We start from the raw sequence: 136,936 nt of genomic DNA, 5'->3' as shown, positions 1-136,936 counted from the left end.
TTTGAATTTCTACAGGGCTGCAAAGTATGCCAGGGGAGTATGTAGCCCGGGGTGGTCCAATGGGTGTGAGTATGGGACAGCCAAGTTATACCCAACCCCAGATGCCCCCCCATCCTGCTCAGCTGCGTCATGGGCCCCCCATGCATACGTACATTCCTGGACACCCTCACCACCCAACAGTGATGATGCATGGAGGACCGCCCCACCCTGGAATGCCAATGTCAGCATCAAGCCCCACGGTTCTTAATACAGGAGACCCAACAATGAGTGGACAAGTCATGGACATTCATGCTCAGTAGCTTAAGGGAATATGCATTGTCTGCAATGGTGACTGATTTCAAATCATGTTTTTTCTGCAATGACTGTGGAGTTCCGTTCTTGGCATCAACTTTGGACCAAGGAGCATCCCTAATTCTTCATAGGGACTCTTAAAAAAAGCAGGAAATACCAACCGAAGTCAATCTGGGGGACATGCTAAATAACTATATAAGACATTAAGAGAACAAAGAGTGAACTATTGTAAATGCTATTATACTGTTATCCATATTACGTTGTTTCTTATAGATTTTTTAAAAAAAATGTGAAATTTTTCCACACTATGTGTGTTGTTTCCATAGCTCTTCACTTCCTCCAGAAGCCTCCTTACATTAAAAAGCCTTACAGTTATCCTGCAAGGGACGGGAAGGTCTGATTTGCAGGATTTTTAGAGCATTAAAATAACTATCAGGCAGAAGAATCTTTCTTCTTGCCTAGGATTTCAGCCATGCGCGCTCTCTCTCTGTCTTTCTCTCTCTCTCTCTCTCTTTTCCTCTCTCTCCCTCTCTCTAGCCTGGGGCTTGAATTTGCATGTCTAATTCATTTACTCACCATATTTGAATTGGCCTGAACAGATGTAAATCGGGAAGGATGGGAAAAACTGCAGTCATCAACAATGATTAATCAGCTGTTGCAGGCCGTGTCTTAAGGAGACTGGTAGGAGGAGGCATGGAAACCAAAAGGCCGTGTGTTTAGAAGCCTAATTGTCACATCAAGCATCACTGTCCCCATGCAAAAACCACCACCTTATACATCACTTCCTGTTTTATGCAGCTCAAAAACATAAACTGAAGATTTATTTTTAATATGTTGACTTTATTTCTGAGCAAAGCATCGGTCATGTGTGTATTTTTCCATAGTCCCACCTTGAAGCATTTATGTAGACATTGTAAATAAATTTTGTGCAAAAAGGACTGGAAAAATGAACTGTATTATTGCAATTTTTTTTTTGTAAAAGTAGCAGTTTGGTATGAGTTGGCATGCATACAAGATTTACTAAGTGGGATAAGCTAATTATACTTTTTGTTGTGGATAAACAAATGCTTGTTGATAGCCTTTTTCTATCAAGAAACCAAGGAGCTAATTATTAATAACAATCATTGCACACTGAGTCTTAGCGTTTCTGACGGAAACAGTTTGGATTGTATAATAACGCCAAGCCCAGTTGTAGTCGTTTGAGTGCAGTAATGAAATCTGAATCTAAAATAAAAATAAGATTATTTTTGTCATGCTGACTCCACTGCTTGAAAAATTTGTTTACTGCCCCCCAAATTTTTCATGATCAATGCAGTAAATATAAAACTTAATTTTAGCTCCCTAAGATACATATGCACTTGAAAATTTGAACCACAAAGTAAATTATTTAATAATAGGCACTGATTTCTTTAAGCTGACTTAATGAACTAATATCAGCAAATGTAAGGCCTAAGGGCACTAAACTAACTGTAGACTCCGATTACAGCCAACAGAATTACTCATTTAATATCAGTGAAATTATTCTTGCACCTAATGGCAAACCTAAGGACTGAGTTACATCTTTCACTAAGGATGTTACCTAGGATGAGCAGTATATGTTTATTAGGAAATTAACTACATGAATGGAAGAGACCAGACTTCAAAATCTAATTTTTATAAATATGCTCTATGTTCTCATTGGATAAAACTGGTTATTAACCAATTTTCCAGAACAGCTGTACAGAATTTCTGCATGGCAGCCAGCTAGATGGTACAAAATAACATGTTTAAGCAGTAATAGCTTATAATTTCATTGAAATAAAATTGCGGCTATGAAAAGTGCTCCCCAAAGCTAAGGAAAATATACAAATATTTTAATTAAGGCAAATTCGTTTTAAAAAATCAGGCTTTTAGTAGTGACTGCTTTGTAAACAAAGGATGGGTCGGAGGAGAGTGCCTTAAACTCAAGCCTGACATTCAGGCCCATGTCACCCTATAAACCCGCCCTGAACAATTCTATTTTCTATTTGAGAAGAGAAACCAGCTGTGGGTTGGGTTTACTAGGTGACGTGTGATTGACTGACTCACCTGCTGGAGCGGCAGAGCACTCTCTCACCTTTTGTTTATGGGGCCTTGTTTCTGAACACGTGGATCAGCAGAAAGGCTCAACCTTCTGCAGCCTCTCCGCGCCTCCGCCCCCCCCTCCCCAAATCTATGGGATTGTTTCAATTTCCTATTTGGACCCAGTGGCAATTCTTCGTCTACATAAATAGTCCCCATTCGTGAAATAATTCTCTTTTGATAGGTGGTTACTAGCAGTTAACAACCATTTATTTACTTTAAAAATTAATAATGAACTTTATAAACTAACCATCGATGTGGCCCTCCTCTCCAGTCCGTGCCCGGGTGAGTTGGTTATTTTCAGCCTTTATTCTTGAGGAAGCTCTTGCCGGGTGGGGGAGGGAAAGAAAGAGGAGGGAGGGAGGGAGGGAGGGGGGGCAGGCACTAGGAGAAGAAGGGTACTAGTGAAGGAGAATTAGGGAATACGGAGGCTGTGGAGAATCAAGATCATTAGTGTTCAGTGAATTAGAAAAAATAAAACAACCTGTGTTCTTTCCCTGCGTTCCCCCCTCTGCGTGCCGGTTTTGTATGAGCGTTGCTGTCGACGGGTCCTTTTTCCCCCTGCCTGGGCACCCCTACCTCCCCCTTAATGCTATTTCAGCTTTTCCTCTTGCAAATTTCAGAGCCAGCTCCGAGGTTATTGAGGACCCTTAACCGAAAGACGGAAATAATAGAGGTGCTGAGAGTGTTTTTGATGTTTCTTAAAAGGCAAAAACAAAACGCCCTCTTCTAAACAAGGGCACGCAATTGTACCTGATTTTTATTTTTATTTGCGGGGGGTGGGGGTGGTGGGCGCCGGTTGAATGAGACTACTTTTTAATATGATTTAAATACTTTTCCGAAAAAAATTTAAAAATTCCCCTATCATATTTAATCAGCTGCAATTATAACACATTCGAAATGAATAATATGCCTTGACAGTATTTTTATTGTTATTGTTCATTGCATGATGTTCGACTGCTTTAGAAGCACAGGAAAGAGAAGTAAACGCGCTACAAATGGGGAATTACCCTCGTTTAGCATTAAAATTCATTTAGATAAAATTGCCACAAACATTTAAATGGGAAGATTAGTTCCCCCTCACGCCTTATTGCACTCGCTCAATGGTTCCGTTAAGAACATTTTACACGTTGGAAATTCCGTCTTCTCAGACGGCTTGCTGTTTCCTAGTTACCCACATTCAAAGCAAAGGCAGCAGCAAAGGCAGCCGCAGCAGCAGCAGGAAAAAAAAAAAAAAAGTTTTGGCAACTGGTCTGCAATTCATCCGCTTCTGGCCCCAGCCTCCCCTCCGCCCACAGCAGCCCGCCCCCACCCATCACCTTTCCCCTCCCCACCTCTTCTCCCCTCCCCCCCACTAGGTAACTGGCAGAGTTCTGTCGAGGAAACACGTTGCTGAGTTGTACAGTATTTGTATATAATGTTAATACAAAGAACTATCAAAAAGCCAGTCTGTCCCTCTCCCAGTCTCCCCACTCCTGCTTCTGCTCTGAATTGAGGGTTTACTTTGAAAGCGCTGAGTTTCTCACATCCCCTGCTCTGAGCCCACAAGGCACGTTTTTTGGCTTTCTTTTCTGCCGGGGCATTTCCAGGAAATACACCACTGATTCTTGCCTGTTTTAGAAACGTGTGAAAGAATTACTTTGAAAAAGTCCGTGCAACGTCTAGTTTCTCCCTCTCCTTTCACCGTCTCTCTTTCCTTCTCCCTCTGCCTCTCCCTCCCTCTCTCCCCCTTTCTCTCCCCCCTTCCCTCTTTCTCCCCCCCTCCCTTCGCAGAGCCGCTGGAAAAGAAGAATGTCGGCTTCGACTGCCATCTTTTGGGGATTTGGAAAAACGACTCGGTAGGAATCCGAGGGAGGCGGGGGTCGCGAGGGGTGGGGGGAAACCCCCTTATTATCCTGTGTCGGAACTGGCTCCCTTAATCTGATGCTTAAATATTTGATGTGGAAAAATTACCCATAAAATTAGTTACTAACAATTTCAAATTGAAATCACTTATCGAATTATAAACGCATTAAAGCTGTATGGATGGTATTAGGAGTTCCTCGGGAAGCAACGGGTGTCTCCTTCCAGTGCGCCCGGCCAGAGAGCTTCGCCCCGGGGAGAGGCACCCCCGCGGAGCCCGGGGACGGGGTGGGGAGGGCGGCGCTCGGGGCGCGAGCGTCCCCGCCGGGGGAGGGGACGAGCGGCGGCCAGGCCCGGGCGGAGGCTCCGGCTCGCTCTGCTCTAGGGGGACGGGAGAAGGGAGAGGAAGGAGCGGAGGTGGGAGGCTCCGACCCCGGGAACTAGGCGCCTACTAGGAAACTTTGTTCTGAAAAGCAAAAACACCAGCGCCACCCGCCCCCTCCCTCCCGCGTCTCCCACGCGGCGCGCAGACTTTGCGCGCAGTGTTGGTTGCTGTGCGCAGCGTTCCCCGAGTCTGCGGCCGGGGCGGGAGGGGAGATGCCGGTGGCCTAGGGCTGGGGCTGGGGCTGGGGCTGGGGCTTGGCCCGCCTCCGCGCGCCGAGAGATCCCGTGGGCCGCGGCGGCAGCTTCGAGGATCCGGGCCTGAGCGCGGCGGCCCCTGCGTCCTAATTCTGAGTCCTGGGCGGGTGCAGGGCGGACAGGTCTCTGCGTAGAGCCCAGAGCACCCTGGGGGTGGGGGGTGAGGATCGGTTCCGGCACCTCCAATAGCCTCCTACCTCCTCCCCAACCCAACAGGAAAGTCAAGTCTAAGGGGCTGCAGACTTCGTCTCTGGAGACGAGGCGACCCAGGGTCTGCGCAGAAGGTTTTGGAGAGGTACCTCCTGGGGGACTCCGGGCCCCCTTCCCTCTGAACGGCTCGGCTCGGGGTGCTTTGTGGTGGACGAGAGGCTTCTTGATGGACTCTGGGTCCGAGTCCCGCCGCGACTCCGGGAGCGGGACTGCGAGAACTTGGGACTCGGGGCCACTTGGGACCTGGCTAGCGCCCGCCAGGCGCAGCTGGGGAGCCGTGGGCAGCACCCCGACGCCTTAGGCAGGATCTCCTCGGGATCACTTTAAGCCTCTGCAAACTTTCTCCTGCCTTTCGGATCCCAGCAGGTCCTCGGCCCAAGTGAAGACAGTAAAAACCTGCCGATGCAGAACTCCCGGGTAGGCGCTTGGACGCCGGGTGGAGTGGCGTGGAATGGGGTCGTGGGGCGCCCTGCCTGGCCAGTCATTTCACCTCGTTTCACTCCCCTCTCCTGGGCCACCCCTCACCCACTTGACTGTGGGGCAGCCCGTGGCACTCAATTGGCCAGGTGCGGAGTCTACACGAGGTTGGGAATCCCAGGGCCCAGGACAGAACGGTGAAGGAGAGAGAATGGGAAATCGCCTCTTGAGGGGGTCGCTGAAGGCGGGGAGGTGGGGTGGGGTGGGGGTCTCATTGTGGCCCCATCTGCCTGCCAACGAGTCCGTAACGTTCTCTCCCAAGGCGGAGCTGTAAAGGAAAAACAAAAACAAAAACCCAACATACTGAGCAATCAGTTAGCCAACATTTGAGCTTTTAAGAGTCTTTGCCCTAAAAACGGGTATCCCGGGGGTCTTGGTGGGGCGATGAGGGGCATTTGAGGGTCTCAGTTACGGCGGGCCGCGCCCTGGGGTCGCCCTTCCGCGTCCTGCCTACTACCCGCCCGGCGCGCTCAGCCCACCGCGGGGAAACCCAGGCGCTGAAGCCCTGGAGAAAAGGGATTTAGTTTTAAGCCAGTCTCCCATTGATCGGGTCGGTAATTCCTACCCCTGCCCACTCGCAGACACACTCACCTCTACCCTAAAGCATTAAGTTCATTACGCGAGCAATGATCTTAATCTCCAGGCGGAAAACGAGTCCCGGGACCTCGCTGATTGGGGAAGCAGTGAATAAAGTCACCTGCTCCCGCACCCGCCCGGCCGGCTTCTCAGGCGGGGGGCTTCGAGTGGCAGGGTAAGCTGCGCAGGGGTCCTGCGTTCCACGCCAGGGCGTTTCCCGCAGGGGTCAGGGGACCCTGTGTCTGCCTTCTTCGGGATGGCGACCTTCTCGAAGGGTGGGATTGCGCTCGCTCGCTTTCTTCCTCCCCTCCCTTCTATTTTCTTCTTGGGGCTACCCCCTCGCATTTCCGCGCTCTCTTCCTCCTCCTTCCCCCCAAAGTGGCGAGTTCCCCTTCCCTTCCAAGTGTCCCCAGGCACACACACCCCCACCCCCACCCCCGCCTCGCAGCCGCAGGTCCAGCACGCAGTCCGGGTAACCCATCACCTTTTGGCGCCCGGCTACTTCACCCACCAGCGGGGTCATGGGTGGATGGGGATCGCTCAGCGAAGCCCTCTTGAAGCCACTTGCCGAGGGCACCCTGGGGCCTTTAGACAACCGGATTCCTCGATCTAGGGGAGATCCCTGCGCCCATTGATAATTCCAATTCAAAGAAAGTCAGCGAAGCGGCAAACACCCCTCGCAGACGCTTGCTCCCCATTCCCACCCCCCCCCAACACCACCCTCCTGCCTTGGCATCGAGCAGCGTCTGACACCGCAGGGAGATGGAGGCGAGCCACGCGCCCCAGTCCTTACTGGCAGACCCACGAGGCGCCAGCTTGTTCTGGAGACTCAGTTTCCACCGGACAATCATGCAAGCGGGGAAAACAACGCGATGGCTGTGTAAACCCCGTTTCCCTCACCACCACCACCCCATCTGATTTTCAAAACATGCATTTTCAGGTAGTCCTAAACTGTGAACAGCGAGCTTTGTGTGTTATCTAGTGGGGGTGGGGATGGAAGAGGAGGAGACTCCCACCGCCCGCTCCAGTCTTTAATGTCTGAAATAACGAAATGCCTGTGTGGCAGCTGCTGCTTGAGCCAAAACTAACTCTTTGGAAGACAGAAAAGAGTGAAAGGCAAAGAAAGACTGTTCATTTTTTTTCCTTTGGTGCCGTTTGGGATGTCATCTGTTTCCTTGGCGACTGTGTTCAGCCCCAGGAGCCCCTGGGCTCCTGGATTGTTAGGGGGGAAAAAGCATGCTATTTCTGCACCGTCATTTATCACTGTCACCGCATAATGATTCCCCTTGCAGCCCCTTATTGATGTTTGTAATTGCATTATCTCATAAAGGAGGATGATCAATGAAACCGAGCCGTGCATTCTGGGGTCAGAGGAAGCCAAAGTACTGTTTGTCCCCTTTAATACAACAAGTACTCATTATCTTTAGGTCTGCATTCAAAAAATGATCTGATCTGGGGCTGACCCTGTCGGACATCCCAACACTTTTTAAAACGCGGTTTGTGTAACCTTTTGCTTAAATGCTAAATCAAGTACCTGTCTTGCATTTCAACGAAACAAGATGCTAAAACTGAATGGGAAAAGCGTTTCTTTTTCTTTTTCCTTTTTTTTTTTTTTCGGGAGGGGTGCGAGGGTGCGATCGTCTGAAGATGCGCGCAGTTTTACACTGCAACTGCTTAGTGAGATAATGTAGAAAAAGCAACCCTCATCAACAAGGGACCCAAGTTATCTAATGAATGAAAAAATTGGGGTGAGGGGGGAAAGGTATCTGGGAGCATTTAACAAGGTCGGTACTAAAAGATCAGAATGAAACCACATCCGGTTTAATTAATAAGAGCTATAAACTGAAATAATTCCCCATGATTCTGCCCTTGCTTCTCCCTTTTACAGAGTCATATCTCTTCGTTTTAGATAAATGACTTTTGTGCCTGTTCGATTCTCACAACAATAACTAAATCAGTTGCACGCTCTGTATCTGAAACCTTCTACAAACTCCAGCAAATAAAAAGAAGTTCATTTGTCTATTAAGGCAAGTATTTAGTTGAGCAGAAATGTCCCAGTAACACTGAATGGAGTTCATGTAATCCCAAGAAAATCAAGTCATCTTGTTGCACTGAAGTAAATGAAAAAACACAAAGGAGGAAAGGTCCAAGTGTAATTTTAAACTAAATGCATTATTGGACTGTCACAGTGAAAACTGTGCTTGTGTGGCTGGGATGGAGGGAGTAGACATCCACTTAGCTCACATTTAACTGAAAGGTTTTATAAAAGAAACAAGTATCCCAGGGTTGGTTATCATTTTAATTTGTGGAAAGAGGAGAAATGGAGACAATTTAAATTCATCATCTCAGTACATTAGGGTGAGTAACTCCTTCAAAGACAAAATTAAGCAAAGAGCTTATTTTAAACATTGCAAGGCTGTATTACCAAAAATAAGTTTCCAGTCTTCTGAAGATGAATTCTTCCATGTTAATAAGACTACCAAAAAGAGAAAAAAGAAAAGACTAGGACCAGTTGTTTATTTTAAAAGTTCTAGAAATAATTTCTAAATAATGTAAATCAATATTTTAAATAAAAGATCTAAATGAAAAACCTTCACCATATAAGAAAATGAGGACTAGTTAAATAAAATAGTGTGTCCCGATAATTTGACACCTTGACATAAGACCTTAAATCGAATGATAGCAAATGAAGGGCAAAAATACTCCCCTTTGGAAAAAGAACTTTAATAATAAAGCTTTAAAATAGTTTTAATTGTGTCGAACCATCATTTAATTTTTCTCTAGGGCAGATTCTTCTAAAAAGTATTATTTCCCAGGAATTCTGTTAAATCACGTTGAAATAGTATGTGTTTTGTATTGTTTAAATATTGTGGCACTTTCGTTCTTTGAAAATGCTCAAACTGAAATGGATATGCAGCCACGCATATATTTACTATAAATGGTGTCTTGTCGTTAACATAAAATATTAAAGGGAAAATAAAACTTTGGGCTTTGTCAGTTGAGATAGAATTTTTTAGCATACTACTCTGATTTTCCAAAACACACAAGTGAAACGCCTTGATTTTAACCAATCAACACAAATCTTTCTCTTATTTGGTTGGGGATGTGGCATCCTGTACGTTTTCTATTTTTAATATTTACTGTTATAGCCCACGGTTAAAATAATGAAAAATTAGTTTCGTTTCAGATATTATTTATTTATGGAACGAACATGATTAAAACATAAACACACAAACTGCAGCTGCAACAGAAAAAAAAAACTTGATTTACGGTTATTAAATCTTTGATCGTCATGTTAATGTTTCTTTTTCTACCTTTCATTTGCATTTTAATCTATCGAATCTTTACAATTTTGCTGCTTCCTATTTCAATGATTGATTACAGGTCTGAAATAAGAAAAAACAAGCCTAGCTTTTCTTTTTCCTTTCTTCTATTCGCTTTCTTTTTTCTTCCCCCCCCCCCCCTTCCCCCTTGTTAGATTTCTGAAACTTTCTCTCAATGCTAATGTAGACGGGACAAATTAATTCTGCTCTTTTAAATGTCAAAGATATAAATAAAAAATGTTTTCTGTCCCAAATGTGAATATTTTCCCAGCCGTTTGTTTTCCAGTCGTAAAAGATCATCCCAGCAAAACGCAATTAACAGTGAAACACACACCCACGGCGGCGTGGATTTTTTTAAAAGGACGTGTTTTTTGTGAGTTAAAGAAAGGTGAGAAGTTCATCGTCCCTTCATCATCAGTAGCCTGGCGCGCGGCTTCTTTTCTCTCTTAACACACACTCAGAGATTTGGTCTCGAGTTCTATCTGTGATCTAAGTCACACAAACAAAAACAAGCCTGGTGGGGGCTTGCGGTGATTAAGTTGATTTCTTGAGACAAGCAGTATAAAGACAAAAGGGGAAGCGACGCAGGACTGTTTGTTTTCTTTCCCCAGCTTACCACTGCCCCTTTGCCCCTTTCTCCCCCCACCCCACCCCACTCCCTCCCCCGATTTCCCCCGCTTCGCGGATAAGATGGGTCATTTGCTGACCGCTTTGCCGGTACGCGTCACTTTTCGCGCTGGCGTGAAAGCGAGTGTGGCGGTGGTTTTGGAAGGCGCCGGCCGGGCGTAGGCTGGGCGCATCCTCCCGGCAGGGCTGCGGGGGGCGGGGGCGCGGGGGCCCTGGGACTCTGGAAGGCTCTGGCCGGGAACAGATTGCGCCTCGGGCCCGGCTGGGGTTCGGGCTCGGGGTGAGAGACGCGCACCTCGCCGTAGCAGAGGAGGCGAGCCTCAGGTGCGAGAGCCCAGGCCGGATGGGAGCGCGTGCAGCCTCTCCCGCCAGCCGCAAGTCTGGGCACCTGAGAGGAGCGCCCGCACCCCCAGCCCAACTCCGCGTCCGCGCCTCCGGGCCGAGCCCTCTCGGTGAGGTTTTAATGCCTGCGGGCGCAGAGGAGCCGGTAGAAGAGTGAGGACCGACTTCTCCGGCGGGTCCAGGCTGCTCGCGCTCTTGTCCGCGTGTGACGCGCTGTGCCCGGGCGGAGGGCGAGCCGGGGGAAGTCGGAGGGACGGGACGCCCCCACCCCGAAATCTCTGTGTGGGCAGGCACACCAGCAAGAATCGGGGTGAGGGCCGTGAGAGGGAGAAATGGCCCAGGCAGAGTCTTTCCAGATCAGCCTCTGGGCTCCGTGCGCACCCAAGGGCGTGCCCACGGACGGGGGCGCCGACCATCTTCCCCCGGCTGGGTCCCCCGGGCTCTGCGTAGCTCCCTTTCTCCTAGAGACCCCAAGGGTGGCTGCCGCGAGGGGGTCGATCTTCATTAAAGTGGACGCACCAGGCGGTTAAAGTGGGGGGGGGGGAGATATTTGATCCGGGTCGACCCTTTGTCTTGAAGCAGATTAGGCAGCCTAGAAATAGGAGGAAAAACAGAAAGTCTAGACAGGAAAACTTACTGTGTTCACAAAATATAAAAATGAACTGAGCGGTCTGGTACCTCAAGGGGTGAAGATAGATCCTTGTAGACAAGAGGGAAGACGAGACTGGGAAGATTTGAAGTGAAAGAAACCGCAGATTATTAAGAAAGTAATAGTAACGTGTCCCATACACTACGGTTTTATTATTGGGTAGTAACTACCCGATTTATTTATTGCCAGGTCTATATAATAGAGATAATGACCACAAACTCAAGATAAATTCTTAGGCGCCCAGCCGGACAATTCTTTTTTTATTTAAGAGAGCGAATCTGAAAGGTGAGACTCATCTCCCCTCCTCAAAGATCCGTCTTGCCTTCTACCATATTAAAAGCATGACATGCAAATAAATAAGTGCTGCGGGGTTTGTGTGGGTAGGCCTGCAGAATTTATTTCAGGTGAGAGAGGAACATACACTGAATATGAATTTCCGCAGGAGCTGCGGAGGGATGTCTTCTCAGCGCCCCCCCTTCCTCCCAGTCTCCCTCCCTTTCTGTGGGAGCAGAGAGCGTCCCCTGATAAAAACATTAATGTGTCATGTCTCAACTCCCTATTCCTTGACATATAGGTTTGGGGAGAGGTGAGGGGCAATGAAAAATGCAAAATGCCTCCCCAAAGTAGGTTGACTTGCTGGGACTGCTTAAAGCGATTCCCGCCGACAAAGGGAAGGGTGAGTTGCAATTACGACTTCCAGTAGGGGGGCGGTATCGGAAATATGTTAATATCATTTCGAAATATGCAAAATGATGCAAAAAGTTTGCTGTCCTCGATCTGGTATGGGCCCTCACCAGCTGGACAGGTCCCAGGGGGAGCCTCCTGGCTCTTGGACCTGTCTGGACCTGTCTGCTTTTCTTGGCCCTCAGTTTCTCTCCCCTGCGCAGGGTAAACAATCCTAGAGTCAGGTGATGGAATTATAGATGACCTTGCTCGTTGACCGGCGAGGGCAGAAGGGAGAGGGCGACCTCAGGTATTGGCTCCATCTGACGCAATGGCTGCAAGAATATTCACCCGGCTGGCCTTGAACAAGGCGGCCTCCGAACGCTTCTCACCTCTCACCTGCGCTCGGCGACAACTCAGGCGGATCGGAGCCTGCCAGGTTGAAGTCAGCATTCTCTTCCGATACTTTTTCCCCTTTTACCTCATTTTTTGGGGTGGGGAGTAATTTCAGACATAGAGTGTGTCAGTCTCACAATAACTACTTATATTCAGAACTTCCTTTGATATGTTTGGTCAGGATGAAGACACCTGACAGTGAACCGCGATGAAAAAGAGAGTCGCAGAGGAAAAGGGAGGGGCTGTCGGGTGGGATGAAGGAGAAGGGTGTGTGTGGAGGCAGGGATGGGGTGGGGTGGAGATAGAGACCAAGAGGCAGCGGGAAGTAGAAGGGATGGGGTGGGGGCAGGTAAGGAGAGAAAGAGAGCAAGAAGCTTCTTAGAGAGAGAAGAGTCTGTTGCAGTAATTCGGTGGTTTGTTCGAGAGATGATATTATGAGGCTGAGAGCGAGGACGGTCCTCGTCAATCTTTTACAATCTCGGTGTCATTCAAGCACAACTTTATCTTTTCACCAGAATATCTGTTTCAATGATTTCCATAAGCACATAAATTATAATCTTCAGAGCCTTCAGTATTTCTTTCGGTACTTTATAAGTGTTATTGCAGAAGCCATTTATGAAGTGAATGATTCAACTTTTAATCTTCTGAACATTAAAGTGTATTCGACTGAGTTTCCTTTTCCAAATAATCTGAAATAACAAAAAGAAACTAAGCTCATTACATGAAAAAGTGACAAGCGCTTTGCTCTCAGCCTGGCAAGTTGCCTTACTTACTTCAAAGGATGATAAACTAATTGTTTCCAGAGTTTATAAGTAATTAAGCTATTATTCAGAGAATTTATGAAACAGTTTTATTTATGATAGAATTTTCTAGTTAGAATAGCCGAAGACAAGTCTTCAAAAATACCAAGATTTTAATAGTTGAAAATTTGCCCTTATTGTTAATAATGAAAGCTATTTTTATTTTTAAAAGCATTAGAAAGTGTAAATAAGTATAGTTTTTGTCCAGAGTATGTGCTAGGTGGAGGTCATTATGTATAATTAATGCTGAAAGGAAAATGAACATGTAATGACTTCCAAAGATTAAAACATCTGTAACTACCAAGTTAAGTTTTAAAAGGTTAATGTTAAAAATCATTCAGCTCGATTCATCTAAATGTGTCGGATAGGAAAATATATATCTAGTGTCTTTTTACAATTCCATATACAAAGTTTACAAAGAAAACTTTAAAAATCTTTTCAAATGTATTAAATTCAAACAAACTTTTTTCTATATTTCAATTCACATTTGTCATTTAAAAAATTAGTTTTTCCCTAAATGAAGAAATATTCATTAAAGGAAAAAGTAAAACTTTAAAAATTTTTTTAAATTATTTTAAAATTTTCAACAAAATGGATGGACCTTAGTTTAATAGACATATTATTTATATGTAACCATTTACTATTTATATATATTTTTTTCCATCAAGGTGGCATCAGCTTGGTTTCTTATTTTTAGAAAAAGTCTTTTTCATTGTCACATGGAGCATCTGAAAACTAATGGGATCTTCATTTTAGAAGACAACATCTTTGAAAAAGAACAAGAAATAAATGTGAAAATCCAAGTAAATGACTATAAAATCTCATAAAGTAAAATAAATTTTCTGGAAGTCTTTTGCAAAAAAATTAAATTGTGAGCTGGTTCAATACCCACTCGCTTCACTACAAAAAGTCTGAGTTGGCTATAACAATCATTAGAAGGGGTGGAATCTCAGACTAGCAAAAAATATATAAGACAGAGACTCTTGTTTCAAGTAAAATTCCTCTAAAGCAAAAGTCTGGGGTTTACTGGAAATTAAATACGAAATCTTCTGTGTGATTCAGACCTGTCATTGTGTCACAATGTCTGATTCGATATTTGCTGTAATACATTTCCTTTATTTTAATAGACTAGCATTACTTTATTAAAAAACAAAAACAGGGCTTCCCTGGTGGCGCAGTGGTTGAGAGTCCGCCTGCCGACGCAGGGGACGTGGGTTCGTGCCCCGGTCCGGGAAGATCCCACATGCCGCGGAGCGGCTGGGCCCGTGAGCCATGGCCGCTGAGCCTGCGCGTCCGGAGCCTGTGCTCCGCAACGGGAGAGGCCACAACAGTGAGAGGCCCGCGTACCACACACACAAAACAACAACAACAACAACAAAAAAGCAAAAACAAAAGTACCCTAGTTAGTAGCATTGCAAACCCAATTGTCTAACACTATGACATGATTGACCTTTTGGACACTAAGCACACTTGGATTCACTTTAGGACACTTTGCTGTTTCAACTGACTTCATTACAGAAAGACAATGGTGAGTTTTTTGCAGCTGGTACCTGCAGTATGTCACACACACACGGGCCATACCTTGCCAAGACAGCCACCACTGTGATTCACACCAGAGCAGGAAGTCAACTCTAGGCACATTTTATAATAGGAAATATACTGTTACGATTAAGGGGGAATGAATTCTTTTTGCACATCCCTCCACAGTCTTAAGGAGACGATTATAAACCTGTTTTCTGGTTTCCTTGCAGTAAAAATATTGCCATGTTAAGGGTGCTGCGATGACTTTAATGTTTAAGGATTTTATGGTACATTGAATTCAAGATGTCCATAAAAATACAGTCCAGATAGAGACATACTGTTGTACCACACTTATGCCCAAGTTGAAAAGGATTCTCCAGCAGAGAGTTGTGGTGGGGTGCGATGGGGATGGCGCTAAATCAGCGACCAAATTTCCAGGTACTTTGATTAATAATCCTGACTCTACAGCTAGAACATCATATCTGTTATCTTAAATGGATCTTTTGCCTGGTCTCTAAATGATATTACTGTATTTCTGCTTTGTAAATCACGTTGCATTGCAAAATGTGGTAAGGAATTGCTTTAAATTATATTGAATATAATAATTAAGTTCCTCTCTCAAAAAGCTCCAGATTTTTTCTGGAGGAGTCCTGATTCCTAAGGGAATAGTCCTCTGTCCTCAAAGTTGTGAAGGTCTCTTAGAATCCTGAGATGCTTTCCTTTGATTTTTCCCTGCTTGGCCACCAGACAGTGCCTTATTGTTCCAAAGCAGTTGCTAGGGTAATTAATACCTGTACTGATTAAGTTGCTTCAATGAAATAAAAGGTGACTTTTCCACCAATGACAGGACTGTGATCCAGCGGACTGAAAAACAACAGGCCGTACTCCAAAGAGAAGAAGGAAACCCAACTACTAGCGTGCCTTCTCCTTTCATGAAAAAATCCACAGTAAGAAAAAAAATCCACATTTTTACTAGCTTTCACTGAAATTCTTTGTTACTCTATTCCGGGTCTTGCCTTAAATCTTTGTATATTTCTAGCATATTACATGGAATCCTTTTTCAGACCGAAAAAGCTGTGTGTGTGCATGCATGTGCACGTGTGTGTTTTAAAATCTTGAGCACCTAATGTCCCCTAAGCTGTGAGCAGGACAAGGCGGGTGCTGAGATTAACAGGACATTGTCTCTGCCCTCAAGAGCTCAGCCAGGGGTGGAGCTGATAAGAAAACCACAATCCCAACACATAGCAGTATACACAGGTGCTGTGGAGACACAAAAGTTAAACCAGCAACCTGGAGGAAGAGAGCCCTTGAGAGCCTTTGTGGTGGGCTCAAGGCAGGAGGAGTAGAGATGAGGAAATGTTTTTTTGTTTTTTTTATATCCAAGTTCAACCAGGAAAAACAGAAGCCACTCTGAGTATTATATATAAGGGAAAGAATTGACCATAGTGAATTGGTTACACAGAGGACGGGAGGGGCTTCGAAGGCAATCAGAGCTGAGCAATCTCAGAAGGCTGTTGCCCCAGGTAGACCAGATGGACAGAGGAAGCAGGTATCAGACACCAGGGGTCAGTCACCTCGTAGAAGATGTAACAGGGCAACGTGTGTAGTGGAGCTGGAGCTATGGAGAAGATAAGTGAGAGAGAAGTATTCTGCAGTCTTGTCTTTCACTCTCTAATCCATCACCAGGACCCCCTTTCAGCTAAATCCAGCAAGAAACCAGCTGATGCAGAACCTGGGAAACACCAGATCAGCCCTCCTATGGTACAGAGCAGGGCAAAGAAGAGCTTTGATTGCAAACTGTGCCAGGAGCAGCACAACTTCTAGGCAGATGCGACCCTCCAGTGGTCTTTTCTTTTACCAAGTGAAAAGTGTTATTGTTAATTTCTGAATAGATTAGTTTGAGAATGTTGAAGGAGGAGAAGGGTATTCCAGGCAAGGGCACTGGGTTGGGAGAGAAAGTGGCTTACTTAGAAAATGACAAGTTTGCCCCTGTGGCTGGAGCAGAGAAGCAGGAGGAGATATCGTAGGACATAAGTTGAAAATCATAACAGCTAATGGTGTGAAATGACCAGTGGCTTCTGTAACAGCTCAACTTGTTAGCAAACATTAACCGCCAGAGGCCAGGGTAAAACAGATATAGGGACTATACATGGCATTCCTACAAAGAAACACGGGCAGCCTTTTTGACTACCTTTGACTACTTTAATTTATACTGTTGTTTGAATCAGCCACAAAGCCAGTGGGGACATCGATCCAGTCATTTTTGTGAACAAATTAGAAATTGTTCACGAAGCCCAAGGAGACATCCTTGTAGCCAGTTTGGTGTTCAGAAGGCTAAATCAAAGATTTTCTATATTCCCACATAGTAGGAATAACTTGATCTGTGACCTCACAGACGTCAAGCTCATGAAAGATAGTCTGAAGGAGGTGGGGCCTGAGGAACCAGCGAGGAGGCTGTTGTGATAACAGTGGAGTCCAGGAGTGAAAGTGATGAATAAGAGAAGGTATTTAGGAGACAGGAGGCTAGTATGGGTGTAGGGGGTGGGGAATAAAGAGAAGATGAAAGAAAGGGCATGGTTTCTGGTTTGGAAATTTGGGCAGATTGTGGTTCCATTTGCTGGCGTAGTAACTTTAGAAGAAGGGGCGTGTTGGAAAGAAGAATGGTAGCTTGGTTTTAGAAATTTTGAGTTTGAGAAACTTGTGGGTTATCAAGATAAGATGTTCATTCGGAAAATGAAGACATAGCCTTTTAGCAGAGAGGAGTGGGCTGGAGATAAAAATTTGGGAGGAGCCATTGGAGTATATGAGATCATTCTGGATCTCTTTCAGGAAGTTTATGGTGAAGGAAAGGCTTGGAGTAGGGCTGTCAATAAAGGGGAACATGGTGGGGGGAGGATATCCGATTTTGAAGCTGGGGAAGACTTGTGCATATTTGTATAATGAGGGGAAAGAGGAGGGAATGTTGAAATTGCAACAGAGAGGGTATGCTAGCCTTTAAGACTAAAGGCAAGTGAAGGCTACAGATGTATGTCCACGCAGGGGTTGGTGGAGGAAAAATTGGGGGGCAGTTCACACCTGATAACCTTAATTTTCTTTTTTGAGATATGGGTAGTCATTTGATGATAAGTGAGGGGTTAGGAGGGTAAAAAGGTTTTTGCACTGAAAGTCCCATATCCTACCAGGGAACCCACTTAGTCCTGGACAAACCAGGAAGATTGGTCACCCTAAGCATAGCAGAAAGGGAAAGACTTGAGAAGGTTAAATGTTAATATCGCAATGGAAAATGGGAGAGGAAGCTGACCAGAAATGCAAAGCTTGCTTGTCAGTGTCAAGGACAAAAGAGGAATTGGAGACCAAGGGGCAGCCTTTTGTGCATGGCTGTGTGATTTTCTTCAGCAATGTTTAAGCATTTTGAGTTGTTTTATATCAGGGGAGAGTGTGTTAACTCATCCACTTGTTTGTGGAGGACTTTTTTTTTTTTTTTTTTGGCTGCATTGGGTCTTAGTTGCGGCATGTGGGATCTTTCACTGCGGTGCGTGGGCTCTTCATTGCGGCGCTGGCGTCTCTCTAGTTGTGGCCCGTGTGCTCAGTAGTTGCAGCACACGGGCTGAGTTGCCCCATGGCATGTGGGATCTTAGTTCCCCGACCAGGGTTTGAACCCACATCCCCTGCATTGGAAGGCAGATTCTTAACCACTGGACCACCAGGGAAGTCCCTGGAGGACTTTTAGCAACGCAAAGTCTGCAGTGTCAGAGATCTCATTCTGGGAGCAGGAAAACAGTGAAAATCAGTGGCAAGGTCACCAGAAATAGGGTCGCCTGTTAGGTGGAAGATTTTGCTGTCAGTGGTGTACAACATCACTCTTTCTTCATCATTGACATATTCATGTCATGTTACGTAATTGACAAATATTAGAGTTACAACATTCCACAATATCCTGAGGCACCTGTGAGATATAGTCAAGTCTTCATTATACATCTTCTCTCTAGAAGAGTAACTTAGAGCAGTGGCTTGAGATGAGAAGCAGGGAGCTAAAGGCCCTCACCCAGCATGAACTCTTGATGTCTAGCTGCAGGATCTCTCCACACGCTCCACAAAAGACATGCCACAGGAATGTTTTGCCTTTGTCATTGACTAAATTATATACTTTTCTACCTGATAGTATTTTCACCTTTGTTGGTTATAGAAACAAAGATAAAGGTAACCCTGTGGTTGTCTAGCTGGTAACAGGGCAAATGGGGCAATCAACCCCAATAAGTTGATTCAAGTAAATATCTGAAGTATTGCCTTTTCTTTTTAGGAAAAATGAAGCTGGATAGCTTTCAAGTAGGTAAAGCGATGTTTTCTCTAAATTTTGCTCTATTATTAGAATAAACCAGTACCTCTATACTTACAGTGGGGGGCAGACAGAGGGTACAAGGGGAACCCTGCCAACATGAGTTTGGTGAAAATCTGAAACTTGGTTTGGCTTGGGGAAGGTGTTCAAATACCAGGTGAAATTTGTTTCAGCTTGACTCAAAGACTCTCCAATAAATGGGCTGAGGATTCAGGCAATGGGAGTGTTATGGGCCACCCAAATTCACATGCTAGAGCCCTAACTAGGGGTTGCTTAGTACCTCAAAATGTGACTGTATTTGGAGATAGGGCCTTTAAAAAGATAATTAAGGTTAAATGAGATCATATGGATGGACCTTAACCCGATATGACTGGTGTCCTAAAAATAAGAAGACATTTGTACACAAAAAGAGACACCAGGAATGCACATGCACAGAGAGAAAAGCCATGTGAAGACACAGGGAGAAGGCAGCCATCTGCAAGCCCAGAGAGGCCTCAGAAGAAATCAAAGCCAACATTAGTTTGATTTTGGACCATCAGAACTGAGGAAATAACTTTCTGTTGTTTTTCCCCCACCTGTCTGTGGTTTTTGTTACAGCAGCCCTAGCAAACTAATACCGAGAGAAACTTAGAGCTTGGTTCCCTCAACAATCTGAGAAATAGTAACCACATCAGCTGTTCCTTTTTTTCTTTTAGGTTTGGTCTTTTTTCTGTTTTTTTTAATATTTATTTATTTATTTATTTGGCTGCACCGGGTCTTTGTCGCAGCATGCAGGATCTTTAGTTGTGGCATGCGGGATCTAGTTCCCTGACCAAGGAATCGACCAGGAATCGAACCCAGGCCCCTGTATTGGGAGTGCATTGGGACTCCCAAGTGTATTGGGACCACCAAGGAAGTCCCAGTTGTTCATTTTTAATATAAAAATGAACCCAGGATATGTCTGCTAAGAAAACCCTGAATTTACCTCCACTTTATTTCTGTATCAAATATTTATCAAATACTTTTGCAGTGCTTACTATGGGAGGAGACTTCATCACTCTTCTCTGCTACTGGACTTTCCTGAACCTCCTTCACCTCCTAGTGCATCCAGATCTGCATAACCTCTCTTGGAATCATTTTTAAAATACAGTAGGTTTCAAATGATAATGCTGCATTTTTATGAAGTTTGGTTATGGAGTTTGCAGGCAGCGTTTTCATTATGTGTAGTAGGAATTAAACCTGCGTCTGAGCACAAAGGTTAAGTCAATGATTTTACTCCCTTTATTAACTGTGAAATTTAGACCAGTCATCCTATCTGGTTAATTCTCTTTAGTATTTCGAATATCTCAGGTTGATTCTAATGTTTGGCACTTTTAATTAAAAATGATTTTCTCAAATCCTCCCAGGCACATGATGTTGACAGGAGAATCTCCGTGGCCTCAAGTTGTGTGTTTCTGTGAATAATATGTTGATATCGGATTCTACTGAAAACAGATCTGATTTTGTCTTGTGAACCTATTTGTAGCTGTTGACTTAGAATAATCTATGCTGATTTGTAAAGTCTGCTTTAGAGAAACCATGACAGGTGAGGTACTGAAGCTGCTGTGAACAGCAGGATGTTCATTAAATGTTTGCCTACGTGAATTTTCCTGGTGTTTGTTCTCGGGAATAATACGGGTAATTGGGAGCTGGGAAATCTTAGGAGAACGAATCCTAGCCTCCTCATTTCCCTCTTGTATGACTTTGGTGACATCAATCATAGTGAGCGCCAGTTGATTCACCTGTAAGATAGGGATGAATTCTACCTTCCAAGCCTACCTTACAGATGTTTGTGGGAATGAAATTAAACAATGAATGTCTCTGTGGTGCTTTTTATTTATTTATCATTTTATGGTGGTACTTTTTCAAACTTGCTATACACATTTAAATTTCATCGTTATTACCGCAGTCGCTACTAAATGGTTTAACTCCATGACCATTTTACTTTGCTTTCTCACATTCTAAATGAAGTAGCACCTGGGCTTCTTTCAGGGATGAAAGTCATAGTAGACATGAGGATCTCCTGTTTGGTCCAGGTTCCCAGAAGGACTTAGTGTTCCATCATATTTCAGGAAGTGTCTATTGAAGCTTGATGTTGACTTTTGTTTTCAATCTTACATTAGGTAGTGATTTTTTTCTACTTATTTCCCCAAGATTTAAATTTTTATAGCCAATCAAAGATATAAATGTTGTCTCAAATGGAAATCTTCCAGAACCTAATGTCAAGTTCATGCAATGTGTGGGAATGTGTCGTCTCAGAGGGTGGTAAGAATAGCTCCTTCCCTCTGGCTGCCTTTCTGAAAGCGTGTCCAGTTTCTAGGGTTTCTGATTCCAGCTGTGCTGTAGAACATGTTTTCTGAATAGAAGAAATGATGAACAGAAACCTCTATCACTCTGTATTAGCAAAATGCATTAAGAATGCAGCAGGTAGCTCTTACTTGCTGTACTGGGACATCAGTGAATGTCCAATAAGTGTCATTTAATTCCCATAAAATGCTGCTTTTGAACCCAAATTATAATCTGGAGATTGGGCCAAACCATCCAGAGTTTTCACCCAGACTATCAGGAATGTGGGTGAACTGGAATGCAGTATAGGGGGGAGGGTATTGAGTTAGCATCGTTGTCATTGCTGGAGTTGGAGGATGGGCATCAATTTAGGTGGGTTTACAATGTTAAAACCTTTTTATTATGGAAAAATTTCAAACATACACAAAAGTAGAGAGACTGGGACAACAGATCCCCATGTACCTATCACCCAAATTCAAGAATTAGAATGATCGACATTTTGTTATTTTTTAAAATCTGTTTCCCTCCTTATTTATTTATTTACTTATTTATATTAGAGTATATATTGGAGTATTGATTTACAATGTTGTGTTAGTTTCAGGTGTACAACAGCAAGGTGAATCAGTTATACATATACATATATCCACTCTTTTTTAGATTATTTTCCCAGATAGGTTATTACAGAGAACTGAGTAGAGTTCCCTGTGCTATACAGTAGGTCCTTATTAGTTATCTATTTTATGTATAGTAGTGTGTATATGTCAATCCCAATCTCCCAATTTATCCCTCCCTGTTTCCCTCCTTTTCTCACTGTCTCTTTTATTCTGGAATATTGTACATCAAACACTAGATACCAGTTCTTCTCACTTGCATATACTTTAGAATGTATCTTAACTAATAATGATTTTGTTCTGCTGTAGTTTTAAATTAAAAATTTTTTTAAAAATAACTTTTCATTTTGATATAATTTTAAACTTATAGAAAAGTTGCAAGAATAATACAAACAACTCCTGTAATCCTTTAATCCTTTACCCAGATATCACTAATTGTTTACATTTTGACTTTTGCTTTATCATTCTCTCTTTCTCTTTCATATAACATATAATTTTTTCCTGAACCCTTTGAGATTGAGTTGGTGACATGCCCGCTTTTACTACTAAATACTTTAGTGGGTATGTTCTAAGAACAAGGACATTTTCATACATAAATACAGACAAGTTATTAAAATCAGGAAATTGAACATTGATGCAATACTGTTATCTAATCCACAGTCCATATTCAAGTTTCATCAATTGCCAAAACAATGTCCTTTATATATATTTTTTCCTGACTTAGAATCTAATCCGGGATCATACATGACATTTTACTTGTCATCTTTCTTTAGTGGCCTTAAATCTGGAGTAAACAGTTTCTCAATCTTTCTTGGTCTTTCTTGACCTTGACATTTTGAAGAGTACAGACCAGTTATTTCATGGAATGTGCCTCAGTTGAGGTTTGCATGATGTTTCCTTACGATTGTACTCAGGTTATGCATGTTTGGCAAGGGCACCACAGAAGAGATGAGATGTCCTCAGTCCACGGCGTCAGCTGGCACGTGATGTCTGTTTGTTCCAGTACTGGTGACATTAACTTTGTTCAGTTGATTAAGGTGTTGTCTGCCAAGTAAGAGATTGTTTGAGATTATTGTGTAACTATCTTCTTCCTCATCAAACCTTTATTCACTGGTTTTCACATCCACTGATGGTCTTCTAACTCCAACATTTTAATATATTTATCAGTAGGTATTCTATTGTAAAAAAAAGCTTTCCCTTTTTCCTCCTTTATTTATTTATCCATTTACTTATTTCTATCCGTATGGACTGATGGATTCTTGTTTTATTTAATGGGTTCTGCTTCAATAGTACATTATTTATTTTTATGCTATTATTTCTCAGATATGGTCAGTGGGAGCGGCTCTCACTGCCTCCTGTCTTTTTGATGGCCCCTAAAGGAAGCTTAACTTGGTACCTTCCACACTAAAGTGGAGACTGAGGTTGTCAGTCACATTCCCTTGCACAGTATCTAGTAGCCACAGGAACAATAGACTTCCCATCCAAATCCTTCAGGTTTCCAGCACATCCCTGGAGGGAGTCCGTATGGTCAGCTGAGGGGATGTAAGTGCACCCAGGAAAAAAGCCTGTGTTAGCCTCTTATTTTGCGCCCAAATAGTGGCTTTCACAGCAAGAGTTCCCCACTAAAAAGTCAAGCAACGGGTTTCCTAATTTCTGGCTTCTGTCTAAAACAGGTTTCTTGAGCCAGTTAATTGAACATAAATTACAATTGACCTTGGAGGGATTAACTTGCATTGTGGGGTCATCTCAGCTGTATAGCTATTTGGGTGCTTTCTGACTGCCTGAGCTTTTATGTAGTTTTCAGCTAAGTTAGAGAGGAAAATGTACCAGTCGGGGACATTACAGGAGTTGTTGACCTTCTCCGGTCAGTTTGAGGTCAAGGAATTAATGTAGAGGATTACCAGAAGATCTATAAATACACAGGTTTCTTACATGAGAGGTATCGTTTAAAAATACTGTTCATTTTACTTAACTGTTTCAGATCCATGTGTAATATTTGAATGGCAGTCATATAAAGGAAATTTTGCTGTGGGGCAAAATAAAAATAACATTTAAATTAAAATTTTAAAAACTACACCAGCAGTAGGTTTTCTAAAGTTCAGTAGTGATTGAATCATTCTGACATTGAAAGTATATTAGATGATAGACCCTATATTGAAAAGAAGACTTATGCATGTCAGAGGCTGAACATATTCTTCTGAGGTCATTTCAGTGCTGAAAGTAATTGTATCCTGTGTTCTAAATTTTTCTCTGCCTCTTTGGTGTCTCAAGAGGTTGAATTAGAAATTGGCATGCCAGCTTCTTCCTGGAGAGATTATGACCTTTGGAAATACAGACCTGAGACCAAGTAATGCCACTGTCATTGATTTGTTCTCTATCTTTCACGAGTTCTTTTGTCATTCCAAGCATCAGTTTCCTCACCTGTTAAGAAAGGTTTACAATTTGTAGGATCAATGCAAGGAATAAAAGCTATAGAAAACTTTATGATAAAGTATAGCGCCTGGCATAGAGGAGGCCCCCGATGAATGTGACTTCTCTTCCATCCCACTCCTGTTTCTAACAACATTACAATCACCTTCATTCATTCATTGTTTATCATGTGCCAGGCTATGACCTCAGTGCTTTATGTGCACTACTCATGAGAGAGGAATTATTATTTCCAATGTACAGGTGAGAAAACTGAGACCTAGAAAGGTTAAGGGCTCTTGACCAAGTGTTGATTCTGGGGTTTCAGGTTTGATGCTAGAGCCCAAGGTCTTAATCGTTACGCTCTTCTGTCTCTCATAACTATGACTCTTTGAGACCACACACTTTTCATAGAGTTGGAGTAGTAACTCATGGGTTTACACAATATTATGACATGAATACAGTTGAGAGTCCTAAGTGGTAGGAAGAGAGAATTAACCTGGGCTAGAAACAGAAATAAGAGTGCAGAAGAAAAGTAGGGAAAAGTGAGAGAGATACACACTACGTATACAAGGTGAACAACGCCCTCTATGTCTCTGGAACACTGGGTTGCTTATCTTGTTCTAAATCAAAGGTTAAAAACATGCATGATCATAGTCTTAAGAGCTGCTGTTTATTGAGCATATGTGATTTATGGAATTCCCGATTTAATGTTACAGCAACCCTTTGAGGCATGTTTATTCGCTTATTTGGAGGAAAAGAAACCAAGAATCAGGGCATGTAGAGAGTCATGCAGACAGCCCATTCCAAACCGGATCTGTGTGGAGTCCTATCCCTCCTCTCTACTGTGCTTAGCATAAATATCAACAAATTCCCTGGGTGCCTGGCACTGCCACGGCCTGATTCTCACCTCTGTAATGTCTCCAATGAGCTGAAAGACTTGGCAACAGATGCACAATTTCTTTTCCTGCTTGGAAGTTGGTCTTTACCACACTCTCGTGAAGTCCAGCCTCTAAGACTTAGCACTCCACCTATCACCACCCATATTCCACAGTTTGGCATTAGGGATAGCCTTCGACAGCAAACCTCTTTCCTCTTCTGAGGGAAAAAATGTGTATTCTTGGAATAGTCCTCTAAAAATATTTCACACCGTAGACATTTAAGCATTCCCATAGCAGAGGCTGATTCTTGTCTACCCCAATATCCAGTACCCTTTCCTCCTTAAGAAGAGAACTTGAATTTTAGGCAGGCCCATTGCCACCTAGAGTTAGAGATGGTTCCCAGCCTCTCTTGCAACGAAGTGTGGTCATGGGACTGGCCAAAGAGCAGAAGTGCTCTGTGCAGTTCTGGGAAGGCTGCTCAAAGAAGTTGACTCAGCTAGGAGGAAACCCTTTTGCCCTTCTGTTATTCCTACTTTGTTAGAGGAGCAACTGGGAAGTGATAGCTAAAGTTCTAGCAACTATCTGTACCCATGAAGTTGACCTTGAGGATAGAAACCTCTTGGTAGGATCATAGAGCGAAAGATAGACACTTGGGTCATTGATGATAGCTTGGAGTCACTTTACTACTTCTAAGCTGCTTATCTCTATTTTTACATGAGAAAGAAACTTTTGCCCTTCCTTCCTTCCTTCCCTTCTTTTTTGTTTGTCACTGTTATTTTGAGTTTTTCTATTACATGCAACCAAGTAATTCTAGTTACAGTTTACAAAAATATGTTTGGCTTCCTCTGGGCACATATAGATGTCTGGAAGAGCCTGCAAAGCTTTGAGCCTACTGGCTCAGTATTTAGTTGAGTGTGATTTAACTGACAAATTTTTAAGATACCATGGAAATAGACAAGTTGAATATTTTGGACCTTTATATACTTCAACATTTAGCAGTTAAAACATATTAACACAGTGTTTCCCCCCTTCTTACTGTTTAATTCGAAGAAGGATGCCTTTGGAAGAAATTAGGGTCTTGCTCCTCCAAGACTAGTCCTATCAAGTCCATTAAAGACTGTACAACATTTGAGATCATGCCACAAACAGATTTGGAATGGGTATGATGTTTCTGTGATAAAAATTGTTGCATCAAACAAAACTCAAAATTTACTCCAGGTGGTATTTCCCCACCCCGCCCCCTATTTTTATTTTAACATCAAGCACAAAAGTGACACAAAATATTTCTGCTCTCCTGATACACTGAACTTTGGGCATAAGTGGAAGGTGAATTAGAAAGGCATAGTTTTGTACTTGAGTACCTAGATTGGTGGAAATGAGTTTTCCACTTAAATTTGACTCATTTCAAGGCAGCCAAATATCATAGTCTCCTGGTTACTGTATTTTAAATTATTTTTAACTTAGCAGAGATACTGTTTTGGTGAAAATATTTTATGTATCTCCTTTGTTGACTGAAAGAGTTAAAAATAGACTAAAAAAATGAACCCCTGAACTTCACCCCCAATGCCTTATAGAGAAAAACAGAGAGAATATTTAGAGGCTCTGGCAAAAGGAAGTGGAAATTTGAACAATCACCTCAATAATTCATCCAAAAATGATTGAGAATGTTTATTCTGTTCTTAAATCTTTATTGTCTGGCCGTATCATAGGTTAGATTGACCTGGATTTTCTAGACAAAAGCCTGAAATCTTCCCTTAACTTTGTCTTTGGGAACATGGTCTGTAAGTACCAAGTCATCACTATGGGTAACTATTTGTTGAAAAGACGTCATTGCATGACATTGCGTTAGCTTTGGAGTTACAAATGTATTCTCCTGTGATTTAAAAGGGGATTGTAATGGACTCATAAGATTGTACAATTTCAATACTTGCAAGGAATTTAGATATGATCTATTTCAATCCTCTACCCCTTCCCCTGCATCATTTTAAAGACGAGGAAACTGAGACCCAAGGATTTTTTTCAAAGTTTCACAGCTTGTACATAAATTCCACTGTTAAAGTCACGATATTTCATACTTCTTGTTTATTTTCTAAAATGGCCCAGTGGAGGAAAAAGAAGCTTTTGCCTATCAGTTTGAATTTGGTCCTAATTATGTTTGGCATCATAATTTTCTTCCATAAAAATTTACAGAATAAGAGGATTATAACCTCAAAACCTTCCAAGAGTGAATTCACTTAACCTTGTTGAAAGGTACTGATATTATATACCTACGAGAGACATGGGCTAAGTGAAAAGACTTTATCTTAAGTGATAGCAACACCCCAAGCCATGCAGAAAAACAGATATGGAAAACTGCAAATTGATTCTAAAGCAAATCAAGTGAAGTAGCTTCTACGGACATATAGTCAGATAATAAAACTCAAAAAAATAATGTATGCTCTTTTCTGTTTTCAAAGGAACTAGGAAATCTCCTTTCAACTTTGCATGCGGTATGGAGATGCACAAAAGTCCCAAATATTTGTTAGTAATAAATTGGCTGACATATCTATAGGTTTAAATCTTTTATTGGTTACTGATTAACTTAACTGCTCTGCCTGACAAAACTTCATGATAAATAAGCCAACCAGTGAGTGCTTCGCAGTCAAACCAACTTTGTTTAAAGGACTATCACTAAAGCATGATTTACGCGCTAATGAATTTTGCAATCAGCATGTGGTGATGTACAAGTTCCAACATGAATCTAAAATGTACAAATCCGAAGACACTGAAGTTATTAAAAAATCACACCACAATGCAACTAATTTTAATTAAAAAGAAATATATCACATTCATACTTAGCAGTGACATTATGGCATATGAGGAGGATAACTCAGAGTTACTTTCTGAACACATCCTAACAAAACATGGCTGTTGTTGCTTTGAAGGTTAATGATTCCTTTTCGAGATCAAATTACTCGCAACACTGACTCAAATCAAGAAAAAAAAAAACCCAAATAAGAAACTATATTTATATGTACATGTAAGCCATGTAAATAGATAAGGTGTTTGACGATGGTATGTCAGTAAGAAAAGTTGCTGCAGATCTTTTTTTTTCAACTTGACCAAATTCTTCTTAGAAAGCCTGTATAAATCACTGTTTTCTTCTGCCTCTCTTTCAATTAATTAAATTGTTGACAGTGAAATTGTAACAAAGTAGCTTTAGTATAAAAATGATTCCCAGCTCTTTCTATATGAAACTTAAAAAAAAAAATCTTGAAGAACTTAAGTTTTAAACATCTGTCTGGACAGATGTCAAAATGCACAGTGTTACACCATTATGCTGTGTAAGTTATCTGACACTGTGTTATTACTCTTCAGTTAAATATTCACAGTGAGATTTTATGATCTTTTTTAAAAAAATTTATTAATTTTATTTATTTTTTTAATTTTTGGCTGTGTTAGGTCTTCATTGCTGTGCGCAGGCTTTCTCTACTTGCGGTGAGCGGGGGCTACTCTTTGTTGCGGTGTGAGGGCTTCTCATTGCGGTGGCTTCTCTTGTTGCGGAGCACCGGCTCTAGGCACGCGGGCTTCAGTAGTTGTGGCACGTGGGCTCAATAGTTGTGTCTCGCGGGCTCTAGATCGCCGGCTCATTAGTTGTGGCGTACAGGCTTCGTTGCTCCACAGCATGTGGCATCTTCCCCGACCAGGGCTCGCGCCTGTGTCCCCCGCATTGGCAGGCGGATTCTTAACCACTGCACAACCAGGGAAGCCCTGTGATCTTTTCAAAAGAAAACGTCCATGAGAGAATAAGCTCATCTTGCACAACATAATAAGCACTTTAAATGAATGAATCCCAGAGTAAACAATGAAAAATAACTTTCTGTGCTAGTTTTTACATCTTATTTCAGTTACCTAGGATTTTTCTATTGGGATTTTAAAAATCATTCAATGGCATGCAATGGGTGTGATTTTATTAAAACTTATAGTATTAATTTTGAATATTTCTCTGGAAAGAGAATTTTATTGAAAATCTTACATATAAATAGTGGAGACAATTACATCTGGAAATAAAATATGGCCCTGCTGAATCCTACTTGTTGTGGAATAAATATTATAGTACAATAAACAATATTTTTCAAGAAATGAAAGACGAAAACTATCATGATATTATAAACGTAACAGTAATTTAGTAAGTAAGACTTTACTGAAAGGAATACTTAGACCCAGACCCTGAGATGCTGGGATGTTATTTCATCCTCTGTTCTCCCCTACTCCACATCCCGCAGCTTAGATTCAGTTAGCATGCTTGATGAATATGTTCACATTAGAATTATAACTGCCTGAAAAAAAACTTTTTAATGGTTTTAAAGTGATTAAGGGAGCAAAACCACTCTTCTCTCCTTAAAATTTACTAGCCCCCTTTGCACTAAATACATCACAGAAACAACCACAATTTCCTTATATGCTAGGAAGAATTCTTCAACAAAACACTGTAATTCTGTGCCAAAGAGACTAGCAATAGCATGAGCATCTCGCTGTTTACTTAATGAGATGTGAATGGAAGTGTGAAGGTGAAAAGACAGATTCTAGGTTAGAGGATGGCGAGGTGAGACCGATCCTTTAGCACAAGGGAAAAACCCTTGGAGACGCCATGTCTGAAATAAACAGAAATCTTTCTTTCTTCCTCCCTCCCTCCCTCCCTTCCTTCCTTCCTTTACTTGGGGAGTCCTCCCTGTCTGCCTTTAAAATTCTAAGGTGGATTAATTAGCTCTCAAAACCATCAGATTTGACATTGATAAACTGAAGTGGCTTAGCTTTGGAAAACATCAGCTTATGGTTTTATTTCCTTTGTAGCAAATGTTTAGTGATACCCTGGTCTCCGGGTTGCATGGCATAATCTACCCACTATCCACATCACTGCCCTTGTTTTCATCATTAAATGAAACTGAAGGAAACTGGTGCTGAGTTGTCAAGAAATCTCAGGGACAATGACATGTCATTGCCCCATTTCTCCTTCTAAATCCTTTGTACCTATTCATGAAGGTCGAATGAGATTATGTCTATGAACCCACTAGAAACTGTAAAGCACAAACATGAGAACAGATGATGCCAATGGGGATTAGGATGCTGCCCGACAATTTATTCATTTTTAGACCAGAAATCTGGTAGCGGCCTTACATTTTCTGATTATTATATGGTCTTGAGTAATGTAATTTGCACCGATATAAACTATAGTTAGCCATTTACTGGCATTCTAAAGCATTCTCTTGTGATTGCTCTTCCACTATTGTCTAGAATCATTTAGCTAATACAAGAAAAAATGATTTTTTTAAGCTTGTAAATTTTCCAATCCACACTTCCCAGATTAATTAGAAAATTGCCCCAATCTCTCTTTTCCCTTCCCTGATATGTAGCACTCGCAGAAAGAAGATGCTAATTTGATGCAGAAGCTGCTTAAAATCAGTCAAAATAAATCCTGTTCCAATCTTGTGCACATTAAATGATTGTCCCTGATCAAAATGGGAGTGGGGCTGACAAGGAGGGGAAGAGAGGAAGTTTGGAGATGGACTTCTCCCCCAACCTCATTTCCAACCAGGTAAAAATGGAGTTCGAAAGGCCCAAATTCTTAGCAGATTTGCACAGCACAGTAATAGCCTTTATGCTTGGAAATTTATGGGCCATGGACAGTTTATAAGAAACGATGTAGTTCATCACAGAGCCAGACTGATGGAGCACATGGGAGCGTTCTGCACAGGAAGTTGGGTTTTGGAATAATACTTACTTTGATAGAGTTGTTTTGTTAGCTAAGTAAAACAGTAGGGAAGCCAATGGCCACTTAGGCTTCAAACGTAAATATATATTTATAAGTCACCCAGCTGCCTAATTGAGAGCCTTAGTGTTTTCACTAAGTATATCTTCACCAGAAAGCAGTAAAAACAACAATATCATCAACAAAACCCCAGTCTCCGCATAGATTCATTTAATCAGTCTTTGATAGTTTGGAGATCATTAAATGATGTCTAAATGCTTCTGTCTTAAAGTCAATGGGTGGGAAGATGGGTAGAAAGATGTTTTTATTCTTTTTTTTCGTGAGGGCATGTTCTTTTGTATTTAAGGTGCAAAGACATAAGTGAAGCCTTAAGTTACACTCCGGGTCGCCGAGGGCTATTATCAGAGATTTGAAATTGTGGCTCTAAGGACTCCTGATGGGGAGAGTTGGGGGGATCAGAGGAGCAAGGGTTGGGTGTACAATTGTCTAGTGCTTTCAGGTTTCACAGAAGAAGGTTAAGTAGGAGGTGGCTTGTTAAATTTGAGCAGAGAACTGGAAAATAAGATTTCACACTCCTGAGATGGGGAAAGCTGGTGAGTTTGGAGTTTGTCTGGGAGATTTGAAAAAGGTCGGGTGTGCTAAAGTGTTTCTCAAATTGTATTTCAGTGCTTCTGAAATGAGAAAAAGTAGGTGCTATAAAGGGCCCAGAGACATTCAGTCAAGTCAAGCGTCCTAGGTAAATGGGCATTTTCAAACTCAAATAATTATTTGGCACGTGGAAAGTAAATGCACAGCCTCTCTTTCTGCTTGGCTGGACCTCCTGGAATTCAGGCCACACTAACGATATTTTGCTACTGTGTCTTCTCTTCAATCTTCTCTTTCTGTTCTCAAGTCCCTTTCTCCTCTTTATGGCCATGGCTTTCATGATTTCTCTCTTTTGCTTTGAGACCTTGAGCTGGAGTTGGACTGCAAGTGGCAGCAGGGGAGTCCAAGACATGGGTGCTACTCTAAGTTCTGCTTCTTCATGTGACCTGACAACAGGACACTTGCCTTTCTTCCTGGAGGAAGCAGGGAGTGAGGTTCCTGAGGTCTCCCCTAGAGCTGACGTTAGATGAGCTTATACTTGGTCTTTTTTTCTTATGGAAGTATAGTTGATTTACAGTGTTGTGTTAGTTTCAGATGTATAGCACAGTGATTCGGTTATACATCTATATGTATATATCTATTCTTTTTCAGATTCTTTTCCCTTATAGGTTATTACAAACTATTGAGTATAGTTCCCTGTGCTATATAGTAGGTCCTTGTTAGTTATCTATTTTCTATATAGGAGTGTATATATGTTAATCCCAAACTCCTAATTTATACTCCCCCTTCCCTTTTGGTAACCATAAGTTTGCTTTCTATGTCTGTGGGTCTAGTTCTGTTTTGTAAATAAGCTCATTTGTATTTTTTTTAAGATTCCACATATAAGCGACATCATATGATATTTTAGACTTGGTCTTGTTACTTCACTTCTCCCCTGCTCTCCTAGAACAGCTGGGACTCTCTTTCTTAATTGCTTTTTAGAAAAATTATTCATTACTGTTATTTGACCAGCGCTTTATAGCTAATTCTCTTTTCCAATTGTTTTTCTAATTTTTTTTTAACTTCTAGTTTTAGTTGTATTCTGCTTGCTCTTTCGTTCCCTTTTGTGAGACTAATTTTACTTTTGTATTCTTATATAATATAATGTGCTGCCTCTTCAAGTATTTATTATTTTCCCCTTTTCCTTGAGGTTTGATCTTTTCTTGCCTAATACAGCACTAGACACATTTTAACCCTTTATAAATATTTCTTGATTGATTGGTTTAATAAGACTCCTCGTGTTTCAGACTTCCCATCTCCTTGTTTCGGCTTTGGACTCTGGGTCATCTCCCGTGTTTTTGGAACTGTAGTTAAAGCCATCCTTCACCTCCTATAATATGCACACAGTTGAAGATTGCAACTATGCAATCTCTAGTAGTAAATCCTCTATTCTTAGGGGGCTGACTTAAAGGATGACTCAGTCTCATTCCTCCTGCTTCCATCCAAAATGAACAGGAAACATAAAAGGCATTCAGGGGCTTCCCTGGTGGCGCAGTGGTTGAGAGTCCGCCTGCCGATGCAGGGGACATGGGTTCGTGCCCCGGTCCAGGAAGATCCCACATGCCGCGGAGCGGCTGGGCCCGTGAGCCATGGCTGCTGAGCCTGCGCGTCCAGAGCCTGTGCTCCGCAACAGGAGAGGCCACAACAGTGAGAGGCCCGCGTATTCTCTCTGTATGACAGACTCTAGGCCCAACCATCTCACTACAAATATCTCAATTTCGTTTCTTTTTAAGGCTGAGTAATATTCAATTGTATATATGTGCCACATCTTCTTTATCCATTCGTCTGTTGATGGACACTTAGGTTGCTGCCATGTCCTGGCTATTGTAAATAGAGCTGCAATGAACATTTTGGTACATGACTCTTTTTGAATTATGGTTTTCTCAGGGTATATGCCCAGTAGTGGGATTGCTGGGTCGTATGGTATTTCTATTTTTAGTTTTATAAGGAACCTTCATACTGTTCTCCATAGTGGCTGTATCAATTTACATTCCCACCAACAGTGCAAGAGGGATCCCTTTTCTCCACATCATCTCCAGCATTTATTATTTCTAGATTTTTTTGGTGATGGCCATTCTGACCAGTGTGAGACGATATCTCATTGTAGTTTTGATTTGCATTTCTTTAATTATTAATGATGTTGAGCATTCTTTCATGTGTTTCTTGGCAGACTGTGTATCTTCTTTGGATAAATGTCTATTTAGGTCTTCTGCCCATTTTAGGATTGGGTTGTTTGTTTTTTTGGTTATTGAGCTGCAAGAGCTGCTTGTAAATCTTGGAGATTAATCCTTTATCAGTTGCTTCATTAGCAAATATTTTCTCCCATTCTGAGGGTTGTCTTTTGGTCTTGTTTATGGTTTCCTTTACTGTGAAAAAGCTTTGAAGTTTCATTAGGTCCCACTTGTTTATTTTTATTTATTTATTTATTAATTTATTAGTATTTATTTTTTTATTATTTTATTTTTTTCATTTTAACATCTTTATTGGAGTATAATTGCTTTACAATGGTATGTTAGTTTCAGCTTCACAACAAAATGAATCAGTTATATATATACATATGTTCCCATATCTCTTCCCGCTTGCGTCTCCCTCCCTCCCACCCTCCCTATCCCACCCCTCCAGGCGGTCACAAAGCACCGAGCTGATCTCCCTGTGCTATGCGGCTGCTTCCCACTAGCTATCTACCTTACGTTTGGTAGTGTATATATGTCCATGCCTCTCTCTCGCTTTGTCACAGTTTACCCTTCCCCCTCCCCATAGCCTCAAGTCCATTCTCTAGTAAGTCTGTGTCTTTATTCCTGTTTCACCCCTAGGTTTTTCATGACATTTTTTTTTTCTTAAATTCCATATATATGTGTTAGCATACGCTATTTGTCTCTCTCTTTCTGACTTACTTCACTCTGTATGACAGACTCTAGGTCTATCCACCTCATTACAAATAGCTCAATTTCGTTTCTTTTTATGGCTGAGTAATATTCCTTGTATATATGTGCCACATCTTCTTTATCCAGTCATCCGATGATGGACACTTAGGTTGTTTCCATCTCTGGGCTATTGTAAATAGAGCTGCAATGAACATTTTGGTACATGACTCTTTTTGAATTATGGTTTTCTCAGGGTATATGCCCAGTAGTGGGATTGCTGGGTCATATGGTAGTTCTAGTTGTAGTTTTTTTAAGGAACCTCCATACTGTTTTCCACAGTGGCTGTATCAATTTACATTCCCACCAACAGTGCAAGAGGGTTCCCTTTTCTCCACACCCTCTCCAGCATTTATTGTTTCGAGATTTTTTGATGATGGCCATTCTGACTGGTGTGAGATGATATCTCATTGTAGTTTTGATTTGCATTTCTCTAATGATTAGTGATGTTGAGCATTCTTTCATGTGTTTGTTGGCAGTCTGTATATCTTCTTTGGAGAAATGTCTATTTAGGTCTTCTGCCCATTTTTGGATTGGGTTGTTTGTTTTTTTGTTATTGAGCTGAATGAGCTGCTTATAAATTTTGGAGATTAATCCTTTGTCAGTTGCTTCATTTGCAAATATTTTCTTCCATTCTGAGGGTTGTCTTTTGGTCTTGTTTATGGTTTCCTTTGCTGCGCAAAAGCTTTTAAGTTTCATTAGGTCCCATTTGTTTATTTTTGGTTTTATTCCCATTTCTCTAGGAGGTGGGTCAAAAAGGACCTTGCTGTGATTTATGTCATAGAGTGTTCTGCCTATGTTTTCCTCTAAGAGTTTGATAGTTTCTGGCCTTACATTTAGGTCTTTAATCCACCTTGAGCTTATCTTTGTGCATGGTGTTAGGGAGTGATCCAATCTCATACTTTTACATGTAGCTGTCCAGTTTTCCCAGCACCACTTATTGAAGAGGCTGTCCTTTCTCCACTGTACATTCCTGCCTCCTTTATCAAAGATAAGGTGACCATATGTGCGTGGGTTTATCTCTGGGCTTTCTATCCTGTTCCATTGATCTATATTTCTGTTTTTGTGCCAGTACCATACTGTCTTGATTACTGTAGCTTTGTAGTATAGTCTGAAGTCAGGAAGCCTGATTCCTCCAGCTCCGTTTTTCGTTCTCAAGATTGCTTTGGCTATTCGGGGTCTTTTGTGTTTCCATACAGTTGTGAAATTTTTTGTTCTAGTTCTGTGAAAAATGCCAGTGGTAGTTTGATAGGGATTGCATTGAATCTGTAGATTGCTTTGGGTAGTAGAGTCATTTTCACAATGTTGATTCTTCCAATCCAAGAACATGGTATATCTCTCCATCTATTTGTATCATCTTTAATTTCTTTCATCAGTGTCTTATAATTTTCTGCATACAGGTCTTTTGTCTCCTTAGGTAGGTTTATTCCTAGATATTTTATTCTTTTTGTTGCAATGGTAAATGGGAGTGTTTTCTTGATTTCACTTTCAGATTTTTCATAGTGTATAGGAATGCCAGAGATTTCTGTGCATTAATTTTGCATCCTGCTACTTTACCAAATTCATTGATTAGCTCTAGTAGTTTTCTGGTAGCATCTTTAGGATTCTCTATGTAGAGTATCATGTCATCTGCAAAGAGTGACAGCTTGACTTCTTCTTTTCCGATTTGGATTCCTTTTATTTCCTTTTCTTCTCTGATTGCTGTGGGTAAAACTTCCAAAACTATATTGAATAAGAGTGGTGAGAGTGGGCAACCTTGTCTTGTTCCTGATCTTAGTGGAAATGCTTTCAGTTGTTCACCATTGAGGACGATGTTGGCTGTGGGTTTGTCATATATGGCCTTTATTATGTTGAGGAAAGTTCCCTCTATGCCTACTTTCTGCAGGGTTTTTATCATAAATGGGTGTTGAATTTTGTCAAAAGCTTTCTCTGCATCTATTGAGATGATCATGTGGTTTTTCTCCTTCAATTTGTTAATATGGTGTATCACGTTGATTGACTTGCGTATATTGAAGAATCCTTGCATTCCTGGAATAAACCCCACTTGATCATGGTGTATGATCCATTTAATGTGCTGTTGGATTCTGTTTGCTAGTATTTTGTTGAGGATTTTTGCATCTATGTTCATTGGTGATATTGGCCTGTAGTTTTCTTTCTTTGTGACATCCTTGTCTGGTTTTGGTATCAGGGTGATGGTGGCCTCGTAGAATGAGTTTGGGAGTGTTCCTCCCTCTGCTATATTTTGGAAGAGTTTGAGAAGGATAGGTGTTAGCTCTTCTCTAAATGTTTGATAGAATTCGCCTGTGAAGCCATCTGGTCCTGGGCTTTTGCTTGTTGGAAGATTCTTAATCACGGTTTCAATTTCAGTGCTTGTGATTGGTCTGTTCATATTTTCTATTTCTTCCTGATTCAGTCTTGGCAGGTTGTGCCTTTCTAAGAATTTGTCCATTTCTTCCAGGTTGTCCATTTTATTGGCATAGAGTTGCTTGTAGTAATCTCTCATGATCTTTGGTATTTCTGCAGTGTCAGTTGTTACTTCTCCTTTTTCATTTCTAATTTTATTGATTTCATCCTTCTCCCTTTCTTTCTTGATGAGTCTGGCTAATGGTTTATCAATTTTGTTTATCCTTTCAAAGAACCAGCTTTTAGTTTTATTGATCTTTGCTATCGTTTCCTTCATTTCTTTTTCATTTATTTCTGATCTGATTTTCATGATTTCTTTACTTCTGCTAACTTTGGGGTTTTTTTGTTCTTCTTTCTCTAATTGCTTTAGGTGCAAGGTTAGGTTGTTTATTTGAGATGTTTCCTGTTTCTTAAGGTAGGATTGTATTGCTATAAACTTCCCTCTTAGAACTGCTTTTGCTGCATCCCATAGATTTTGAGTCATCGTGTCTCCATTGTCATTTGTTTCTAGGTATTTTTTGATTTCCTCTTTGATTTCTTCAGTGATCACTTCGTTATTAAGTAGTGTATTGTTTAGCCTCCACGTGTTTGTATTTTTTACAGATCTTTTCCTGTAATTGATATCTAGTCTCATGGCGTTGTGGTCGGAAAAGATACTTGATACAATTTCAGTTTTCTTAAATTTACCAAGGCTTGATTTGTGACCCAAGATATGATCTATCCTGGAGAATGTTCCATGAGCACTTGAGAAAAATGTGTATTCTGTTGTTTTTGGATGGAGTGTCCTATAAATATCAATTAAGTCCATCTTGTTTAATGTATCATTTAAAGTTTGTGTTTCCTTATTTATTTTCATCTTGGATGATCTGTCCATGGGTGAAAGTGGGGTGTTAAAGTCCCCTACTATGAGTGTGTTACTGTCGATTTCCCCTTTTATGGCTGTTAGTATTTGCCTTATGTATTGAGGTGCACCTATGTTGGGTGCATAAATATTTACAATTGTTATATCTTCTTCTTGGATCGCTCCCTTGATCATTGTGTAGTGTCCTTCTTTGTCTCTTCTAATATTCTTTATTTTAAAGTCTATTTTGTCTGATACGAGAATTGCTACTCCAGCTTTCTTTTGGTTTCCATTGCATGAAATACCTTTTTCCATCCCCTTAGTTTCAGTCTGTATGTGTCTCTAGGTCTGAAGTGGGTCTCTTGTAGACAGCAAATATATGGGTCTTGTTTTTGTATCCATTCAGCCAATCTGTGTCTTTTGGTGGGAGCATTTAGTCCACTTACATTTAAGGTAATTATCGATATGTATGTTCCCATTCCAATTTTCTTAATTGTTTTGGGTTCATTATTGTAGGTCTTTTCCTTCTTTTGTGTTTCTTGCCTAGAGAAGTTCCTTTAGCAGTTGTTGTAGAGCTGGTTTGGTGGTGCTGAACTCTCTCAGCTTTTGCTTGTCTGTAAAGGTTTTAATTTCTCCATCAAATCTGAATGAGATCCTTGCTGGGTAGAGTAATCTTGGTCGCAGGTTTTTCTCCTTCATCACTTTCAACATGTCCTGCCACTTCCTTCTGGCTTGCAGAGTTTCTGCTGAAAGATCAGCTGTTAACCTTATGGGGATTCCCTTGTGTGTTATTTGTTGTTTTTCCCTTGCTGCTTTTAATATGCTTTCTTTGTATTTAATTTTTGACAGTTTGATTAATATGTGTCTTGGCCTATTTCTCCTTGGATTTATCCTGTATGGGACTCTCTGTGCTTCCTGGACTTGATTAACTATTTCCTTTCCCATATTAGGGAAGTTTTCAACTGTAATCTCTTCAAATATTTTCTCAGTCCCTTTCTTTTTCTCTTCTTCTGGAACCCCTATAATTCGAATGTTGGTGCGTTTAATGTTGTCCCAGAGGTCTCTGAGACTGTCCTCAGTTCTTTTCATTCCCTTTTCTTTATTCTGCTCTGCATTAGTTATTTCCACTATTTTATCTTCCCGGTCACTTATCCGTTCTTCTGCCTCAGTTATTCTGCTATTGATCCCATCTAGAGTATTTTTCATTTCATTTATTGTGTTGTTCATCACTGTTTGTTTCATCTTTAGTTCTTCTAGGTCCTTGTTAAATGTTTCTTGCATTTTGTCTATTCTATTTCCAAGTTTTTGGATCATCTTTACTATCATTATTCTGAATTCTTTTTCAGGTAGACTGCCTATTTCCTCTTCATTTGTTAGGTCTGGTGGGTTTTTATCTTGCTCCTTCATCTGCTGTGTATTTTTCTGTGTTTTCATTTTGCTTATCTTACTGTGTTTGGGGTCTCCTTTTTGCAGGCTGAAGGTTCGTAGTTCCTGTTGTTTTTAGTGTCTGTCTCCAGTGGCTAAGGTTGGTTCAGTGGGTTGTGTAGGCTTCCTGGTGGAGGGGACTAGTGCCTGTGTTCTGGTGGATGAGGCTGGATCTTGTCTTTCTGGTGGGCAGGTCCACGTCTGGTGGTGTGTTTTGGGGTGTCTGTAGACTTATTATGATTTTGGGCAGCCTCTCTGCTAATGGGTGGGGTTGTGTTCCTGTCTTGCTGGTTGTTTGGCATAGGATGTCCAGCACTGTAGCTTGCTGGTCGTTCAGTGAAGCTGGGTGCTGGCGTTGAGATGGAGATCTCTGGGAGATTTTCGCTGTTTGATATTATGTGCAGCTGGGAGGCCTCTTGTGGACCAGTGTCCTGAAGTTGGCTCTCCCACCTCAGAGGCACAGCACTAACTCCTGGCTGCAGCACCAAGATCCTTTCATCCACACGGCTCCTTAATTTGGGATGATTCGTTGTCTATTCATGTATTCCACAGATGCAGGGTACATCAAGTTGATTGTGGAGCTTTAATCCGCTGCTTCTGAGGCTACTGGGAGAGATTTCCCTTTCTCTTCTTTGTTCTCACAGCTCCCAGGGGCTCAGCTTTGGATTTGGCCCTGCCTGTGCGTGTAGGTCGCCGGACGGCGTCTGTTCTTTGCTCAAGCAGAACGGGGTTTAAAGGGGCCGCTGATTCGGAGGCTCTGGCTCACTCAGGCCGGGGGTGGGAGGGGCACGGAGTGCGGGGCGGGCCTGCGGCGGCAGAGGCCGGCGTGACGTTGCACCAGCCTGAGGCGCGCCGTGCGTTCTCCCAGAGGAGTTGACCCTGGCTCCAGTGACCCTGGCAGTGGCGGGCTGCACAGGCTCCCCGGAAGGTGGGTGTGCATAGTGACCTGTGCTCGCACACAGGCTTCTGGGTGGCGGCAGCAGCAGCCTTAGCGTCTCATGCCCGTCTCTGGGGTCCGCGCTTTTAGCCGCGGCTCGCGTCCGTCTCTGGAGCTCCTTTAAGCAGCGTTCTTAATCCCCTCTCCGCGCGCACCAGGAAGTAAAGAGGGAAGAAAAAGTCTCTTGCCTCTTCGGCAGGTCCAGACTTTTTCCCTGGACTCCCTCCCGGCTAGCCGTGGCGCACTAACCCCCTGCAGTCTGTGTTCACGCCGCCAACCCCGGTCCTCTCCCGCGCTCCGACTGAAGCCGGAGCGTCAGCTCCCAGCCCCGCCCGCCCCGGCGGGTGAGCAGACAAGCCTCTTGGCCTGGTGAGTGCCAGTCGGCCCTAATCCTCTGTGGTTGAATCTCTCCGCTTTGCCCTCCGCACGCCTGTTGCTGTGCTCTCCTCCGCGGCCCCGAAGCTCCCCCACTCCGCCACCCGCAGTCTCCGCCCGCGAAGGGGCTTCCTAGTGTGTGGACACTTTTCCTCCTTCACAGCTCCCTCCCGCTGGTGCAGGACCCGTCCCTATCCTTTTGTCTCTGTTTATTTTTTTTCTTTTGCCCTATCCAGGTACGTGGGGGGTTTCTTGCCTTTTGGGAGGTCAGAGGTCTTCTGCCAGCGTTCAGTAGGTGTTCTGTAGGAGTTGTTCCATGTGTAGATGTATTTCTGGTGTATCTGTGGGGAGGAAGGTGATCTCCGCGTCTTACTCTTCCGCCATCTTCCCCAGTCCCGCTACTTTAACATTACATCTTTTTTTTTTTTTTACATCTTATTTTTGAACAAAGATACATCCCCAACTTGAACATCTACCTTACTCATTATATGTTATCTCCAGTTACTTTGGGAATGTCTCCAAAAATAAGCCAACCACCAAAGAATAACAAAGTGCCTTCCAAGAGTATAAAAACAAACAAAATACAGGAACAATAACAACAAAAGACCTATCACAGACTGGGAAATTTTTCAAAGTATGAAATCCAACCTCCTTTAAGCACTGATAGCATTGAAATTTGGCAGGAATAAATATTCATGGATATTTGGGAGTCTGTAAAAGACTGATTTTAAAGAATATATATATGTATATTTAAAATATATGTGTATATTAAATATATATGTACACATATGTATACATACATGCATATGTATATTACCTACCCCCTCAAAATATACATATATTTTGACATATATATATAAAATCTACCCCCCAAAATTATATTTAGCTTGGAAATATGATTAATAACAAATCAGGTCAAAATAAAAGCAAAAGTCAGTCATCCTGATTTACTGAAGCATGAAGCAATGATACTGAGGATGAGTCTTGTATTTACCACCTTTGTGATGTATTATAGAAACTGTGCATTAAAGCAAACCAGCCAAATTTGTAATTTAGAGCTCTGGAGGTATTCAATTTTTGTGATTACATAGAGACATACTTTACCAAATGTATGGTACCCATATGCTTCCCTCTATCGAAGCCTGGACCCCACTGGAATTAAGTGCTGAGTCCAGCTCTCTGGCAGAGGTAGAAATTTTTGTTTAGGAAGAAAGTTATAAGCCACTAATATCAAAGAAGCTTTGAGACACTAACTTTTTGTTTGAGATTGATATAACCTATCCTCACAAACAACTCCACGTTTACATCATGATTCTTCAAAGAATTTTCAAAGGGTTTTCCAATTTAACCTTAAATCATTGAAGTCAAAGTCTTAAAGTACCAATAATAAGAGCACTTGTTTAATATATTCCAGGATAGCAGTAATATCCACCTTTCAAATAAGAAATACTCAGTTGTGAGGGAATGAAATGTCTTACTATACAGCAGTTGGAAAACTACAACCCAGGGGCCAAATCATGCAAACCAGCTACTTTTGTAAGAAAAGCGTGATTGGAACACAGCCACGCCCATTTGTTTATGTTCCGTCTAGGGCTGCTACAAAGGCAGCGGGGAGTAGTTGCAACTGAGATCCTATGACCAGCAAAACCTGAAATATTTACCATCTGGCTCTTTCCAAAAATTTGCCAATGCCTGGACTAGAACATTAATTTTGTTTTCTGATAAAATAGTTCCTGTTGTCACTGTTCAATAACAGTGAATTCACAAATATTTCCCCATTCCATTGGCTAGAAAACTAAGTTAGACCCAATGGTGCAAGAAAAGCATTAATGACATCATGTTTCCCAACATAAAGACATTTGAGGCTGGTGATTTATCATCTCAGGCTAGCACTACACCTGCTTCGTCTGGATCCACGCATCTGTATCAGGAACACAGTATGCAATCCACATTTTCTGCCGTTATTATAAGAACGAAGTTTCAGTGTAAAGACTTAATCACATATAGTATTTCTAACGATATATCAGAATCATCAAGTGAATTACAAATAAGACATGATGAACTGGGGGTTAGAATGGGAAGGACATTTCTCACCAGGTGCTAATAATTTGAGGTAGATTTGACTGCAGGCTTACATAAGTTGATAAAGCACTCCCTTAATCAAAGGATAGTTAAAAAGAATATGAAATGAGCTGACACATTTTGACATGATTGCCGATTGCAGAGCAGATACACGTGCACCGCACATTGGAAATGTATTGGAAAGAGTTTCATTCCCTTAAGTTATGGATTTTAAATCAGTTCCTGAGATGAACATTTCAAACATACACACTTACAGTTCTGAAACACTCACCCAAACCTGGAAAATGTGCATGAAAGTCTTTCCCATTCCTTCATATCCCCAATTTGAATTACAATATAAACTATAAAAGAACCAGAAGAAAATATAACTTTTGGTGTGTAGGGTAGGGAAGAATATCTTAACATAAAAGCAAAGGAAGAAACCATAAAGGAAAGTAGATAGATTTGACACAGAAAACTTTAAAATATCTGTATATCCAAAAGAGTTGTAAAAATGACAAGAGAAAAGAAAAATATATATACTACGAAAGGCTGTATCCTTAATATATTTCAAGTCTTTAACATTTATGAAAAATAAAAAAACGATATTCATTAAATTAACCATTTAACAAACTTTGAGTGAACTGCTGCCCTAATACTGCTTGGGCTCCAGTGGGTGACCTCACTGTTCCAGGACTGACATGTGGCCGGAGACTTGGGACTTGCAGTGCTGAAACCAAGATAGTTCAGGCACATTTGGAGTCAGATAGACTGGACTCAAGTTCTTCTTCCACCATTGAATGACCTTCAACATCGTACTCCACCTTCACAAGTCTGTTTCTTCATTTTAAAATGGGTGCTAACAAGGGTACTTAACTCTTAGACTTGCAAGTGAAGATTAAACAAGATGAAATGTACAAAGCTCACTGACCTGGCTTATAGCACATGCAGTAAATTTTATGATTATCACCCTATTATCATCACTGTTTGTCAGTTGTGCAGGTCTGCTAGTTTTTTCTCAATACCTATTCTCTTCTTATTTAAATTGAAGTATAGTTACTTTACAGTGTTGTGTTAGTTTCAAGTGTACAGCAAGGTGATTCAGCATATATGTATATTCTTTTTCAGATTCTTTCCATTATAGGCTGTTACAAGATATCGAATATAGTTCCCTGTGCTATGCAGCAGGTCCTTGTTTACCTATTTTATATATAGTAGTGTGTATATGTTAATCTCAAACTCCTAATTTATCCCTCGCCCCCTTTCCTCTTTAGTAACCATAAATTTGTTTTCTATGTCTGTGAGTCTATTTCTGTTTTGTAAATAAGTTCATTTGTATCATTTTTTTAGATTCTGCATATACGTGATGTCATATGATATTTGTCTTTCTATTCTCTTATTCCTGTCTACAGACCCCAGATTGGGGGAACATTAAACAAATACTGCTGAATTCCTTGATAGAAGTGATCATCTGACCTAGCTCTGGCCACTGGAAAAAAAAAAAAAAAGAGGAAGTTTTTGGTTGAGACTTCCAAGAAGGCTCCTTAAAATATGTGGATGTGTGAGCAGGGGGTGAGAGCAGTCCTAACTGGTAAATACATTTTATCCTTTGCGTTTTCACTCCTTCCTGCCTCAAACAGAGATGCTGGAAGCAAAGCAGCCATCCTGGGACCCCAAGGGTGACAAGAACATGCTAAAGATGATTGGGTGGAAAGAGACAAGGAAGCCATTTCTCCACTGGCATCATGGAGCCACTGTACCCATCCTGGATTTCTGACGTCTGGACTCTTATTGGGTAAGTCTGTGACAAAACTTATTACATCATTATTATTATATAAATATAAACAAGACACCATGTTTAACTGTTATATTGATAATAAAGAGAATAATAGTTAAAACAGCATATTTAGCCATAAACAAAATGTAACAACTATTTTTTCTTTTCTTTTTTTTTTTTTGGTTGCATTGGGTCTTCGTTGCTGTGCGTGGGCTTTCTCTAGTTGCGGTGAGCCGGGGCTACTCTTCGTTGCGGTGCGTGGGCTTCTCATTGTGGTGGCTTCTCTTACTGCAGAGCACGGGCTCTAGAGCACAGGCTCAGTAGTTGTGGCTCACAGGCTCTAGAGCACAGGCTCAGTAGTTGTGGCTCACAGGCTCTAGAGCACAGGCTCAGTAGTTGTGGCTCACAGGCTCTAGAGCACAGGCTCAGTAGTTGTGGTGCATGGGCTTAGTTGCTCCACAGCATGTGGAATCATCCCGGACCAGGGCTCGAACCCGTGTCCCCTGCATTGGTAGGCGGACTCTCAACCACTGCGCCACCAGGGAAGCCCCCACATCATCATTTTTAATGGCTGCAAAGTATGCAATTGTTTTTATGTACTGTATGTTTCTCAATAGCTTTTTACTGGTGTACATTTAGTTTGTTTCCCTTTTTTTTTTTACATTTATAGATTATGCTGAAATCAACGCCCTGTACATCTCTTTCTTGTAAACTTGCCCAATTATTTCCTCAGGATAAACTTCTAAAGAAAGAGATAATATAAGCCTTTTAATTTATCTGTATTGCAAGATTAGATTCTTTGCCCAGGAATATAACAGTTTTTCATTAAAAATAGGATGAGGGTTTAGTTCAAGTGTGTACTCATAAAGGATGAACTAACGGGAGCAGAGAGGGCTATCAGAAATATGGTTTTTAAAATATTTGCAATTATTCACAAGACTAATATGCTTTTATAAAGGAGTAGTTATCAAAATGTTTTTTTTCAGTATGGAAACTGAGAGCTTCCCTCCTTAAAAAATAGAGTAAAAAAGCCAATTCCAAAAATGTTACTCTAATCAATCCCTGGTAGAGAATCAAAAAGCTTAGGAGGAACACTACCTTCTGAGTTTTAAGTGAACAAGAAGTACATTTTAAATTCAGGTGGGACTTCCCTGGTGGTCCAGTGCTAAAGAATCCGCCTCCCAATGCAGGGGACGCAGGTTCGATCCCTGGTCGGGGCACTAAAATCCCACATGCTGTGGGGCAACTAAGCCCGCACGCCTCAACTAGAGAGTCTGCGTGCCGCTAACTACAGAGCACACACACTCTGGAGACGGCGCACCACAACTACAGAGCCCACGTGCTCTGGAGCCCCTGCGCCACAGCTAGAGAGAAACCCATGCGCTGCAACAAAGAGCCAGTGCGCCACAACGGAAGAGCCCGCATGCTGCAACGAAGATCTCGAGTGTCGCAACTAAGACCCGACACAGCCAAAAAATAAAAATTAAATAAATAAATAAAATACCTTAAAATAAAATAAAATATACTTAAAAAAATAAATTCAGGCTAAGGTAGAGAAATAGATCCCTAGTGTTTCTATAAGTGATCTGCCTCTTCTTGTTAATTAAAACCTAAAATACTCTATCCGGTGTTTTATTAGAATTATGACTCCATGCTACCAAAGGTCCCATAAGATATTTCATTGAAGTTGACATAAACTGGGGTCTTATCCTGCTTAGAATAAAAATTTGGAAAGCAAATTTGGTCAGATTTTCTCTGAATATTGGAGTCTGCATTGAAGCTTTTGAACAATTATATACAGGGCTGAGCAAAGGCTGTTGTTTGCTTATGTGGTAGACTGAGATCAAGAATGTTAATGTTATCTCCAAGAAGACTTTTAAATTTATATCAAAATTGTATAAACAGGGTCACCAGGGCTAAATGGGATGTCAATGACCTATGAAGATCAAAAGGTAAACAAAAGATCTTAAAATAAGCCTGTAACCTGAACACCTCGAGGGTTGTTGTATATTAAAAGGCGGTTGTTTACATAAAGAAAGGGAAAATTACTTAGTGCTAATTCTGTTTGTGACAAGCTCCTTCTTCCTCAATCCATCAGCAGAATGGTGGTGGATGAGGCTTTCACCCTGCCTGTTTTGAAGGGCTGTGAATAAAAACAACTTGAGCTGTCCACTCAGAAGCCTACCCATTTCCTTTATGGGGCTGGTTGCTTCAGGCTAAGTTCTTTCTTCAGGAGAGGTTTGTGGAGATAAGGGAGTAGCTGGGGGACCTGAGTAAGATGAAAGGAGTACAGTATGGTTGGCAGGAAGAGATGGGTAGATTCACTAAGGTACACGCTCAAGGATTTCTTTGAAGCCTAAACTTCCATCTTCAAAAGGAATTTCAGCCAGATGGGGAACAAACGGGAACATGTCTTTGGGTGGATAACCCACAGAGTTTGGGCTCAAGGGTGGAGGAATGATGAGTCCCCAAAAAATGTCATGAAAAAGTACAATGAATTAAGAAAAAGAAAGTCGATTTTTGTTATGGGTTAATAGACACATAATTAGGGATCTGAAAGGGAGGCAAAGTAAAAACTCACTGGAGTAAACAGTTTTCTTATAAGAAACAAAAGATGAATCAGCCCTCCAAGCCAACCAAGGTATGACTTCAGAGGCAGTAGAGTCTAGTGATTATGTACATGGCTCTGTGGTCACAATACCTAGAATTCGATCCAGGCTCTTCTAGTTACCTTGTGTGACCCAGGAGAAGTAATTTGACCTCTCTGTGCCGTTCCTTATCATTAACATGAGAGTAATAATGGGAACCCCCTGCCAGGTTTGTTGTGAAGGTTAAATGAGTTACTACATGCAAAGCATTCAAACAGTGCCTGACATGCTGTAAGCGCTCAGTGAACGTTAACCATAAATTATAATATTTGAAGATGCCCTAAGAAGGATAAGAATAGCCTAAAAGGTAATTATTCTGCTGCCTGCCATTCCACTTGAGAGCTTAATTTACGGGTTCTTAATGACTTTTTGACCTTTAAGAGTCACCTTTCAAAATGTAAATCATCCCCAGGGTCTTACCCAAAGCCATTCTCAATACTCGAGCAGGGATTCATTGACCATGGATATTGCCCGGATAGGTTAACACTCCAGGAAAGAGGACGAGGAAGAGGTGCTGGGGCGGCGAGCAAACTTCTGAGACAAACTTAACTTGACTTTTATCATTCACACCAAACTTAACCCACCAATTACAATTTTGCCAATTGTGAGGAAATTTTTAAGCCTCCGGTGTTTCAGGACAAATCACTAGAGAAAGAATGTGCCCGTATTGTTCTGTGAGAAAACATAGATGGCTAGGATACATTTTCTCACTCCTTGCCTGGACCCTAGGAAGGAAAAAAAAGTGTCTCATTCAAAAGAAGTCATGGAAGGGGAGGGACTCAGGAAAGAATTGTTGAGGTGGTGACAAAGTCCAGGTGAAGGAATTCAGGAGCCTTTGCTTTGGATGAAGGCTCTGGAAGGTCAAGTTAGCCCATGGCTGAAGCTGGCTGGCTAAGCCTGTGCTTGAGGCATCGAAAGACAGGAGAGACAGGAAAGGAAGGACAGACAGACAGACAGACACACTCACACACACAATCGAAGGAGAGGCTAGTTTATAAACATACATCCTATTGAAACACCAAGTTATATTTTATGCCTTAGTTTTCTTTCCTAAGAGCCATCAATGTAATATATTCTGTTTCCACTAACTTAGTTAAATAGAACCATGTAATTAATCCTCTACAGATCCTCTAACCAAATACATTTAAATACTTACTATGTAGCCTAATGCATTTTTCTATTCCAACACAGTGGATTTCTCTTCTGATTAATGATACCCGGAGGATTCTGCACAAGTCTAGCTTTTTGAGCTTAGGCCAGTAAACATGGATCAAATGATCTCTAAGGTCCTTTTCAACTCTAAACCTCTTTGATTTAAAAAAAAAATTATACAAATTTTAAAGGTTACTTTCCATTTACACTTACTACAAAACATTGGCTCTATTCCACGTGTTGTACAGTACATCCATGAGCCTATCTTACACCTAATAGTTTGTACCTCCCACTCACCCCTCCCCATATTGCCCCCCCATTGGTAGCCATTAGTTTGTTCTCTATATCTGTGAGCCTGCTTCTTTTTGTTATATTCACTAGTTTGTTGTATTTTTTAGGTTCCACATATACATGATATCATAGAGTATCTCTGTCTGACTTACTTCATTTAGTATAATGCCCTCCAAGTCCAAGTATTTTTGTTTCTGAAATACATATATCAGAGAAGGGCATTAGAATTTTCTCAGTGTTTGGTTTCTCCTGTGGTGTTGATCTGATCTGCACTGCAAGGTTTGTTCCGTGGACCAAGACATGCATCTTTCAAGTCGCACACTGCTTTTCAGAAGAGCAATGTCTTTATTTCAAAGAGAAAATGAAGATATACTTACTTGTACTCATATAAGAGAGACCAGGTCATTTTTCATTAACAAACTTCCTCCAATTTTTTAAAATAAATTTATTTATTTTATTTATTTATTTTTGGCTGTGTTGGGTCTTTGATGCTGCAGGTGGGCTTTCTCTAGTTGTGGCGAACGGGGGCTACTCTTTGTTGCAGTGCACGGGCTTCTCTTTGCAGTGGCTTCTCTAGTTGAGGAGCACAGGCTCTAGGCCTGCGGGCTTCAGTAGTTGTGGTGTGAGGGCTTCAGTAACTGTGGCACGCAGGCTCAGTAGTTGTGGCTCACGGGCTTAGTTGCTCCTCAGCATGTGAGATCTTCCTGGATCAGGGATTGAACCCATGTCCCCTGTATTGGCAGGCAGATTCTTAACCACTGCGCCACCAGGGAAGTCCAACAAACTTCCCAAATTTTAAAGGTTTATAATAATGAGTTTATTTTTTGCTCTTATGACATGGCCATCGTGGGCTGGCTGCGGGCTCCACTCCACCCGCAACTTCTCATGTCAGGATCTGGGCTGATGGAGTAGCCACGCTCTCAAACATTGCTGGGTTTCATGGCAGAAGGAAAGCGCTCTGGCAGATCTTGCACCAGCAATTAAATGTTCCAGCCTGGAAGCGACACAAGCCATTTTTGCTTACAATTCATTAGACAGAATCAATCATGCAGTGTCACCCAATCACAAGTGGTCCTGGTGTGTGTAATTCTTCCATGGGCTCCCAAGACAAGGAACTTCAACTATGCTATGCAGAGATTAATGGGTTAGATTACTATAAAAAATTCAAATAATAGAAAAGTATGTCACTCAGTAATATCCAAGAGATAACTACTATTAACAAGTTGTCGGTGTGTATTTTCTAGTGTCTTATAGAAATATACATACGTGCACACACATATGCACGTGATTTAATTTAGAAGTATCCCATTAGAAACACCATTTCTATAATCTGCTTCCCTTCCACCCTTAGCCATATAGCAAGGTCATATTTCTCCATGTCAAGACATTTAAGCCTACCTCATCTCTTTTAACTGATGCATACTATTCCACCTTACAGATGGACCATGTCTTGTTTAATTAACTCCCTATAATGAACGGTTAGGTTCTTTCTAATTTTTGATATTATTAAACATTTTGCAATCAATATTCTTAAACCTACCTCTTAGCCAGAAATAAATGTTTGTGACTGAATGAAGTTGACAAAAAAATGGAGAAGGATAACCAATCACCAGTGATTTAAGATTCCAAACACATGGCGAGTGAAGAAGAAAATATTCAAATCCTTTTCACCTGATTCAGAATATTTCAATGGCAATAAAGGTGTAGGAATTCCTAACTATGTTAATGTAGCAGGTCATTCATATGAGCATCTCTAGAACTCCTTTAAACTCTTGGATTCCTGTTCAAGTAAAACATTTTCTTGATTATAAAATTTAACATCCCCACTCCGAGCCTTTGGAAATAAGGTATATCACAGTATTATTGCACTGAGAAGTCTGAATCTCCTGAAAAGTGAACATGATGGTACTATGACCCCTCATTTATTTTTATCTTCAGTTCCAATTCTTTCACCTTATATATAGAATGACTAGTGATTTAAGTGAGAAACCTGAATCTAAGATAGTCAGGGTTTTAGCAGTTTAAACCAGTCACGAGGACGTTAGCTTGAAAAGCTCTGTGACTCTGACCGTGGAGGTGTTTATAGTCTTAGGAGGAGACTGGCTTTGTCAGCTCTGAGTTTTGATGGGTTAAGTAGTTTGTTGTTGATTGTCCGGATGTAGGGGGAGGTTACTGTGGAAGATAAATGAGTTCCTCAATGTCTGAACTTGCTCCCCGGGCTACTCAACTCATCTCAGCTCTTTCTGGGGTTCTCACCATGAGACAGTGAGCATCACAACTGGAGCCCTGCAGGAAAAATAAAAACCCGAACCAGCCAAAATATGGGGGAGGGCTTAAGTAGCTTTAGCAAATTCCAATCAGGGGAAAAAGTGGAGGGGGGAGTGTTAAAGATAGGCTGGTACATCCTTCTTCATATGAGCTTTAGAAGAACTCATGAAAGACAACTGAAAGCAACCAGAAAAAATGTCTTCTTCTTCATGCTGATCTATTTCCTTTTCAATTCAAGCTGTATATAGTATGCATAGCATATTTTTAAAATCTACTTTATTTCAGCAATTTTATTTATGTAGTTGATTTCTTAGCTTCTGTGTGTGTGTTTGATATATATATATATATAGAGAGAGAGAGAGAGAGAGAGAGAGATAGAATAAGGGGGAAGGTAAATGATATAATCAAGAATTACATCAAATTATTATTTCTGATTTTGGAGTATAGAGTAGGGGTGTATTAGCCCAGGATGCATAACAAAATACCATCGACTGGGTGGCTTAGACAATAGAAATTTATTTATCACAGCTCTGAAGGCTAGGAAGTCCAAGACCAAGGTGTCAGCAAGGTGAGTTTCATTCTAAGGCCTCTTCTCTTGGCTTGTAGGAGGCTGCCATCTTGCTCTCATGACCTTTTTTTTTTGTAACAGAAAGAGAGAGAGAGGGCTCTCTCTAGTGTCACTTCTTGTAAGGCCACTAATCCCATCATGAAGACCCCACACTCATGACCTCATCTAACCCTAATAACCTCCCAAAGGTCCCATCTCCAGATACCAGCGCATTGGGGATTAGAGTGTCAACATATGAATTTGGAAGGGACACAAACCTTCAGTTCATAATGAGGGGTGTTAAATTCTTCACTTGCTATTCAGTCCCCAAGAAGTTCCTAGAAAACTGAAGTTTTAAAAAAATGTCTATTTGGTTCATTTCTAATCTAAAAACCACCACTCTAAAAATGATGCACACGCAAACATTTATCACTGTCCCTTTTACCTCACACTGGGCAGAACTTCCTTGCCTCCATTCTTACCCTCATCCTTCACATAAAATCTTTGCAGATTTGTTGGGTTTTTTTCAATGCTGGATTCAGGTGAAGATTAAAGGAAGAAGTAATGAGAAGCAGTGAAAAGCACATTTGAGATGCTGTACCAACCCCTAGATACCCTTCTGTTTGTCAATTCCCCTACTACCTCTACTATCCAAATCTTTAGGTTGACTTCATTTTGTTATCTACCTGAAACCCCACAATTAAAGGACCATTTGGACTAATAAGAAGTAGCTTTTAAAATGCAAATATTTGTGTGTGTGTGTGTGTGTGTGTGTGTGTGTTTAGGAGAATGCCATGTTAACAGACTATTAATTATTCTGACGATGGCGGGGTACTGGTCAACCCAAGTCCTTTCCTTGCTGGCAGGCGGCTGAAGCTAACTCTACTGAGACCATACTTCTATGGTTTGTTTGAATGGGAGGAGATGGAACGTGGAGTAGTAGACGTGGGGAGAGGTCAGAATATGGTGCCAATGTGTTCTCGCCGGTACATGTGGCACCTTGAGAGGTGCTTGTTCCATTAATGGGCACTCTAAATATTTGTTGGATGAGTGACACGAAGAACGACTATTGAAGTATCCTTGTAGAGCCCACTAGAAGGTGGTTTTTGAGTCTTGTAAAAGTGTGCTGACATAGCATAACAACTTCCTCTCACCTTTGCCAAGATTTCCTGAGTAGGACTCCTTGTTTTTCTTCCTTTTCATCTTTGTCAGTCTTTGCTGGCCTTGATCTTGGAGGTTGTCTGATCTGTTGCTCTCACTGTAAGTAAACCGTTCACTCCCTGTAACTTGCACTTGCAAATGAAGAACGGCAGCCTCTTTCAGGAAAAGGATGGAATTTTAGGAATATAGGGAAGGCAACTACGGCTTGATTCCTGGAATCTTACATAGATCTCCATTCCTTAGCTCAAGGTTTCATCATATTTGGTAATACAGCAAAACAGCACTGGACACTTGGGCTCTAGCATTTGCTTTGTCCTAAATAACTAAGTGACATAGTGCCAAGTACTTCCTGTACCTTGCTTTTCTTAGAATTCTCCATTAGTCCCTTTAGAACTGAGCACAGTGCTTTCTGTACAAAGCAAATGTTCAGAACCTTGAATTATCTTTATGTAGAAAGGTTTCAAGTGATGTCATTCCACTAGATTTACTAGGAACATTAGTAACAATGTTATATTACTTATTTTGGAAGTAAGAGCTTCAAGGCAAATATGAGTAGCCTATTTCTACTGTGTCTCTCTTGAAGTTTGATGACCCATTTAATTAGAATGATTACAAGTATGCATGGAAAGGAAGTTAAGCTGTTGGAAGAACTAATGATTTTGGTCAAACAAGGAGTTGTTTGCAACCTTCCTCGACAGACAGAAGCAGGATTGGGGAGTGTTCCATTCTTACCAGCAATGTCTCCACATTCTGATGATTTTGTGATGGAGAAAGTGATTCAACCTCTCAGGGTGCCAGTGTCCTCATCAGTAAATGACAGGTTTGGACTGGATGATCTCTAAAGCCAAATAGACAGTTAATCATTTTTTCTTTCCTTGAACTTATTCATTTATTCGGAAACAATTCATTGAGGCATACCATGTGCTCTGCACGTGGTACTGGGGATACGGCAGTGAGCAAAACGGACAAACATGCCTGCCCTGTGGAGTTTACATTCTAGATGGAGAAAGACACACAATAAACCAGTCAATTAATCAAAAATATAATTAAGTACACATATATGTATATTTCAGAAGGTGGGAAGTGCAGTAGAGGGAGAAATATGAAAAGAAGGGGAAAGGGAAATTCTAAGGCAGAGTGACCTTAAAATGATGTGGTCCAGAAAGCCATCTAGATGTGAATACTTCAGGGGGATGGAGTTGGACTTACCTAAGGAAATCCTGTGTAACTCTCTTGGAGACCATATTTTCCATGGAAAGTTTTTCTTAGCCAAACACATCTCTGACTTGATTTCATGTATCTATTTATCTTTCATGTACCATTTGAAAACTTGAATTATAATTTATCCACAATAAAAAATGCACAGCCTTAAAGGTCGGTTTGAGGAATACTGACAGTCACAGTTACCTGCATAATGACTAGAAAAAACAAGGTATAGAACATTCCTATCATTCCGAAAGTTCCATCATTCCTCCTTCCAGTCAACTACTCGCCCCCTCCCACCCACGTAAAGCAATTTCTGACATGTATAATCAAAGATAGTTTTGCCTGTCCTCAGACTTCATGTAAGTGGAAGCATAGAGTATATAGTTTTGCTTTCTCTCTTCTTTGTGTCTGCATGATTTTGAAGTTCACCCGTGATGCTTTGTGTAACAGTATTTTGTACCTTTTTATTGCTGAGTAGTATTCCATTGTGTAGATTTACTTGGTTTTTCAATAGGGGCTTTGCATGAATGAGAGCCTTTTTTCCGCAAATATGGATCAGAATCTTGCCACCGAAAGGGAAAATGTAAAACTAAAGGATGGAAGGATCTGCATGGCAACCTCACAGCTGGATCACCCATCACATTTCTCCTGTTTTAACGATGTACCTTTAACTAGTGTCAGTGGGTTTCTCCCTCCCTCTGAGTGTCAACAGGAGGCTCCACCCTTGTCAGTGTCTTGGTCTTACCCTCCAGGCACCTGGCTATTTCAGGCTCTCACTCTTGGGGGCCAGACCCACCAGGTCTTTCCTATCACCGCCAATCCACTTTCTTAGACGTGTGATCCACCAGCCGCTTCCTTTGCCCAGGCACCTCTACATGCTGCAGGGTGGAGCTGCAGTCCCAGGTCCTTGGCCGTAGGTACCTGGCACCAAGGTACCAGAGAAGAGATTTCACCTGGGCGCCTCCTTTAGCTCATGGCTGTTTTCTCATCATCCCACTTGCTGCTTGGATTGTCAAGACAGGCAGAGTGGGATATCTGAGGCTAGCAGGGAGGGAAACTGCTCATCTTGGGGCTTGTCTTTGAGAAGCAGCTGATATTCCTTTTGATCAATTACTGAACACTGAACAGAGCAAGCCTGGGTGGCCTGAGGAAGTGTGTACGATGTGAAAAAGGCATGCTCTATGGGTGTCTGGAGGATACGTAACTTCAAATGCACAATTTTAACAAAGTGATAAAATAAAAGATTTTTCTAGAGAAACATACTGCATTCTGAAGGGTGACTTGGCATGGTCAAGTCCAGTTAGCTGCTGCATGGCCTCTTGCAGCTATTACTCTGCATTCCTGAGGCAGTGAAGAAGGCCATTACCGCCAGGGAGAGGCCTGGGATTAGCCAGGTGAACTTGGCTATCACCTCCTGTCTTAGGCTCCGTTCATTAGTTTCTTTAACAGTTTGCCTCAGCTATTTACACAGATAGGATTCCTGTCCAGCAGGGAGGAAAGTGTCAGGGTAAGCAAGCCATGGTCTGGAGCCGGAGGGTTAGTTTTATCCGACCATTCTTTTCTTCCCCATGATACAAAGGTTCTTTCTCCTCTTTTGAAAATCAGGCTTTCAATGGATGACTCCATTGTGGTACATTCCTATAGTAAAATAATATGTGACAATGAAAAGTGAGTAAACTAGAGCATGTATCAAAGTGAATATATCCCAAGAAGTATGGAGTTAAAAAAGCCCACAAATTATACATGTACAATAGATACTACTTATGCAAAGTGTTAAATATGCAAAATGATCCTGTAGGGAAATTTACATTTGTATAAGAGTATAAAAATATGCTCTAGGATGATAACCTCCAAATTCAGAAGCAGGGTTCCCTCTGGTGGGTGTTTGGACAGGAATGCATTTGGGAGGGGTACACAGGAACTACAACTATGCTTGTACTAGTTAATTTTTTAAGCTCGGTGGTGACCCCCATATTCTATTAAACATAGAATAGAATTCAACATATTCTATATTGTTATTCATCCTTTTTTGTGTATTGAAACATTTTATAAGAAATAAACAAAAATTAGTCATTACAATAAGATTATAATTGGTTTTTATTCTCTATATCATTAAACTTCTAATATTCATTCATTTTCACCAGTTGCCAAATTACAGATTTTGGCTGAGAAATGAAGTTTAGGGGGGTGTTTTTTGATTTCAAAACTTGTAAGTGTTGATGAATTTTTCTTAGAAAGCAGGTTTACTTTCTGAAACAAATACATGGTATTATGTCAACCTAATTAATGATGTGGAACACAGGATTTTGAATAAATGCCGCTATAACCCTTTTTTTCAAAAAATTCTATAATTTATATATTAATTGATGAAGTATTTATTAAGACTACCATGATATTGCACTGGGGTAAGTATCATGGTGGGTGGAGATGGAAAAAAATTTACGTAACAAAATGTAGAACACAAAATGAAAAGTAGAAGAATTTTAGCCAGTTTCCAAAGAGGAAATGCATCAAAGTACGATGTGCGTAAACCCACTGGGAGCAGCTGTACTAGAATGAATGAATGTGGTTTGCTGAGCTATTTCAGCCCTGTCCCAGCCTGGAATGGGGTGGCAGGAGCTGGACTTGGGTCAGGGCCTTCAGTAGCTGAGATCAAACCTCTCAAACTCCATCCAGGCCCATGTGCATCCTTTCCTGGATTCCCAATGTTATGAATCCAGGATTCATAAGGATCCCCTCCCCCTCTCCCCAGCCTGTCCCAGAGCTGTGGGTAATGCTGACATCTGGCACGCATGAGAATGCAAGGGGCACCTTATGAAAATGGAGATGTAAAGCCAGAGGAAGAGAAATGATGCAATTTCTTTCCCAGCTAAGGAGAAGGATAGCAGGAATGAATGAGATCTGGGAAGAAATTTATATTAGGGGATAAACAAATGAGTTTTGTGCCCACCCCTTTCAGTCTCCTCAATGCCATGTTCATTTCTCTTTTTTGATTACCAGGTAGTGCTGTCCTCAGTCTCTTGGGACATACTTCTTTCCGGATCTGGCACAAACTACCCCTCAGGGCTTAAAGACATGCAGATGACAGATGATCAAGGTATGCATGTCTTAATCAAGCTGCCGTATTCGCCCATCTAAAGAGCTGTTTAAAAAACACATCTAGCAGGTCTCAGCCTCCAATATTCACATCTTATTTACTCCAACTTTCACTTTTGAAAAATCTAAAGACATTCTCATGCAGGCTGTGACCAAAGGAAAGGGCAAGCTAAAATTCCCTCTGCAAGGGAAGGACATTTCTTTATTTGAAATTTACTTGCTGATTTTATTAGCTGCTGTCCTGACCTTTCAGCCAACTTAAGGACTGTTTACATTAACACTGAAAATGTAAACTTGCATGGCCGGAGTGTTTTTCTAAATGATGCTCTTTAGATAGTTTTTCATTTGTTGGATGATAACGACTATTTTCTCTTTTGGCTTTAAAGCTGAAGGAAAGGACTATGGTACAGCTTCCTTCTCTGTTTACAGACCGAGCACCTGCCACATTGCCCAGCCCTGGGCTGGGTTCTTTCTACCCAATCCTATCCCTTTGCCCAGAGACCAAAGTCACATTTCAGAAATATTATTTCCACCTCGTACACTGTTGGTGGGAATGTAAATTGGTGCAGTCACTATGGAAAACCGTGTGAAGTTTTCTCAAAAAACTAAAAATAGAATTACCATATGACTCAGCAGCTCCATCCTGGGTATATATTTGAAAAAAAACAAAAACACTAATTCAAAAAGATACATGCACCCCAATTTTCCTAGAAGCATTATTTACAATTGCAAAGCTATGGAAGCAAACTATGTGTCCATCAATAGATGAATGGATAAAGATGATGTGATTGATATATATATATATATATATATATATATATATATACACACACACACACACAAAACGGAATACTACTCATAAAAAAGAATGAAAACTTGCCATTTGCAGCAACAGGGATGGACTTGGAGGGCATTATGCTAAGTGAAATAAGTCAGACAGAGAAAGACAAATACTGTATGATATGACTTAATGTAGAATCTAAAAAATACAACAAACTAGTGAATATAACAAAAAAGAAGCATACTCACAGATATAGAAAACAAACTAGTGGTTACCAGTGGGGAGGGGGGCAACATAGGGGTAGGGGAGTGGGAGTTACAAACTATTGGGTGTAAGATAGGCTATAAGGATGTATTGTACAACATGAGAAATATAGCCAATATTTTGTAATAACTGTAAACGAAGTTTAAATTTTAAAAGTTGTATAAAGATAAAAAAAAATTATTTCCACATGTCTACAGATAGAAGAGACCAGATATTAGAGAGTATCTCAGCACAAAACAAAGCAATTTTGACCCTGGTATTCTAGAAGATTCCACCTGTTTTACTTTTGCTAATATTCCTTCAGGAAAAGTAATTTCATAGTGAAATGCTACAGATATAGGATGGGACACCACAAGTAGAAGATGAACAAAAAGGCTTACCTAGTGAATTTCTAAGTAAGCCCCTCTAGAAGTGCTCTGGGTGGGGAACACTTCATGGAATTTCTCTGCCAAATTGACCCCCTCCCCTGGAAGTCACCGTGGGGGGTCCTTTCCCACGCTGGACTCCTGAGAAAAGCAAAGCAGCTGATCCTCTTAAACCAAAGTTTGGGAGCTCTCACTTAGAAAGAGGCACATGAAACAAAATGAAGTACGTATTTGACCATTACCTGCCGTTCTTTCCAGTTGGAAAATTCGGATCTTCCTTGAGCTATGATGAGATGCCATAGTAATAAGCCAGATTTCTACCTCACTTGGTGTTGTACATGATGTGCCTTATTAAATATTTCAAACTCACTAACACATGCACTGAACTATTCACTCAAGACCAGAGTGATCTGCTCAATGAAAAACCATTCATATCTTTGAAAAATAAAATGTACTGCTGTACTACAATTGATAATTCCCCTTTTCTGTGTACTTGATAAGTGTCAGGCCCTTCCAAGGTGTTTTTCATATATTATTCCTAATCATGATAAAAATCCAGAGAGGTGAGCATTATCATACCTATTTCATAGGCGAAGAAACTGAAGTTGAGAAACAGTAATTGACCTGCTCAAACTTATACAGACAGAAAGTGGCAGCACTGGGGTGGAAAGTCATTTCTTATCTGATGCTGGAGTGAGCCCTTTGTTCACTTTACCAAACCTCTCCCATGTTCAAGACCATCAACATGGTCAGTGCATGCCTGGTTAAGTAAATATGGTACCGAATCCATTTGCCTTGTTTAGAACAACCAGGAGAGAGATGAATTTCATTGACTTGACAGAGGATGAGTGTATTACAATTAGACATGTTTCATGATTCATGGGCCTTATCTTTGGAGAGCATCTTTGACAGGGAATTTGCCTTTTTGATAATGCATAGGACGTGGGAGGGATTTTGCCAAAATAACATACTTTCTAGTACTTACCCTTTGCAGGGGGTTTTGATTGTTTCTCTTATCATTACATGAGATATTAACCTGGAGAGTTTACTCTCTTAGCTAATGAATGCTTAGACACAGTGAAATTTTAATTTTCAATCTTGTCAGAAATAAAAGTGTGGCAATGAGACACGTAAATATTACACTTAACACGGCAGTCCTTTCAGTGGCAGGAAAATTGCTTCTTTGTGGTACAAAAGAGACTTTCTATCTGCAACTTGTATAAAATAAGCCCTGATTTGGGGTTATTTTTGGAGGGCAAAGGGTGATGTTGCCTATCTGATTGCACTTAGTGTTACATTTTAATCTATGATTTTTACAACCTGACATTGACGTTCAGTTAGCTCAGATTACAAGCGAAGTAATTCACTCCTTAATGAAGTGTCCCCTGCATGACATATTGACCACGTGAGCTGACAATCATGGCTCTAAAACAGTCCTCGATTACATTTTCTTTTGTCATTGAAAGTAGGTTGTCAGTTAATAAACTTAAAACAAGGCATGCTGACCTGCCATTCTTCCAGAAGTATTTTATTGGAGCATCAGAGAAGCACATACTAACATCAACTATTGAAATGGAGGGAAAGAGTAAAAAATGCATATATTCAGTGTTCTTCAGATGAAGAGCCTTCCCCATGAATTTATACAAGTTCCCCGCCACATTTTTTTTTTTTTTTTTCCCGGTACGCGGGCCTCTCACTGTTGCGGCCTCTCCCGTTGCGGAGCACAGGCTCCGGACGCGCAGGCTCAGCGGCCATGGCTCACGGTCCCAGCCGCTCCGCGGCATGTGGGATCTTCCCGGACTGGGGCACGAACCCGTGTCCCCTGCATCGGCAGGCAGACTCTCAACCACTGCGCCACCAGGGAAGCCCTCCCCTCCACTTTTAATTCTGAAAAAAACTTTCAAACCTATAGAAAAGAAAAGTAGAAAACAGAACACCATGAATATCTGTACACCTTTCACCTGCATTCAACTAACTGTTAACATTTTGTCACCATTGTGCGCTCTGTGTGTGTGTGTTTGTATTATTTTAGAGTAAATTCCAGACATCATGACACTTCACTCCTAAATACTTCAGCGTGTATCGCCTAATGATTAGATCATTCTCCCCTATAACTAAATAACCATTATCACACACCTAAGAAAATGAACAATTCAATAATATAGTCTAACATATAGTTTATATTCCAGTTTCCCCAGCTGTCCCCAAAATGTATTTTAAAGCTGTCTTTTTAAAATGCAGATGTGAATCAAAATTTATACCCTATATTTGGGTGTTAAGCATTTATACAGAATTTTACCAGTAAAAATGAAGGCAGCTTTGATCCACAGTGATCTGAAAGGGCTGGTGATAAAGTATTAGGAATGTTTTGTACCAGAGTATTTCTAATAGATTCTACTTGCAAAGTATGTATCCGTCTTAGTGGTCATTTTTTCCTAAAGTATTTCAATCAATTTCCCTCTTTATTATATTTAAATTGGTGGAATGGGGAAATATTATTACTGATTCATGATTTTAAAAATTTCAATCTCAGGGTTCCCTGGTGGCGCAGTGGTTGAGAGTCCGCCTGCCGATGCAGGGGACACGGGTTCGTGCCCCGGTCCGGGAAGGTCCCACATGCCGCGGAGCGGCTGGACCCGTGAGCCATGGCCGCTGAGCCTGCGCGTCCCGAGCCTGTGCTCCGCAACGGTAGAGGCCACAATAGTGACAGCCCCACATACCGCAAAAAAAAAAAAAAAAAAAAAAAAAAAAATTTCAATCTCATAGAGCTATTATATGTTTTAGTCTAAGGTTTCAAATAGTTGTTGGATTAAAACCCCAATCTAGAGGATTCATTCCAGCCCTACACAAAAAGGGAAAAGAATCATGAACTTTCCTGCTTAAAGCAAAGTTTTTCAGCAATATGTTTAGAATGAATTATGTTTCAGATAATTGAGTTTTCTTCTAATTTAGACTTCTACTTCTTCTCTTGAAAGCAAAATGTGTTACAATTAAAAGTGGAAAGAAAAATTAATTTCAAAGAATATTCACTGGGGCAAATGATGGTTTTATTACTGCCATGGACATTCAAAGATCAAGTTTAAGGGAATGTGATTGAACTCAGTGTCACAAATGCACTTGTCATGGATAATTACATGTAGCTAAGGTTTTGTAAAGTGGCTGTATGATTGCTTTAGAGTTGTACTTAAAGGAAATACCGAGAAACTGCATTTTGTGAGTTCGTTTTTGTGGATCTTATGTACTCTATTTTATGTCATATTTTCATCAGCAGTGCAAAAACTATTGCAGAAAATAGAAGAGGGGAACTGTGACCTTTTAAGTTCACTTGGTAGAAGACAGTAACTTTGTTTTCCAAATAACAAAACGATATTATCCTTTTTCATATTAACTCATAAAAAGGCTTATGTTCAATGCAGTATATTTAAAAACACACACCCCAAAACCCTTGTCCATTGGTGATTGCTATTGAATTTTAAAATTAGCTAGAATTTTTTTCCTCCAGAGTAGAAAAAAGTTAGTAGAAAAAAGATAGTAGAAAAAAGACATATTTCATCACATCTAAGACATTTTTCAGCTTTTAATATTTGAAATAAAGCTGTATCTTAAAAGAGAAAAATTTTAAATTAGGAGTATTTTTTCCTTCCTTAGTGATATTATATAAAGTTATTGTGCTTCTTATAGTTGATGGCTTCTTACTTTCCATGGAAAATAATGCTGAACAATACAATATTATGCTATACTGTATGTACCCACCTATGAGTAATCCATAACAAACAGACATAGTTTAGTTTTTTATGAGGGTTCTAGAACTGAGTATTTGTATGGTTGAGAAATTAGACATGTGGTCCCAAAGACCTTATCACACAAAGAATGGGTCATCTTTGCATAAATCAACAAACATGAAACTAGATTTACTCAGAAATATCAGTGGCTGATTTATCAAGTGCCTCTTTTTTTTTTTTAGAAGTTTAGTAATTTATTTATTTATTTTTGCTGTGTTGGGCCTTCATTTCTGTGAGAGGGCTTTCTCTAGTTGTGGCAAGCGGGGGCCACTCTTCATCGCGGTGCGCGGGCCACTCACTGTCACGGCCTCTCGTTGTGGAGCACAGGCTCCAGACGCGCAGGCTCAGTAGTTGTGGCTCACGGGCCTAGTTGCTCCGCGGCATGTGGGCTCCTCCCAGACCAGGGCTCGAACCCGTGTCCCCTGCATTAGCAGGCAGATTCTCAACCACTGTGCCACCAGGGAAGCCCTATCAAGTGCCTTTGGAGGAACATAATTTAATGGTTTTAACCTAGTCAGCTCCTGCATTTCTATTTCTGGTTTTGGTCGGATTTATTTAAAGGGTATCAACTTTCCATTCAGAGCATCAACCAGTTCTTCTATCAGAAATGATGCTTTCAAAGTGCAGGCAATGTGGATGTCAGCCTGGTATCCACTCAGTCTGAGAGGAATGTTTCTATAGACAAACCATTTTGCTACTGAAAGCAATCTTAATACTGGAAGAAAGAATTCCCAGATTATTCTGAAGATACTAAATTTGTAGTTATAGTGTTTCCTTGTTTTATGAATGTGAAAACTAGCTCAATATTTCTATTGGAAACTGTCTGGTGGCCCAAGGAAAACAACTGTTTCAGCATTGTGGGAGATTTTGGACATTGGGATGACTTAATGCTGTTACAGAGGATGAGCGTTGTCATGAGGGCTCCCTGTTCTGGTCCGTGGAGCCTTCCAAATACATGCACAGGTCCTGGTAACTATACACACTTTTCATGTAGTTTAAGGTTATTCTGACCTCTCAAGTAAAAATTCTGTGTTTAAGCTGCAGCTTCAAAGTGCTACATTGCTGCAATCACTAACCAATGGTCAAAATTCACTCACGGCCCAAGCCAGCCTGGCTGAACAGGGCTGCAACTCTAGAATATCAACTCAGCATGTGCAAAGAACCTTAACTGATTCATGAAAAACCAGAGGCATCCACCCAATTTTCTATAATGAATCCAAGATCCTCTTAGACAAACATTTTGCCACAGACTCCTGGACACTAAGGCCTGTATGGCAGAGGCTTTGCTTTTTTTTTTTTTTTTTTTGCGGTACGCGGGCCTCTCACTGTTGTGGCCTCTCCCGTTGAAGAGCACAGGCTCCGGACGCGCAGGCTCAGCGGTCATGGCTCACGGGCCCAGTCGCTCCACAGCATGTGGGACCTTCCCGGACCAGGGCTCGAACCCGCGTCCCCTGCATCGGCAGGCGGACTCTCAACCACTGCGCCACCAGGGAAGCCCAGGCTTTACTTTTTAATTTGCATTTTCAAGTACCTTTTCTTGAAATCTATCTATAAACAGAAAAATACATAAATTATAAGCCTAGTGAATTTTCACAAACTGAATGTACCTGCAGGAAGTATCCAGCTCTAAAAGCAAAACATTTCCAGCTGCCCTAACCCCCCGCCCCCAGTTGCCTCCCTCGTGCCCCTTCAATTCAACTACCCCAAGGGGAATTTTTGTACCTTACGGATTTTGATCTCCATGAATGAGCTTGTTCCACATTTTGCCCAGTCCCATTAATTAAATGGACACAAACTCTTCTTTATTTTTAGTAACATCCTAAATACAGAAAGCCTGTCTCTTCAGGCCTGGATTTCTCAAAGCTGTCCTCAAGGAGTTGGTAGATATGAGGGGAAAGTGATGCCTTAGTTTTTTCACAGAAAATTCTCAAAGGATGTAGATGTGATCTTTCACCTCCATGCTTGCAGGGAAAAGGCTGCTTCATACTCTAGTTTCAGAAGGAAGCCGTCGAGAAGAAATAAAATAGGATGTCGGGGGCATCTCCCAAAAGAGTTATAATAGAGGCAGAAGGGGTGGTCTTGAGGCAAGTACACAGTCACGTTGATATAAGTACCTTAGTTATGGCAGAGGGAAAGCTGGGGTTTTCTGAGTCAGATAAGCAGAGTATCTAAATGCCTTTAAATGCTGGGGAAACCAAGGGCTAGGAGGAAATCTTGGAAAGTTAACTTTTTTGAATGTGGAAATGTAATGGGGACCACCTTCCATATCTTCCAGTTTTATTGCCTACATGAGCTCCCAAATGTGATTAGTGCTAGGACCAGAAAAAAAAAAAAAAAAACTATTTTGTGAAATAGTTCCTTGTTATTAATGGGACAGCAAGAGGAGTGGGGAGCTCAGTTAGTCTCAGCTCCCTGTGCTGGGGGCTGCTGTGGAAGGAAATGGACTGGAGCCATCAACTCCTTTCCATGATTGTCGGTACAGACTTTATGAAAAGAATTCTAGGGCTTCCCTGGTGGCGCAGTGGGTAAGATCCACCTGCCAATGCAGGGGACATGGGTTCGAGCCCTGGTCTGGGAAGATCCCCCATGCCGTGGAGCAACTGAGCCCATGAGCCACAACTACTGAGCCCATGTGCCACAACTACTGAAGCCCACGTGCCTAGAGCCCATGCTCCACAACAGGAGAAGCTACCACAATGAGAAGCCCACGCACCGCAATGAAGAGTAGCCCCTGCTCGCCACAACTAGAGAAAGCCTGCGCGCAGCAACAAAGACACAACACAGCCAAAAATAAATAAATTTAAAAAAAGAAAAAAAGAATTCTAGAGATGTTAATATTTGACTCTAAGGCTTTTAATTGTGTATGGCTTGGCAGTGGGGCAGGGTTGGACATGTCACTGAAATTTGCAAGTGATGCATGCCCACCATTCTGAGAACTATATCCCCTGCCTGTATGATTTAGCATGACAACCAGATTACATTTATACAATTAATTAATGTTTGCTTGACCACTTTTATCCAATTTCTTTCCATAGCACATAAAAGAGAACCTGACATAAATTTCTCTTTCAAAACAATTGACTTAGCAACTGCTGACCTTCTGTTCTGTCATTCTAAGGATTGATTGGATATTGTTGAATTGTTTCATTCTACAGTAATTAAACATAAAATTAATTATGCTAGTAACCCATTATTTCTCTGAACCAAGGACTAAGTCATTTGTTTTCGCTTGGTTACTCTGAGAATCTGCCATTAGAAGAGCAAGAGAAAAAAATCACACTGTTGCAAACAGAAACTAAATATTTTAAGGCACATTTTAATGGCTAAAATATAATCTGAAAGCTCCTAATTTCCATATGCATAACATATTGAATTTGTTTAATGTCATTTAGGCTATAAATTTTTTACCTTATGATTCGGTCATTTAAATATTTTCTCAGGTGGCTAATCATTTAGAAAACATGTCAAAGAAGAATATATGTTAAGAAAGAGAGATGGATGGATAAGACCAGAAGCGACACTAAAGTCATCATGAATCTCTTAGTTCTTGATCTGGTTTGCTGCTCAGCCAAAATGAAATTTAGTTCACAAGTCATTTTCTTTGTTGGTTTTGTGTAGAAAATGCTTAAAATTACCCTGATATTATGAACATTAAGTCTGGTGCTGAGAGGCACACAAGGCTGACAGGACTAAATTGTCAAAATGTGTGTGCTGAGAGAAGCCAAAATAGGTTTTTGTGGTTTTCATTAGTGCAGGTCATATTAATATAATTAACATGATTGAAGATAATACCACTGGATGAGGCAGCAGATACCTAGCCTTGACCTATTACTCACCCGTAGGCTATAAAATGATGCACCTGACAAATGGGTATGCAATCTTACCTATTTAATATTTGGAATCAGCCTTTTGCTATGGGTTTCCCTATGGCTTTGAGGTATGCTCTGAACTTCAGTAGAGGAAATTCTTGGTGCTTTTCAAAATTCACAACTATGATCAGCATTTTCAGTATTGAGCAAATTTTTGTATTATGGTTAGACTTCCTGCAATTTGGATTCTCATAGTATCTGTTGTTTCCTTTGCTGTGTACCCCGTCCTTTCATCTGGCAACTGTAGCTCTTCCTTATGCTGGAATCTTCTCCTAACCTGCCTGTGGTTCTAGTTGGGGCTGTGAATTGTGATCTCCCACTATTCTGGTCATGGAGTGGGCGTGGGACCCAAGAGAGCCATTTCATGACCCTTTTCAGGATTTGTCCAGTTGGAAATAAGAGGAATGTCCTGTGGCAAACAAACTGCCTACCAATATCTATTGTCCCCTTTTTCCTGATGAACAAAGTCCCACTTTTTTTTTGTTTTTTAGCGCGGGTATGTTCCCAGTTGAAAATACCCATCTCCTCACACTGTCCTGGAACCACAGATGCTCATTTGCAGCCCATGTGGTATAAATGAAAGTCTGCTGTGTGGGGCTTCTGGAACATTATTGTCCGATGAAAGGGGTCACTCTCAGCTGGCAAGTGAATTTTGCCCTTACTTCTCTCCCCTCTGCTGGAAACTTGTGCATGATGACGTCTTCAGGCTGCTAAGAACAATGGAGTAGGACTTGGGAGGACCTTGAGTCATTGAGAACATCTCAAGTAGCTGCATCAGCCTCAGTCTGCTCACCTTTGTAAATCTTACTATGTCAGAAAACCTCTATTTAGTTATGCTACTGTGTGTGAGTTGCTGTTACATTCAGAAGGACATGGTCCTAACGGGTATGGTCCTTTCCCTACGTTGGGACTGCATATAGAGAAGGTAAGTCTGAGAAAATGAAGACCATCTATAGAAAAAAGAGTCAAGAGACCAATAACAAGTCCAGATTTTTAAGTCTCTTGTGTCTAAATTTCTCTGCAGCCTGAGGCTGTGTTATATGAACCAATGGAATCCTGTTCTGCTGAAGTTTCTTAAAGTTTGGTTTCTGTCACTCACAAATAACAATTCCTGGAGATATGAAAATAAAAGCACACTCTCCATGCAAGAAATATCCCAAACCTATTAGTACTTCCCTTAGCTCCCTAGCTGCTGGGATGAGAAGAAAGAATTTGAGTTCTTGATTTGATGGTGCTTGTTTAGGGGCTTTGGAATATCACCTTACATTTCCTCATCTTCAAAAAAACGAGAGTGGATTAGATGACCCCCTAAGATACTTTCGGTTCTAAATGATTATGATCCCATGCTAATTTTCCACAGTATGGGCTAGGAAAGTAAGTATGGAATACATAAATCAATAGAAAAGAAATGTATTTAGAGATTTTCCATAAAAACCCACTTCTACAAATTAATAAAAAAGAAAGAAGTTAGGGCACAAGTAAAATTTGCTGTGGATGTGGTCATGCAGGTCCTAAGTGTTCTTTGTCTACGAAGGTGGTATTCACAGAGTGAAGGAATGAGACAGGCTTTCCTGAGGATTAAATGACTTCTAAGCATCAAATTTTAGATCTGAAGAGGACTTCATCACATACTTAAAACCATCATAATAACAATAATTATAGCTAACTATGTACTATGAACTCTGCTAGGTATTTTGCACCAATTATCCCATTTCATCATCATAATGATGCTTTAAGCTATATGATCATATTCCCGTTTTATAGCTATTTGTTTTATTGTTTTACTTATAATCTGAATAAGTCCTGTTTTGAAAATAGTCGGAGCTTAGTATTTGGTTTTCTTAATAAAGCAAAGAAATCTGAATACCAATGTTAAATCCAAAGCTATTTCTCCATTTCCTCATTGCATATTAAAGGAAATAACGGGTTCCAATGGAAATGCTGATTTGGAGTTAATGGTATAATTGCATCCAAAACAATTTAGTTTATTAATATACTGGTGCAAGAGAGGCTTTTTCCACTACATGGTCAGCGGAAATTCAGAGGCACTCATTGAAGCAAAGTTGCACTGACCTGGGAGAAAATATGGATGAACAAAAATCTGTAGACAAAATTGACTTGGTAGGGCTTCCCTGGTGGCGAAGTGGTTAAGAATCCGCCTGCCAATTCAGGGGACATGGGTTCGAGCCCTGGTCCGGGAAGATCCCACATGCCGCGGAGCAGCTAAGCCCGCGTGCCACAACTACTGAGCCTGCGCTTTTGAGCCCGTGAGCCACAACTACTGAAGCCCATGTGCCACAACTACTGAAGCCTGCGTGCCTAGAGCCTGTGCTCCGCAACAAGAGAAGCCACCGCAATGAGAAGCCCTCGCACCGCAACGAAGAGTAGCCCCCGCTCGCTGCATCTAGAGAAAGCCCGCGCGCAGCAACGGAAGACCCAACGCAGCCAATTAAAAAAAAAAAAATTGGCTTGGTAACAAATGTTGAATTAGACTTAAGAGCCATCAAATGGCTTCTGTCCAGACCATTTTTGCCTCTGGGACTAGGTTTTTTTTTTTTTTTTTTTTTTTTTTTTTGCGGTACGTGGGCCTCTCACTGTTGTGGCCTCTCCCGTTGCGGAGCACAGGCTCCAGACACGCAGACTCAGCGGCCATGGCTCACGGGCCAGCCGCTCCGCGGCATGTGGGACCTTCCCGGACCCGTGTCCCCTGCATCGGCAGGCGGACTCTCAACCACTGCACCACCAGGGAAGGCCCCAGGGACTAGGTTTTGAAGGGAGACACAGCTAACATTTGTGAGGCAGCCATTGGGCTAAGATTCTCTCCACACTGCATCTCATTAAATCGCCAAGGCAGCCCAGGGAGACAGGTAGAATTGATTCCATTTTACAGAGGAGAAACGGAGAGATTAAATGACTTGCTCATGGTCACACAGGCAGGGAATGGTGGATGGGGCTCTGAATCCAGCTGTCTCACCCACCAGAGTCCAAGCTCTCATAGCCGGTGGGAATGTGGTATGTCAGTTTCCCAAGTTCCATGATGAGAAAAGTCCAGATGTCTAGTGAATGAAGGCAAGTGTCAGCTGTTGACTGTGACTGGTTTTGTACTCTGAGATAGCAAAGAGCTGAGAATGAAGAGTTTAACCTAAGGAAAATTAGTTGAGTGGGCTATATAACTGAATTTGTTTTCATTCTCCAAAGATTTTCTTTGGAAGCTCCCAGCCTATGTTGAAAGCAGCCTTTTGTAAGTTTTACTGAGTTGACGTCTGGGCTTTTTCTTCCAAGGAGATAGATGTAAACCTCTTGATTTGGTGTTTTCCCAGCACGGGAGAAAGAAAATCAGAAAAGCATCTTGTCCTGGTTGATCTGTTCTTATGTCTCAAGGAAAGGGTATAAATTGAACTGTTTCATGTTCCATGAGTCTGAAACACTCTCCTTGAAGTGAGAAAAAACAGAACATTTTTATATCGCTCGGTTTGGGGAGCGGAAGAAGAGAAAGTATTTAGTTATCCCTGTTCACCAAAAGGTAGTGGAATGGGTTTGGGTCTCCCTGAAAATAACTGGTGCCACTTATGTCCTCTCTTTTGTCTTCCTCACCATTCAAGTAAGGTCTGTAAGTTATTAAAAACCTCTAGGGAGGCAGATAACAAACACTTCCTCTTAGTAACCCTCTGAGCCCGTCTCAATGCTTAATAATCCGTATGGAGGGACATTTCCCCTCTAAGTAAACCTAAATTATTATCGTGCAGGTTAATTCCATTTCCTCTCTTCTCTCCAGTGTGGAGGAAGAACAGCTGTTTACCATCGTCCTCAGAGTAGAATTGAACACACCCGAACACAGAGGCATCCACTCCTCCTTAGACTTCCATCATTCAAGCAGAATAGCCTTGATATGTCAGTTGTTCTCAGTGGTTCTCTGACCAGAAGCACCAGCATCTCCTGCGAACCTGCTAGACATGCAGATTCTCAGGCTCCACCCCCAGACCTGCTTAATGAGAACCTAAGGGTGGGCCCAGCCGTTGGGGTTTTGAGAAGCCTTGCAGGGGATTTTCATACCCCTTAAAACCTGAGAATGACTGATATGGTAGTTCTGATCAGATGTGGGTAATTATTACTAATAATAATCCTAACGATTCATAATTTTTTTAAGTTTGTGTGAATGTCTGCATATAACAATGCATACATTTATGCATTTATTTATGTGAAACACTGGCAGCTGTACCTAGGTTTCCGTGTAATCGGAATTTAACAGATGGAAATGGTGCTCTCTGTTCAGGCACAAACGTGCAGAGCTGACATTTCAGTTGTGGCCACCTGGGTTTTACATCATAAGTGTACAGCTCATACAAATAAGAGAAAATACAGGTGGGAAAAGAGAAAACAGTGAGAAAGGAAAATGCTCCGAACAGATAATCATTATTCTCTTTAATTTTGTTTTCTCTCAGATTTTGGTTCCTATACACAACAGAGAAAAAATTCTCCCAAGTGAAATAATACTATGCACACGGTCTTCTTCTTCTTTGTTTTTACCCATTTTATCAACATATTTTATTTGACTCAACCTCTTCAAAATATTATTATTTCAACATATAATCAGTATAAAATTATTAATGAGATATTTTATGCATACAGTTTTCTAATCTGCATTTTAACTTAAGAATATGCCATGAGTGCCAGCAAGACAACACACACACACACACACACACACACACACACACACACACACACACGGTCATTTTTAATAGTTCCATAGCCCATGGCTAATTACCTATTGATGGACCATTAGGTTATTTTCAGTTTTCCCCCTTCCTTCTCTCCCTCCCTCCCTTCCTTCCTTCTTTTTTCCTTCCTTTCCTTCATTCTTTCCGATTTTAGAAAACTAAAGTTCCATCAAGCAATGAATAAAGAGGTGAGATAAACGACAAAATCCTCAGACTTGTGTGGCTAAGACCTCACTGTTCTCTACCGGTTTTACGAAAACTAGAAAACCAGTGTTAGTTGGCTTTCTGTTTCATTATACATCCTCCATTTTTTGAGGAGTTTCAGGTATTCTTTGGGCTTATAATTAGACATGATTGGGAAGACTTTTTTGGGGAATACTAATGTGTGGTACATTCTACACGTAGCCTTGCTATTCTTAAGAAATCTATTTTGAAAGTTTGATCAATTTATATTGACGTTGATTCACTGGTACCTTTCCCCTGATTTGCTGTGACTGCAAACATATGTTTTTAGAAAGATGATTCAGGTTTAGGAGCAGTTTATACCTGTGAGATATGGTAAAATTAACTAGAGGGCCTGAGAATGGCACCCTTGGCTTTGGCTTCACGAGCTCACAGTGGAGCAAGCCTTTAAGAATTCCAGTGGTAGTACATCCTGTACAGAAGAACTGTAGCCTGAGGAATGTTTTGAGTTTCTCCCAAATGTTTTAAATGATGTTGCTGTAGTCCTTATGCAATTTGTAGCATCTCTTGCTTTGGACTTTATCCTTTACAGAAATTTTGTTATGATAAAACTAACTAGGCAAAAACTTTCTCCCACCATTTTATTTCTTTTCCTCCCATGCTGTCACATTAGGATGTAAAAAGTGTTTTCCTTGAATAGAGTAGAAAAAGAAAGATCTTATTTTCAAATTAACTTGGAAAGGTGTAAATTTTTTAAAATCAAACATTCCTATAGCAGACAGTTTTGTATTTTAGAAATAGTAACTCATTTAATGTTTATATGAGTTGGGTATGACTATTATTCTCATTTTGCAGGGGAAAATGAGGCACAGATTAACTTTCTCAAGGCCACACAGCTAGGAAATAGAAGAACTGGGATTCAAACATAGATAGGTTGGCTAGAGTCCATGCTTTTACCTATGTATTATGTAATGTACTATGAAGCTTTTCTGGGATTATTGCTCTAGTTAAGTCATTCAAGGTCATTGCCTCTAACCTTGGGTTTAGGGTAGAAAGGTTCATGTTTGAGGATTTATGGATTAGGAGCTGCAGCAATGGTCCAGATTTTCTATTTTCCTCCTATTCAAAAGTGATGAGATTAAAAATCTGACATTTGTAAAGGACAATCATTCCTGAATTGGGAGGGGGTGTTGTTTCTACTATCTAAGTAGGGGTTTTATAGGAATGGTTGAATTTATTGAGAAAAATGTGCTGTTTTGTATCTGGATTCCAATACTATATATTTTTTTCTAATAGAGGTTAACTTCTCAAAAGGACAGTTGGCGAAGAAAGCTTGAACTAGAACTAGGCTGTTGGCATACACCTCCCATCTTCTCCTTTTGCTCTTTCCCTTAACCCAACCTTGCAGAAAGTAAAAATGCCAGGAAGAAAAATGGAGAAAGTGATACTATTAAATATAGAACAGGTGCTATTTTCATAGATGTTTGTGGTGTTGGGAAGTTTTCGCTCTCTTGTTTTTTATTTTCTCTATAAAGCTTTATTACCATTTTTCAGAGACATACATACTGCAACAGACTCCAAGATTACTAGGGAAAGGGCTTTTATTCACTTGTGTTAGGGAGGAGGATTTTGTGAAAGAGAAGGGAGAAGGTGTGAGAGCCTACTAGATCAGGATCTATCTTAACTTGGTGCTCAATTGAATAAAATGTTTGGAGTGAAGGAGTAGAGTTTTCTGATTTTATTTATCTTTTATGGTGAATCTTGTTCAACCTTCTTACAGAAAAATACAAACAAAGATAACTGCCATGAATCCCAGCTTCCCTAAAACCAGAACTTAATTTAGCAGCTGCTCCAAAAAATCCCCCCAAGAAAAAACTACCAATTCTGTTTTCAACTAAAATTGGTAAGAAAAGATAGCACAAATAAAGTGTTGAAACCATAAGGCTTTTTTTTTTTTTTAACAGAAATTAAGGTTTTATGTACTTCAACTTGCAGACTTCAACACTTTGCAAATTAAGGTGGCAAAAGGTTGGAGCCTTTCCACTCTAGTCAACAGATAAAGTCTTGATCGTTAATATTCAGTGAATGTATGCACATAATGGAAAATATTTTCTAATTGCTAATTCTTTTGCCAAGTGTTAACAAAGATTGTTTCACAGTGTCCAACCAGTCGTAGAAGTTAGTTTCGCTTCCTTCTCTTACCTTAGTTAAAAATATTCTAAATTGGTATGTAAGATCCCCATATCTTTTTGACTTCTCACTGAGAGTTGACACATATTGCAAACAAGCAGTTAAGCCCTGTCATTAAAACTTATGACAATACTATTTGTGTACATATAACCTTCAAGGTTATGTGAAGGTGGTTAATTCGTCTCTCTGTGATGATCTTTATTTTTTTTTTCCCTTTGCTTTTGAAAATGAAGTGAATAAGGAATAAAAATGCCTAGAGCCAGCACGAAGATCTTGGACCAAGTGACCTGGGTTTCAAATGTGATAATATTCCACTGAAGAATCGCGTTTGGGGGGAGTTGAATGTACATGTGAATGGTTGTGCCGAGGAGGAGGTGGTCAGGAATGGGGAAGATGGGGGTGGGTGGAGTGGAGAGTAGCACAAAAAGAGACCGCAGTTTTCTACCAGGCGCTGCTGGTGTTTTCAGATTAAGATGGGGGATTAAGGAATTTTACTCAGCAATTTGAGATGCTTTGTTAGGGGCTGAGGAGATTTGAGCTGCTTTGTTCTCAAACCACATGTTAGTGAAAAAAGCAAACAGGCACTTAATCCTGACAGACAGCAGAACTTGACATCAATTTGCCCCTTGGGAGGTGACCAGGAGTTCTCTGTGATGGGCTAAAATGGCCAGGCCTTGTTTTCCTGAAGCCTAATGCCAACATTCCATTCTAACCTGTGTTTCTCAGCCGTGTGGCCATGACTTGGATGGTTGGACTGACCAAGAGTTTCTTGATAATGGAGATTCTTACCCTTTTTTCTAAAAACTAACAAAAAAACCCTTTTAAAGGCAAACAACCTACAAGGTGCCAGATACTTAAATAGATTTCAAACAGGTCTAATATTATTGGCCACTTAGTTTTGAAATGAAATATAGAAAAGCTGAGATTCTTTCCTTTTGAAAATAATGGATTCTTTCTTTTGGCAATAGAGTCGCAGGACAACATATCCATTTTTGAGCCTATATATGATTATGAAATAAACATCAATTCTTTTTTTTTAAGCATCTTTATTGGAGTATAATTGCTTTACAATAGTCTGTTAGTTTCTGCCTTATAACAAAGTGAATCAGCTATACATATACATATATCCCCAATCTCCTCCCTCTTGCGGCTCTCTCCCACCCTCCCTATCCCACCCCTCTAGGTGGTCACGAAGGACCGAGCTGATCTCCTTGTGCTATGCGGCTGCTTCCCACTAGCTATCTAGCTTACTTTTGGTAGTGTATATATGTCCATGCCACTCTCTCACTTGGTCCCAGCTTCCCCGTCCCCCTTCTATGTGTCCTCAACTCCATTTTCTACGTCTGTGTCTTTATTCCTGTCCTGCCCCTAGATTCTTCAGAACCATTGTTGTTTTCTTTTTCTTTAGATTCCATATATATATATGTGTCAGCAAACGGTATTTTTTTCTCTTTCTAATTTACTTCACTCTGTATGACAGACTCTAGGTCCATCCTCTTCACTACAAATAACTCAGTTTCGTTTCTTTTTATGGCTAAGGAATATTCCATTGTATATATGTGCCACATCTTCTTTATCCATTCATCTGTCGATGGACACTTAGGTTGCTTCCATGTCCTGGCTATTGTAAATAGAGCTGCAATGAACATTTTGGTACATGACTCTTTTTGAATTATGGTTTTCTCAGGGTATATGCCCAGTAGTGGGATTTCTGGGTCATATTGTAGTTCTATTTTTAGTTTTTTAAGGAACCTTCATACTGTTCTCCATAGTGGCTGTATCGATTTACATTCCCACCAGCAGTGCAAGAGGGTTCCCTTTTCTCCACACCCTTGCCAGCATTTGTTGTTTATAGATTTTTTGATGATGGCCATTCTGACTGGTGTGTGGTGATACCTCATTGTAGTTTTGATTTGCATTTCTCTAATGATTAGTGATGTTGAACATTCTTTCACGTGTTTGTTGGCAGTCTGTATATCTTCTTTGGAGAAATGTCTATTTACGTCTTCTGCCCATTTTTGGATTAGGTTGTTTTTTTGATGTTGAGCTGCATGAGCTGCTTGTAAATTTTGGAGATAAATCCTTTGTCAGTTGCTTCATATGCAAATATTTTCTCCCATTCTGAGGGTTGTTTTCTCATCTTGTTTATATTTTCCTTTGCTGTGCAAAAGCTTTTAAGTTTCATTAGCTCCCATTTGTTTATTTTTGCTTTTATTTCCATTTCTCTAGGAGGTGGATCAAAAAGAATCTTGCTGTGATCTATGTCATAGAGTGTTCTGCCTATGTTTTCTTCTAAGAGTTTTACAGTGTCTGACGTTACATTTAGGTGTTTAATCCATTTTGAGTTTATTTTTGTGTATGGTGTTAGGGAGTGTTCTAATTTCATTCTTTTACATGTAGCTGTCCAGTTTTCCCACCACCACTTATTGAAGAGGATGTCTTTTCTCCATTGTATATTCCTGCCTTCTTTTTCAAAAATAAAGTGACCATATGAGTGTGGGTTTATCTCTGGGCTTTCTGTCCTGTTCCATTGTTCTATATTTCTGTTTTTATGCCAGTACCATACTGTTTGATTTCTGTAGCTATGTAGTATAGTCCGAAGTCCGGGACTTATCTCTTATAACATTCTTTATTTTGATGTCTATTTTATCTGCTATGAGTATTGCTACTCCAGCTTTCTTTTGATTTCCATTTGCATGGAATATCTTTTTCCATCCCCTCACTTTTTCCATCCCCTCACTTTCCCTAGGTGTGAAGTGGGTCTCTTGTAGACAGCATATATATGGGTCTTGTTTCTGTATCCACTCAGCCAGTCTATGTCTTTTGATTGGAGCATTTAATCCATTTATATTTAAGGTAGTTATCGATATGTATGTTGCCATTTCTTTCTGTTACCGTTTTCTTAATTGTTTTGGGTTTATTATTGTAGGTCTTTTCCTCCTCTTGTGTTTCCTGCCTAGAGAAGTTCCTTTAGCTTTGTTGTAAAGCTGGTTTGGTGGTGCTGAATTCTTTTAGTTTTTGCTTGTCTGTCAAGGTTTTAATTTCTCCATCAAATCTGAATGAGATCCTTGCTGGGTAGAGTAATCTTGGTTGTAGGTTTTTCCCTTTCATCACTTTAAATATGTCCTGCCACTCCCTTCTGGCTTTCAGAGTTTCTGCTGAAAGATCAGCTATTAACCTTAAGGAGGTCCCCTTGTATGTTATTTGTTGCTTTTCCCTTGCTGCTTTTAATATTTTTTCTTTGTATTTAATTTTTGATAGTGTGATTAATATGTTTCTTGGTGTGGTTCTCCTTGGAGTTCTCCTTTATGGGACTCTCTGTGCTTCCTGGACTTGATTGACTATTTCCTTTCCCATATTAGGGAAGTTTTCAACTATAGTCTCATCAAATATTTTCTCAGTTCCTTTCTTTTTCTCTTCTTCTTCTGGGACCCCTATAATTCAAATGTTGGTGTGTTTAATGTTGTCCCAGAGGTCTCTGAGACTGTCCTCAATTCTTTTCATTCCATTTTCTTTATTCTGCTCTGCAGTAGTTATTTCCACTATTTTATCTTCCAGGTGACTTATCCGTTCTTCTGCCTCAGTTATTCTGCTCTTGATTCCTTCTAGAGAATATTAAATTTCATTTATTGTGTTGTTCATCATTGTTTGTTTGCTCTTTAGTTCTTCTAGGTCCTTGTTAAATGTTTCTTGTATTTTCTCCATTCTATTTCCAAGATTTTGGATCATCTTTACTATCATTACTCTGATTTGTTTTTTGAGGTAGACTTCCTATTTCCTCTTCATTTGTTTGGTCTGGTTGGTTTTTACCTTGCTCCTTCATTTGCTGTGTGTTTCTCTGTCTTCTCACTTTGCTTAACTTACTGTGTTTGGGGTCTCCTTTTCGTAGGCTGCAGGTTTGTAGTTCCCGTTGTTTTTGTTGTCTGTCCCCAGTGGCTAAGGTTGGTTCAGTTGGTTGTGTAGGCTTCCTGGTGGAGGGAACTAGTACCTGTGTTCTGGTCGATGAGGCTGGATCTTGTCTTTCTGGTGGGCAGGACTGCATCCGGTGCTGTGTTTTGGGGTGTCTGTGACGTTATAATGATTTTAGGCAGCCTCTCTGTTAATGGGTGGGGTTGTGTTCCTTTCTTGCTAGTTGTTTGGTGTATGTTGTCCAGCACTGTAACTTGCTGGTCGTTGAGTGGAGTTGGGTCTTAGCGTTGAGATGGAGATCTCTGGGAGAGCTTTTGTCATTTGATATTACTTGGAGCTGGGAGGTCTCTTGTGGACCAGTGTCCTGAACTTGGCTCTCCCACCTCAGAGGCACAGGCCTGACACCTGGCCGGTACACCAAGACCCTGTCAGCCACATGGCTCAGAAGAAACGGGAGAAAAAATAAATAAATAAATAAATAAAGTTATTAAAAAAATCTTTAAAAATTTTAAAAATTAAAAAAGAAAGAAAGAAGAGAGCAACCAAACCAAAAAGCTAATCCACCAATGATAACAAAAACTAAAAAGTATACTAAAGAAACCCACAAAAAACAGACAGAACCCTTGGACAAATGGCAAAAGCAAAGCTATACAGACAAAATCACACAAATCCACCGCCTCAATTTTGAGATGATTCATTGTCGATTCAGTATTCCACAGATGCAGATGCAGATCAAGTTGACTGTGGAGATTTAATCCGCTGCTTCTGAGGCTGCTGGGAGAAGTTTCCCTTTCTCTTCTTTGTTTGCGCAGCACCTGGGTTTCAGCTTTAGATTGGCCCCGCCTCTGCGTGTAGGTCGCCTGAGGGCATCTATTTCTGCCCAGGCAGGATGGGGTTAAAGGAGCGGCTGATTAGGGGGCTCTGGCTCACTCAGGCCAGGGGCAGGGAGGGGTACTGAGTGCGGGGCGAGCCTGCGGCAGCAGAGGCTGACATGACATTGCAACAGCCTGAGGTGTGCCGTGTTTTCTCCCGGGGAAGTTGTCCTTGGATCACGGTACCCTGGCAGTGGCGGGCTGCACAGGCTCCCGGGAGGGCAGGTGTGGATATTGACTTGTGCTCGCACACAGGCTTCTTGGTGGCTGCACCAGCAGCCTTAGCGTCTCTTGCCCGTCTCTGGGGTCTGTGCTGATAGCCGCAGCTCACACCCATCTCCGGAGCTACTTTAGGCTGTGCTCTCTCTTGCCTCTTAGGCAGGTCCAGACTTTATCCTGGACTCCCTTCCGGCTAGCTGTGGCGCACTAGTCCCTTCAGGCTGTGTCCACGCAGCCAACCCCAGTCCTCTCCCTGGAATCCGACTTCCGAAGCTGGAGCCTCAGCTCCCAGCCCCCGCCCGCCCCGGCGGGTGAGCAGACAAGCCTCTCAGGCTGGTGAGTGCTGGTCGGCAGTGATCCTCTGTGCGGGAATCTCTCCGCTTTGCCCTCTGCACCCCTGTTGCTGTGCTCTCCTCCGTGGCTCCGAAGCTTCACCCCGACCCCCCACCCCACATCTCCGCCCGTGAAGGGCTTCCTAGTGTGTGGAACCTTTTCCTCCTTCACAGCTCCCTCTCAGAGGTGCAGGTTCCGTCCCCATTCTTTCGTCTCCGTTTTTTATTTTGCCCTACCCAGGTACGTGGGGAGTTTCTTGCCTTTTGGGAAGTCTGAGGTCTTCTGCCAGCGTTCAGTAGGTGTTCTGTAGGAATTGTTCCACAGCTAGATGTATTTCTGATGTATTTGTGGGGAGGAAGGTGATCTCCACGTTTTACTCCTCCACCATCTTGAAGGTCATCAATTCTTATGTAGAGCTTTGTGGGAGGTTCTACTGACTCACCAGTTACACTAAAGTCATGTCCTTCAAAGTCACTGAAGTAGGACAAAAGCAAACAAAATGAACAGAAAAGAAACGAATGACTTCTTGAATTGGTTTGGATCCATTACTAAATTTAAATGTACACAGTTATATAGTCTGGCACATAATCTGAAATTGTGGTATAAAGGCTAATTTTTGCCAACTTGAGTTTGTGCCACCCTTAATCCATTGACCTCAAATGCACTTTTAGTAGGCTATTGATTTATGAAACTTTGGCATGGGTAGGAAAACCATTTTAAAAATCAGAACTGAAGCAGAAAAGTTATAAAGCATATTTCAAAACAAATTTTATTACATTATAAAGATTTTCTGGATGAATATTCAGCTAAGCAGTAACTCTTGTACTCTGGTAGGATGTGAAAATCTGTTACATCTTAATAACTAAAAAACAAAATTTGTCACTAGTGCAAGGTTGTTACATTTTTGCAATGTTTACACACACAGCTTTGAGCTCAACTTTGAGCTTTGCTCCCCTAGCTCCTTCCCCCACCCACATGAGCTCAGGAAAATATACCTCTTTATTAACTAACTGCTAACTACTGCACTTCCCTCTACACTAATATTATAGGTGATTTTCTCCATTCTGCTATGAACTCAAAATTTTCTTTTAAATAACCAGAGTCATTATTCAAATAATCTTTTTTTTTTCAGGATTGGTGGGACCCTCTTTATGTTTAAATAGCATCAAACTCATTTTCAAATGAGTGGGAGCATCTTGTGTAAGAAAATTGGTATCACTTCAGATTACCAAAAAGAGAACCATATTCAAGTTTGAAGGTTTAATTTGAAGGAAATTTACCTTTGCCTTGGCCAATGGAATAAACACATAAAGGACTTGTATGTTTAGTTGCCAATTCTGAAGACCAGAGACTATTTCCAGTATTTTGTATGTCCTTAATTGTTTTTATAAACACCAGTGGGAGAGAAATCTGAAATTTAAAATACTTCAAAGGGACACCCATTCATTTGCTTATTTTAAAACAGTATATGCTAGCCTTAAATGGCCATTAAGTTGTGTTGTCGTTCTCTGTTTTTGTGAAGGTTTACCAGGCATATTATAAGGATCAAATACAGGATGAACTACAATCAGAAACACAATATTCATTCATTTAACTCTGGTACAGTAGAGCAAATTCAGGGTGACTCGAGGGACACAATGTCTTGTAAAACATATGTACTTAATATAAGGGTCATAAAACTTATTAAATTAAAACCTAGGTTAAAAATAGGAAGAAAATTTATGCTGCTGTCTAAAATAGCAATAATTTCCCTTTGGCCTTTCCCTTTCCAAGTAATATGGATTCTTTTCAGGAGGAAAAAAAAAGCCAACTTATGAATTCTTCATTTTGTAGGGCCAAATGCAAATCTCTTTTAACTGTACCATGCATTTTAATGGGCAAGTGATATGACAGAAAATAGAGGAACAAGAAGATAGGATGTTAAACCTTGAAAAGTGTACCTGTGTCTAGGTTTCAAGGAGGCTTTGTTCCTGAGCCTGAACAACAAGCCCCCTTAGTGTTAGCTGGTGTCTAGGGAAAGGAGCTTAAGGGATATGAAGACAATAGAAACAATGTCTTTTAAATAGTTGATCTGGCTATGGGGCAGCAGTGCCGTGAAAAGGGGGGCACAGGACATAGAATTGCTGTTCATTCAGGGCACAGCAAAATGTCTCTGGACAAAACCTATTTTTGTTCAAGCAAAGTTTGGGGTGTACAAAATCCATGGAAACCAGAGAATTTGAAGTCAAGATTTTTTTAAATTGAAGTGTAGTTCATTTACAATATCATGTTAGTTTCAGATGTACAGCAGTGGTTCAGTTATATATATATATATATATATATATTTATTTATATACATAAATTCTTTTTCAGATTCTTTTCCCTTATAGGTTATTACAAAATACTGAATACAGTTCCCTGTGCTGTACAGTAGGTCCTTGCTGGTTATCTGTTTTATATATAGGAGTGTGTATATATTAATCCGAACCTCCTAATTTATCCCTCCCCTCCCCCTTTCCCCTTTGGTAACTGTAAGTTTGTTTTCTATGTCTGTGAATCTCTTTCTGTTTTGGGAGTAAGTTCATTTGTATATTTTTTTTTACATTTTTTTGATTCCACCTATAAGCGATATCATATGATATTGGTCTTTTTCTGACTTACACTTAGTATCTTAGTATGATAATCTCTAGGTCCATGCATGTTGCTGCAAATGGCATTCTTTTTTATGGCTGAGTAATAGTCCATTGTATATACGTACCACATCTTCTTTAACCATTCATCTGTCGATGGACATTTAGGTTGCTTGCATGTTGAAGTCAAGATTGACCTCTATTTGTGCCTCACTCTGCTGCCCATGGGCCACGCTGGGGTAGAAATTGATACATTACCCTGACAAACAACTTCAAGGGTTTGGGACTGAGGGTGGTCTCAACTTTTTAAGCACTTGTACCCCTTTTTAATCCAGCCAGTGAAACTATGCTTGAGTTTATCTTTAACATGACAGCCATTTTCCTAGCTGGTGCTCCTTGGTATAGATAGCATTTTAGGAATTTGAAACCAAAATAAATATCAGTTTCCTTCTACTATACTCACACAGGGATCTGCTGAGAATTTTATCTTCATACAAAAGTCTTAAGGCTGTTGAGAAGGAGCTATGCTTGGTCATTTACCTGTTCACTCTTAAACCCATTCCTGCCCTTTCCTTGCTATTTTGTATTTTAGGGGGCTTAGCCCTGCAAAGCACATTGCCATCTGCAATCTCCCTTCTACAGAGGGAGATTCTGAGCAAGGAGGAGGGGAGACTGGGAAATCCCAACCCCTCAACCTTCAGCCTGCTTTGGAGGTGGTTCTGGCAATGGCAGCATCTCCTCTGAGGTCCCAGAGCCCGCCCCCTTCCCTTGGTCCTGTAGATCTAGGGGTGGCAGTGGCTTCCTGCTACTGCCAAACTCTTGGTGGTCTCCAGGTAGCCTTTCAGTTCTTCCAACGCTTTTGTAACTAGGTCCCTAGTTTATATCCCTCTGTTGAAGTACCTGGTGGTGATTCTATTTTCCTGACTCAACCACAGCCAATGGCTTTTTCATTTGTAGTTATTGGTTCAAAAGATAAGAGATTCTCTTTGAAGTCTTCAGGCCCTTTTTTGGCCAGTGGGTGGGCTGCTGGGTCACAGTAGTCATTTTGGCAACTGGCACTCTCTTTGGTAGAAGTGGAACAAACACGTTCAAAGGCAAAGTGAGGAAGTAAGAACCATGTAAGGGCCTTATAGGAAGTATATTTTAGGGGTATAAGAGAAGGCACATTGAAGAGGCCACGTGGACATGCTGTTGACCTTGGCTAACTCCCCTTAGCTGGATAGCACTGAAAACGGAGGCTTCCTATGGCCCTTGAAAAAAACTCTCCTAAAACCCCATAATACATTTTTCTTTTGTCCTTGAAGTCTTTTTTTTTTTTTCAAATTTTGCAAGTAACTACAGTGCTAGTGTAAAAATAGCCTTGTTTGAACTAAGATGAACAATACATACATGTACACTCAGAGGTCCAACTAACTCCAATCAGTAGAGGAACCCTCAAAATCATACACCAGTTTCTCTCTCTTTTTCCCCTCTTTCTCTATGTGATCACATTCCCTAACAAAATTAAAAATTGGTTTCCATGATACAACTTCATAGGCTGTTGTCTGGAATGAGTTTGCCCAAAAGAGTTCTAAATATTGGGGGGATAAAAATACCCAAACTCCAAACAAAACAGCTTTGCCATTCAAAATTCCATCTTGCAGTCTGACATTTGCAGAGACCTTGGGAATATAGCATGTGGGGACTTTGATCCTGTTTCTCCAGTGGCAGCTGGGCCTGGTCCAAGCAGCCCTGCTGCTAACATTGTCATTGGGTGAGATGAGTGGAGCTGGAGGGGACATTATTTTTGCTTTTAGCCTCAGAGGCTTTGGGCATCCATTCACCATTCAAGAAATTCATACTGGCTTCAGCCATATTTTCATCAGGCTCTTAGTAAGGCTTGGGAAAGCTTGAAAACAGAATGCTCATTTTTTTGGAAGTCTTTCTTTAAACCCACTAGTTTTATGAAATTTAAGCACATTATTCATTGTGTAATTATAGATGAAATATTAGAGAAGTGGACTAATTATACACAGTGCACTCAAGCCCAATTAAACTAGCCTCTGTGGTGAACGTAAGGGTATTCTCTCTTTCACTAATAAGAAATACTTTCTGAACAACAGAGAATAAAATTGTTAAATTGGATATGCTGTAGAGATTATAAATATCCTATTAGCATATAAAATGAAGATTAACCTTATTTAGTCACTGCACACCAGATCATCAAAAGTCATATTGAACTCTGGTAATGTTGCTGTATCCATTCTGCAAAATAATAATAAAAACCCACTATTAATAAAAATAGCTCACTAGATGCTATTCTCATATGCTAAATTAAACTGTTGGAGAAACTCAAGTATTCTCGTAACTGCTTAACAAAATAGCAAAACTACTTTTACCTATTCGTTGTTATATGATGGCTGATTCAGATTTATGTCATCCTAGTGGCTGGGAAAAGTGTGTCTCCCTGGCCGGGCAAATGAGCCTACTGCAAAATAAGTAAAATATACAATTCATTCCAGCTAGCACCACAAGTGACCTTTTGAAAATGTAAATTAAGTGATTGCACACACCAGGGGTGTGTTGAAAATGAAAATGTACGTGCTTGAGACATAGTGCCACCACCGCTTCGGGTATTAATTGGCAGGCTCTGAATCCAGGAATATCTGTGTTTTAATCGGAGTCACAGGAAATTCCACTTGAAGATACTCACGAGCCTTGTTTTTGTGATAAATCATCAGGGCTGGGCAGAGCAACCTCTGGAGTTTAGCAAGAACAAGGGGTTATTCAAATTCAAGTTATAATGTTAAAAATATTGGTTATGAGAAGCAACAAGAAATCAGCAAAGGTGAAGGAAGCAAATTCATGTATCACTTTCATGGACTGTGACCTTTCACAGCTGAAGGACAGAAGTCAGCGAAGAGGGGTAGGTGGCTAATGAACAGACCTTTGCTGGGGTTGAGGGAAGGGGCTGAAGCCAATCTCTCTTCCTCTTTCTTCCCTCCTCCCTCCCTTCCTTTCTTCTTTCCTTCCAGTTCTTGTTTATAGTCCTTCTAAGATTTGATAGCTGTTTTTCTTTCATTGCAAAAATCTTCAGGAAACTGGAATATGAACACATTTATAAACATTGAGAATGATTGTGGCCGTTACAACTTCATGTTCCTAATTAAACGCATTTATTTTTAAAACAATCAACATGTACACCTTCTCTTGGGTGGAACCCTTCCTCTTACTTTACTTAGGTGTCTTGCCCAAGAAAACAAGTTCAGTCCAAATTTCTATGAAAACTCAGATGGAAAGAAACGGAGAATAAACTGGAGGTAACAGGTCTGGAGGGGGCAAGGCAGTGCACGCTGTCCCAGACTTATGGAAATAAAATGTGATTTGATTGCATTATGTTTCAGGATGCTATTGCAAAGCAAGCGAAGTGTACGTGCAAGAGAATTATAGTAACTTCTTTTGCATCCTGGGACCAAAGCTAGCCAAGCCAATGAGCCTTTCTTTCAGTTTAATGCCATCCACTGTTTGGGTTTCTCTCCAGGTTTCTTTAAGGCCACTGGCACAATAAAAATATATATATATATTCAGAAAATCTTCTGTGGCTTTTTTATGCTATGGAGAGGGCAACATGAAGTGAGTACAGTGTTAATAATAACGGCTATTTTTGCCCTTTTGGACAAACCAACAATCAAAGAGTTTCAGCTTTTATTTTTGTTCTCCTTAAACCCAATTAAAAGTTACTTTGCCCTGTAGGGCCATTTTTACAATTTATTTGAAGTGCTGGGCAACTAAAGAAAATCCTATTTCTTCAGATTTTTGATGAGATTATGGATTTGCCATGCCAATATCACTTTAAGTAGACTTTTTTATTTTCCCCAGGTCTAGCTTGCATAGAGCAATTTAGCCTGGGCTCTGAATCGTTGTATTATGGGTAAATGGTTTGGTTGTGACACCGGATCATTCTGACTTCAGAAAAGCAGTAGACAGTGTCTAGAAGAAAAAAAAGGTCTTTATTGAGACGATCAAAAGGGACATAAAGGCAAAAACTGACTTTCACTGAAACAGGTCTGGGGACCAGGCCTCCAGTGTCCTTATTGTAATTCATTGCTTTTTTCTAGGCCCCGTGATAGAATTCTTCCATAACAGACAGAGGACTTTGTGAAATTGTAAATGAGTATGACTTCAAGCTCTCTGTGGAAATATATTCTCCCCCCTGTAGCCCATACATTATTTCTGCTTAGTTATGGTGGCTCACATTTCCTGTAAGTATCAGAGAGAACTTAATTCAACTCACACCGCATCACTTTAAAACTGTGCAGCTCTCTTAATCAACCTTTGTATCAGACACAAATGTGCAGTATGACCTAATTTGAAAATGTCTCAAAGTGCTGACTCAAACTGTTAGTGAAGAAAGGCTAGTCATTACCATTATGACACTAATGTGATGCAAAATAAAATTGAGTTGCATCAGCTGAACATTAGTTTGCAAAAATGTTAGTGATTGAAGCCATTTTCTGTTCATATTTTATTTATGCTTATATATATGTATATGTGTACATATATTTATTTATTTGAAACAGCCTTGTGACAAAATTTTTAAGCGCAGAAGAAGTTCCTTTTTTTTCTTTTTAACATCTTTATAGGAGTATAATTGCTTTACAATGGTGTGTTAGTTTCTACTTTATAAAAAAGTGAATCAGCTATACATATACATATATCCCCGTATCTCCTCTTTCTTGCGTCTCCCTCCCAAGTTCCATTTTTAACACTGACAAAGCCACAAGATTAAAAGTAGATCATATGTACATCATGGTCCCCCTGCTATAAGATGAAAACATATTGTTGCTGAATTCTTATTAGAATATTTATACACATCTAAGCAATAACATGAAAATTCTCACCTTCCCCTGTACTTTGGTGGCAGTTTCCAAGATTTTTCAACAGCTCTTGTACTACTTACTATTTTATATCACTCACAAATTCTCTGGCCTTTGTCTTTTTGAATAAGAAGGATTTGAAATTTCTTTCTTTCCTTACTTGACAAAAAAAATTTTTTTTGACATAGAAATATGTACTCAATATACGTTGGTGATATTACATTTGAACAAAAGAAAGTAGGATATGGGACTAGATATTATTTAGCCTCACCCTTACTGATAATACTTTATAGAATGAAGCATAAATTATCTTTTACTTATACAGTTTAGATGATTTTGAAAAAAAATGCATATGGTTATTTAATTCTTATACATCCTAGAGCTAGTATTGGTTTCAATCAATAAACTGATAATTAATAATTGAAAATAAATCAGCATGAACCAATCTTTCCTAAATTAGGGAAATTGTCCCAATCGTCAGTCAAAAATTCTGCCCTGTATCCCATTTGGGATCTCCTGAATCCTGAAAATTCTGAACATAAAATGTATACATTAGTGATCAAATACTTCTGATTTTACTTATTTAACAGGGAGAACAAGCCAAGCATATAAATACCCAGGAGATAGACTGTTCTTTAAAAATTTCAAGGACGAGAAGTTTTGGCTATCAATAAATTATTTAATGTGCTTCAGGTTGAGAGAGTATATATCTTCATATCGTATCACTATAAACAATCGGTAGAAAATACAGCTAAATTAAAATGCTGGCAAGCTTCATTCATTCACTTTTTAGAAAAACAAGTAAAACCTTCAAGCAAGATGTGTAGAAATTTGCTGCTATGCGATGACTTCAGTATTTCAGTCCATTTTATATTCTGTAACATGTGGCTTGGACTGTTTTTATGACCTATGTTTTATTTCCACATTAAGATCATCCAGATTTTAACAAAAGTAAGTTTGAAAAATCTCAAGTGGACTTTGCCAAAACCAGCGCTCAGAAGCATGATGCTTCCACGCACACGCACACAGGCACACTCCCACGTGATCCTCTAAAAAAGAGGATCATGGTTTTTCGCTAAAATCCAATTGTTCTTATTTTTAGGTTACAGGAGGGAAAAAGGTATGTGGGTGTGATGGCCGCAAATGTATTGCCAGCATCTTAACAGTTCATCATTCTTAAATGATAGAAGTGTAGCAGCACCCTTCTGAGAAAAATCTTTCCTGTGGATTTTACTTTGTCCGTGCCAGGACAAATTGCGTGCTAAGTTGGAATAATTCTGAGATGGAAGACACCTCCATGACTGTCCTTGAAATACTGAGGAGCTGCCATTCCTCTTCGGAAGATGAGGGGAGACTATCCCCTACCCTCTTAATTGATGATTTACTGTGCTCTCCCCTGGGGCCACAACCGATGATCTGTAAGCTTGTTGAATTTCGAAGCAAATACTAAATATAATCAATATATAAAAATAAAAAAAAGAGAGAGGAAAAAATGCAATGAAAATTTATGACCTTAACATTCCTTCAGGGTCAAGCAATTTATCAAATTCTCTCACTTTCTGGTTTCAATTACACAGCCATTGTGGAAGGAACTTATTTTAGCAGGTTCATTTGCCTCAGTGGGGAATACAGGACTTTGGCCTAATGCTTCACCTTTAGTGCAGGCCATTTGAGCCTTAGAACAAATACCAATCATCACTCTTTGGAAAAAAGAATCTGCATCGGCGTGGCCTATTGGAATGGGGTTTCTGTCAAGGTAAACGGTTGTCGGCAATGACTGTGGTAGAGTGGCGATAAATCCCATTTTATTGCTGAAAAATTCCAGCTTCACTCCATGCCTGACAGCTCCCACATTCTCATACCCATTTGGGCAATTTCTGCACTCTGTCCATCTGGTTCTCATTACCTCTCAACCTGCCTGCGTCTGATCCAGAAAAAGTGCAGGTCAGAAACAGGGGAAAAGAAACTGAGGTGATGGACAAAACAGAAAGCAGGGGGGTGGCCCTTGGAGGTCGGGGTAGAGGTGAGGGAACAACAGGAAAGGGGAGATCCCAGCTTAGGCTCGGACCAGTCGCTGGAAGGGGCTGCTTAGATATATTAGAGAAAGGTAATGACAGAACCTGAGCTGGGAGACCAGAGGAAACTGTATCTTACATTCAGGCCTTTCAAAGGCACCTGCTTTGGGGTGGACGAGAGGGAAAGAATGTGGTAGGTACGGGTGGATGGGGACAGACTAAGGGACAGTCCATCCCATCCCATCTGTCAAGGCACTGTGTCACAGAGCAGAGGGCCTGGTCTAGAAGAGCGTCAAGTTCAGCAACAAACAACATGGGGCCTGGAGCCCCATGTACACAGCTGGTATGCTTCCAAATATGGGGATAAAACTCTGCTGGAGATTCAGTTTTGGTTCAAGAATATAATTTTTTTAGAAGAAGAAAACTCTAGGGCCACCAACAGCATTGTCTCCCTTCATTCTTCTAAGAAAATTAATATTTAAAAACGAATGTGTCCTAATAGGCACATTTATGGGATGGTTTATTCATGGAATGACAGGACTAGCAAGTGAGTTGCCTGGGTATTCATAACCCCAATGACATATATGGTCATTTTTTGGAGTTGCTGTGCATTTATGCCTTTGGAAAGTTAGCCTCATTCTCTGAAGCTGAAATCCTTTTGACCATAATTGCTTCTGACCTAAAATTACCCACCGTCACCATAAGATGCCTCTTGGGGACAAAGAAATAAATACAGTAAATATCTGATAATAGATATAAATAATAAGCCCACTTAGACATTATCCTAAATTAGACTAGGATGAAACTGTATAACTATATATGTAAAAATATAAATTTTTCTTCTCATTTTGATGGGGTCATTATAGTTAATACTAAAATAAAATTTGGAACGTATATCGAAGTACAAGGGATGAATAAATAAAAATATTTTTATTCAATAAAAATATTAGAATCAGGTGAATGGTTAGATAGATGGTGGTTATTTCACCACTTGTTCTGAAGGCAATTTTGCAGTTTTGTCTTAAAACCAGGTATGATTGTGTATTCTTAAATATGTTGGAGAGCAGAGTCATTGCTACGATTTGCAGGCAGAACCTCTTATACTAGATATGTTTATACAGACAGTATGTCTTAGCGCTTTCTGGATCCCAGGGGTACAGAGAGCATTCCAGGACTGCAAAATTCACTTTTTCACAGCCAGACCCCTAACTACTGCCATGCATATCTCAGTTTTATTGGTTGAATTCTAATATCAAGATGATGTGAAATTTTAGTTACTGAGCCAGATCTTGCAGATAAGAAATGCTGGCTTCCAATATTTAAGATTTAATTTCAAAATTTTCAAGTCATGCATGTGCAAGAGAATTTCTATAAAATGTAATTACCTGAAATTGTAAGTGAACTCCGCATGAGATATTTGAGTGGAAAAGGAGATCGTTTATAAAAATTTTAAGTTAAAATGACTAGACAATTTGGAGTGAAGTAAATTACAGATGATCAAAAACGGAAGTTTATTACTTGGCAACTTTAAAGTGAATACTTTTAGTCAACAAATACAGCTCTGAAACAGACGTTTTCTTGTATGCGTATTAAAAGGCATAAATTTTTGGCTACTATTACATATCCATTAAAATAACCATAATATATGACATCTCTAATTTGGAAAGGAATTGCAGGTTTTTAGCCAAAAAAGAATCTCATTTGAAGTTTACTTTTCTGGGCTGTACATATGTCAGAAAGATGCAATCATTGAAACTCCAAAGAATGTTTGTTTCTTTAATAGCATAGCAGAAAATTAATGGCATGGGGGAGGGTGAAGTGACAATTTAACGTGATGCTTGATAGCTGTTTACTTATCACTTTGTGCCCAGATTTCAGTGTCCTGTAAAAGAAAGGGGGAAATAAAGAAGCCACAGCATTCATACGGCTTTTAGGGCACTTAAGACACATGGAGGAAAGTGCCTAGAAGGCTATTGAAATATTTGCAAAACAAATCATTTACATTTACCTTTTGTGTCTGTAAAACCCAGAGTGCCTACAAAGACAGAACCAACTTTAGCTGTAAGAAATATTTCAGCATCAAAATGGTTAATAGTATTATAGCTTCAAAAGAGCCTATTGGCTCACCCTCAAGGATGCCCTGCAGTTGTTGTTAAAGTCATCAGATGAAGCTAGCCTTCTCAGCTAGCTTTTAGATTTGTCTGCTAACAGTAAAAATACTATAATAAATCGGTAACATATGTTGCCAGGCAAGGAAAAGTGATATAAATAAAGAGACTAGGAGACCCAAACCAAGTACAATGTGAAAAGAATTTAACTTTCAACCTATTCGTTGGCTAATTAACATTTGAAAAGCAATTTGAAAGTGTAACTGTTATTTGCTTATATTCTTCCTCATTTTTTTTTTTCTCTCTTCAGATTGCATTCTTACCCAAATACTCCTTCGTGATTGCCTGTTTTGCGGCTTTGGGGTAAGTCCCAGTTTTCCACAACCTTAAGAAAAAAAAAAAATGCATAACATAAAAGATGCCAAAAAGACTTATGTGTCCTGATGCATGGGTTTTGTGAAATATACATGGGTTTGTTGTTTGGGGGGGGCGGCTAATGAAATAAAGAGAAGGGGTTTGTTTCTGCAAGGATCCAAGAGTGTGTGAAAGTGTGCATTGCAAACGAGTCTCCCATCAGGAAAGCCACCTCTGGAATGGAAATGACAAAGCTTGGAACACACACAATCAATTATTTTCACTAGCATTTAAAATATAGAAAACAAAATCTGCTTTGGGAATTGACTGAATATTTTATTTAGCTTTTTTATTGAGACATCCTTTGAAAAATGGCATAATATAAATAGTTTTACAAAGCAACAATATAATCAATCTCTAAACTAGAATATAAATCAAGGATTTCATTAACTGCTGGTAGCCAGTTTGAATTGTAGTCGTGTCCATAATGCCTATCTATCTATGTATGTCCGAGTTATATTAAAAACCTTTAAATGGCTTTGTAATATCAGCTACATCTAGCTATTATAATAATTAATGGTACTGTTTTATAAATCAATACATGTATTCTTGATAAATTCATATCCAGTTAATGGTGTAATTTAAATAAAAAATTAATGTAATAAAGGACATACAAAAACAGGCAGGAAATCTTTAAAGGTTAAGAGACAAATTTGTCTAAATTCATTTTTAACCTGTTTTGAAAAAGTTTGTTTAAAATCGGTGGAGATTTACCTTGTTTTTGTGAAACTAATCCTGTCATGTCTATTGGTATCTAGTATTGAATTTGTAAGATGTTTTCTTTTCTAACTGCTAAGCTTTAATTACATACTTATGATACTGTGGGATGTTTTACTACCATTGTACTCGTTTTTTTCAATAATTGAGTATTCTTTAGAAAAATAGAATAAAACAAACTAAAATCCTCAAACCATTCATTTATTTTCAATACATGAATGAAATGTAAATGCTTTATGTTTTTTTGATATCACTAAATGAACTGTGCTGAAAACCTCCAAAGTCATATACAAATTTTATTTAGGGGGGGAAAAAGGACTGATTAGTTCAATGAATTTACATGTGTAAGAGCCAGAGTTTTTACTGCTTTCACTGAATGAACATCCTAGGAATTTTAGAAAGAAAAGAAAAATGCATTGACGAGTTCACAATGTATTTTAACGCTGCACATGGGTGGAGAAACATTCTACAAAGAGTGTATTATTGTTCTAATTTTAAAAATACACACCAAAGGCATATTAAGGAATAATGAGATTTAGAAAAAGAACTGAATGTTGTAGGTGATCAAATACAATCTTAAATCTTTCCAAATAAAATTTCATTTCGTTTATAGAGGAAGCATTTTACACAAAATATCTTTCAGAATTATGCAGACCAGTCTGCCCTGCCATTCTCGGTGACATGGTGCAGAATGTTACTTTAATCCACTGAGCTTTTTCTGACATTTTTCTTAACATTGCTGAGCCTTATTTAGAGCAGCAAAGGAGATGTGTGCAGTTTCATTTGACACTGATGGGTGTTTCAAAATGTTACAGGAGAGAGAGAGAGAGGAGAAAAGATTTGCTGCTAGTCATTTCATCAATAGAGCTACAGGAGCAATTACTATTTGTTAAAAGTTTCTATTTCAAATGAAGCTAAATTTTAAAGAAGTCTCATCCCTTTAGAAGAGCTGACGCTTGGAAGAGGAGGGGAGAGAATGCACATTAGTGATTACATGTTAAAGTGCGCTCAAGTACTGGAATCATTTAAAATGTATTGTGTTTTTAGATGAAACCTACAGCAAAACCACTCCTAAGAGGCTTAATTTAGGTTTTATAGGAAGAACATAAAAAAGACCAAGTTACAGCCACACACTGAAATATGGGGTACATTTAAAATATCTTCATTTAAAAACGTATGTTTATTTTCCCTCCTGGGATCACTAACGTGTGTCTCGACAGAGAAAACGAGGACATGCTACATTCTTAAAAATTATCTGTTAAAGGGATCACATTCTAAGACAGGTTTGAGCATTTTTATGACTACAGATAACCTCTTAATTATGTCGCTGCCTTCCACTTGTTAATCAGGGGCATTCAACACTCGTTAACCAGCGAGTGGTTGCCTTTAGAAACTACACTATTTTTAAGAATTAGAAACACTTTATTCCCATCATCATATTATCGCATGTATGATTTTAGCACTGCTAGAAACTTACCTGCTGGAAATACCAAACACCAAAGACAAGGTCTAGATGCCTGTAACGATGTTGTTAATTACTTCAAATTGTGCAGCTCATGAAAAGCTTTAAGAGATAGATAATTTTACTTTTCTTGTCCCCCCACCCCCGTGCCTCCCCTACCTCTCACACAATTCCTATTTGAACCAATTTTAGGTGTCTTCTGCCACCACCAGCGTGTGAGATACTCAGAGACACTTTCAGAGAGCAAGGTATAAGTGGAGTAAATAAAATCATTTCACTATTGCTTTATCAACCCTCCTAGGTAGTTTTCCTGCCAGCCAACCTGCACTGTTAAAACCCATAAAATTATGCAATAGTGACTTCTTTGGAGGTTCTTTAATCAGATAATGGCCAGTGTTAGGAGGGAAGGGCCCAGGGCCATGTTGCTGGCACTTAACACTGGGCTTGGTCATTACGTGTCTGGTAGAGACCAATAAACAGCTGATTACTACCCTATAAGGAGCCAATATTTTTACATTTATCCTAGTTCTTTTTTCTTTTCTTTGCAACTTCTCATAATGGCAAGGATTTGTCAAGAAGACCTACGAGCAGTAACCTCACAGGCCCCTTAAAAATAAGAATCTTCCTAGCGTAAAATGATGCCTTTGGTGAAATGGTGAGAATGATTTTGGCTTTTACAAGAGCAGAGGTTTGATTACTTTAAAGCCCATTTCTTTCAGATGGGGAGACCCCCAGACACCATCCCTCACTCTCCTGTCCCCTTCTCTCTTCTGTGACAGGTTCACAGGCTGCAACCAAGGGGTTTTAAAATGCAAATATTTATATTTGAACTCTGGCAATAACAGAGTCATTTTGCTTCCTCCGTTAGCCTGTGAAAATTGATGCTGCGTACCTGGAACTACGTTTCATTTCTCTCTTTACACGTGAAGATATTATATAAATAAAAGATAATTTATGGAAAGGAAACAGCCATTTGAAATAATAATCCTAAATTTGACTGGGTAATCTTTTAAGGCTTTAAGAGTCAGAGATGCAGATTTCCACACTTTTAAAGAAAACTTGATCGCAACCGGGAAGTATGTGCTTTTGAACACCTACTGAATTTGAATGCCGGCGTGGGTCAAAAAAGAAAAAAAGAGGGATAGAAGGAAGGCAGGAGAGAAAAAGGTGTGAATTTTACACATGCTTTAAACTAAGGTATTCAACCACATGTTTAGACTTCTTGTTACAATTTTATTGACTCTCTTTATACCTGAATATAATTTTTTCATAACCTATGTAAATTGCAAAACAGTGAGTCTTAGAAAATGCCTCTCTTGCCTGGGATCCTCATCTTAGTATGAACAGCACGATACCCAGAAGAAATGGACCCTAATTTCAGAACCTCATACAAAGCCAGGCAATTCTTGAGCCAAACAAACAAAGGGGGTGTAAGCGATTTCATTTATTTTGATAATCCTCCCCCTGCACGGGAGCATTTTGCTGTCTTTGTCAAAGTGAATGACAACAATTTGGCCAACTCTCTCTGAGCTGCACTCAACAGTGACAGGCAAATTATCAGAGGCCCTGCACTTCTTATTATCAGAGGAGAAGCCATCAGGGGGACGCATGGAGGATACCTCTCCCTTGTCACTATTTGTCAGTGGGACAAGGGCCACTGCTATGGGTAGCTGACAGGTAATTTCAACAATAACAATTACTCCTATTACTGGTGTCATAAACAATTCGCCCAAGGCGTGACAATAGCAAAGCTTTATAATTCCATGCCATATAAATAAACGCCAGCAGGTAACAAGTAATTTAGCTCCAATCAAGCTTTCACCCTGGCATTAATATTGTTATTGCAAGAAAATGGAAAATTGAAAAAATTCAATATGTTAATGAATTAAGAGAGGTTCAAGGGCTAGACAAGAGGGGTTGAAAAAGGGAAACCAAAATTATTATGGTATCATATTTGGTGCCATGCTGAGGGCCAAACAGCAGTATAATTACTTTAAGATTAAGAAGGGGATCAAAAGTACTGTTTGCCTTAGACTTCAGACCTGGGGAAAACATGACACGGCCTTTCAAAATCCTCCTGTCTCTGATTTCTGAAGAACATAAGTAGAAATATAAGAATGTGTGTATAATGTAGCATCTCGCTAGCTTTTTTTTCCACCTGAAATCTTTCATCGGAAACAGAGGCATGAGTACCAGAGGAACATTTCCATCTGTTTAAGGAAATCGCATCAGCACCTGCTTCCTTTACATTAAGTCTCATACTGAAACTATTTTAATAAGCCTATTTTTATCTGTGCTGAAGGTAAAGCTGAGAACCCCTCTTTGCTCTCCAGCTGTCCACAGTTTGGAAGTGGGCTCGAGGATACAGTCCAATCTTCCTCCGTAAAACTTCCTGATCAAATGAATGTACAATTTCACTATTTGTCCGGCAAGACGATGTGCCATCATAGTGACAGCAATAAAAGAATTTGAAAATCTCTAATTAGGGGAGCTGCAGAGCAATTAACGCATGTCAAATTTTACTTCATTAAGTGCCACTCTAATTTTCCCTCTAAAAATTAATGGATTTTTTTTTTTCCTTTTGGTATGTGTGTGTGTGTCCCCTTAAGGCAATGTTGATTCAAATCTGCTCAAGATGCAGTGTTGCACAGCTAAGCATCTTCTTGATTACAATCCGCCACACTTCTAACTGCGCTCATTCTCACTGCCACGGATACTTTGTCAACAGTCAAATTACACCACGCTGATAACAATGCATAATGGTCTTCCTCCTCCGAGGCCGCTGGCAGGAGATGGGGTTCATAAAAATGTGATGTTTTCTTCTCAACTGTTTCTTAAGGAAGTTTGTATGACCAGGTCACTAGTCAGGCGTTAATTTTTTGAAATGAATTCGTTAATTTCAAGAAAAGGAGTGAAATGATGGCGTACCAAAATACCTCATTGAAAAAAAGAATCAGGAGACGAATAAGGAATTGAAAATATCTAGAGCCAAAGTTTTGCTTAAACACTTTGTTCAGAGACATTTTCAAGAGCACTATTCTTGGTTAAATACCAGGGTTTTTTTGTTTTTTTTTTCCTTTACTTATGGGCTATAAACATTGGAAGCCTCTCTCGAACAGACAGTATTTAGATTATGAGAGAAGTTTGTTTAACTGACATATTTGCCAGAATCCTCAAAACATCACAGGACATGGAAGACAGATGACTTTTTTTTAGGTCAAGACTGTATATTCCAGATAAATGTTGATTCATTTTAACTATTTTTTATCCTAGTTGCTTGTTGCAGATCTGTGTGTCTGAGTCATCAGCCCATGAGAGGAATATTTCTCACTGAAAAATGAAAGAGACACAGCGATTAGATGATCTTACAGTCTTTTTAGAGATCATTCACATTTTATATGTCTAAAACATGATCAGATCCAGAACAAAAAGGGGGAAATTAAACAAAATGCTCAGTGTATCTGTTTGCAGATTCTTCAGGGAGTAGAGAACATTCACATGGATGACATCCCAGTTTTCTCATCATGTAAGTATATTTTTGGTTATATGTTTTCTTTAAACATATTTATTCAGTAAAAAATTAAATTCATGGAATATACACTTCTTTTTTTTTTTTTTAATTCACAGGTTGAGTCCAGATTTTCATTCACTGACAACTAACTCAAAAATCTAAAATTTGATATTTTGAGGTTTGTATTTCCTAATATCAAAAATTCCTTCCTTCTCGTAAGGCATGTTCTTAAGTGGTCTATTTCAAACAAAAGAAAATGACATTCCCCTTTCAGCTAGCAAATGTTAGATTCTCTCAAAGTCGATTGGGGGCTCACTTGGAAGTTTTGCCATTAGAGACACACAAATCGAATTATTTTCATCTCTCCCAAATATCATTCTTCGAACTTTATAAATATAGCAATACTAGGTTTAGCATTTCGTGAGGCTTGTTTACAGATAAAGGTATCTCGATAAAAAAAACCAACCTCTGTGTACTTTGAAAAGACCAAAACCTGGAACAATCTCATATTAAAACATTACCAAAGGATTGTAAAGGGAAATTTAAAGGGAGAAAACTTGATTATATAATGCAATCCAGCAGTAATCAATTTTACCTTCAATATCTTGCTTTTGTTTTCCAAATGCTAAATAAACAATACATAATGCATCCCTCATCAGCCAAACCATGGAGGCTCTGTGCTCAAATAACAGGAAACATATTCAATTTTCCTAACAGAAGACAGTTCATTAAGCTGTGCCACATCAAATAAAACTTTAATTTCTCCGGCATCAGAGTCGCAATGAAAGCAATTGAAGAAGATGAGCCATATGGTACTTCTATCAGCAAACACATATTGCTCATTCCCCCAAAGTTTTCTAATTCTGCTCCCCAGACCTGCGTAATATAGATAATGTGCTCCGAGAGCAGCAACCATGAGCTATCTAGTGTACGCTTCTAATACTGTATTTAATGGGAAATAATGAATCATAAAAGCCTAGAGAAGACGTCTTTTGCTAACCTAAATCTCAGCTGTAATTTCATTGTTCTGTGCCTAAGATGCTGTTTGCCCTTTCCAAACAACAGCAGTTGAGCATAATTATGCTGCTTCAAACCTGGGCTGGCAAAAGCATCCCTAATAGAACCAAGTTTCTATTAACTCCTGAATTTCTGACTTTGATGATGCACTGATGCAGACATGGAGATAACCAAGCATGTGTCATTTTAAAACCCAAAGAAGCGTTTTCTCCTTCTGCTCTTTAGTCAGACTGCTCAATGCTTTTATATTCACTCCCTCCTCCCCACCCCCTCTCACCCCTACCCATGCAACAGGAGTGGCATGATTAAAAATGAGGAGATTTTCTTGTTATTAGCAAATTTGACATTTGTCTGATGAAATGCACATAAAATGTGAAAGCTACACAGTGCTCAGAAGAAATGTCTCCGCTCCAATCCAGGCTACCAAGATGAAATAATTTAGGTAAAGCAAATGTAAAGATCCTCGTACATCTTTACTCAGAATGCTAGGATTGGATTATAAATGAAAGAACCAAATATTGCTGAGCTTTTAGAGCGATGGTATTTTGACACACGGGAAGCGTCTAGTGTTTCATCTCTCACCTTAACTGCCTTGATTATTAACCTAAACATCATACATATGCTCAAATGCAGCAATTTCTCTGTCCTGGGTCCAGCCTGTCTTCTGGCAAGAGATTGGGGTTGGGGCTTAATTCCTTTTTAGAGAAAAAAAAAAAATTCTTTTCCCCCCAAATAGCTTAATGATTTTAGCTTTTCCATTTTTAAAGCTCATCAAATCAATATTTTCCCAACACAATGCTCATTTAAAACACCATGAAATAACACTGCGGATACATATTGAAAACGTATTTTAATGGTTTTGTTTGTTTTGGCAGCAAACTAACCAAGGACGATTAAATTAAAAAGAGACTTTTAAAAGTTAGAGATTGCCTTTTTAACGCTTATTAAAATCAGCATGTTACATGCCTGTCTTTGAATTAGCGCTACACACTTGATTGCCATCATTAAAACTAGTTGTTTGGGTGCTGGTCTGTGATGGCTCAAACCCTTCCTCAAAGCCGATTCTTACTAGTTATTAACTTGACGTCTCTTTTCATTGAAATTAAAAAGAAAAAAATCATTCTGGCCCGTGGAAGAAACAGTCACCAAAACGTGAAATAGCTCAGCGAGACAGCAGTATGAAACTATGAAAAGACCAACAGGTAAAAGAACTACAGTCACATCTAAAACATATTCAGGAAAAAAAAAATCACAACGACAACACAGAAGCAGTCCATTGATTATATTTCATGAATGCCTTAAAACAAATGTTTAAACAGTTTTCTGAAACAGTGCAGAAAACCCCTGCATGCTCCACTGGCTTGCAATGACAATGGCCTATTGCAATGTAAAACACGCTGGAGAATAAAAAGGTGCTTTTTGTTACCATTTTATCAAAGCTGTTCATCTTGGAGCTGCAGGCAGCATTTTGCTGGAATTGCAGATATTTCTCTGTCCAGGCTCTTTTGTTTGTGCATCTCATTTGCATATGTTTATCTCCAGCTGAGGGTGCTTTCTGCTCATTAAGGCCTCCCTTCCCATTATTTCATAAGCCAGCTGCTAAGAGGGATTTCACCTGTGGTGACTGAGAAAAGAGGGGTGAAAAACTAAATTCTTCATAAAAAGGAAATCTTCTGAGTCTCTTCCCCTATAAATGGGCACCATTTGTGTTAAACAGCCTCTTGTCATGATAGATGCCTCCGGAGGTCAGGGGTTAAAGTTGATTGGAAGGTCAGCAGTAAAACAACAGACAAACCAGACGCCAAACTGGTTCCTTAGCTGTCGGTGGGAGCTGTGGTGCAAACAGGTCTTGAACCTTTTTCAACCTCTAATAAAACAGGGGATGAATCTGAAGTGGATCAACCAGGCCCCTGAGGCAGCAGCACAGAAAAACACAAATAATATCGATATCAGGCAGCCACAGGAAACAATGGGGCATTTCTCCGTGCTACGTGCATACTGCTATTGTTTCAAGGGCTGGGGAATTAATTCCACTTATTTATTTAAGGCGTGTCAACTCACTGCCTAAACCTGTTTCAGCGTCAAGATGAATAAAACTTTTATGGCTCATAAAATAGAGCCATTCATCTCAATGCTCTTTGTGGTGCGGGTTTTTTTTTTTTTTTTTTTTTTTCCTGGCACACTGAGCTAGGCCTCTGCTCCTAGATGGTTACATCTGAACTGTTGCTATGATCCACACCATATTAGAGAACAAAATGATTTCACCGGCAAATGGATCTCAAAAGAAATGACACAGGAAGGCATTTTAGCTGCGATATAATAGTCCCCAAATTCCTCTGAAATCCTCATCATGCACTTGTATCTGTTTTGAGCATGCGTTATTGACAAAGCAGAAGTTTTGTTATTTTAGAGGAAAGTTAAAAATGCTAACAAGAAAAAGTTAGTTTTCTGGAATATCATGCATTTCATTTGACTTTAGAAATGCAACCTGGTTAGGGTACCTGTTTCCCATTCAGCACCTTTAGCCCAAGTTTTCACTGCTGTGTACTCAGTTTGCCCTGACGGAATAATTCAGATGCCTTCTTTAGCTCCACAGCTTTGAATTTTATGTTTGATTTTGAACAGAAAATGCCAAATATAAATGGAAAAGAGGATGCATTTCAGCGCATTTTTGCATTATACATTTTTCAAAGTTCAGCTGTAGAATCAATTTTACTTTGGATTTCCTACTGATGACTTTAATAATAATATAATACTAATAAACAAGTTAACATTTATGAAGTGCCACACACAGTGCTGAGCACACACATGTTCTCATGCAGTTGTTAGTGATAATTCAATCCAAGCCACAGAAACCCATTTAGAATAATAATGATACTCTTCAGTACCCAGACCATACCTTAGAAAACAAAAAAAATTCCAATCAAACAATATCATTCTAGCAGATGCTTTAACAGGAAACATCATGGGAACCAGATTGCTTTATATTAAGATGAGCAAGAAGAAACAACTCCATGGCATTTCACAAATTCTCCAATCACGGGTCAAATCTCACACATCACAGCTCTTTGCTCTGTTGCAATGTAAATTGATTTGTGGGTGATTCACTTACTCTGTTGTCCCAGGTGCTTTGCTTTTGAGATCTCCAGTGAATATTGTAGCCTTTACTTATGATGCCGGGTTATTTCTAATTTAGTCAGTCGGCAGGTCAGTTTTTCCACGTGAATTCAAGTTTTTCCAGCAAGTAGATTATTTGAGGATAGCCCAAACAGAAGTTGTGCTTTCACATTTTGCTCATGGGTGAAGATGTGGCCCTGGGGAAAGAGGGGTTCGGTTTCTGGGTGCCAAGCACTGCTTAAGATTCAGCTGCTCTTTCTTTCCCATTTGAACTGGTGCGTGTACCAGAGCTCTGCATAGGGGTGGTCCCTTTACCAAGCAGCCCTGTTTGAAAGTGGAATTGCTTTCAAGTGGCCACCAGACCCTGAGAAAAATATTTCAACTCAAAATTGATTAGGTTTTGGTAATCTATGGCAATGTGTTCTCATTTAAGCACGGAACAGGAGATTTTTCTTCTATAACCCATTACAGTTTAAAAAACGCAAGAAGTCTTGCTACACACAAGACGTTCAACTTGTGGTCGGAGAAATTTTCCAACTTATTAAATGTTGTTTATATCCTCCTCTTTGTACACCGTCTGCCTTCCCAGAGCTCCCTCTGTATCCGAGTTACCAACTTTCTTTCGGACCTTTCACATTAAATTTAACCCCACTCCCATCTGGCAACCTAGACCCTCCAAGTGACTACAGCAAAAATACACAGTTTACTCCCCCCGAAGTCTGCACTCTCGTCCCTCGTTTTTCTTTTGCTCTAATCTAATCACTAATTCTTAAGCTTGGCCATATAGTTAAAAATGTTAAGTGCTAGCAAGGCCTTCTACCTCCCCCTCATATCTGTCTCTGTTTATGGAATGGGCTCAGTTTCCTCCTCTTCTCCTTCGGCCTGGGGTCTTCGGGTCAGAACACTGTAAATACACACAGCTCTGGCTCGACCCATAAATCTGAGCAAAGGGCAGGCTTATATATTCAGATAAGCACGGGTTGGGGCGGGAACATGGAAGGAGAGCGAACCAGCAGAATCTGACGCTCTGCAGCAATGTTCAGAAAAGAGAAGTGAAAAGGCCAGGAATCTTTAGTGGGGAGGGAAAAAGATTTTTATCTCGAAACATCTCTCCTTATTTCTAAAGGATGAGGTTGGCACTGCTTCCTCTTCTTCTTTTTTTTTTTCTTCAATTTTGTACTTTTTCCACATTGCTTATACTCACATCCTTACTGAACATATTATCTTAGAGGCAATCAAATTAAACAATAAATTTCATTTATTTCCAATGTCCTTTTTCCTTTTTAAGTGTATTGGCTTGTGTTTTGAACTTTGTATATGTGGGGTGTGTGTGTGTGTGTAATGTGAATTAGAGTCATTTTCCCAGAAATTCTCTTCTTCTGGAATTTTTCAAACCTAAGGTCTCTGCCTAAATAACCATGTTGTTAGTCACCACATTGAATCCCAAAATAAAACGCGGCTGAAGGAGCTGGGAATGACAAAGTGATACATAAATGCTTACATAGCCTTCGGTCTTTAAAGCTTCTACTTGATTTCCAAATTCAAGTCTTTTCTGTTGGGTTTTCAGATCTCAAGATTTTCTGTGACTCCTGAAATACCGCCCTTCTTGGGAGATGTGCCCCTTGTGGACATAGATATTGTCGCAATGGAAAATCTTGAGCCAGGTGACCATGGCTGAAAGCGTACTTTCTACCATTCATCTGCCCTGACTCTGCCTTAGGGGCCATGAGCCACCCCATGAATTTGCCTCAGTCACTTAAGAATCTAGGAAATGTGACACTTGCTTTGTTTTCAATCCAGGTTTTATATTTTATCATACACATATATACAATTTTTAATCTCATTTCTCTAGGTTATTCTTTTGGCAAATAGAGAACTCATATTCCTCAAAAGGACCTTCTTTTCTTGGGTTGAGATATTCGTGACAATTCCATGTAGGTAAGAGAATTTTATGGGAAAAACTGCCAAGAGAGTAACGGCGCTGGCTGCCCAGACCGTTTTCTATGTTCTAGCCTCACCTTCGACAAATAGAAATGATAATAATAATGATCACCATTTACTGAACACTTACTTTTGGAAAGCAATGTGCCAGGTGCTTTATATGCATATTAATTTAAATCCTTATAACAGTGTGACACATGAAGTATTATAGTCTCCATTAATGAATGAAAAACTCTGGTTGGAAAAGTGAAGAAACGTCTCCCAGAACGTACATTTAAGCTTAGCATTTGAACGTGAGTCTGGCTGTAGAGCTCTGTCTTCTGAACTGCCTCTCAGGGCCTCAGGTTCTGCGTCTTCAGGATGTGGGTCTTGGGTGGAACGGAGTCTATTTAGCAGGGTATTCCATGTCTGGGTTGACTTTCTCTGCCCACACCTCTCCTGAAGCTTAGTCCTGGCATTTTCAACAGCCCTCTGGTGTCATGGCCTGGCTCTCACAGACCTCCTGCACTCATGTCTGAAATGGAATTCATCGATTCCTCACCCAACCTGCTTCTTCTCTGTGATCCACGTAGTGTCCTCTGGGAGCACCGTCCAGTCTGCTCTGTAGTTCAAGCTCAAGGCTCTGCCAGCTAGCTCTCTCCCTTCTCACCTGCCATGATCATCAGCCGACCTGGCAGAGCAGAGACACGTGCAGGAGACATTACTGTCCCACTACCTGGGTTTGAATTTGGCTCCCCTATTTACCAGCTATGCAGCATTGGACAAGGTGTTATATTCCTCTGTGCCTTGATTTTCTCATCTGTAAAATGGGGTCCAAAATACTACTTGTTTCATAAGGTTCAGTCTCCTGGTATCGTTTGACTGAATTGTTAAAATAACCTTCAGACTCGCTTCACCAGAGTTATCATTATAAAATAATAGCCATGATACCCTTCTGCTTAAAAAATCTTTACTTCCCTGTTGCCTCCAGGCCTAACTATGGAGTTAGGCAAAGGCCTTCATAATCTCCTGCCACTGGCCTTTCCAGGATCATTTTCCACCATGTCCCCCTAAGCAAGTTGTGCCCTGGCAGCAAAAAATTATACACGTGGTACGCTTTTGTGCCTCCACACTTTTGACTGTGCTGTGCCCTCTACCAGAAATGCCCTTCCTTTCCGTTTCTGCCTAGTGATGGGCACTTATCTTGTATGGCTCAGTTCAAAAGTCACCTATTTTTTAGGGCAGCGTAAATTGAGTCAGTCACTTGTAGAGTGTATTCCTCTGTTTTAGAACCTAACATGTTGAATGGTAATTATATGCACTGTCATTATATGCACTGTAACCAGTAGGCTGGGGACTCCTGTGGGCAGAGACTGTGTGTTTTCCAACTTGATATGTTTTGTTCTAGAACCTCATATATAGTGGGAGCCCCCAAATTTTGATTAATATATAAAATGTTATTCCTCACTCTAAAAAATGACTTAAAGTAAATAAATGTGTATCAAATGCCTGTAATGTGTTAACTAGTTGAATTAAATCTTGTTAGCTTGAGATGAGAAAGACAGTGAACTTGTAACAAAATTAAATTAAAAACTCAAGAGCATTTAGGAGTTTGGGATTAACAGATTCACACTATGATATATAAAATAGATAAACCACAAGGACCTACTGTATAGCACAGGGAACTATATTCAATATCTTATAATAACCTATAAGGGGAAAGAATCTGAAAAAGTTTATATACATATATATATATACACATATATATATATAAATAGAACTGAATCACTTTGCTGTAAATCTGAAACTAATACAATATTGTAAATCAACTATACTTCAGTAAAAAAACCCTGAAACACAACTGAATTGTTCTGTCTCCAAGATGAAGCCATCATATTTTTTCCTAGTACACATGTTAAATGTTACAATTTTTTGACACCTTAGGAAAATCTGATAATGGAAATTCTTTAGAATGTCAGTGAAGTCTCTATATTTTATATATTTCATTAGAAAAAGAGCCAGTTTTTTTCCTTATGTGCCTTTACTCTAAGCATAATACTTCATGGGAGGCAGTATATGAGTGATTACGACCATAGGCTTGGAAGCTAGAATGCCTGGGTTTAAGTCCTGGCACTGCCACCTACAAGCTGTGTAATTGTTGGGAACAGTTTTCTCAAAGCCTGTTCTCTTACCTGTAAAATAGGCATCATAGTAACATCTACCACAGAGGGTGTTTTGAGCATCCAATGAGTTTGTGCATCTAAACACTTAGATGAATGCCTGACTTACAGTAAATGCTCAATAAATATGCCCTGTTATCCAGTTGGTGTTTACAGGAGAGTCGCCTGGAATCCTAGTAGAAAGGCGAGGTCTATTTCATTGTCAGGGCACAGTGCAGAGAGGCGGGAGAACCTGGAGAGATGATGAATTGGCCCATTCACCCGTGCAAGGACTAGGTATCCATTCAGACATCATTTCAACACATAAGCAATTTAATGTTTCATTTTGTCATTGACACATGGAGCTAAATCTAGGAACAAACCCAGATTTTAAGTTAGCAGTTAGGACAGTTGCCTGGGTTCAAATCCTAGCTCTATGACATACTGGTTGTGTGAACTTGGGAAAATGTTTTTATTTCTATAAGTTTAAGCTTTCTCATCTGGAAAAGGAGGAGAAAAAGACTAATTTTAACCTTCTACCTGTTGTGAGGATTAAATGAAAACAAAACAACTTGACATGCTTATCGCAGTGCCTGTTGCATAGTGAGTGCATCATTTCTGTTAACCACCGTTTTCTTATTGAAAGTATCGTTGTAATCTTTTTACTATACGATGTGCTTTTTTTTTTTTTTTTTTTGCAGTACGCGGGCCTCTCACTGTTGTGGCCTCTCCCGTTGCGGAGCACAGGCTCCGGACGCGCAGGCTCAGTGGCCATGGCTCACGGGCCCAGCCGCTCCGCGGCATGTGGGATCTTTCCAGACCGGGGCACGAACCCATGTCCCCTGCATCGGCAGGCGGACTCTCAACCACTGCGCCACCAGGGAAGCCCCTACGATGTGCTTTTTAAATTTACTTTATTGTGAAATATATCATACCCGTGTCTTGCTTTTTTCATTCAATGGTTGCAACTGGACTGATGTGGGTAGTTCTTATTCCATCAGTTTCACTGCTGTATAGCATTTTATTATACCAACACCTCACAATTAATTGTGTTATTTTATTCTATTGATGGGCATCTGGACTGTTATTAATTGATTTCTACTACAAACACTACTGCATAAAACATTCTTATATGTGCCCTGGTGCACATGTGAAAGACTGAAAGACGTTCTTTAGGAAGTTAAACCTAGAGTTGAGATTGTAGGACCGGTGAATACTCAAACTTACTAGGTAGTGGTAAACTGTCTTGTAAGTAGCAGCTCATGAAGGATTTTTTGACAGGAGATCATTACAAACGTATTTTGGGTCCTCATAAAGATTACTGTATGTTGTAGTCAGTCTCTAAGATTTTATGGTTTCAAAATAAAATCCAAATGAGCCTCTTCTTTTGGTATTCACACCCTCGTGTGGTGCTCTCCCACACCGTACCAAGGTTGGTCTTTGTGACCAACAGAGTATGGTAAAAGTGATGGTACGTGTTACAAAAAACTGTAGCTTCTGTTTGTGGCATCCTTTCTCTTTCTGTCTCTTTTGAATCTTTCACTCTGGGGAAAACAGCTGCCGTATTGTGCAGCTCTATGGAGAAGCCCATAAGGTAAGGAACAGAGACTCCAGCCAACAGCCAGTTAGGAACTATAGTCTACCAACAACCATATGAGTAAGCTTAGAAGTGGATTTTCCAGCCGCTCAGGGCTTGCGATGACTGTAGGTTGATAGCTTGACTAAAATCTCATAGGAGACCCTGAATCAGAATTGCCCAGCTAGGCTGCACCTGGGTATTTGATGCACAGAAATTGTGTGAGATTGTAAATATTTGTTGTCTTAGGCTAAGTTCTGGGGTAATTTATTATTCAGAAAAGATAACTATACATATTGCATTAAAAGGCAAAACCTTCCAAGTTCCATTAAAGAATTTTTGAAATAAAGCAGGATATTAAAACAAATTTGAAAACAGATAATGAAAAGGTTGGTGCACTAACAAATGTATATGTTTTTAAGTTGGTTGGTCATGTAAAAAAGCACCGTGAGGGTGGGAAAGCAAGGATAATTTATGATTTATAACCTGCAGAAACATGTTTACATGTCTTCAAATTTTTAATTTGATCTGTATTATTATTAGTCTTTTAGATGTGTGTATAATGCAACATATTCATTATAACATAATAGCAAAATAATAGGCATCATCTAAACATACATAAAGAGAATCATTAAGTAAGTAGTATATCCATTCAATAGAGTATTAGAAAGCCGTGAAAAGAAATATATATAAAATAATGACATACTCCCAACGTAAGTTAAGTGAAAAGGGCAGAATATACCCTACAATCAGTATAAAACCAACTCTACAGGGATTTAAAGGTGAAAGTGGGCATCTCTCAGTTGGATTGTGGGGTTTTGTTTTCTTCAATAAACTTTTTCTGGGCTCTGTAAGTTCTTTCTAACAAACTTGTGTTATTACTTTTATTATTAGGAAAACGCATTTACCACCTGAGGAAATTATTCTTGGTTTACTTTTAGCATTACAAAGAAATGAGGACCACAGACTTCTACCTTCAAATTGGAAATAGCAATCTTATCAAACAGATACCGACAGCAGAGCATCTGTAAAGTTTCTGGATGCTGCTTCACGTTGGCTGGCTTCCTTCTAAATCATCTTGGTCTTTGGACATAATCAAGGTCTTTTATCTTGTTATAATTGATGATCTTGTTGATTTCACTTATATAAACAAATGTAATCTATGTGTTGTTTTGTTGACATCAGAGCTTCTGAAAGAGAATCTGAGGATAAATTCATGGAATAGTGTAAACTTTCATGTGACTACAGTTTGTATTCTTCAGCATCTGTTCATGAAATTGAGAGGAGGAAGAATGAGGTAGATGAGATTTCATGGAGAGGCAATGTGGTGGTGAGGGCTGCCTAAGACCTTTCAAAATGGGAAGTGTGTTTGTCTAAGGCAGCCAATGGTGGCATAATTGAAGGAAGGGCTTTGTTAGGTTGAATGGGGTCTAGAGTCACTGTCTGAAAAATGGTGCTTCATAACAGAATAAATATGAATCTTTTTTTTTTTTTTTTTGCGGTACGCGGGCCTCTCACCTTTGTGGCCTCTCCCGTTGCGGAGCACAGGCTCCAGACGTGCAGGCTCAGCGGCCATGGCCCACGGGCCCAGCCGCTCCGCGGCTTGTAGGATCTTCCCAGACCGGGGCACGAACCCATGTCCCCTGCATCGGCAGGCGGACTCTCAACAACTGCGCCACCAGGGAAGCCTTGAAAATTTATTTTTGATAATAGTAAAAAAAAATCTTAAAAGTTAAGCATTTAAATAGACTAAAAATATATTTTGTTCTTAAAATTCCCTTTATAAAAATATCTTTGCCCTTTAAATTAAACTTGGAAAGACCTTGAAATACGGTACTAAATTTGAAAGCGTTAACTAAAGTCCCACCACTTAAGGAGAACTGCTTCAACATTTTAGTGTATTTATTCTGATATTTATATTCTCTACGCATCTCCATTGCATACTGTGCTTCTACCGTCATGCTTTATTGTTACTGTATCTTCCCTTCTAGACCATCAGGTCTGTGAGGACAGTGGCTATGTCATTCTAACTTACCATCCTTTCCTCAGTCCTTAGAGCAGAGTAGGTACTTAATAAACACTTGTGGAATGGCTAAACTGTTTGGACTACACAAGGAAAAGAGAACAGCCAGGAACAAGTGAATAAGTTAAAGCAAAGCTCTATGCCAATTGAGACTATTGGCAATTTGGAATGCTGTTCTCAGTACCAGGTGTCACTGAGGACAGACACCAGGTGCCACCTGAGTGTGCCAGGGCCTGTGCCAGGTGAAAGTTCAGGGAAGCTTTCTGTGAGGGTGTTCAGTCATTGCCAAGGAAAGAGTAGTTTTCTGAACTCCAATGGGGCAAGCAAGAAGATGGGGCTTGTAACTGAAACTTCAGAATTAGGAGTAAATCATCATGGCTTCTAGGTTTGTTTGAACCATCTAATACCGAACCACATTTGCTTCTCAAAACAAAGAACTGTTTTGTTTTATCATGTACAAAATACTGATCACAAATATTTCAGGCTATAAGAAAAAATATTACCAGTTATGGCAAGCACTGGAAATTTATAATTTGGTTACTTCATACAGATCTGATCATTCTAACATCATGTTTCCAAGCATTATTTTATTAAGCACTCCATTTATAGGGAATCGTGTAGCCAGAATTTATTGTTTGTTTAGATTTTTCCAATGCCCTCATCACTGAGGTCCCTGGTTGCATGTGTAGAAGATTAAGAGATACAATAAACTAAAAAGAATAGACCAAGCAACACATACTAGATCTGGGTCAAACTAAATAAATATGTCTACTTCTAAGTCCCGGAGTTCAACAAGAACAAAAACAAACTCCTACATATAAAATAAGGAAAATTTTCATAAGAAAGAGATTCAGCCTTAATTTGATCTGTTTGCCCAGGTTCAGCAGTTGTTTAATCTAGAAGCCAGTATCCATAATTATTTTATATTTTCCAATTATACTTTTGAAAATAATATGGGCCTCAAGGAAGCACAACCAAGAAATTAAAATTCCCCCAGGTGTGAATTAAAGCCAAGGCATGTGTTTTCAACTCAGAACAAATGATCTTAAAATCCTGTTTGCATCTGCTATTAATAAAATCGACAAGAACAAAATACAGCTGAATGCAACTCTTCCTAGTGTCAGGTTAAAAGCCAAATTCCCTAGGTTTAATTTCTCTTTGTGTGAGGGTGGACAAATTGCTCAATCTCTTTGCAACTTGGTTTTCTCTCCTGTAAAGTGGGGGCAATAATAGTATCCATCTCCTTGGGTTACTGTGAGACTCCCATGAGTTAATGCATGTGCTGGGCACAGGATAAGAACTATATAAAAACTAGCTGTAATTATTACTAAACAGTGAAACAAAGCACCTGCCTACTGTTACGTATGGTGTCATCTTCTTTTGTCTTGACAACAGAACACCCTAGTCCATCTCTGCAGCTTTAGTCTTTCACATTCATTCTTAGCTTAGATTGTTCCCTTCCTCCTTCCCTCCAAGAATGTTTCCCTTGCTCTTCTCTTGGCCAGATCTGACCCATTTTGACTTACCCTATAAAGTATCAATAATAGGCTAGGGCCAGAAAATGGCTCAAGGCTCATGTCTCTGGAAATTAGTGTTTTTGTATTTCCTGACATTCTCGAATTAGCAAGGGTACCTCAGAAGACCTGATGCACTTTAGAAATCTGTAAGGTAGTAAGAGCAATCTCTGCAAATGCTTCTCTTCTTAAAATAAACCTCTTCAAACATTTTTGTCCCAGAGCACAGGTGATGGAGTGTCCCATTTGGCTATTATTTTTCAAAAAGGGGAATAAACGGGGCTTCCCTGGTGGAGCAGTGGTTGAAAGTCCGCCTGCAGATGCAGGAGACACGGGTTCGTGCCCCGGTCTGGGAGGATCCCACATGCCGCGGAGCGGCTGGGCCCGTGAGCCATGGCCGCTGGGCCTGTGCGTCCGGAGCCTGTGCTCCGCAACGGGAGAGGCCACAACAGTGAGAGGCCCGCGTAACCGCAAAAAAAAAAAAAAAAAGGGGAATACACGGAAAATTCTCTGCGTGAGGATCGTCACTGCCATGACTGTGCATCAAGAAACTGAATACAGTTGTTCATTCCAGGCAGATCTGAAGGCAGAAGCCAGTTTCCCATTCTGTGTCCTCTCCACTCGCCGTATCGTCATGGCAAGGGCCTGCAGTGGAGAGAGGTCCAGGCATAGCAGCAGCCGACATCTCGGCCTTCCACCCGTGACTGCAGGTTCTATCACGTGGACCAGTCACTTCGATTCCCAAGCCTCAGCTGTCTTGGCACCATTATGCCAGCTGAAACACCATGGCTGCATCAAAGCAGGGACGTGGTCCAGGTGGCCTTGTGATGTCCCACCCAACTCAATTCTATGACTCCCTTTACTTGTTTTACTGTGAGAACATTGTAACTTCTCCTCCCAAGCGTAATGCCTTTAAAATCTAGCCCTCAAATAAAGAAAAGTCTGCCACAGACTTTCTTCTGGATTTCTTTGCCTTCAGCTGTGGCACTGAAAAGCTTCTTGAAGAGAAACTTTTCTCTCCTCCCATACAAGGCTATAGTAATCTTCCTAAATGCCATTTGGATCACTTTACTTCCGTGTGTAAAATCCTTCAATTGCTCTTCTTTGTGTGGGGGGTGATAGAGCAGTATGTGGCATTCCTACCCTTCATGTGGGCCCCTGGGGTCCACTGCTCCACGGGTACCCTGGGCTCTGGCCCTAACAAGCTGGACAATTCCCCTCCTTTGCCATCTCCTCTCTCCTCCATACCCTGCTTTTGGATGGATTCTTTCCTCTGAAGTTAACGTGCTTCTTCGCTTTCTCTGCTTGGCTAAATCCTTCTCCTCCTATACATTAAACTCAGGCACCTTGTCCTCTGGGAAGTCTTCCTGAACCTCAGAGGGGGACAAGATGGCCCTCGTCTGTGCCATCTGACCCTGCTTGCTGCCCCTTGCAGGGAAGGCCATTCTGTGTTGTACCTGCTTTTTGGTGTCCCTATTGCCCACTGGTCTGGAAGCTTCTGAAGACAGGGACTGGATCTTGCATTTTGGCAACTCCTGCACCCAGCCCAGAGTCTGGTTACGGTAACAGGGTCAGTAAACGTTTGAAGCCTCAATTTGACAAGATCTTCCTCGTGATAACTAGGGACACTATAAACCTGGAGGAGATTATAATTAGGTATGTATAGCTGGTGGAAAACTGTTCCCAAAGAATTTAGAGAGGACAGACCTAAATCAGACAATAAATGTGTGATGACTTATAAGAATTAGAAAGGGTGGGAGGTAAGATGCAGAGATTACTGAACGTGGGAAGGATTCCTTCAACAGGTAACACACCCAAATGATTCAGCTTTGAAACTGATGAGGTGTAAAATTCTGCTTTTTGGTCTAACAGGTCATTAAACTAATACAAATTGTGGGAGGAGAACTTGTCTGGAAGTGACCCCAAATGAACCAAGACGGTGATAGGAACTGCCCACAATTTTATTATTATTATTTTTAAAATAAATTTATTTATTTAATTTATTTTATTTTTGGCTGCGTTCGGTCTTCGTTGCTGCGCATGGGCTTTCTCTAGTTGCAGCGAGCGGGGGCTACTCTTTGTTGCGGTGCACAGGCTTCTCATCGCGGTGGCTTCTCTTGTTGTGGAGCATGGGCTCTAGGTGCGCAAGCTTCAGTAGTTGTGGCATGCAGGCTCAGTAGTTGTGGCGCACGGGCTTAGTTGCTCTGTGGCATGTGAGATCTTCCCGGACCAGGCTCGAACCCATGGTCCCTGCATTGGCAGGCTGATTCTTAACCACTGCACCACCAGGGAAGCCCCTATTATTATTATTATTATTATTATTGGCCACTGTGTATTGAGCACCTACTATCTATGGGGCATTTTCATCAGATGCTTTAAATTCATAACCTCATTTATTAAACCCCACAGCATCTCTATGATGTAGGTAACATTAGCCCATTTTGTGAACAAGGAGACTGAGATCAAAAGGGAGATTGAGGTCACACAGCTTGGAAGAGACAGCACCGATGGGGTGACCCCCAAAGGCCACGGATTAAAGGAGGGGCAGCCTCACTTAATCTGCACTATCTCATGAAGGGGGAAAGGTTGGTTCCATTCTGAGAGCCCATTTGAAAATGGTCATAGACCAAGTAGAGCACATTCCCAGTGGGGAGGCTGATGAGGATTTAGAGGTGACAATCGCACCCTTGTCTTCTCAGATTTCAGATTCACCTGAGAAACACACAAAGAAGTCAGGTAGATAGAAATCCAAATGTCAGCTTTTTCGGAAAGAACTTGAACTGTGGTTAAACAGACATGTGAATCCGGTCCCCCAACCCAAACACTAAGTGTAGCTGCCAGAACCACAGGCCTCTGCCTAGAAGGGGTTAAGCCTGCCGGGTAAGCTCAGCACAGGCAGGGAGAAGGTCATACTCTGCAGGCAGGTGGGTCTGCTACCAACCCTGTGTGTACTCAGCCAGGAACGCTCAGCAACGTTTCCTAGATTAAACAATCAGGCTGCCAGCCAATGTGACTCTAATTCTTCTCAGAGAAACATAAAACCAGGGAATGAAGTCCTTGTCCCTAGCAGTGGGTCGAATTCTAACTGACGTATCAATGAAACCAAAGGGTGAAATGATGTGATGGTTAATTTTATGCATCACCTTGGCTGGACAGTGGTGCCCAGTCATTTGGTCAAATACCAGTCTAGATGTTGCTGTGAAGGTATTTTTTAGATGTGATTAAAATTTAAATCAGCAGACTCTGAGTAAAGTCAATTACCTCCAGAATATGGGTGGGCCTCATCCAATCAGCTGAAGGCCTTAAGAGCAAAGACTGAGGTCTCCTGAAGAAGAAATTCACCTCAAAGCTGCAATACCAACTCTTTCCTGAATTTCCAGCCTGCCTTACAGACTGCAGCCTCTCTGGTTCCCACAACTGCATGACCCAATTCTTTCTCTCTCTTCCTCCCTCTCCCCCCACCCCACCTCTCTCTCTCTCTCTCCCGCCCCACGGTGTGTGTGTGTGTGTGTGTGTGTGTGTGTGTGTATTTTACTGGTTCTGTTTCTCTGGAGAACCCTGCTAATACAGTGTTGAATCTGCTGAAAGGTTAAAGTGATGGCCATGAAAGCCATGTTCAAGTTTTTGATGGGTTCCCATAGGATAAGGTATTGGGTTTATTCAACGTGTCCCATCAGTGTGGATTATCTGAGATGCCTGAGCATCTGAAACGGTTTAAATAGTGCCTGATGGCCCTTGTCAGTGGTGCTATAGAAAAGATGCTCATATTATGAAAAAGCTAAATCAGATGGCTGGCTGCTAGGGGTACTTCAAACTATTTTGAGGGCAGTGACATTACCTTATGCTTCTGTTAAATAATTATAATGCAAATTTCTCCCCATTTTAACATTTGTGAGGTTCTCTTACGTCTGTTAATTTACTAGTTTTCCCATAGTGCCTAGCACATAACTAGGCAATTATGGAATTGAGTCGAGACGGTAATAATGGCAAATTAAAAACCAACTTTCAACTTTAACCTGTATTTCTCTATTTTCTTCACTATGCTTTGTCCCTATGTATTTCTTTTAAAGCACTAGCTTTTTATGAACAGCGTATTGGTAATGTTCTATTATTACTTGGTTATTTAATTATAAATTAAAATGCATAGCTCATAGGATTTCAGACCAGAACTAAGCAAGAAATTAAAATATACAAACGAGAAAATAAACTAATTTGGAAATAACACTTCTCTGAAATCAATTATATTATTTTCATAGGGAACACAATTGGAAGCAGATCTCTGTCTGTTGAATTCATCCAAAAGAATAAAAGTTATTGGAATACAAAAAGTACTGTCTCTTCAAATGTTAATGAACACCAGCTTTATCATTTCTAGAGAAGAGGGTTTTGCTTTTACTTTTCCGCTTCCAGTGAAACATATTACTGCCTCCTGCCCGGGAAAGGGCCATCGTCTTATTTATTTATTTATTTTATTTTATTTATTTATTTAACTTCTTTATTAGAGTATAATTGCTTTACAATGGTGTGCCAGTTTCTGCTTTATAACAAAGTGAATCAGTTATACATATACATATGTCCCCATATCTCTTCCCTCTTGCATCTCGCTCCTTCCCACCCTCCCTATCCCACCCCTCTAGGTGGTCAAAAACACCGAGCTGATCTCCCTGTGCTATGCGGCTGCTTCCCACTAGCTATCTGTTTTACATTTGGTAGTGTATATATGTCCATGCCACTGTTTAACTTTGTCCCAGCTTACCCTTCCCGCTCCCCGTATCCTCAAGTCCATTCTCTAGTAGGTCTGCATCTTTATTCCTGTCTTGCCCCTAGGTTCTTCTGACCATTTTCTTTTCTTTTTTTTTTAAGATTCCATATATATGTGTTAGCATACGGTATTTGTTTTTCTCTTTCTGACTTACTTCACTCTGTATGACAGACTCTAGGTCCATCCACCTCACTACAAATAACTCTGTTTCATTCCTTTTTATGACTGGTAATATTCCATTGTATATATGTGCCATATTTTCTTTATCCATTCATCTGTTGATGGACACTTAGGTTGCTTCCATGTCTTGGCTATTGTAAATAGAGCTGCAGTGAACATTGTGGTACATGACTCTTTTTGAATTATGGTTTTCTCAGGGTATATGCCCAGTAGTGGGATTGATGGGTCATATGGTAGTTCTATTTTTAGTTTTTTAAGGAACCTCCATACTGTTCTCCATAGTGGCTGTATCAATTTACATTCCCACCAACAGTGCAAGAGTGTTCCCTTTTCTCCACACCCTCTCCAGCATTTATTGTTTATAGATTGTTTGATGATGGCCATTCTGACCGGTGTGAGATGATATCTCATTGTAGTTTTGATTTGCATTTCTCTAATGTTTAATGATGTTGAGCATCCTTTCATGTGTTTGTTGACAATCTGTATATCTTCTTTGGAGAAATGCCTATTTAGGTCTTCTGTCCATTTTTGTATTGGGTTGGGTTTTTTTTGGTATTGAGCTGCATGAGTTGCTTGTATGTTTTAGAGATTAGTCCTTTGTCAGTTGCTTCATTTGCAAATATTTTCTTCCATTCTGAGGGTTGTCTTTTCGTCTTGTTTATGGTTTCCTTTGCTGTGCAAAAGATTTTATGTTTCATTAGGTCCCATTTGTTTATTTTTGTTTTTATTTCCGTTTCTCTAGGAGGTGGGTCAAAAAGGATCTTGCTGTGACCTATGTCATAGAGTGTTCTGCCTATGTTTTCCTCTAAGAGTTTGATGGTATCTGGCCTTACAATTAGGGTCTTATTTTTAGCCATTTTGAGTTTATCTTTGTGTATGGTGTTAGGGAGTGTTCTAATTTCATTCTTTTACATGTAGCTGTCCAGTTGTTCCAGAACCACTTATTGAACAGGCTGTCTTTTCTCCACTGTATATTGTTGCCTCCTTTATCAAAGATAAGGTGACCATATGTGCGTGGCTTTATCTCTGGGCTTTCTATCCTGTTCCATGGATTTATATTTCTGTTTTTGTGCCAGTACCATACTGTCTTGATTACTGTAGCTTTGTAGTAGAGTCTGAAGTCAGGGAGCCTGATTCTTCCAGCTCTGTTTTTCTTTCTCAAGATTGCTTTGGCTATTCAGTGTCTTTTGTGTTTCCATACAAATTGTGAAATTTTTTGTTCTAGTTCTGTGAAAAATGCCAGTGGTAGTTTGATAGGGATTGCACTGAATCTGTAGATTGCTTTGGGCAATAGAGTCATTTTCACAATGCTGATTCTTCCAATCCAAGAACATGGCATATCTCTCCAACTATTTGTTTCATCTTTAATTTCTTTCATCAGTGTCTTATAGTTTTCTATGTACAGGTCTTTTGTCTCCTTAGGTAGGTTTATTCCTAGATATTTTATTCTTCTTGTTGCAGTCGTAAATGGGAGTGTTTTCTTAATTTCACTTTCAGATTTTTCAATCATTAGTGTATAGGAATGCCAGAGATTTCTGTGCATTAATTTTTTATCCTGGTACTTTACCAAATTCATTGATTAGCTCTAGTAGTTTTCTGGTAGCATCTTTAGGATTCTCTATGTAGAGTATCAAGTCATCTGCAAAGAGTGACAGCTTTACTTCTTCTTTTCCAATTTGGATTCCTTTCATTTCTTTTTCTTCTCTGATTGCTGTGGCTAAAACTTCCAAAACTATGTTGAATAATAGTGGTGAGAGTGGGCAAACTTGTCTTGTTCCTGGTCTTAGTGGAAATGCTTTCAGTTTTCCACCACTGAGGACGATGTTGGCTGTGGGTTTGTCATAAATGGCCTTTTTACTGTTGAGGAAAGTTCCCTCTATGCCTATTTCTGGAGGGTTTTTATCATAAATGGGTGTTGAATTTTGTTGAAAGCTTTCTCTGCATCTATTGAGATATCGTATGGTTTTTCTCCTTCAATTTATTAATATGGTGTATCACGTTGACTGATTTGCATATATTGAAGAATCCTTGCATTCCTGGGATAAACCCCACTTGATCATGGTGTATGATCCTTTTAATGTGCTGTTGGATTCTGTTTGCTAGTATTTTGTTGAGGATTTTTGCATCTATGTTCATCAATGATATTGGCCTCTAGTTTTCTTTCTTTGTGACATCTTTTTCTGGTTTTGGTATCAGAGTGATGGTGGCCTTGTAGAATGAGTTTGGGAATGTTCCTCCCTCTGCTATATTTTGGAAGAGTTCGAGAAGGATAGGTGTTAGCTCTTCTGTAAATGTTTGATAGAATTCGCCTGAGAAGCCATCTGGTCCTGGGCTTTTGTTTGTTGGAAGAGTTTTAATCACAGTTTCAATTTCAGTGCTTGTGACTGGTCTGCTCATATTGTCTATTTCTTCCTGGTTCAGTCTCAGAAGGTTGTGCATTTCTAAGAATTTGTCCATTTCTTCCAGGTTGTCCATTTTATTGCCGTATAGCTTCTTGTAGTAATCTCTCATGATCCTTTTTATTTCTGCAGTGTCAGTTGTTATTACTCCATTTTCATTTCTAATTCTATTGATTTGAGTCTTCTCCCTTTTTTTCTTGATGAGTCTGGCTAATGGTTTATCAATTTTGTTTATCTTCTCAAAGAACCAGCTTTTAGTTTTATTGATCTTTGCTATGATTTCCTTCATTTCTTTTTCATTTATTTCTGATCTGATCTTTATGATTTCTTTCCTTCTGCTAACTTTGGGGTATTTTTGTTCTTCTTTCTCTAATTGCTTTAGGTGTAAGGTTAGGTTGTTTATTTGAGATGTTTCTTGTTTGTAAAGGTAGGCTTGTATAGCTATATACTTCCCTCTTAGAACTGCTTTTGCTCTGTCCCATAGGTTTTTTTTTTTTTTTTTTTTTTTGCGGTACGCAGGCCTCTCACTATTGTGGCCTCTCCCGTTGCAGAGCACAGGCTCCGGATGCGCAGTCTCAGTAGCCATGGCTCACGGGTCCAGCCGCTCTGCGGCATGTGGGATCTTCCCGGACCGGGGCACGAACCCGTGTCCCCTGCATCAGCAGGTGGACTCTCAACCACTGCGCCACCAGGGAAGTCCTGTCCCATAGGTTTTGGGTCGTTGTTTTTCATTGTTATTTGTTTCTAGGTAATTTTTGATTTCCTCTTTGATTTCTTCAGTGATCTCTTGGTTATTAAGAAGTGTGTTGTTTAGCCTCCATGTGTTTGTATTTCTTACAGATTTTTTCCTGTAATTGATATCTAGTCTCATAGTGTTGTGGTCAGAAAATATACTTGATACGACTTCAATTTTCTCTAAATTTACCAAGGCTTGATTTTTGACCCAAGATATGATCTATCCGGGAGAATGTTCCATGAGGACTTGAGAAGAATGTGTATTCTGTTGTTTTTGGATGGAATGTCCTATAAATATCAATTAAGTCCACCTTTTTTAATGTATCATTTACAGCTTGTGTTTCCTTATTTATTTTCATTTTGGATGATCTGTCCATGGGTGAAAGTGGGGTGTTAATGTCCCCTACTATGATTGTGTTGCTGTCGATTTCCCCTTTTATGGCTGTTAGTAATTGCCTTATGTATTGAGGTGCTCCTATGTTGGGTGCATAAATATTTACAATTGTTATATCTTCTTGGATTGATCCCTTGATCATTATGTAGTGTCCTTCTTTGCCTCTTGCAATAGTCTTTGTTTTAATGTCTATTTTGTCTGATATGAGAATTGCTACTCCAGCTTTCTTTTGATTTTCATTTGCATGGAATATCTTTTTCCATCCCCTCACTTTCAGTCTGTATGTGTCCCTAGGTGTGAAGTGGGTCTCTTGTAGACAGCATATATACGGGTCTTGTTTTTGTATCCATTCAGCCAGTCTATGTCTTTTGGTTGGAGCATTTAATCCATTTACATTTAAGGTAATTACCAATATGTATGTTCCTATTACCATTTTCTTAATTGTTTTGGGTTTATTATTGTAGGTCTTTTCCTTCTCTTGTGTTTCCTGCCTAGAGAAGTTCCTTTAGCATTTGTTGTAAAGCTGGTTTGGTGGTGCTGAATTCTCTTAGCTTTTGCTTGTCTGTAAAGATTTTGATTTCTCTGTCAAATCTGAATGAGATCCTTGCTGGGTAGACTGATCTTGGTTGTAGGTTTTTCTTTTTCATCACTTTAAATATGTCCTGCCACTCCCTTCTGGCTTCCAGAGTTTCTGCTGAAAGATCAGCTGTTAACCTTATGGGGATTCCCTTATGTGTTACTTGTTGTTTTTCCCTTGTTGCTTTTAATATTTGTTCTTTGTATTTAAATTTTGATAGTTTGATTAATATGTGTCTTTGCGTGTTTCTCCTTGGATTTATCCTTTGTGGGACTCTCTGTGCTTCCTGGACTTGATTGACTATTTCCTTTCCCATATTAGGGAGGTTTTCAACTATAATCTCTTCAAATATTTTCTCAGCCCCTCTCTTTTTCTCTTCTTCTTCTGGAACCCCTAATTCGAATGTTGGTGCATTTAATGTTGTCCCAGAGGTCTCTGAGACTGTCCTCAGTTCTTTTCATTCTTTTTTCTTTATTCTGCTCTGCAGTAGTTATTTCCACTATTTTATCTTCCAGGTCACTTATCTGTTCTTCTGCCTCAGTTATTCTGCTATTGATCCCTTCTAGAGAAGTTTTAATTTCATTTATTGTGTTGTTCATCGTTGCTTGTTTCATCTTTAGTTCTTCTAGGTCCTTGTTAAACGTTTCTTGTATTTTCTTCATTCTATTTCCAAGATTTTGGATCACTTTTACTATCATTATTCTGAATACTTTTTCAGGTAGACTGCCTATTTCCTCTTCATTTGTTAGGTCTGGTGGGTTTTTACCTTGCTCCTTCATCTGCTGTGTGGTTTTCTGTCTTCTCATTTTGCTTACCTTACTGTGTTTGGGGTCTCCTTTTTGCAGGCTGCAGGTTCGTAGTTCCCGTAGTTTTTGGTGTCTGTCCCCAGTGGCTAAGGTCGGTTCAGTGGGTTGTGTAGGCTTCCTGGTGGAGGGGACTAGTGCCTGTGTTCTGGTGGATGAGGCTGGATCTTGTCTTTCTGGTGGGCACATCCACATCTGGTGGTGTGTTTTGGGGTGTCTGTGGACTTATTATGATTTTGGGCAGCCTCTCTGCTAATGGGTGGGATTGTGTTCCTGTCTTGCTAGTTGTTTGGCATAGGATGTCCAGCACTGTAGCTTGCTGGTCGTTGAGTGAGGCTGGGTGCTTGTGTTGAGATGGAGATCTCTGGGAGATTTTTGCCGTTTGATATTATGTGGAGCTGGGCGGTCTCTTGTGGACAGTGTCCTGAAGTTGGCTCTCCCACCTCAGAGGCACAGCACTGACTCCTGGCTGCAGCACCAAAAGCCTTTCATCCACACAGCTCAGAATAAAAGGGAGAACAAGTAGAAAGAAAGAATTAGTAGAAGTAGAAAGAAAGAAAGAAAGGAGGGAGGGAGGCAGGGAGGGAGGAAGGAAGGAAGGAAGAAGGGAAGGAAGGAAAAAAGAAAGAAAGAAGATAAAGTAAAATAAAATAAAGTAAGATAAAATATAATAAAGTTATTAAGATAAAAGATAATTATTAAGAAAAAAAGAAAAAAATTAAAAACCAACCAAAAAACGGACGGATAGAACCCTTGGACAAATGGTGGAAGCAAAGCTAGACAGACAAAATCTCACACAGAAGCATACACATACACACAAAAAGAGGAAAAGGGGAAAAAAATTATAAATCTTGCTCTCAAAGTGCACTTCCCCAATTTGGGATGATTCGTTGTGTATTCATGTATTCCACAGATGCAGGGTCCATCAAGTTGATTGTGGAGCTTTAATCCGCTGCTTCTGAGGCTGCTGGGAGAGATTTCCCTTTCTCTTCTTTGTTCTCACAGCTCCCGGGGCCTCAGCTTTGGATTTGGCCCCGCCTTTGCGTGGAGGTCGCTGAGGGCGTCTGTTCTTCGCTCAAGACAGGACGGGGTTAAAGGAGCCGCTGATTCGCGGGCTCTCGCTCACTCAGGCCGGGGGTGGGCGGGGCACGCAGTGCGGGGCGGGCCTGCGGCGGCAGAGGCCGGCATGACGTTGCACAATCCTGAGGCGCGCCGTGAGTTCTCCCGGAGGAGTTGTCCCTGGATCCCGGGACCCTGGCTGTGGCTGGCTACACAGGCTCCCCGGAAGGGGGGTGTGGATAGTGACCTGTGCTCGCACACAGGCTTCTTGGTGGCGGCAGCAGCAGCCTTAGCGTCTCAGGCCGCCATGTTAGCCGCGGCTCGCGCCCGTCTCTGGAGCTCCTTTAAGCAGCGTTCTTAATCCCCTCTCCTCGCGCACCAGGAAACAAAGAGGGAAGAAAAACTCTCTTGCCTCTTCGGCAGCTACAGACTTTTCCCCGGACTCCCTCCCGGCTAGCCGTGGCGCACTAAACCCCTGCAGGCTGTCAGTCCTTTGCCGGCGCTCCGACCGAAGCCCGAGCCTCAGCTCGCAGCCCCGCCTGCCCTGGCGGGGGAGCAGACAAGCCTCTCCGGCTGGTGAGTACTGGTCAGCACTGATCTTCTGTGCGGGAATCTCTCCGCTTTGCCCTCCGCACCCCTGTGGCTGCACTCTCCTCCGCCACTCCGAAGCTTCCCCCCTCCGCCACCCGCAGTCTCCGCCCGCGAAGGGGCTTCTGGTGTGTGGAATCCTTTCCTCCTTCACGGCTCCCTCCCATGGTGCAGGTCCCGTCCCTATTCTTTGTCTCTGTTTTTTCGTTTTTCTTTTGCCCTACCCAGGCAAGGAGTTTCTTGCCTTTTGGGAGGTCTGAGGTCTTGTGCCAGTTTTCAGTAGGTGTTCTGTAGGAGCTGTTCCACAGGTAGATGTATTTCTGATGTATCTGTGGGGAGGAAGGTGATCTCCGCGTCTTACTCTTCCGCCATCTTGAAGCTTCTCCAGGGCCGTGGTCTTGAACCTGAGATTTGAGACCATATAAATAGCTGATCTGGAAATTTCAAGGCAGTTTCATCCCCTTCCCTTTAGCATGGCTTCATGCCCTCCCCTTTTCTCCTTGAATGATCCTGTCAATGTTCTCGGTTTTGCCACTGTTGATACAGCCACTCTGTCCTGCCTCACTGGCTAAATTTGCACTAAGGACCAGAGGAGTCCTTTTGGAGCTCTGACATCCATCCCTTTTAAGATGACCTTGCAGGGCAGGAGGTATCATAGGAAGTCAGAGGCTGAGCGTATTAGCAAGACTTGCCCTTGCTACTTCATGTTGAAGATAACTCTAGCAAACTCTAGCATAGCACTGAGGCGACAGATACCATCTCTTCAGAAGGGGTGTTCAGCCCTGTGGCATTGTGAAGCCATGCCTGCTGGAGCGAACGTTCTCTCAGACCCAGACCTTTACAGCAAAGGTGTGTCCAAGTGTGGTCCCTGGACCTGCAGCATCAGCATCACTTGGGAACTTGTCAGAAATGCACTTTGTCAGGCCCCACCCCAGAATCTCTGGGGAAAGGGCCCAGCAATCTGTTGAATAAACCATCAGGGGATTCTGGTGCACACTCCAGTTTGAGAGCTACTGGTGTATAGCACTTCAGTTCCTCACAAACCCAGGTAAGTCTATATTTGGGGTTTTCAAAATAAGACCCAAATCACATTTCTGTGGAGTATTTCCTCAGTGAAGAAGGCTCTGGTCACGTCAAAACACAGTGAATGTGTGTATATTTGTGTGTGTGTGTGTGTGTGTGTGTGTGTGTGATTTGGGGATAGGAATGATAATAGGGAAGGCCCCATTCAGAGAGCTCTGGGATCCTGACTGCAGTGACCCCGTGAATAGGGCAGAGGTAATTTCTCAGGACCGTCTTCATCTGTTTGTAGGCCTGGATTCCTGGAAAATCTTCCCTCTAGATCCGTAGAGCAGGGATGGCCCAGCCTGGACCTCGCCACGGTATAGCCTCAGGGTGTCCGGGCTGAGGGCAAGATGGGGTGGCCTGTTTGGCTGAGACTGGAGGCACTGGTATTCTCCTGCCCGCTTCCCATCAGGGAGGACGGGGCTGAGTCTGGAGGCCTGAGCATGAGTCCCAGACCCGCTTCTATTGGATGTGAGACCTGCAGCAAGTCAGGCCTCCTCTCTCCCCATTACCACCTGTTGTGCATTGAGGACTTTAGCAGAAGATATCTTCTCACCAAGGACCTCTCCTACCAGAAAAAGATGTTTATAAATTGAGTGATTTCTAGGTTCACTTTTGGCTCTAAAAATCAACAGGCAGGCCTAGGCTCGGTGTCCTAACTTTGAAGCCCCCCGTGGTGATGGGGTTTATACATGACTTCAAAGGTCTGGAGGCTTCCTCCAAAGATTTTCCTGGTGGTGGGCTTAGCAACTCTAGTTTTTTCCCCTTAATCTGTTTTTTTTAATAAAGAATAAATGCCCCTAAGTACAATTGCAACCAGATTACTAGACTCTCAATTTAAACATTACCAAAAGCTATAATTTAGAAATTCTTTTATCTATCCCAAGCTAATAGCAGATTTGCATGTCTTTATATTGTTTTCATCTGTTTCCTTAGCCCCCTCCCTTTCGGTCACTGTCTCTGGAATACGTGTGGGCTTGTTTAATTTTAGTGCTGAATGTGGGATGTGGAAGAGGTTAGTCTTAATTATATTATTTATTTATTAATAAATTTTTATTTTATTTATAAATATTTTATTTATTTATAAATAAATAAATATTATTTATTTATTGAAATTTATTGAAATGTAATATTTTTATATGGACCTTCTGTGCTACAGAAGCAGTATGCTGTCTTGTGAGGACTTTGCAGAAGGGTTGCAGAGGCAAGGAACTGGGTGAAATAGGATCTAAAGCAATCTAGGAGTGGTCTATTCCTCAGCATCTCCAGACCAACGTTTCAAAGATTTCCATCAACATGAAACATTCACCCTGGCCTGGTAGCCAACCAGTTCAGTGCTGTTTTTCTCCAGCTCAACGAACCAGTTCAGCCTCTTCCAAAACAATCACCACAGGGCCTAACAAAGATTCCCCTCCTGGGGAGATTAATGCATTGAATTGGGTTGAGTTGATGGGGCATTTTTCCTCTTGTTGGCCTGGTGATTACAATCCTGTCTCTTAAACTGCACCAGGTCAAACGAACCCCAGCCCACATGTCTTTAAGTAAGATATAATGTAAAGAATAAAAAATAAATTGGTAAAGAATAGAAAATAAATCCTTGGTCAGGCTATGACCAAGAAGAAAAAAATATTCCACCTCATCAAATTTCTCACTTTGTCCACAAAATTATCAACCTTGACTTTCTCTATATTTCTTTGTGCCTGCTGGTACGTCAGGAATCGGAGGTCCCCAGCTTTGGGTGGGGTCCTAGGGCCCAGACACCACTTGCTGCTCTGTTATGAGAACAGGATGGGCTACATGATTTGTAGGGGTCAGTGCCAAATGAAAACGTGAGGCTCTATGTTGAAAAATTATTGCAGATTTCAAGAAGGCGACCACAGAGCTTTAAACTGAGCACGGGGCCCTTTGGAACTTGGTGCCCTGTGTAACCTTTGTGTAGCCCGCCCAGGTTCAAGGAGAGACGCTGTGCAGGAGGGGGAAGCATGCATTTCCGCCTCTCCCTTCCTGGCCCCAAGTCAGTTAGGTTTGTCTCAGAGGTCTGCACTCAATTCTCCCAGCTCAGTTAATTGCTCCCCTCCTTCCACATTTGCTCCACATTTGAGACTATCTGTAAGCAGCGTGTATATTGTAGTGCCACGTAAATCACACCGCTGCTATTGAGTCCTCAAAGGCCTGACGCAGGGCGTCAAAGGAGACGCACCTCGAGGCTTCCCCATCAAGGCTGCTCTGCTTCCTTTGAGCAGAACCTTAACTTCATGTCCAACTATGGGCTTTTCTCTCTCTCTCTGAGTCTGACAAAATCCTTTCTAATTCTTCTTCAGTGCTCCAGGCCGTTTTCTGTTTTTCCGCTTTTTCAAATCACTGTTATTAAAGCCTGCCAAATGCCTTAGATCTTCCTCTCCTTGTCTTTACTGTAAATACTTTCCTTACTCTGCCGCAGCAATAGTATAGCTTTTCATAGTAGCAAAAACTCTACAGCTATCTGGTTTTCTTTATCCCTCTGTTCTCAAAGAATTCCAAGTCTTGCTCTACTGGTGTTTATGTAATTGTTCTAATAAGATGATCTTTTTTGAAAGGAAGCCTGATACCTATCCATAGTCTCTTCTGTGAAAGGTTATCTGCCATCCCCACTCCCAGTGGCATTACCTGTTTCTTTTTTTTTTTTTAACATCTTTATTGGAGTATAATTGCTTTACAATGGTGTGTTAGTTTCTGCTTTATAACAAAGTGAATCAGCCATACATATACATATATGCCCATATCTCCTCCCTCTTGCGTCTCCCTCCCACCCTCCTTATCCCACCCCTCTAGGTGGTCACAAAGCACCCAGCTGATCTCCCTGTGCTATGCGGCTGCTTCCCACTAGCTATCTATTTTACATTTGGTAGTGTATATATGTCCATGCCACTCTCTCACTTCGTCCCAGCTTACCCTTCCTCCACCCCATGTCCTCAAGTCCATTCTCTACGTCTGCGTCTTTATTCCTGTCCTGCCCCTAGGTTCTTCATGACCATTTTTTTTTTTTTAGATTCCACATATATGTGTTAACATACGGCATTTGTTTTTCTCTTTCTGACTTACTTCACTCTGACCTGTTTCTGAACATACCCAAAAAGATTGATTTTGTGATGTTGTAAGCCGGAACTGACAGTTGGCCTAGTGATAACTTGGATCCAAATGGGAGCATTTGGAAATTGCTGCCTCTAAACCAAAGAGCTACCTACCCTGCAAAGTGAGAGGCACTTTTACAGATGATTCCTGCCAAGGGTCATTGCCACCAGGCAATGAAGTTCACAGACATTAGTGAAAGGGTACTTTAATTAAAATAATTCATAAATCAGGTTCGGGACTTCCGAATGACCTCACCCGGGAAAAGTTGACAGATGCACTGAAAGTGAAAGCAAAATCACAGGACAGTGCGGACCGCTGCTCTGGGTTCTGTTCAGTGTAGCCACTTGGCTGGGGGTTTGTATGGCGGGACAGGCGGTACACCTGGAGTTTCCATTTCCGTAAGTGGGGCCTTGATTCCTCTTGCTTGACAGAGTGTGGTAATGGCCGCAGTCCTAGGCAGAAGAATCAGAAGACCTGGGTCTATTCCTTCAGTACTTTCTTTGACCATTAATTCCTATGTGACTTTGGCCAGGTCACTGGGCCACTGATTTCCACTTTTTCAGTATGATAATTGTGCATGTACAAATGTTTGAAAGAAAGTATTTGTCCTTCCAATGTGAACTTTCCCCTCTAGACCTTATTGGATTTTTCACTTACTTGTTTTCTCTTTTGAAGTACAGAGTCACAGCTTTGAATATTTTCTCAATGTGTAAGCAGATGTGGACTTGGATTTTGGATATATGGCTTCTTCAAAAAGAAGTCCCCTCGAAGCCTCCAGGGGTGTGTTCTTAATCTGTTAACCCTCCCCTACTGTGTTGCAATTCTGGTATAAGGATGTGTAGCCAGCACCTTGATTTATTTTTCTGGTTGAGTGTGCTGCTTCTCTTTCTTAAGGTGCTTTAGGGGTGGGCCTGTGTGCTTAATTGTAAAAGTAAACTGATGGATTTGGGGCCAGGGGACTTTTAGGTAGATTGTTTTCTCATTAACTGTGATTCAGCTTCTGGTAACAACAATGCTGTTATTCTTCCTCTTGGTGAAATGATATTGGAGGGAAATAGCCCTCTCTGCCTTGCTGTAGGTCAACGAGCAGCCTCCTACCGTCTCTCCTCCTCACCTCCCCAGAACATCAGTGCTCTTTACAACCTGCCCAGCAGAGCTCCTTCTGCCAGACTGGCCTTCATCCCATCGTGCCACCAAATACATTTTGCTAAAGTGGGGCAGTTTCACCTTGTTTCGCCAGAAAATAAATCTTGATCTCAAAGCTTCAGAGCTTTTCATCCTTCCCATGTTAGTCTACATACATGTTCTCTGGGGTTCCACAGGTCATCAAATTCTTCCTCATAGACTCTTTCCACTTTATAACAATGTTCCCTGCTGTCTTCCTTGACGTCTCTTTCTTAAGCTCTTTTCCGACTTATCAAATCTTCACTTCCTGGAAGCAAGGATTGCATAGTGAGAAGAGCATGCATGGGATCTGGAGCTTTTAGGTTCCAGTTTTACCTGCTTTTGCAACATACAAGCTGTGAAAATTTAAGTAATCTCCCTGGCTCAGTTTCTGTAATTGCAAATGGGAATAATAAATGACAGTTTTCTCACAGAGAGGTCCTGAGGGTTACTTGAGATAATGCGTGTGAAAGTTGCTTTGGGCTATTTGGGCGTGTTTACTATCACTATTACTTCCCTGTGTTGTTTGTATTCTAATTTTTACTTTGATAGATTTTCCCAATACGTGCAAATAATACATAGCCTATTTGTAGTTTAATTTTAATTATTGGTTACCAAAACATGTACTGACTTTTTTTTTGACATTAATTGTTGGTACCAAGCCAGGTTTTGACCTTTTTTTTTTTTTTTACCCAAGGAATTTAGAGTTGAAAATAAAAGGAAAAATTATAAGGAAGAGATTAAGTACAGTTCAAGTCCAAAAGTATGCTAATTAACACATCTGTTTGCCTTTGGAACATCTGGGAAAGAGACTACATAGTAATTCTCTTAAAAACGGTTTATTTAAACGTGTGGAAAATTCAGGTGTGTGATTTTAATTGCACAATTAATTATTGGTGAGGTTCTCTTATTTCTTCATAGTAATCAACCTAATAAAATACGCACTGTAGTCCAAATTATGGCACAGAAGAAAATCTATAAATATAACATCAGTTCTTTGGTGTTTTTTTTTTTGCGGTAAGCAGGCCTCTCACTGTTGTGGCCTCTCCCGTTGCGGAGCACAGGCTCTGGACGCGCAGGCTCAGCGGCCATGGCTCACGGGCCCAGCTGCCCCGCGGCATGTGGGATCTTCCTGGACCGGGGCCCGAACCAGTGTCCCCTGCATCGGCAGGCGGACTCCCAACCACTGCGCCACCAGGGAAGCCCCCGTTTTTATATTTATCTTGAAAGTCTGTTTCAACAATTGTTTTTGATGTTAACTAGATTTTCCCCTTTTCTTTTTTCCTTTCCTTTCCTTCCTTCCTTCCTTTCTTCCTTCCTCTCCCCCTTTCTCCCACTCTCCCTCCCTTCCTTCCTTCCTTCCTTCCCTCCCTCCTCTTCCTTCCTTCCTTCTTTTTTTCTTCCTTCTTTTCACTTATGTAAAGAGAACTAATGTTATAGGGAAGAAATAATGTTATAGGGAAGAAATTAATCTAAAAGCATATATGCTGTGAAAAGATGGAAACAAAGGAATGGACAGCAATGGCTAATTTGAGCTCTGTCTATGAATTAATCAGGTAAACAGAAAAAAAAAGGTGGCTGCTATTGTATATCTATGTGTGTGTATGTTTGTTTATAAGCCATCTGATACAATCATACCCACAGAAGACTTCATTTCTTTTGATATTTTGTTGATTCTCTTTGTAATTATTTCTTATCATTTTAGATTAGCTATTTTCTTCCTGACTTTTACCAGATTTGACTGGACTTATCAATTTGCAGTTAGTAAAATGTGAGCTTGGTGCAGTCTTGTGAGTGGTAAATGTCGTCACCAAAAAAGAACTATTTGAAAGTCACATCTTCCCATCTTCCAATGTAGCTGGTACCTGCAGTGTTCTCCATTAGTCTCTCCTTTGGGTGAAGACTTCAAAGGTTTCTGGTAAAATGCAAATATACTCTTGGGAGGAGTACATCATAAAAAATGTATTTACTGATTATTAATTATTTAACTTGAATGGGGATTTAGCAGCAAAAGAATGGGACCCAAATCCAGTGAGTGTGGAACTACAGGAAACTCAGGAGGTAGGGACATGGCCTACCAGTTAGAGCAGTTCGTTTGCCTTTGGTTTGGGGATATCTGGAGCCCTGTGTATCTCTCTGGGGACCGGTTCTGACAGGGCAGGGCACCAAAGACCAGCCTCACCCTTCACAATGTAGGTTAGAATGCTGCTAAAGTGAGTAAGCACATCTATTTGAGTCATGGCTGGAAGAGGTGTGTCGTTTTAAGGCAAGGGTTTGGAACTGCGCAGTCCCACCTCCCTTGCTGATTAGCTGCATAACCTGAACAGTTACTTAACATCTCTGAGCTTGTTTTCTCATTTGTCAGATGTAGATGGTAGTATCTATTTTTTGGGTTGCAATGATGACTAAAGGGGATAATGTTTATAAAGTACTAAATATCCAGCCTGTACTCAATAAGCATCAAGAAACTGTTAGTCTGTGTTTATCTATGTGAGTATCTATAGCGATATCTAATTCTGTGTCTCTTAATATGCCTTCAGTTGTACGTAACAGAAGAATCTAATTCAAACTTAACCATAAAGACTTAAGCCAAAAAGGGACTTACTTGACTCACCCAAATGGAAAGCAAGTGGGCAGACCTTTAGGTTGGTGTGTTTCAGTGGTTTTAGGAATATCACCAAGGCCCATTTAAATTTCCTTCTCTCCATCCTTCCTTTCTGGTGTTAACTTTACCCCAAGGCAAGCATCTCTTTGTGGTTGGAAAATGGCCACAAACACTTCCTGGATCTACCTGTTTCCCCCTCCAGGAAGCCTCCTAAAAGAGTGAGAAACCTCTTTTTCCAGAGTTCTCTCTGTCTTTGTGATCCAAATTGGTCCATAACCATCCCAGACCCGAAACCTGTGAGCAGGAGAAAGGATTATATTAGTGAATTTAGGCCTGAGTCACAAGCTCCAGCTTGATGTCAGCTTTGTCCAATACTCAGGAGTTGTAAAGGGGAGATGCAGCTATCCAAGAAAGGGGACATGGACACATGTCACATGACACAACCACAGTGTCAGTTACAGTGTCTTCATTATTTCCCCTGTAGACTAATTCGGAGGGGTAGGAGGTCTCAGAGATCCTACTTTGAGAGCCTTTGTTATCACATATCTTGTTAAGACCGGAACCTAGGTGTCCTAATACTACACTGCATCTCCTCCCACTATACTGCTCCATCCCTTTAGATCTTCCTGCCGTGCCACTTTCTAATTTTACATCCGGGAAAACTGAGCAGCAGAGACTTCAAGGGACTCCTTAAAAGTCACACAACTAGGGTTTTTCTGGTGGCGCAGTGGTTGAGAGTCCGCCTGCTGATGCAAGGGACACGGGTTCGTGCCCCGGTCCAGGAAGATCCCACATGCCGCGGAGCGGCTAGGCCCGTGAGCCATGGCCGCTGAGCCTGCGCGTCCGGAGCCTGTGCTCCGCAATAGGAGAGGCCACAACAGTGAGAGGCCTGCGTACTGGAAAAAAAAAAAAAAAAAAGTCACACAACTAGTGAAAGGCAGTCCCAGAACTGAAATTCCCTCCTTGGCCTCCTCAGTGCATTTTACATCATTCAAAGCACCAGCGGACAATCCAGTTACTAGGAATCTTGTAAGAAAAGAAATGGTTGCTGTCATGAGCCTGAATTTTTATTGTTAACAACGACAAATTCCTAGAAGCAACTTAAAGACCCACCAAAGGGGAAATGCGTTATATTTGTAAAATTAAAAACAGTGATGTAGATCTATAAGTGATGGGAAGCTTTAAATATTTACCCACCAAGCTACAGGTCATGGGAAGAAAGCTATGATTAGAGGAACATGGTATTGCGCCCCTACTTATGTGTGTCTGCGTGAGTGTGCACACAGTTCTTATGTTTATATACACACTTAAATTTCTTTAAGAATACTGAAGAAATTGTAGATTCTAGTTGCCTTGGGGATCTGATTGAGACAAAGACATTTTCACTAATTGATATTTTTTAGTAATTGATTTTTAAAAGCTGTCATATATACTACATTTTGACTTTGAAATATGACTTACAAAAAAGGTTCCTTGGTTCCAGAACTTGGGTATCAATTCAGGTTCTATTATCTCTCAGCATTGTGATCTTAGCCAAGGCCCTTCATTTTTCTGAGCCTCAGTTTCCTCCTCTGTGAAATGAAGATGATGATGTTTGTCATACAAGATTATGTAGATTAACTGAAAAGTAAAGGTCCATGGAAGTGCTTTCTAAGCTCTCAAGGGCCACCCAATTGCTAGTAAATTTCTATGTTGCAGCATTTTTCTTGATGATAATTTCCTTTTGCTTCCCCGGCCCCGCCCACCCCCATCCCTGCCTTCCTAGGCCTTAGCCTCAGGGAGGATGCCTTTGGCATTGAAGTGTAAATAATCTCTTTAGAGTTTCTGGCCAGCGGGAAGCACTGACTGGGAAGAGAGATTAGGAATTCAGGAATCAGGGAAGGTCTAAACTGGAGTCTATCAGCCTTTGTTCACAACTTGATGAGCATTTTAATTATGGCAGCAGGACTTGGTTTTTCTGTATCCTGGCACAGTTGTTCAATTGGGATTCAGAAATCCTCACTTTATTTTCACCTGTCTAGAAAAGATGGAAAAGTCTGACTCCAATTCATTTATTTGTTCAACCAGGAGTTTCTGAGCACAGACCGTGTGCTAGGCACTGGGTGATCAGGACAGTTCTCCTGCCCCCTGGAGTTTACCGTAGAGCAGACTCACCAAATATCGTACACAGTAATCAGCATTTATTTATTTATTTTTTTTGCGGTACGTGGGCCTCTCACTGTTGCGGCCTCTCCCGTTGCGGAGCACAGGCTCCGGACGCGCAGGCTCAGCGGCCATGGCTCATGGGCCCAGCCGCTCCGCGGCATGTGGGATCTTCGCGGACCGGGGCACGAACCTGTGTCCCCTGCATCGGCAGGCGGACTCCCAACCACTGCGCCACCAGGGAAGCCCCAGCATTTATTTTAAATAGAGGATAAACATAACACATATCCAATAACTACTATGACTACCGTTACAATAATACCCATGAACGCCTTTCTAGTTCTTCATTGCTAATACAAAGACAAAGTACCCACCTGCCTAGAGTTTGTATATACTCATGCACCCATCCTGGACATATTTTCCGAAGGGCAGAAATGGTGGGAGCCGTTAGGAGCCAGAGATGTGTGGGTTTTCCAAGGGTTTCATCATGCCCTCCAACTTGGGTCTTTAAGTTTGATCCTTGGCAAATCCAGGCAGGAGCCAAGGGCAATGAAAGTTAATGGGAGAAGCAGAACGAGTAGAGATCCCTTGCAGACAAGAAAAACAACTTATTAGGACTCAGCATTATTGATGAGGACTTGCAAGGAACAATAGATCCTGAACCAGCTTGGGGTAAAAAGCTGGTTTTCATAAAAAGACCATGATTCGGGCTTCCCTGGTGGCGCAGCGGTTGAGAGTCAGCCTGCCGATGCAGGGGACACGGGTTCGTGCCCCGGTCCGGGAGGATCCCACATGCCGCGGAGCGGCTGGGCCCGTGAGCCATGGCCACTGAGCCTGCGCGTCCGGAGCCTGTGCTCCGCAACGGGAGAGACCACAACAGTGAAAGGCCCGCGTACGGGGGGGGGGGAAGACCATGGTTCATATGCAGCAGCTTCCTTTGCTGGCAAACCCTCCCCAGCCCTTCCCTACTCACAACAGCACTTCACATTACAGCATTACAGAGCACGAATTCAAATAATTCAGGTCTGAAAAAAGAAACCTCTTGTTAGAACACAGACATCGTTGACAATTAGACAGGATTCCAAGGAGGAAAAAAGGGAGGCCCCGGCAAGGTAAACGCATTTGTGTTTATATAGTGTGTGATGTGTTTTGAAGTCTTCCCCAAGGAGAAAGGCCCTCTCTCCTACTTCAAAAGCCATTTTCATGTTTTTGAAATTACTAGAAATTATGGGCTAAACCCCCTTCACACGTAATTTATTTCACCCAGTATCTCATATTTTGTGATAACATGCAAATACCATATGTCGCACTTTCTCTTTATGGATGGAGGCGGGAAGGAGGGAGAACTGGCAGAATTATCACTAGGCACTGCAAAACCTTCCATTGAAATCCACATTTGCCATGGTGACGTTTACTGGTTATGGCAGAGCTGATCAAGTGCAGATTTTCCTGCTGCTGAGGCTAAATTGCAAGCTGCTCATAATGCCATCAGATGCTGCCAGTTCTCAGCCAAAGAGAACCTCAGGAAGGCTTCCCTCCGTCCCTGTTCTCTGTGGCAGCAGAGCCCCCATGGCACCGTTGGTCCATGCTTTACCATATTTGAACTCTATTGACCGCACGCAGCACTTTCCTGGAATAAATGCATCTCCCATCATATCCTGGGTTCCAAATATTCAAACCGGAAATCCTAATGTATTCCCAGGGCCTTTCATTTTTATTTTTCCCAACAGGTATTTATTTTCTTAAATGAAATGGTCAATATTTAGGAGTATATATTATTCATAAGACTGAGAGAAAACAAATCACATCTTATATTTTACTATTCTGTTTCATCTGAGGCAAAATGTTTTATGCCAGGCCAAGGGAGACAAAAACACAAAGCCATTATTCAGCTCCTAGCTGCTTCCATCACTTCTGTGCCAACAATGGTGAAAAGATGTGATTTTACAAGCAAACAGGAAGAAAAGGCTTGAACACACCTTGGAAGCATGTTTAAGAAGTTGATTAATGTTTCATGCTGAGCCTTACACCTGCAGTTCAAGCAAAACCCAACTTGGCTGCCCCAAAGAGTCTGGTTTATTAGGTATCAAGGAGTCGCAAGAAGCCATGTAATTAAAACAGTAATTAACTAGAAAAGGAAAGTGCCACCTGAGTTTTGAGAGACTGTCAATTTTTATTTATTTATTTATTTATTTATTTATTTATTTATTTTGCGGTACGCGGGCCTCTCACTGTTGTGGCCTCTCGCGTTGCGGAGCACAGGCTCCGGACGCGCAGGCTCAGCGGCCATGGCTCACGGGCCCAGCCGCTCCGCGGCATGTGGGATCTTCCCGGACCGGGGCACGAACCCGTGTCCCCTGCATCGGCAGGCGAACTCTCAACCACTGCGCCACCAGGGAAGCCCCGAGGCTGTCAATTTTATTTCCATTACAGCTCTCCTGTCGGACTCTTTTTTTTTCCCTTTTTGCTTGATAAGAAAACAGTGAATACATACCCATGGCGTACATCTATGTTTTTTAATGTATTAAAACATGTATGAATGGCTACTTCTTATGTAAAGTTATTACATGTTTCAGGTTTTCTAGATCAACTTCTTCCTGGGAGAAACATTCTAGAAAGGCGCTACCCAGTAGCGTAGTCTTCAGCCCCATGTGGCTATGGAGGACTTGAACTAGGGCTAGTCTGAATTCGGATGTGTTGTACGTATAAAATGCGCATCAGATTTCGAAGATGTAGTACAGAAAAATGTAAACTATCTCAGTGATACCTTTAATATTGATTACTTGTTGAATGATATTATTTTGTGTGTATTGAGTTGTATAAAATATATTTTTTTATTTTTTGTATTGCCGTGCAGTTGACTTACAATGTTGTGTTAGTTCCTGGTGTACAGCACAGTGACTCAGTTACACATATATACATATCTATTCTTTTTCATATTCTTTTCCATTATAATTTATTACAGGATATTGAATATAGTTCCTTGTGCTATACAGTAGGACCTTGTTGTTTATCTATTTTATATATAGTAGTCTGAATATATTATTGCTTAATTTCACCTGTTGCTTTTTACTTTTCTGAGAGTGGCTACTAGAAAATTTAGAATGACATACGTGGCTCACAGGATATTTATATGGGCAGCACTGTTCTGGAGTGTTGTGCTCCCCACTGAACTGTGCAAGGATGCACTGGACATACTTTTTCTTGTCCTTTCCGCCATCCCCAGGGCTGCGAGGGCCAGCTGGAATGGAGACATGGGAGCTCTTGGTGGCAGTGTGCATGGGTGCTAGAGCCCGTTATTAAGGCACATGTTTGTGATTGCCGAACTGTTCAACTCAATATCTCAATAGGGGCTTCCCTGGTGGCGCAGTGGTTGAGAGTCCGCCTGCCAATGCAGGGTACACGGGTTCGTGCCCCGGTCCGGGAAGATCCCACATGCCGCGGAGCGGCTGGGCCCGTGAGCCATGGCCGCTGAGCCTGCGCATCCGGAGCCTGTGCTCCGCAACGGGAGAGGCCACAACAGTGAGAGGCCTGCGTACCAGGAAAAAAAAAAAAAAAAAAAAAAAAAAATATATATATATATATATATATATATATATCAATGAAAAGCTGCAAGGGAGATGTCTGAGCAGCACAAATGGAATTTCAAGGGTCCTTTCTTCTCTAACTGCTCCTTGGCCAACAGAGGTTCAAACGCAACATGAAATGTGTTAACACCAGTACAAGGAGTGCTAGAAACTTCAAATGAAGGTCCTGAAAGCCACTTCAAAACCAACACGTGCCTTAATTTGTGAATTAAAGTGCTGATAAAACAATCTTTTGAAAAAGGTCAATCCATTCTGTAAACATCCATCTCACATTATTACATCTCTCTGAACCATATCCTCTGAGGGTAATAAAGAGGATTTGTAATAAAGACACAATTCTATAACAGTTTTGAAGGTGGCTAGGGAAGGAGGCTTTTTGGTACTTTATATCAGAAATAGGCAAAAATTTAAAATACCTTATTAGCCTTCCTCTTTTCCTTTTTAATGATTTTTCTGTGTAGCAGAGATAACACAGTTTGAAATGCAGCATCTTATTTCTCTGTAAATAATAAAGTAGTGACACACCTATTGATGAAAACTGCCCGAGGAAGTTAAAGAGACTGAAACCACCTTTCTTTGGGCAGAGGGAGAAAAAATCAGGTCTCTTCCTAGCCTAACTCTTTTCCCACCTCTGCTGCAGTTTTTTTTAAGTTGCATCTGTTACAAGGTAAGGGTCTCTGGAATCTTACAGTTCAGAACAGAAATATGTTGGTGCGTAATTTTGGAAGTGAGCCTGAGGTACCCAGAGCAGATGACACACGGGGCTTAGGTCCTGATTCAACTACAAGTCAGCGGGGCACCCCGGGACCATCTGCGTTCTATAAATTACAGTAACGCTGGCACATGTGGCTTGTAAATCACCAGCGAACAGGCTTCACCTTGTGACACACGACATGAACCCTGTTGTATATTCCAATAAACTCCCATAAACCATCGGATATAAACTTCGGATTATGTTTCTTTAGGGGTTGGAATACTTCGATTTTCTTTGCTGGTCTGATTCCTCTTCAACGTGTGAATTGAATACACACAGCGCGTTCCCTTCTCTTTCCCCTATACTAGGCATTTTGCTGTTTTTCAAGACCAGAATTTTACTTAGTGGGCTGACATGTGCAATTTGGTGAACTTCAAAGGACCAATCTTTTTTTCTTTCGCCTTCTTTAATAAACTTGTTTCTTTCAACACGACTGTGAATGTCAAAGTCTTGTGGTTACTACACAAGGAAAATACGATTTATAAACAGCAAATTAATGGCCAAATTGTCAGTAACCCACTTCACTGAATATAAATAAACTTGTATCATAAAGGGTCATATCGTTAATATGGCTTTGCTGGGCTTCTGGCAACCTACACAGCTGCTTTCTACAATAGGTTTTTTGTGTGCAGGAACGGGGGGGAGGAAGAAAAATTGGAGTGGAGATGGCATTCAGTTCCATTTATGGCTCATCCATAAATGGTTCCAAGCAACTGTGTTTGGTCAAAACACACTTATCCTATTCGTAGAGTTCTTCATCTTTTTTTTTTTTTTTTTTTTTTTTTTTGAGTTCTTCATCTTTAGAAATGCTTTCTGAGGACTCACTACTTAAGGCTCGTGATAGCTGACTTGCTGGCCCACAGGTCAAAAAAAGTGGCAGAGAAATACTCAAACATGAGTTCTTCACAAGACACCAAGCTTTACTGCTATTAGGAAGGATGGTGAATACTTTTCCCTTCTCCTTTTTATACTTTTAAAACAGTAACACCAACAAAAAATGAAAATTAGATAAGTTTTCATTTTTCATGATGAAAATACTTTGTCTCTTAAAAAAGTTCTTCCAGTTCAGTATCTTTGCTGTAATATTAAATTATTCCTTTTACATTGCTTTTTATAGATGTTCAGGTATAAAAAAAGAGATAAATCATTATTATTTTGTGTGGAATTTAAACTGAATGTAAAATAATTCCAAAAATTCAATCACTTCTTAAGGAGCTAGAGGATGAGATAATTCAGTCTTTTATTAAAAAATTTAATTTAATATTTTTATACGGCAGGTTCTTATTAGTTACCTATTTTATACATATTAGTGTATACATGTCAATCCCAATCTCCCAATTCATCACACGACCACCACCCTCCCAGTTTACCCCCCCTTGGTGTCCATACGTTTGTTCTCTACATCTGTGTCTTTATTTCTACCTTGCAAACTGGCTCATCTGTACCATTTTTCTAGATTCCACATATATGCGTTAATATACAATATTTGTTTTTCTGTTTCTGACTTACTTCACTCTATATGACAGCCTCTAGGTCCATCCACGTCTCTATAAATGACCCCATTTCGTTCCTTTTTATGGCTGAGTGATATTCCATTGTATATATGTGCCACATCTTCTTTATCCATTCATCTGTCAGTGGTCACTTAGGTTGCTTCCATGACCTGGCTATTGTAAATAGTGCTGCAATGAACATTGGGGTGCATGTGTCTTTTTTTTTTTTTGCGGTATGCGGGCCTCTCACTGTTGTGGCCTCTCCCTTTGTGGAGCAAGGCTCTGGACGCGCAGGCTCAGCAGCCATGGCTCACGGGCCCAGCCGCTCCGCAGCATGTGGGATCCTCCCGGACTGGGGCACGAACCAGTGTCCCCTGCATCAGCAGGCGGACTCCCAACCACTGCGCCACCAGGGAAGCCCCTACATGTGTATTATTGAATTATGGTTTTCTCAGGATATATGCCCAGTAGTGGGATTGATGGGTCATATGGTAATTCTATTTTTAGTTTTTTAAGGAAGCTCCATACTATTCTCCATA

General features: G+C 40.7%; 1 protein-coding gene and 1 long non-coding RNA gene across 5 annotated transcripts in view; both read left to right on the top strand.

Annotated features, from left to right (window-relative positions):
* MEIS1 (Meis homeobox 1) overlaps positions 1–1,544 on the top strand; it is a 136,376-nt gene extending 134,832 nt beyond the window's left edge. For 2 of the 4 annotated variants that reach the window (XM_033838403.2, XM_033838405.2), the window contains exon 12: positions 16–1,544. In XM_033838403.2, the coding sequence (XP_033694294.1) occupies positions 16–299 (284 nt within the window). In that variant the 3' untranslated portion in view covers positions 300–1,544. The remainder of the gene's footprint in view (positions 1–15) is intronic. The other 2 variants (XM_033838406.2, XM_033838407.2) reach the window with 1 other exon arrangement.
* A 13,756-nt stretch (positions 1,545–15,300) lies between these two features.
* LOC117307861 (uncharacterized) lies at positions 15,301–103,377 on the top strand. The gene is made up of 7 exons (XR_012325886.1): positions 15,301–15,403; positions 43,971–44,125; positions 56,381–56,477; positions 89,860–89,912; positions 95,416–95,668; positions 95,770–95,831; positions 101,640–103,377. It is a non-coding gene; the product is annotated as an uncharacterized lncRNA (long non-coding RNA).
* Positions 103,378–136,936: the final 33,559 nt, after the last annotated feature.

Source organism: Tursiops truncatus, chromosome 14 (genome assembly GCF_011762595.2).
Source record: "Tursiops truncatus isolate mTurTru1 chromosome 14, mTurTru1.mat.Y, whole genome shotgun sequence".
NCBI lineage: Eukaryota > Metazoa > Chordata > Mammalia > Artiodactyla > Delphinidae > Tursiops > Tursiops truncatus.
Note: the sequence above shows the minus strand (reverse complement) of the source record. Positions and strands in the feature narration are given on the sequence as shown.